The sequence below is a fragment of the Lethenteron reissneri genome, chromosome 71 (genome assembly GCF_015708825.2).
Source record: "Lethenteron reissneri isolate LAM-NWPU_2019-01 chromosome 71, ASM1570882v1, whole genome shotgun sequence".
Taxonomy (NCBI): Eukaryota; Metazoa; Chordata; class Hyperoartia; order Petromyzontiformes; family Petromyzontidae; genus Lethenteron; species Lethenteron reissneri.
The window spans coordinates 4730877-4858376 of NC_083849.1; the positions used below are offsets into that span (position 1 = coordinate 4730877).

The 127500-nt window shown below is 52.9% G+C and overlaps 4 protein-coding genes across 6 annotated transcripts in view; 3 read left to right on the forward strand and 1 right to left on the reverse strand.

Annotated features, from left to right (window-relative positions):
• Positions 1–13, forward strand: part of LOC133361210 (zinc finger protein 696-like) — a 68933-nt gene extending 68920 nt beyond the window's left edge. Inside the window, exon 9 of the mRNA XM_061580094.1 lies at positions 10–13. Within this exon, the coding sequence (XP_061436078.1) occupies positions 10–13 (4 nt within the window). The remainder of the gene's footprint in view (positions 1–9) is intronic.
• A 2530-nt stretch (positions 14–2543) lies between these two features.
• On the forward strand, positions 2544–5632 carry LOC133361100 (large proline-rich protein BAG6-like). Its single transcript, XM_061579926.1, has 4 exons — positions 2544–3127; positions 3655–3762; positions 4154–4297; positions 4882–5632. The coding sequence occupies exons 1-4, from the start codon at positions 2945–2947 to the stop codon at positions 4978–4980; spliced, it is 534 nt and encodes a 177-aa protein (XP_061435910.1). The 5' UTR covers positions 2544–2944; the 3' UTR covers positions 4981–5632.
• A 10949-nt stretch (positions 5633–16581) lies between these two features.
• Positions 16582–81950, reverse strand: LOC133361099 (zinc finger protein ZFP2-like). 3 transcript variants are annotated; one of them, XM_061579924.1, is made up of 8 exons: positions 81709–81950; positions 81256–81349; positions 69872–70039; positions 63269–63448; positions 36094–36225; positions 32316–32929; positions 29599–29971; positions 16582–17108 (listed from the first exon to the last, which is right to left on the reverse strand). In XM_061579924.1, the coding sequence occupies exons 3-8, from the start codon at positions 70014–70016 to the stop codon at positions 16807–16809; spliced, it is 1746 nt and encodes a 581-aa protein (XP_061435908.1). In that variant the 5' UTR covers positions 70017–70039; positions 81256–81349; positions 81709–81950; the 3' UTR covers positions 16582–16806. The 3 variants fall into 3 exon arrangements, with proteins under 3 accessions (XP_061435908.1, XP_061435909.1, XP_061435907.1); XM_061579925.1 differs by having other exon boundaries at positions 29869–29971; positions 81256–81950; XM_061579923.1 differs by having other exon boundaries at positions 81256–81950.
• Positions 81951–115444: 33494 nt separating this feature from the next.
• The window catches only part of LOC133361211 (zinc finger protein 41-like), an 18523-nt gene continuing 6467 nt past the window's right edge, over positions 115445–127500 (forward strand). Inside the window, exons 1-3 of the mRNA XM_061580095.1 lie at positions 115445–116388; positions 123922–124019; positions 126956–127006. Coding sequence (XP_061436079.1) covers positions 116309–116388; positions 123922–124019; positions 126956–127006 — 229 coding nt within the window. The 5' untranslated portion in view covers positions 115445–116308. The remainder of the gene's footprint in view (positions 116389–123921; positions 124020–126955; positions 127007–127500) is intronic.

Genomic DNA, 127500 nt, shown 5'->3' on the forward strand with positions numbered 1-127500 from the left:
TCGGTCAAGGTGAGGAGCCTGGCCCTTCGGTAGACACTCACAGCGGAGACCCATAGACTCACATGGAGACCCATAGACTCACATGGAGACCCATAGACTCACACAGCAGAGACCCATAGACTCGCACAGCAGAGACCCATAGACTCACAGCGGAGACCTATAGACTCTCACAGCGGAGACCCATAGACTCACATGGAGACCCATAGACTCACATGGAGACCCATAGACTCACACAGCAGAGACCCATAGACTCACACAGCAGAGACCCATAGACTCACACAGCAGAGACCCATAGACTCTCACAGCGGAGACCCATAGACTCTCACAGCAGAGACCCATAGACTCGCACAGCAGAGACCCATAGACTCACATGGAGACCCATAGACTCACAGCAGAGACCCATAGACTCACACAGCAGAGAGACCCATCGACTCTCACAGCGGAGACCATAGACCCTCTCACAGCGGAGACCCATAGACTCTCACAGCGGAGACCCATAGACTCTCACAGCGGAGACCCATAGACTCTCACAGCGGAGACCCATAGACTCACATGGAGACCCATAGACTCACAGCAGAGACCCATAGACTCGCACAGCAGAGACCCATAGACTCTCACAGCGGAGACCCATAGACTCTCACAGCAGAGACCCATAGACTCGCACAGCAGAGACCCATAGACTCACATGGAGACCCATAGACTCACATGGAGACCCATAGACTCACAGCAGAGACCCATAGACTCACACAGCAGAGACCCATAGACTCTCACAGCGGAGACCCATAGACTCTCACAGCGGAGACCCATAGACTCTCACAGCGGAGACCCATAGACTCTCACAGCGGAGACCCATAGACTCTCACAGCGGAGACCCATAGACTCTCACAGCGGAGACCCATAGACTCTCACAGCGGAGACCCATAGACTCTCACAGCGGAGACCCATAGACTCACATGGAGACCCATAGACTCACAGCAGAGACCCATAGACTCACACAGCAGAGACCCATAGACTCTCACAGCGGAGACCCATAGACTCTCACAGCAGAGACCCATAGACTCACATGGAGACCCATAGACTCTCACAGCAGAGACCCATAGACTCACACAGCAGAGACCCATAGACTCACACAGCAGAGACCCATAGACTCTCACAGCGGAGACCCATAGACTCTCACAGCAGAGACCCATAGACTCGCACAGCAGAGACCCATAGACTCGCACAGCAGAGACCCATAGACTCGCACAGCAGAGACCCATAGACTCGCACAGCAGAGACCCATAGACTCGCACAGCAGAGACCCATAGACTCGCACAGCAGAGACCCATAGACTCGCACAGCAGAGACCCATAGACTCGCACAGCAGAGACCCATAGACTCGCACAGCAGAGACCCATAGACTCGCACAGCGGAGACCCATAGACTCGCACAGCGGAGACCCATAGACTCTCACAGCGGAGACCCATAGACTCACACAGCAGAGACCCATAGACTCTCACAGCGGAGACCCATAGACTCTCACAGCAGAGACCCATAGACTCTCACAGCAGAGACCCATAGACTCGCACAGCAGAGACCCATAGACTCACACAGCAGAGACCCATAGACTCACAGCAGAGACCCATAGACTCACAGCAGAGACCCATAAACTCACACAGCAGAGACCCATAGACTCTCACAGCAGAGACCCATAGACTCTCACAGCAGAGACCCATAGACTCACACAGCAGAGACCCATAGACTCACACAGCAGAGACCCATAGACTCACACAACAGAGACCCATAGACTCACACAACAGAGACCCATAGACTCACACAGCAGAGACCCATAGACTCGCACAGCAGAGACCCATACACTCACACAGCAGAGACCCATAGACTCACATGGAGACCCATAGACTCTCACAGCAGAGACCCATAGACTCACACAGCAGAGACCCATAGACTCACACAGCAGAGACCCATAGACTCACATGGAGACCCATAGACTCACACAGCAGAGACCCATAGACTCACATGGAGACCCATAGACTCACACAGCAGAGACCCATAGACTCACACAGCAGAGACCCATAGACTCACATGGAGACCCATAGACTCACACAACAGAGACCCATAGACTCACACAGCAGAGACCCATAGACTCACATGGAGACCCATAGACTCTCACAGCGGAGACCCATAGACTCGCATGGAGACCCATAGACTCACACAGCAGAGACCCATAGACTCACATGGAGACCCATAGACTCACACAACAGAGACCCATAGACTCACATGGAGACCCATAGACTCACATGGAGACCCATAGACTCTCACAGCAGAGACCCATAGACTCGCCACCTCGGTGTAACGACTTAATGTCACATTTCAATGAAGCGTCAGTTGTAACAAATTTTTTGTTATTTCTTTTCATTAGATCGGCTGCACTTTGGGCAATGGCTCCTCGATCTCTCTCTCTCTCTCTTCATACACACACAGAGACCCATAGACTCACACGGAGACCAATAGATGGGCGGGTGGGGGGGGAAATGCAGAGAAAATATTATGGGAAAAAATGTCTGTTTATCCGCTTAGTTTGTGAATTTTATTTTTTACCAAAACTGATCCTGCCTCTCGTCCCTGCTACCACCATCACTGCCACTATCATCAATACCACCACCGTCAACACCGCTAACATCATCCTCAATACCACCACCCTCAACACCGCTAACATCATCCTCAATACCACCACCATCAATACCACCGTCCACACCGCTAACATCATCCTCAATACTACCACCGTCAACACCGCTAACATCCTCAATACCACCACCATCAATACCACCACCGTCAACACCGCTAACATCATCCTCAATACCACCACCAACACGACTACCATCATCAATACCGCTAATGCTACAATCAACACCACCGCTAACGCTGCCACCGTCAGTCGGCTCCCATGCAGTCTCCCCCGCCGGCCACCACCGCGGAAGAGGCCGCGGGTCTGGCCGACCGGCCCGTAGCCATGGACGCAGCGCCGCCGGGGGGGGCGACGCTTGTCCAGGAGGAGGAGGAGGCAGCGGCGACGGGCGCGGAGGCAGGAGCCTTGGTGGGCGACGCCTGGGCCTCCGTGGTGCCCCCCGTGAGTCGTTGGCACCCGCCGCTGTACCACCGCCACCAGCATCACCACCACCAGCACCACCAGCACCGCCACCAGCACCGCCACCATCACCACCGCCATCACCAGCACCAGCACCACCACCAGCACCACCGCACCAGCACCGCCACCATCACCACCACCATCACCACCACCAGCACCACCACCACCACCGCCGCGGTGGGGGCGGTTCGGGTGACCGCGATGGGAGACGTCATGGGTCACACGGGGACATCCGTCTGTAGACTGGTGGTTGGGTGGGGTGGGGTTTTGGAGGATCGTGTGGGGATAGCAGACGCTTGGTCACATGGGGATGTCCGTCTGTAGACTGTGGTGGTTGGGTGGGGTGGGGTGGTTTGGAGGATTGCAATGGGATGGGAGCCGTCTTGAGTGGAGTTTGTCGAACACACACAGAGTGAGGTGGAGTGTGGAGAGAGAGGTGAGAACTTCTTTTACACAGTACGTAGCCCACCGTGCTAATGCTCCCCTCCTCCCCCCGGTGAGCCCGGCAGGACTGGGTGCCGGTGATGAGGCAGGACATCCACAGCCAGCGGCGCATCAAGCCGCAGGCTCCGTTCAGCGACGCCTATCTCAGCGGCATGCCCGCCAAGCGCAGGAAGGTGCGGGTGAGGTTTTATATGTGCTTGTTTGGTGTGGTGGTGAGGTGTGATTGTTTAGTGTGGTGGTGGCGGTGTGGTTGTTTGGTGGTGTGGGGTGGTGGTGGATGGTGTGATGATGGTGTGGTTGTTTGGTGGTGTGGTGTGGTGGTTGATTGGTGTGGTGGTTTGGGGTGGTGTCGTTGTTTGGTGTGGTGTGATGGTGGTGGCGGTGTGGTTGTTTGGTAGTGTGGTGGGGTGGTTGTTTGGTGTGGTGGTGGTGTTGCTGTTTGGTGTGGTGGATGGTGTGATGATGGTGTGGTGGTGGCGGTGTGGTTGTTTGGTGGTGTGGTGGTTGATTGGTGTGGTGGTGGCGGTGTGGTTGATTGGTGACACGTTGCGATGCTGTCCGTAGACCATGCAGGAAGGGGAGGGTGGGCGCCTGTCCCTAGCCGACGCTCTTCGCCGAGCGGCGCGCGGAGCCGGGGCTCAGCCGGTGACCAGCGTGGAGTCGCTGGCACGCGACGCCGACGCCACGCAGGCCGCCTACAGGCAGCAGGTGACACGTCGCACCGTCACTCACGTACAGGCGGCAGGTGACACGTCGCACCGTCACTCGTGTACAGGCGGCAGGTGACACGTCGCACGTCACTCGTGTGCAGGCAGCAGGTGACACGTCGCACCGTCACTCGTGTACAGGCAGCAGGTGACACGTCACACCGTCACTCGTGTACAGGCAGCAGGTGACACGTCGCACCGTCACTTGTGTACAGGCAGCAGGTGACACGTCGCACCGTCACTCACGTACAGGCGGCAGGTGACACGTCGCACCGTCACTCGTGTACAGGCGGCAGGTGACACGTCGCACCGTCACTCGCGTACAGGCAGCAGGTGACACGTCGCACCGTCACTCGTGTACAGGCAGCAGGTGACACGTCACACGTCACTCGTGTACAGGCGGCAGGTGACACGTCACACCGTCACTCGCGTACAGGCGGCAGGTGACACGTCGCACCGTCACTCGCGTACAGGCAGCAGGTGACACGTCACACGTCACTCGTGTACAGGCGGCGGGTGACGTGCGGAGAGGTCACTCCCCCCCCCCCCCCCCCCCCCCTCGATCCACCCCCCCGCCCCCTCCAGGTGAAGTCTGACATCAAGAAGCGGCTGAAGGACGACTCTGACTACGACCCCAGCCGCTTCCCCAACTCGCGCCGAGTCTTTGAGGACGACGATTCTTAGGGTGCTCACGGCACCAGAGGCGTTAGTGTAGGAGGTGACGCACCACCACCACCTTCACCACCGCTATCATCGTCACCACCGGCGCTGTCACCACCACCTTCACCACCACTACCACCACTATCATCGTTTAGCCACCACCACCATTGCTATCACCACCACCGCTATTATCGTCACCACCACCACCACCACCATTGCTATCACCACCACCGCTATCGTCACCACGACCAACCACTATCATCATCATCACCCACCGTCATCATTGTCACCATCACCGCTATCGTCACCACCATCCATCAGCGTTATCACCATCACCACCACCATCATCATAGCAGTCGCCACCACCAACACACGCGTGCTTGACTCCGTACTGTATATTGTTGCCAAAGTGATGATGGTTTTTGTTTGTTTAGTTTTGCTGTTTATTTTATTGTCTTGGTTGGGGGGAGGGGCTAGAGTTGGGGGTGGGGTGGTGTGGGGTGGTGTGGGGTAAGGTGATGTAGAGAGTGGGGTTTGGCACGCGCGAGGGGCTTTGTTGTTTCTGTTGCTGTGTTCCGTGTGTCGCCCACCCACGCCCCACCCCTCCCATACTTCACGGCAATGTCTCTTCCCCTCCCTTGGAACCTGTGATGAATAAATGACGAACGTTTTAATGGCTTGGAGTGGGTATCGTCGTGTTGGCGGTGGGGGGCACTCCCCACCCACCTCCCTCATTCTCGTCCACCTGCCCCGTTCTCATCGACTCTCCCACCCACCCACCCACTCGCTTGCCTATCCACCTGCACCCTCGCCTGCCTACTCGCCCACCCACCTGCTCATTCACCCACCCACTCCCCCACCTGCACTCACCCTGCCCATCCGCCTCGCCCACCTCACCCTCACCTGCCTACTCACCCACTCGCTAATTCGCCCACCCACTCGGCCCCACCCGCTCCCTCACCCACCTGCCTATTCACCTGCCCAAAGGCAAAGATCCCCCATATATTCATAATAATTTAGTTTTTTGGGTCTGATCGCGTTATTTATAAATGTGTCGTAACCCTCCACCACCCGACAAGGCCAAACAGTAAAAAATGTGTCACGTTTTCAAAGGACAAATTAATTGACTTCTTTAGCCCACCGGTGTGCTGAAGAGAGAATCAACAGCATTTTAAAACTTGAGTAGCACGACGTTTCGCTGGTAATTACAATCAGCTTCATCGGGCAAGAATGGTGAAGCTCTCTTGTTGCTCCCGGTCTTAAATAGAGCAGCATCAGGGTGACGTCATCATCTCATTCAATCTGGTGCAGTGATTCGAGGCAAAGAGGGGGAGGGTATTGTAATTATATAGATTGGTAATCATTCAATTGTTATTCATTCGTATTTGTTTCCCTTATAAGTAACTAGCGGAAGTACCCGGCTTTGCCCGGGTGAAAAATATATTTCTTAAAAACCTTACATATATATACACAGATACTAAGGTATTGTCAAAGCCCGGTGGGCTGTTTGTACATTTCTCCACCAACAAATATATAAGAGGCTTTCACAAGTCCAAAAAGTTGTAGAAAGTGTGGGGTAAATAGTTGATGTAAAAATGTTTCCGAAAATTGTGGTCTCCCCCCCCCCCCCCCCCCCTCAAATATCTTTACCCCTCGTAGGTATATATACTAACAACACCTTACATACAACCGAGGAAGTGGTATCTATTGACTCTGTAGTAGTATCTACTGACTGTACCGTAGTATCTACTGAGCCAGTAGTAGCTACTGTGTAGTAGTATTTAGTGACTAATAACTACTGACCATAGTAGTATTTACTGGGCCTACAGTAGTATCTACCGACTATATACTCGTAACGACTAACTGTATAGTATCTGCTGACTCTATAGTTGTATCCACTGACTATAGTAGTAACTACAAAATCTATAGCAGTATCTACTCACTCTATAATAGTATCTACTGACTCTAGTAACTACTCACCGTAGCAGTATGTACTGACTGTATAGTAGTATATACTGACTAGCAATATTGACTGACTGTAGTGGTATATACTGACTGTTTTAGTATTTACTATAGCGGTATCTATCAACTCGATAGCAGTATCTACTATCACTACAGCAGTGTATACCGACTGAGGTCGTACCTGCTATCACTACAGCAGTGCATACTGCTGTGTTGGTACCTGCTATGATTACAGCAGTGCATACTGCTGTGGTGGTATCTGCTATGATGAGAGGAGTACATATTGTGGTGGTACCTGGTATGATAACAGCAGTGCATATTGACTGTACTCATCATTCACCCTCACCATTCACCACTCACAACTCACCCTTACCACTCATCCTCACCACTCACCACTCACTATTCACCATTCACCCTCACAACTCACCACTCACCAACCTCCCTCACCAATCTCCCTCACCAATCACCACTCGCCCTCACCACTCACTCTCACCACTAACCCTAACCACTAACCCTCACCACTCGCCGTCACAACCACCACTCACCCTCGCCACTCCAACTTCACCCTCACTACTCACCATTCATCCTCACCAATCACCACTGACCAATCATCACTCACCACTCTCCACTAACCCTCACCACTCAACCTCACCACTCACCCCTCACTAATCACCACTCACAACCGCCACTCACCCTCGCCACTCACCCTCACTACTCCCCACTCATCCTCACCAATCACACCCTCAACAATCACCACTCACCCTCACTGCTCACCCTCACCACTCACCCTTACCACTCACCGCTCACCCTCACCACTCACCCCTTGTGGGGGCCGTTGGCCCCCGGGGTCTCTCCCTCACGCATCCCCTATTCCGGTTGCGTTGCCGCACCGCCCTATTACCCGCTACGGTTTCGCCAGCATTCGAACGCGACGCCCCTACTGTTACAGCCTCGCGCCGCGCTCCCACGCTGCGAGCATACGTGTGCGCACAGCATCATCAATCAAACGCCATACTCCCCCTCTTTACACCGCTACTTACAGCTCTCGCACGCTGCGAGCGTGTGCCCGTCTATAGCCCTGTGCGGCACTCGCTCACCACTGAATACTCGCGTTATGATCGCGCACCTGTATCACACACGCGCACACACGCAGCTCCACACGTGACACCCACTCTCGCGCCGCTCTGCGCAGCGCTCCCCCGAGGCGAGCCGCAGCACTACACGCGTTCACACCGCTCACGAGATCACACGAGGCCACGATTCGCTATTAATGATTTATTATCTGCTACCTGGTCATTAATGTTAAATCAGTGAGTCGACAAGGCTGGCCTATTCCACTAAACCTGTACCTATTCCCTATTTATCGGTTATGACCCTACTTCACCTCCTTACTCACTGTTGGGTGCCCACAGCGGTTTGCTGCTCCCTGTGCTAACAGCGTACCGCGATGCGTCGCACGGACGTCCGGGTCGCTGGCTGGAGCTGCGTCTGGTCCTCTGGCGCTGGAGTGAGAGCGATTTCCCCTTTGCGCCCCCTATTTATCCTCCCTACCTCAAAGGGATGCGGCTCTGAACAATGGGCTCGCGCCCCTCTAGCACGCGCACGGCGGTTCCGGGCACTTTTGATATGTTAATCAGTGTGCGGCGTGCGCGGCGTAAATTCTAATTAATCCCTTTCTCATGCATGGCGCCGTGCTCCTGCGCACCATGCAGCGGCGTCCATCACCACGGCCCGCTGCTGAAGTTAAGCGCGGAGCCTCCGCATGTCCCCACCACCTGCCCTATCAATTGCGCACCCTAAACTATGCCGCCCCGTCCCTCCCCTGCTTGCCCCGTCGACACGTGGGTGGTGTGTGGGGGGGATGCGCTTCGCCGCGGCCATACCATCTTAAGGCCGGTCGCAGCGCCGCGGTGCACGGTAGCGTCGGGGGAGGTCGTTCAATTCCCTGATCGCCGGAAACCGTGAGAGTTAATCCCGATAAGGGTTTCTCGGATAAAAACCGGTCGATCAGGTGACCTCCCCTTCCAGCTCTATGGGTGGGGGAAAATGTGTGGGGGTGTGTTCATGTGAGGTGAGGTGAGGGGGACGCGGGGTCGGCTCCGTCGCTTGGTGATGGCGAGGTCGCAGATGGGGCGCCTGCCGAACGGTTTCGTGGCGACGGCATCACACCCTCACTAATCACCACTCACAACTGCCACTCACCCTCACCACTCACCCTCCCCACTCACCCTCACCATTCACCCTCACCACTCACCCTCACCATTCACCCTCACCACTTTCCCTCACCACACTCCCTCACCACTCTCCCTCACCACTCACCCTCACCAGTCACGCTCACCACTCACCCTCACTACTCACCCTCAACACTCACCCTCACCGCTCACCCTCACCACTCACCCTCACCACTCACCCCTCACAAATCACCACTCACAACCGCCACTCACCCTCACCACTCACTACTCATCCTCACCACTCACCCTGACCACTCACCACTCATCCTCACCAATCACACCCTCACCAATCACCACTCACCCTCATTGCTCACCCTCACCGCTCACCCTCACCACTCACCCTAACCACTCACGCTCACCCTCACCACTCACCCCTCACTAATCACCACTCACAACCGCCACTCACCCTCACCACTCACCACTCACCCTCACCACTCACCCTCACTACTCACCACTCATCCTCACCAATCACACCCTCAACAATCACCACTCACCCTCACCACTCACGCTCAACACTCACCCTCGCCACTCATGCTCACCACTAACCCTCACCACTCACCCTCACCACTCACTAATCACCTCTCACAACCGTCACTCACCCTCACCACTCACCCTCACCACTCACCCCTCACTAATCACCACTAACAACCGCCACTCACCCTCCCCACTCACCCTCACCACTCACCCTCACCACTCACCCTCACCACTCTCCCTCACCACTCTCCCTCATCAGTCACGCTCACCACTCACGCTCACCACTCACCCTCACTACTCACCCTAACCACTCACCCTCAACACTCACCTTCACCACTCATCCTCACCAATCACACCCTCACCAATCACTGCTCACCCTCACCCACCGCCACTCACCCTCACCACTCACCCTCACCACTAACCCTCACCACTCACTAATCACCTCTCACAACCGTCACTCACCCTCACCACTCACTTACCACTCACCCTCACCACTCACCCTCACAACAACCACTCACCCTCACCACTCATCCTCACCAATCACACCCTCACCAATCACCACTCACCCTCACTGCTCACCACTCAACCTCACCCTCACAACAACCACTCACCCTCACCACTCACCCCTCACTAATCACCACTAACCGCCACTCACCCTCCCCACTCACCCTCACCACTCACTCTCACCACTTACCACTCACCCTCACCACTCACTACTCACCCTCACCACTCTCCCTCACCACTCTCCCTCACCAGTCACGCTCACCACTCATGCTCACCACTCACCCTCACTACTCACCCTAACCACTCACCCTCAACACTCACCCTCACCACCACCACTCACACTATTCCCGTTTTAAAAACTTACTTACGTGTCACCAAGTATGCTTGAGGGTGATTGGTGATTGGTGAGGGTAAGTAGTGAGGAATAGTGGTGAGGGTAAGTGGTCAGGGTGAGTTGTGAGTGGTCAGTGATAGTGAGTGGTGAGTGATAGTGAGTGATAGTGAGTGGTGAGGGTGAGTGGTGATGTGAGTGAGGGAGAGTGGTGAGGGAGTGTTGAGGGTGTATACATTTTTTGCCTATGATGACAGCAGTACATGCTGACGTTTTGTATGTTAAATGTAAAAGCTAAATGTGTGTGTCGGAAATGTTAAGGGCGATCCTAAAGGAATCTACAACCTTCGATGATTTCTTTGCGCGATTCAAAGAATCGATTCCTGGCGCATAGGTTTCCATTTTTAATTAGAGTTTTATTTTCATTGGTATGTTATGTTTTAAAGTTTTCAGGAGTTTTTAATTATATTTTAGCCCCGGTCAACGCTGGATATTTCCCATTCGTAGCAGTTTATATCAACTCTATAACCAACTTTATTAAACGGAAATAAGGCGATTCTAAATGAATCTACAACCTTCGAATCCTTTTCGCGATTCAGAGAATCGATTCTTGGCTCGGTCGGGTTTAGAATTTTAATTACACAGTTGTATTTTCATTGGTATGTTATGTTTTAAAGTTTTCAGAAGATTTTAAATGTATTTTTCCCCCGGGCAACGCTGGGTATATCGAGTTTATACCACAAAGTGGTCGCCTCAGACGTGTGGGGTGTCGAGGCCTAGTATCGTGCAGAGCCTCCGGCCTCGCCTAGATTGCCCACCCGGCCGAGGCTGAGGCCTGTCTAATCGCTATTTTATTATCTACCGACCCTATGATAGTAATTGCACACATTGGGGTGGGGGGGAGTGAAGAGGACGTGAAACTTTGATGAATTTACCTCAGCGTCGCGTGTTAATGCGTGCGCATATTTTTAACGGGAATTAAAAATGGCGTCCACCTCGAAGCAGCGTTGCTGCCCGTTGCCAGGGGCCAACCGCCCGTTGCCAGGGGCAACCGCCTTCGCTCTTGCGCAACGGCGTGCTTCGTTACGTGCCGGTCGGCAATAGTAAATAAATAAATAAAGATAAATCGCACTAAATTGATTATCGGTCCGATTTAAAGTTTAGAGACGAAAAATTGTAAATGCCTAAGTTTACTGCGGGGCCGGGGGCGTGCCCACCTGCAAAATTTAATCTCGGCGAACCCCACGGTCCGAGAGCTAAATCCCCCGGAAGGGAGCGTACGCAGGACAGACGGACGGACAGACAGACAAAAAATGAATTATATAGGTTAGATTGTATTTATCTGATAATACGCTTCCAGGCCGCACTCAGCCTGTAGCTGTCAGAGAGATTGAAATTATTTCTGTTTCTCTTAATTTCAATGGATTCTCTAATTAGTCTTTGCCAGTAGTAATTAAGTGTTACACAACACTTCAACGTTATCAAAATCAATTGAGTGTCCTTGTTGACAAGCATGCGCTGCCACTGCCGACAGTTGTGTTTGAGATAATTTAATGTTTCTTTGGTGTTCTTTTAGTCTTACGCTGATGTTGCGTCCCGTCTGTCCAATATAGCATCTGCCACATAAACAATTAATCCGATATACACCTTCTGTTGATACTTTAGGCAATTCGTCTTTAGTGCCAGATACCAGTTTTTGAATTTTGTGCACTGTACCAAATCTTACTTTAATGTTTTGCTTTTGCAAAACCCGGGCTAATTTGTCAGTTACTCCTGAGATGTATGGAATTTTAATTGTTTGAACAATCAGCACACGGGTGGGCTAGAGAAGTCAATTTATTTGTCCTTTGAATACGTGACACATTTTTTACTGTTTGGCTGTGTCGGGTGGTAGAGGGTTACGACACATTTATAAATAACGCGATCTGACCCAATAACCTTGATTATGAATAACATTGGTCGCGAAAGCCAACGTGTTAAAATCTCCCATTTAGCCAAAGCTGTTAGCGAGCGCCTAATGAAGGTGGGCACGGCAGGGGGTGGGGTGGTCAGCACCACGCCTGGCCACCTCTCTGGAAATATTTACTTGACACCGCACCAGTTTCTCAGTTGAGGCTGGGTGGATCTAGAGGAGGCCCAGGGCCAGTGCATTATTAGGTACTAAGTGCCATGATAGGTGCAGAGGCCACGTGAAGTGTCATATGCCTGCAAGTTGGTCAGGGGACAGACCCAGCAGGTGCCATGGGTTGGCTGACTGAGATGACTGGCTGATGCATCACCTGTGCCCCCTACTGTGCCAACTTGCTGTGCTTTAGCCACCCGGTGCTCCTCTCGTTGTGAGCGTCGCTCCTCCGCCCTCCGTTGTTGCTGGCGGGCAACTGCCTCCAATTGTCCAGTAAAGGCCTCGTCACGAGCCTCCTCCAGAGGCCGATCTTGACACCGCTGGTACCAGTCATTGCCAAGTCCACTCTGCTCCAGTTCATCCCTTCAGCCAAGGATGGATTTTCCCTCCCCCCAAACCCCACCCCTCACCTACCTCGCCCACTCAACCTCCCGCTCACCCCCTACCCCACCACCAACCCACAGCACACCCCTCCCCAACGCCACCCCACTCGACAAATGAACGTACAACCTTCATAAAACACTTTATTTTAGTACAACAACATACGGGAGGGGGGGGGGGGCTATTCCGTTTTTTTTGCACATACAGTGTTACATTTGTCACATAGAAAAGCAATGAGGGGGGGGGTCGGGTGGGTAGGTGGGGGTGGCGTTCCAACCACAGCCAAACCTCTCGGAGTCCGGGTTCGGGATGAGTCTGAAGGGGGTGGTGGTGTGCTGGGTGTGGACCCCCCCCCCCTCACTCCTGAAATGCTGTATGTTGGAAGAGGGGAGGGGGGGGTGAAGAGGAATAAGAGGTTTGTATGTGTGCGCACACGTGTTTTTATTTGAATTTTAATATAAAATAACCACCTTCCTGTCACACTAACTATACATTGGAAACACGGGGTTTTTTTCTCTTATAACAGCTACGGTAGGGTTATTATAACAAAGATAATATATAGTGTCCAGTAACACACGAGGAGGAGGAGGAGGGGGGGGGTGGGTGGGTATCTGGTTGTGGGTGCTCTCAGCACCACCACCCCTGCCCCACAAACAAAAGAACATGCACGGCCGAGGGGGACCACACTCCCCTCCGTCTTCCCACTCTGCGCAGAGCGACAGCGCCTGCAATAATTAGTAAATTACAAAGTTATCAAATAAAGTCTTATTTATGTACAATTGTGTGTGCGTGCGTGCGCGCCCGTGTAGAAATGAAGCCGGATAGAGCGGATCGCTGTGACGTGACGTGATTATAGCGATGCGGGTTCTACCTTCTCGCCCACCAGAGCCCTCTCAAGATGCCCGGCTTTACCTCCCCCCCGCTCCCCTGGACGATTTCCCTTCCAGCTGCTTTTATAGTTTTTTTCAGACGACGCTGGTGCCCTAAGCCCCCCCCCCCCCAACCCCTCGCCACGATAGTCAATTTCGAGGGCGGCTCCGAATCTTTTTTATTTCTCCGAACGATGTTGGCGAGCGAGATTTTTGCAACCTCCTCTAGTTTTGCGACGCGGGGAGTCATTTTGCAGTCGGTAACACCCGGCGAGTTTTGTGCGGCAAAGCGCTTGGCACGAACCGCAGCGCTAAGCAAAGCGAGCGAGCGCAGAATCCCAGTTCCATTCCCGCGTGGTGCTGGCCACTCCGCCTCGTGCCGGCCTTGATGGGTGCTGCTCGCTGACAGAACGCGGCCCCACCAGTCGGTCAAGGCGGTGCGGGGTGGGAGCTTCGTCGTAAACGCACAAGCGGCGTACACGCGATAAGGCAGGGATATGCACGATTTCACTTTCATCGTGTGGCGGCGATTACGATGCCACAGCGGTTACACGGGGGGCTGGGAACGGGCACCGTGGGAGGGCTACCGGCAATGTTCCACAAAGAGCTGAAAAAGTTTTCGTTACCTGGGGTGGGAGGTGGGGGGATCGGGGTGAAAGCAAAGAGACTTTACAAGTTGCAGGCAGGCCTCCCGATTCACGTGGAGTGCGCTGTCTGGATGCAAGTGCTGGCGTGATCATCAACGTCTCAGGAAGTCCTTCCCAGGAGACGTCATCTCTGCTGCTGCTGCTGCTGCTGGAGAGCAAACCGCGAATAAATACTCTGAGGCTCTGGAGATTGGGGGAGGGCGACGGATTTCACCGCCCCCCCCTCAATCTCCCGACGGCCACGATGGGGGTCTGTGGCAGCTGAAAGTTACGATACCGGTGGGGGGGGGGGGTGGGGGGGAGACCCCCTGAAGCAAGCGGACCGGCTAAATAAAAAACAATGGGAAATTTTTATGTATTTTATTTTTAATGAGTTTTGACGTTCCGGCTTTAGGCTCGCCTCCCCTGCCGCTGCGGTGACGGAGTCGAGACGTTGACAGACCTCCACAGACCTCCATCACGGAGAAGGTCAAATCCTGGTTGGGGGCTTATCTCGGAGGGAGGGAGCTTGTGGGTGGGGGGGAAACCAATCGTCGTCGATTAAAAAAAACCGATCAGCGCGGTGGGCGACATCCACGGAGCGAAAGAAGTTTCACTTCGTACGTTGCGGGGGGGGGGGGGGGGATCAACAGCGGTTGCCCATGATGGAGAGGAACTCTTGCCCCCCCCCCCCCTGACAGGGGGTGTGGTGGGGGGGTGAACGGAGCTCGTGGACGAGATGGGGTGGGGGGGGTGGTCTGGCAGTGCGAGTCGGAGCGGCCGCGGAAGCTTTTGAAAGTCTTTTCGGGCCAACGACGGCGGCTCCCGTGGGTTTGATGAAAAATAAAAGATGGAGTCCGCGACCCGTTTGCGATACGCCACCGCGCGTCTCTGCCCAAATTCCGTTGAAACGCAGAGGCACGGTTAGCCGGAGGGTGGGAGAGAAGAAAAAAACGTCACGTATGAAAATACACCCACGGCGCTCATTTTTTTTACGTACTTTTTTTTCCCCGCGTTTTAACTCCCAAACTATTATTCGTAACAATTATTAGTATTTTTTTTACAAAGACCAAACCCACCACCCCCCACCCACCCTCCTCCTCCTCTCCGTGTTTTATTTGGACTCATCTTAAAATACAGTTGCCACCTTAACACGGTTACTACATATATACACGGTTAGATCGATCGGTAGAACGTCTTGTGTGTGTTTTAACAGCCTCGGCCGTGCGTGCGCAAGCGTTGTGGTGGAACGCTTCTGCTTGAAATGCACTTGTAAAAATGTCAGAGAGAGAAAGAAAGAAAATCAAATCGCCCGCAGCGCAAAAGCATCGCTTCAGAAATGATCGGAGCGCTGCGAAGCCCCAAACCAAAATGACGGACGAGGGACGGGGGGGACGAGGTTCCGGGGGTGAAGGAGAAAAAATACAAACAAAAGTAATAATTGCGTTTTTACCTCTTAAAGCCGCCCGCCGCCGCCGCCACCATCACCCGCCTTCTAAAGCCAGCGATTAATCGGCGTGAATTTGTGCCCAGGATTCATCATCATCACCACCACCACTCGACAACAAAAAAAAAGATGTTGATAACCCACGAGAATTAGAAGAGCAAAACGAGCCGAGCGTCCGCGTCAAACGAAGGACGCGCCAAGATGTGCATCCACCGCCACGCTCTCCCACCAACCACCATCATCATGATCATCGACATCAGTGGGTGGTGAAATGAGACACCGTACACGCACGAAGCTTGGCGATGTGCAGCAAGGAAGGAGAATCGGGGTTGGTGGTTTCATGCCGACGCTGGAAGGTCGTGGCCACTGCAAGTTTGGCAAGATCCGTGGTGGTGTTGGAGGATGATGATGTGGTGCGTAATCCACAGGGGGACCCGCAGCCTTCAAATAAACCATTGGGGATTAACTTGGGGAGCGCCGCTGCTGCTGCCGCTGCTGCTGGCAGCACCTTCACTCTCACGTCCCAAGACTCCCAAACAAAACCAAACAACAAACAAACGAAGCTAAGGAAGTGTGGCGGAGTCTTCTACTTCTGCCCGCCAACTCAACGCCCGCCGCCGTTCCCTCTCTTGCGCCCCTCCGCCCCCCCCCCCGCCGCCCCCCACCACCACCGCCCCCCACCACCCCCCACCGCCGCCGCCACATCAAGGCGGCCCTCCCCGGGGCGGGTCTCTGATGTTCCGTCCTTGCCGTCGTCGTCGTCGCCGTCGTCGGTGTCAGCTGCAGGGTCGGGGCTGACGAGAGACGGCGCTCGGCCGGGCTAAGCGAGGTCGGCGAGAGCCGGCACGGGTTGGCCCCGCGGAGCTGGGCCCCACCCACAACCCTCCGCCGCCGCCGCCGCCATCACCAGTAGGGGCGAGGCTGCTGCCGGAAGTAGGGCGGCCACAGGTAGCACTTGCCGCACTCCCCACAGCGGAAGGTCACCTCCCCGCGGCTGTTGGTCTGCAGCGGCGGCAGCGCACAGGGGTGCTCCTCCTTCCCGTCCTCGCGCACCGCCTGTGCCGCGCCGCCACCGCCGCCGCCATTGCCGCCGCCGCTGCTGCCAGCGGCGCTACCCGCGGCTCCCTGCTGCTGCTGCTGCTGCTGTTGTTGCTGCTGTTGCTGCTGCTGCTGCACTCCCACCCGCCCTTCCCCGCCCTGGCTTCCTGCTCACCCCCAAGCATTCGGGAGGAGGCGTGTGTGGGGGGAGGGGGGTGGGGGGTGAGGAGCGGGTGAGGGGAGGAGACGGTGGGTAGGGGGGCAAGGGGGGGCAGTGGGTAGCGCACACACACACACACACAGGGGGTTGTTGCCAGGCACTTGTGTGTGTTGTGGGGAGGGGTGAGAGCAGTGGTGGCGGTGGGGGCAGGGAGTGGAGTTAAGGTCGGTTCCGTTCCTCGGTGTGTCGAGAAAGGGGGGCCGACCACCTGTGCCTGGGAATCAAACACGGCAGCGTGGGGCGAGGAGCAGAGGGTGGGGGGACGCTCCGGAGTCCTCCTCCACGTGTCTGCCGGAGGGACCACCCCACGTCACCCCACGTCACCCCACGCCACGTCACGTTGGGGGGGGGGGGGGGGGCGCTTGGTTTATTTCCATTCAAAAACGCCGCGAGTTTCCCGCCCCCCCCCCCCCCCCCCCGTAATAAACAGTCACCGTGACAAAACCGAAGCCTCCACAATCATCGCCGCCGCCAACAGCAACAAGCTGCGTCGCCGCACACATTTTCGCCGCCGCTTTCCCGCCTCCTCCTCCTCGGCGAGATCGCGCGGCGCCCGGCGCGGTGGGGATGGGGGCGGGCGGGCGAGCGAGATCTTAAAGCCCCAGTGGTCTCACATCAGAGCGGCTCAAGACGCACACGCAGCAGGAACGCGACAAACAGGCCGCGCACCGCCGCTGCTTCCAAGCGGCGTTTGATTTTGTGCTCGGACGCGGGTTTTGTTTTATCTCCGTTTTGGTTTCGCGGTTCCGTCTTCGGCGCGGGGTGGACGCGTTCCGCTTCCGGGGGGGGAGGGGGGGGGGGGTTTGGTTTCGTTTCCGAGGTTTTTGTTCCCGGCGCAAGCAACGAGGAATTTCCACCCAACATGCTTTGTAAACTGGGGCTTTAAGGGCATTTCTCTCGTGACGTCCTTGTTATCGCCACACGCTTGTGGCGTTAACCCAACACACTTCTCTCCCCCCTCTCCCTGACTCTGGGTTGCTGAGCGAGAACAGCGGACTCGGGGGGGCGGCGTGAGGCGGGGAGAGGGGGAAGGGTGAGAATGGGGGGGGGAGGGAGAGGAAGACACGGAGTGGTGAGAGCAAAGGGAGAGGAAAGATGGAGGGAGGAGATAGGAGGATGTGGACTGTGGCTCTCTGGACGAGCGCGACCGTCTCTGCGTGACCCTGCGGGTTTCTGAGAGACAATGCGGGTCTCCGGGCGAGGGTCCCTGGGTGACCCTGCGGGTCCCTGCGGCTCCCTGCGGGTCTCTGCGGGTCTCTGAGCGAGCCGTTGTGAGTCTGGAAGAGCCTGCGGGTGTCTACGTGGCCCTGCGGGTCTCTGCGTGCCCCTGCAGGTGTCTGAAATAGCCAAGAGGGTCTCTGGGTGAGCGCGAGTTGTTCTGGGTGAGCCTGTGGCTTTCTACATGACCCTAATGGTCTCTGCGTGACCCTGCGGGTCTCTGCCTGACCCTGCGGGTCTCTGTGTGACCCTAATGGTCTCTGCGTGAGTCTGTGGCTCTCTGCGTGACCCTGCGGGTCTCTGCGTGACCCTGCGGGTCTCTGCGTGACCCTGAGGGTCTCTGCGTGACCCTGAGGGTCTCTGGGCAAGCTCGCGGGGTCTCTGGGCAAGCCTGTTGTGTCTACGTAAGCGTCTCTGTGTGTGACTGGGAGAGCCTGTGTGTGTCAGGGAGAGCCTGTGTGTGACTGGGAGAGCCTGTGTGTGACTGGGAGAGCCTGTGTGTGACTGGGAGAGCCTGTGTGTGTCTGGGAGAGTCTGTGTGTGACTGGGAGAGCCTGTGTGTGTCTGGGAGAGTCTGTGTGTGACTGGAAGAGCCTGTGTGTGACTGGGAGAGCCTGTGTGTGACTGGGAGAGTCTGTGTGTGACTGGGAGAGTCTGTGTGTGACTGGGAGAGCCTACGTGTGACTGGGAGAGCCTGTGTGTGACTGGGAGAGTCTGTGTGTGTCTGGGAGAGTCTGTGTGTGACTGGGAGAGCCTGTGTGTGACTGGGAGAGCCTGTGTGTGACTGGGAGAGTCTGTGTGTGACTGGGAGAGTCTGTGTGTGTCTGGGAGAGCCTGTGTGTGACTGGGAGAGTCTGTGTGTGTCTGGGAGAGTCTGTGTGTGACTGGGAGAGTCTGTGTGTGACTGGGAGAGCCTGTGTGTGACTGGGAGAGCCTGTGTGTGATTGGGAGAGCCTGTGTGTATCTGGGAGAGCCTGTGTGTGACTGGGAGAGCCTGTGTGTGACTGGGAGAGTGTGTGTGTGACTGGGAGAGCCTGTGTGTGACTGGGAGAGCCTGTGTGTATCTGGGAGAGCCTGTGTGTGACTGGGAGAGCCTGTGTGTGACTGGGAGAGCCTGTGTGTGACTGGGAGAGCCTGTGTGTGTCTGGGAGAGTCTGTGTGTGTCTGGGAGAGCCTGTGGGTGACTGGGAGAGCCTGTGTGTGACTGGGAGAGTCTGTGTGTCTGGGAGAGCCTGTGTGTGTCTGGGAGAGCCTGTGTGTGACTGGGAGAGTTGGTGTGTGACTGGGAGAGCCTGTGTGTGACTGGGAGAGCCTGTGTGTATCTGGGAGAGCCTGTGTGTGACTGGGAGAGCCTGTGTGTGACTGGGAGAGCCTGTGTGTGATTGGGTGAGCCTGTGTGTGACTGGGAGAGCCTGTGTGTCTGGGAGAGTCTGTGTGTGACTGGGAGAGCCTGTGTGTGTCTGGGAGAGCCTGTGGGTGACTGGGAGAGCCTGTGTGTGACTGGGAGAGTCTGTGTGTCTGGGAGAGCCTGTGTGTGTCTGGGAGAGCCTGTGTGTGACTGGGAGAGCCTGTGTGTGACTGGGAGAGTCTGTGTGTCTGGGAGAGCCTGTGTGTGTTTGAGAGAGTCTGTGTGTGACTGGGAGAGCCTGTGTGTGACTGGGAGAGCCTGTGTGTGACTGGGAGAGTCTGTGTGTGTCTGAGAGAGCCTGGGTGTGACTGGGAGAGTCTGTGTGTCTGGGAGAGCCTGTGTGTGACTGGGAGAGTCTGTGTGTGTCTGAGAGAGTCTGTGTGTGTCTGAGAGAGCCTGTGTGTGACTGGGAGAGCCTGTGTGTGACTGGGAGAGTCTGTGTGTGACTGGGAGAGTCTGTGTGTGACTGGGAGAGCCTGTGTGTGACTGGGAGAGTCTGTGTGTGACTGGGAGAGCCTGTGTGTGTCTGGGAGAGCCTGTGTGTGACTGGAAGAGCCTGTGTGTGACTGGGAGAGTCTGTGTGTGACTGGGAGAGCCTGTGTGTGTCTGGGAGAGTGTGTGTCTGGGAAAGTCTGTGTGTGACTGGGAGAGCCTATGTGTGTCTGGGAGAGTCTGTGTGTGACTGGGAGAGCCTGTGTGTGACTGGGAGAGTCTGTGTGTGACTGGGAGAGCCTGTGTGTGACTGGGAGAGTGTGTGTCTGGGAGAGTGTGTGTGTGACTGGGAGAGCCTGTGTGTGACTGGGAGAGTCTGTGTGTCTGGGAGAGTCTGTGTGTATGGGAGAGCCTGTGTGTGACTGGGAGAGTCTGTGTGTGACTGGGAGAGCCTGTGTGTGTATGGGAGAGCCTGTGTGTGACTGGGAGAGTCTGTGTGTGACTGGGAGAGCCTGTGTGTGTCTGGGAGAGTCTGTGTGTGACTGGGAGAGCCTGTGTGTGACTGGGAGAGTCTGTGTGTGACTGGGAGAGCCTGTGTGTGACTGGGAGAGCCTGTGTGTGACTGGGAGAGTCTGTGTGTGGGAGAGTCTGTGTGTGACTGGGAGAGCCTGTGTGTGACTGGGAGAGTCTGTGTGTGACTGGGGGAGTCTGTGTGTGTCTGGGAGAGCCTGTGTGTGACTGGGAGAGCCTGTGTGTGCCTGGGAGAGTCTGTGTGTGTATGGGAGAGCCTGTGTGTGTCTGGGAGAGTCTGTATGTGACTGGGAGAGCCTGTGTGTGACTGGGAGAGCCTGTGTGTGACTGGGAGAGCCTGTGTGTGACTGGGAGAGCCTGTGTGTGACTGGGAGAGCCTGGGTGTGACTGGGAGAGCCTGGGTGTGACTGGGAGAGCCTGGGTGTAACTGGGAGAGTCTGTGTGTCTGGGAGAGCCTGTGTGTGTCTGAGAGAGTCTGTGTGTGACTGGGAGAGCCTGTGTGTGACTGGGAGAGCCTGTGTGTATCTGGGAGAGTCTGTGTGTGTCTGGGAGAGCCTGTGTGTGACTGGGAGAGTCTGTGTGTGACTGGGAGAGCCTGTGTGTGACTGGGAGAGTCTGTGTGTGACTGGGAGAGTCTGTGTGACTGGGAGAGTCTGTGTGTGTCTGGGAGAGCCTGTACGTGTCTGGGAGAGCCTGTGTGTGACTGGGAGAGCCTGTGTGTGACTGGGAGAGTCTGTGTGTCTGGGAGAGCCTGTGTGTGTTTGAGAGAGTCTGTGTGTGACTGGGAGAGCCTGTGTGTGACTGGGAGAGCCTGTGTGTGACTGGGAGAGTCTGTGTGTGTCTGAGAGAGCCTGGGTGTGACTGGGAGAGTCTGTGTGTCTGGGAGAGCCTGTGTGTGACTGGGAGAGTCTGTGTGTGTCTGAGAGAGTCTGTGTGTGTCTGAGAGAGCCTGTGTGTGACTGGGAGAGCCTGTGTGTGACTGGGAGAGTCTGTGTGTGACTGGGAGAGTCTGTGTGTGACTGGGAGAGCCTGTGTGTGACTGGGAGAGCCTGTGTGTGACTGGGAGAGTCTGTGTGTGACTGGGAGAGCCTGTGTGTGTCTGGGAGAGCCTGTGTGTGACTGGAAGAGCCTGTGTGTGACTGGGAGAGTCTGTGTGTGACTGGGAGAGCCTGTGTGTGTCTGGGAGAGTGTGTGTCTGGGAAAGTCTGTGTGTGACTGGGAGAGCCTATGTGTGTCTGGGAGAGTCTGTGTGTGACTGGGAGAGCCTGTGTGTGACTGGGAGAGTCTGTGTGTGACTGGGAGAGCCTGTGTGTGACTGGGAGAGTGTGTGTCTGGGAGAGTGTGTGTGTGACTGGGAGAGCCTGTGTGTGACTGGGAGAGTCTGTGTGTCTGGGAGAGTCTGTGTGTCTGGGAGAGTCTGTGTGTATGGGAGAGCCTGTGTGTGACTGGGAGAGTCTGTGTGTGACTGGGAGAGCCTGTGTGTGTATGGGAGAGCCTGTGTGTGACTGGGAGAGTCTGTGTGTGACTGGGAGAGCCTGTGTGTGTCTGGGAGAGTCTGTGTGTGACTGGGAGAGCCTGTGTGTGACTGGGAGAGTCTGTGTGTGACTGGGAGAGCCTGTGTGTGACTGGGAGAGCCTGTGTGTGACTGGGAGAGTCTGTGTGTGGGAGAGTCTGTGTGTGACTGGGAGAGCCTGTGTGTGACTGGGAGAGTCTGTGTGTGACTGGGGGAGTCTATGTGTGTCTGGGAGAGCCTGTGTGTGACTGGGAGAGCCTGTGTGTGCCTGGGAGAGTCTGTGTGTGTATGGGAGAGCCTGTGTGTGTCTGGGAGAGTCTGTGTGTGACTGGGAGAGCCTGTGTGTGACTGGGAGAGCCTGTGTGTGACTGGGAGAGCCTGTGTGTGACTGGGAGAGCCTGTGTGTGACTGGGAGAGCCTGGGTGTGACTGGGAGAGCCTGGGTGTGACTGGGAGAGCCTGGGTGTAACTGGGAGAGTCTGTGTGTCTGGGAGAGCCTGTGTGTGTCTGAGAGAGTCTGTGTGTGACTGGGAGAGCCTGTGTGTGACTGGGAGAGCCTGTGTGTATCTGGGAGAGTCTGTGTGTGTCTGGGAGAGCCTGTGTGTGACTGGGAGAGTCTGTGTGTGACTGGGAGAGCCTGTGTGTGACTGGGAGAGTCTGTGTGTGACTGGGAGAGTCTGTGTGACTGGGAGAGTCTGTGTGTGTCTGGGAGAGCCTGTACGTGTCTGGGAGAGCCTGTGGGTGACTGGGAGAGTCTGTGTGTGTCTGGGAGAGTCTGTGTGTGTCTGGGAGAGCCTGTGTGTGACTGGGAGAGCCTATGTGTGACTGGGAGAGTCTGTGTGTGACTGGGAGAGTCTGTGTGTGACTGGGAGAGCCTGTGTGTGTCTGGGAGAGTCTGTGTGTGACTGGGAGAGCCTGTGTGTGACTGGGAGAGCATGTGTGTGACTGGGAGAGTCTGTGTGTGTCTGGGAGAGCCTGTGTGTGACTGGGAGAGCCTGTGTGTGACTGGGAGAGTCTGTGTGTGTCTGGGAGAGTCTGTGTGTTTCTGGGAGAGTCTGTGTGTGACTGGGAAAGCCTGTGTGTGACTGGGAGAGCCTGTGGGTGACTGGGAGAGCCTGTGTGTGTCTGGGAGAGTATTGTGTGTGTCTGGGATAGTCTGTGTGTGTCTGGGAGAGTCTGTGTGTGACTGGGAGAGTCTGTGTGTGTCTGGGAGAGCCTGTGTGTGACTAGGAGAGCCTGTGTGTGTCTGGGAGAGCCTGTGTGTGACTGGGAGAGCCTGTGTGTGACTGGGAGAGCCTGTGTGTGACTGGGACAGTCTGTGTGTGTCTGGGAGAGCCTGTGTGTATCTGGGAGTCTGTGTGTGTCTGGGAGAGCCTGTGTGTGACTGGGAGAGCCTGTGTGTGACTGGGAGAGTCTGTGTGTCTGGGAGAGCCTGTGTGTGACTGGGAGAGCCTGTGTGTGACTGGGATAGTCTGTGTGTGTCTGGGAGAGCCTGTGTGTGACTGGGAGAGTCTGTGTGTGACTGGGAGAGCCTGTGTGTGTCTGGGAGAGCCTGTGTGTGTCTGGGAGAGCCTGTGTGTGTCTGGGAGAGCCTGTGTGACTGGGAGAGCCTGTGTGTGACTGAGAGAGCCCGTGTGTGACTGGGTGAGCCCGTGTGTGACTGGGTGAGCCCGTGTGTGACTGGGAGAGTCTGTGTGTATCTGGGAGAGCCTGTGTGTGACTGAGAGAGCCCGTGTGTGACTGGGTGAGCCCGTGTGTGACTGGGAGAGTCTGTGTGTGACTGGGAGAGTCTGTGTGTATCTGGGAGAGCCTGTGTGTGACTGGGAGAGCCTGTGTGTGTCTGGGAGAGTCTGTGTGTGACTGGGTGAGTCTGTGTGTGACTGGGAGAGCCTGTGTGTGACTGGGAGAGCCTGTGTGTGTCTGGGTGAGTCTGTGTGTGACTGGGAGAGCCTGTGTGTGACTGGGAGAGCCTGTGTCTGTCTGGGTGAGTCTGTGTGTGTCTGGGAGAGCCTGTGTGTGTCTGGGAGAGTCTATGTGTGACTGGGCGAGTCTGTGTGTGACTGGGAGAGCCTGTGTGTGACTGGGAGAGCCTGTGTGTGACTGGGTGAGTCTGTGTGTGACTGGGAGAGCCTGTGTGTGACTGGGAGAGCCTGTGTGTGTCTGGGTGAGTCTGTGTGTGTCTGGGAGAGCCTGTGTGTGACTGGGAGAGCCTGTGTGTGTCTGGGTGAGTCTGTGTGTGTCTGGGAGAGCCTGTGTGTGACTGGGTGAGTCCGTGTGTGACTGGGAGAGTCTGTGTGTGACTGGGAGAGCCTGTGTGTGTGTCTGTGAGAGCCTGTGTGTATCTGGGTGAGCCTGTGGGTCTCTGGGTGAGCCTGTGGGTCTCTGGGTGAGCCTGTGAGTCTGTGGGTGAGCCTGCGGGTCTCTGGGTGAGCCTGTGGGTCTGTGGGTGAGCCTGCGGGTCTCTGGGTGAGCCTGTGGGTCTCTGGGTGAGCCTGTGGGTCTCTGGGTGAGCCTGTGTGTGACTGGGAGAGCCTGTGTGTGACTGGGAGAGTCTGTGTGTGACTGGGAGAGCCTGTGTGTGTCTGGGAGAGTCTGTGTGTGACTGGGAGAGCCTGTGTGTGACTGGGAGAGCATGTGTGTGACTGGGAGAGTCTGTGTGTGTCTGGGAGAGCCTGTGTGTGACTGGGAGAGCCTGTGTGTGACTGGGAGAGTCTGTGTGTGTCTGGGAGAGTCTGTGTGTTTCTGGGAGAGTCTGTGTGTGACTGGGAAAGCCTGTGTGACTGGGAGAGCCTGTGGGTGACAGAGAGTCTGTGTGTGTCTGGGAGAGCCTGTGTGACTGGGAGAGCCTGTGTGTGTCTGGGAGAGTATTGTGTGTGTCTGGGATAGTCTGTGTGTGTCTGGGAGAGTCTGTGTGTGACTGGGAGAGTCTGTGTGTGTCTGGGAGAGCCTGTGTGTGACTAGGAGAGCCTGTGTGTGTCTGGGAGAGCCTGTGTGTGACTGGGAGAGCCTGTGTGTGACTGGGAGAGCCTGTGTGTGACTGGGACAGTCTGTGTGTGTCTGGGAGAGCCTGTGTGTATCTGGGAGTCTGTGTGTGTCTGGGAGAGCCTGTGTGTGACTGGGAGAGCCTGTGTGTGACTGGGAGAGTCTGTGTGTCTGGGAGAGCCTGTGTGTGACTGGGAGAGCCTGTGTGTGACTGGGATAGTCTGTGTGTGTCTGGGAGAGCCTGTGTGTGACTGGGAGAGCCTGTGTGTGACTGGGAGAGCCTGTGTGTGTCTGGGAGAGCCTGTGTGACTGGGAGAGCCTGTGTGTGACTGAGAGAGCCCGTGTGTGACTGGGTGAGCCCGTGTGTGACTGGGTGAGCCCGTGTGTGACTGGGAGAGTCTGTGTGTATCTGGGAGAGCCTGTGTGTGACTGAGAGAGCCCGTGTGTGACTGGGTGAGCCCGTGTGTGACTGGGAGAGTCTGTGTGTGACTGGGAGAGTCTGTGTGTATCTGGGAGAACCTGTGTGTGACTGGGAGAGCCTGTGTGTGTCTGGGAGAGTCTGTGTGTGACTGGGTGAGTCTGTGTGTGACTGGGAGAGCCTGTGTGTGACTGGGAGAGCCTGTGTGTGTCTGGGTGAGTCTGTGTGTGACTGGGAGAGCCTGTGTGTGACTGGGAGAGCCTGTGTCTGTCTGGGTGAGTCTGTGTGTGTCTGGGAGAGCCTGTGTGTGTCTGGGAGAGTCTATGTGTGACTGGGCGAGTCTGTGTGTGACTGGGAGAGCCTGTGTGTGACTGGGAGAGCCTGTGTGTGACTGGGTGAGTCTGTGTGTGACTGGGAGAGCCTGTGTGTGACTGGGAGAGCCTGTGTGTGTCTGGGTGAGTCTGTGTGTGTCTGGGAGAGCCTGTGTGTGACTGGGAGAGCCTGTGTGTGTCTGGGTGAGTCTGTGTGTGTCTGGGAGAGCCTGTGTGTGACTGGGTGAGTCCGTGTGTGACTGGGAGAGTCTGTGTGTGACTGGGAGAGCCTGTGTGTGTGTCTGTGAGAGCCTGTGTGTATCTGGGTGAGCCTGTGGGTCTCTGGGTGAGCCTGTGGGTCTCTGGGTGAGCCTGTGAGTCTGTGGGTGAGCCTGCGGGTCTCTGGGTGAGCCTGTGGGTCTGTGGGTGAGCCTGCGGGTCTCTGGGTGAGCCTGTGGGTCTCTGGGTGAGCCTGTGGGTCTCTGGGTGAGCCTGTGTGTGACTGGGAGAGCCTGTGTGTGACTGGGAGAGTCTGTGTGTGACTGGGAGAGCCTGTGTGTGTCTGGGAGAGTCTGTGTGTGACTGGGAGAGCCTGTGTGTGACTGGGAGAGCATGTGTGTGACTGGGAGAGTCTGTGTGTGTCTGGGAGAGCCTGTGTGTGACTGGGAGAGCCTGTGTGTGACTGGGAGAGTCTGTGTGTGTCTGGGAGAGTCTGTGTGTTTCTGGGAGAGTCTGTGTGTGACTGGGAAAGCCTGTGTGACTGGGAGAGCCTGTGGGTGACAGAGAGTCTGTGTGTGTCTGGGAGAGCCTGTGTGACTGGGAGAGCCTGTGTGTGTCTGGGAGAGTATTGTGTGTGTCTGGGATAGTCTGTGTGTGTCTGGGAGAGTCTGTGTGTGACTGGGAGAGTCTGTGTGTGTCTGGGAGAGCCTGTGTGTGACTAGGAGAGCCTGTGTGTGTCTGGGAGAGCCTGTGTGTGACTGGGAGAGCCTGTGTGTGACTGGGAGAGCCTGTGTGTGACTGGGACAGTCTGTGTGTGTCTGGGAGAGCCTGTGTGTATCTGGGAGTCTGTGTGTGTCTGGGAGAGCCTGTGTGTGACTGGGAGAGCCTGTGTGTGACTGGGAGAGTCTGTGTGTCTGGGAGAGCCTGTGTGTGACTGGGAGAGCCTGTGTGTGACTGGGATAGTCTGTGTGTGTCTGGGAGAGCCTGTGTGTGACTGGGAGAGCCTGTGTGTGACTGGGAGAGCCTGTGTGTGTCTGGGAGAGCCTGTGTGACTGGGAGAGCCTGTGTGTGACTGAGAGAGCCCGTGTGTGACTGGGTGAGCCCGTGTGTGACTGGGTGAGCCCGTGTGTGACTGGGAGAGTCTGTGTGTATCTGGGAGAGCCTGTGTGTGACTGAGAGAGCCCGTGTGTGACTGGGTGAGCCCGTGTGTGACTGGGAGAGTCTGTGTGTGACTGGGAGAGTCTGTGTGTATCTGGGAGAACCTGTGTGTGACTGGGAGAGCCTGTGTGTGTCTGGGAGAGTCTGTGTGTGACTGGGTGAGTCTGTGTGTGACTGGGAGAGCCTGTGTGTGACTGGGAGAGCCTGTGTGTGTCTGGGTGAGTCTGTGTGTGACTGGGAGAGCCTGTGTGTGACTGGGAGAGCCTGTGTCTGTCTGGGTGAGTCTGTGTGTGTCTGGGAGAGCCTGTGTGTGTCTGGGAGAGTCTATGTGTGACTGGGCGAGTCTGTGTGTGACTGGGAGGGCCTGTGTGTGACTGGGAGAGCCTGTGTGTGACTGGGTGAGTCTGTGTGTGACTGGGAGAGCCTGTGTGTGACTGGGAGAGCCTGTGTGTGTCTGGGTGAGTCTGTGTGTGTCTGGGAGAGCCTGTGTGTGACTGGGAGAGCCTGTGTGTGTCTGGGTGAGTCTGTGTGTGTCTGGGAGAGCCTGTGTGTGACTGGGTGAGTCCGTGTGTGACTGGGAGAGTCTGTGTGTGACTGGGAGAGCCTGTGTGTGTGTCTGTGAGAGCCTGTGTGTATCTGGGTGAGCCTGTGGGTCTCTGGGTGAGCCTGTGGGTCTCTGGGTGAGCCTGTGAGTCTGTGGGTGAGTCTGCGGGTCTCTGGGTGAGCCTGTGGGTCTGTGGGTGAGCCTGCGGGTCTCTGGGTGAGCCTGTGGGTCTCTGGGTGAGCCTGTGGGTCTCTGGGTGAGCCTGTGGGTCTCTGGGTGAGCCTGTGGGTCTCTGGGTGAGTCTGTGAGTCTCTGGGTGAGCCTGTGGGTCTCTGGATTGGCCTGTGGGTCTCTGGGTGAGCCTGTGGGTCTCTGGGTGAGCCTGTGGGTCTCTGGGTGAGTCTGTGAGTCTCTGGGTGAGCCTGTGGGTCTCTGGATTGGCCTGTGGGTCTCTGGGTGAGCCTGTGAGTCTCTGGGTGAGCCTGCGGGTCTCTGGGTGAGCCTGTGGGTCTCTGGGTGAGTCTGTGAGTCTCTGGGTGAGCCTGTGGGTCTCTGGATTGGCCTGTGGGTCTCTGGGTTGGCCTGTGGGTCTCTGGGTGAGCCTGTGGGTCTCTGGGTGAGCCTTTGGGTCTCCGGCGAGTCCGCGGGTTCCCTAGGCGGGCCTGTTGCTGTCTGTGTCAGCATCTCCGGGCTAGCCTGCAGGTTCCCTGGGTCTCTGGGTGAGCCTGCGGGTTTCTACGCGAATCCGTGCGTCTCCATGGCAGTCTGTAGGTCTCTGCGCGAGGAGTCTGCAAGACCGCCGGTGTAATCGCTGTGGGCGTGCGGCTAACGTCCGCATTGGGCGATGGGTGCTCGTCGTCCGCCACCTCCATAGCCGCGTGGGGTGCAACGTAGCCGGGATAGGGTGCAGAGGGGGGCGCTGGATGAGGAGGCAGATGAAGGGATTAGTGGGGGTGGTGTGGGGGGAGGGGCGGGAGATGAACGGCAGGGAGCAAGACGCAGGGCAAAGGTGACCGGGTCAGATGATGGCACGGGGGGCAGAGGGATAGCGATGGAACAGGGGGAAGAGCAGAGAAGCAAGTAGGACACCCAGAATCGTGCAGAGAGAGGAGCAGGGTGGAGGGGACAGGGCAGGAGGAGGAGAGGGACGGAGGCGCTGGGCGGACTCGCTCTGTGCTACGGAGCAATAATCAACAGCACAGTCGGCGCAATGACTTCTCTACAGGAGGAGGAGGGGGGAGAGGCGAGGGGAGGGGGGGGACGCGGCGGTGGCGGTGTTAGCGGCGGTGGTAGCGGACGGCCAGGGCAGTCGGTGGGGGGGGGTGTGGGATGGGCGGCTCGCGAGGGGAGGACGGTGCTCAGGTGGTGGGTAGCAAGCCTGGGCAAGGCCAGAGGATGCGGGGGGGGGGGGGCATCAAATCCTCGGGGTCCATTTGGCGAATGCGCGCGTTGTCAACGACGACGCCGCTGCTCAGAATGGGCCACCGCCACCACAGCCACCACCACCGCCACCACCGCCACCGCCACCGACAACCGCCGCCACCACCGCCGGGCTCCTCCAGCCGGAGTGCCGATCCTCCGTCCCGTCCCCTCTCCTCCCCCACGGCTCGTTCCCACTGGCGCCTTCGCCGCCGGTACCGCCACCGCCGCCGCCGCCGCCGCTAGTGCCGCCGCCAGTGCCGCCGCCGCCCCCATCGGCGTTACCTTGCCCGAAGTCCGAGTGGAAGCTGTTGGGGGAGGCGTCGGGAAACGCGGGCGGCTTGTCCCGCACGTCGGCGCCGGCCACGCCGCCCGGCTGCGCGCCGGACTTGTGCGACTTCTGGTGCAGGGCCAGAGAGGCGCGGTGCTTGTACATCTTTCCGCACGTGCGGCAGTGGAAGCTCTTCTCGGCGCTGTGCGTGCGCTTGTGCCCGATGAGGCTGTGCGACCAGCGGAAGGTCTTTCCGCACTTGTCGCAGCGGTACGGCCGCTCACCTGTGTGAACGCGCTGGTGACTCAGCAGCTCGTGCGAGCGCAGGAACGCCTTGCCGCACGTGTCGCACTGGTACGGCTTCTTGTCCGTGTGGATGCGCTGGTGCTGCGGGGCGGCGGGCGCGCGGGGCACGGCGGTGACGGCGGTTGTGGAAGCGGCGGTGACGATGGTTGCAGTGGTGGAGGCAGTGACAGAGTTCGTGGTGACGGTTGTGGCGGTGGCAGCGATGGTTGTCGTGGTGACAGAGTTGATGGTGGCGGTGGTGGCGGTGACGGCGAGGCGGTGGGTGGTGGGGCGTGTGGGAGACAAGGGAGAGAAGGGAGAGGGCAGACGCACGGTGAGGTGGCAACCTAAAATAAAAGTAGTTTAAATAGTCAAACAGTTTTAACACTCCTCCAAGTCAATGACCAATGAATGACCTCCAAGTCGCGACTCGGCGAGGTCCACAAGCGAGACAACCCCAGTATCCTCGAGTGCCGCTTCTCAACTCAACAATGTTTTCTATTTTACCACGTGAGGCACACGGAGCTGGGCAACTCTTTTGGAAGCGGCCTGGCGATCACAAGCCCAACGAAGTGGCGGTGCGAGTCGACAGTTCTCTGCGCGAGTTTACCCCTGACCCAATCACTACCCCGATCATCACTACCCCTTACCGCTACACCAACCCCTAACCCAATCAATACCCCTACACCAACCCCTAACCCAATCACTACCCCTACACCAAACCCAATCACTACCCCTACACCAACACTAACCCAATCACTACCCCTACACCAACCCCTAACCCAATCACTACCCCTACACCAACACTAACCCAATCACTACCCCTACACAAACACTAACCCAATCACTACCCCTACACCAACCCCTAACCCAATCACTACCCCTACACCAACACTAACCCAATCACTACCGCTACACCAACCCCTAACCCAATCACTACACCAACCCCTAATCCAATCACTAACCCTACACCAACACTAACCCAATCACAACCCCTACACCAACCCCTAACCCAATCACTACGCCCATCACTACCACAACACCAAGCACTAACCCAATCACTATTGCTATCCATAATGCAGGTTTTTTGGGTTAGATTGCGTAAATATAAATGTGCTGTTACACCCGCCACAATGACACAGCCAATTTGCAAGGCTTCGTCACGTAAAGAGAACACGCCAATTCGTCACTAGCACAGCACACCGGCTGTGTTGGAGAGCAAATCCATAACATTCACCATCCGACTACCGTAACGTTTCGCCGGTAATTGCAAATGGCATCATCAGGCGGCAGCCAGATTTGTGGAGAAATCCTCCTGTTTAATTCCTTAAATAGAGGGATAGGTGTCACGTGTAAGCCCTTCTTGTGCTTAATGGGGTGGGGATTAATGATTGCCTATGAATTACAATGTACATTACACGTGCACATTGTTGTTCGTGTACCAGCTGTCGTTTGTGTGCACTAAAATAGCAGTACCTGCTGATTGTCTGCTCACAGGCATTCCGCACTGCCGTATGGTGACCTGTATAGGCGTGCATGTAGACAATGCATTCTTTGATGATTCACTTACAAGCAGCACTAAGTCTGTAGCTATCCGAACGGTGAAAATAATTTTTCTTTCTCTCAATTTCGATAGATTATCTAATTAGTCTTGGCCAGTAGTAACTAGTTTTGCACAGAACTTCAACATTATAAAACTCAATTGAGTGTACTTGCGTCTTCTGCCACTGCCGACAGTTGTGTTTGGGAGTATGTTGGGCCGTCAACACAAATAATAAGCAAGAGACTAAGAGAACACAAGGAATTGTAAATACTCTCTCTCTCTCTCATCTTCACGGTGGCTAGGCGACGTTAACTACCTCGCTTGGTACACACAGGAGCTCCTGGCTTTGATCCTGACGGACGCCTGCAGTACATTTGGAGTTTGCATCTCTCTCTCTCTCTCCCCCCGTGGTCCCGTAGATTTCTCTCCGATTTTTTCTCCACATTTAGCCAACACGTATTTCTGCATTTCCACGTGACGACAAGCCACTTCACAGGGCTTCTGACAAGAGAGCCACGCAGCCTAACCTGGTAACATTAAAGTTGTTTTTACTTTATAAAGATTAATACATGAAACGGTAGCAACGTCACCCACTACTGGGGTGTCTCTGTAACGCATTTCTACGTGCCCATCGCTCAGCAGCGAGAAGAACGGCGATTGTGCCGTGCACCGAATCATTTATTGTCATTATCCAAGTGACCACCACCACCCTAATCTCACAGCCACCACCCTGATTTCTGTTACCACCACGACCACTCTAATCTCACCACCACCACCACCCTGATCTCACCACCACCACCCCTGATCTCAATCACCATCACCACCCTGATTTCAAGTCACCAGCACCGTGATATCCCCGTGACCCCCACCCACCCACCCCCTCCCGCCCCCCGCCCCCCTCACCTTGAGCACATCCTCGGGCAGGCGGAAGTTCTTGCCGCACTGCTCGCACACGTAGGGGCGCTCGTCGGTGTGCGTGCGCTGGTGGCGCGCCAGGTCCCGCGTCAGCGCGAAGCTCTTGCCGCACTGGTCGCACTGGAAGGGCCGCTCGCCCGTGTGCAGCGACTGGTGGCGGAACAGGTCGGTGGACTGGCGGAAGAGCTTGCCGCAGTCGGCGCACTTGTAGCGCTTCTCCTTGACGTGCGACGAGCGCCGGGGAAGCAGCTCGCAGGCCGCGGCACCCCCCCCGTCCTTGCTCACCAGCACGCCGCCCACCACGCCGCCCACCACGCCGCCCACCACTCCGCCCACCGCGCCGCCCCCCCCGCCGCCCCCCCCACCGCCGCCGCCGGGGCCGCCGGGGCCGTCCACGCCGCCGCCGTTGGGGCCGGCTCCGGTGTCGGCGCCGCAGTCGAGCGGCTCCACGGTGGGCCCCGGGGTGCCGGTCTGTGTCGGCTGCTGCTGTTGCTGCTGCTGCTGCTGTTGTTGCTGCTGCTGTTGTTGTTGTTGCTGCTGTTGCTGCTGCTGCTGCTGTTGTTGTGGGTCAGGGGCCGGGCAGCTTGACATGACGTGAGAGCCTGCGGCAAATGTTAAACGACAAACAGCTGTCACGATGTACGTGTGTGTGCGCGTGTGTGTGTGCGCGTGTGTGTGTGTACACGTTGAACTTTTATCGCACCGTACGTAGCCAACCGCCCTAAACGGAAGGACAACAAACTAAACACAAAGCATGATAATTGGTTTTATACCCTTTTATCTGGCAACAAAACTGACACCTTTTTTACAAGGAGTCATACAAAAAGGTGTCAGTTTTGTTGCCAGAAAAAAGGGTAAAAAAGCTATTATCATATTTTTCTACTGGCAAATGAGGTTCCAATGGTGTGAACACAAAGCAGTTCTAAAGAAATTAGTTTGTCAATGTAGATGATTTAAAAGTGCACAGCACCCAATGGTTTTCTAACATCTGAAGGAAGAGCATTCCAGACGGCCGCAAAAGCGCATTGGAAACTAACATTTGTGATGGCAAGGTCGTTCTGATAAAAAAGCTGGCTTACCCGGTGAAGTAAAAATAGTTTAGTATATTTCGATTTAAAGCTTTCGTGACTGCAGGGATTCATCTTCTTGGTTCTTTCGGTAAAGTCACGTAGAATGGAAATAATAAAATAATAAAAATAAAACATAATAAAATAATTTTCACGACGTTTCGGCCACAACGCAAGCAGCCGTCCTCAGGTGAAAACCAGGTCTGTCGAGGCGACAGCGTCTGAATGAAACAGCACCATGCTTGGAGCATATATTTAAGCTGGGTTGGAAGGGGGGGAAAGGGTGCCTTGACAAAATAATTTGCATATCAAGAGGAATTCATAAACCCATAAATATGCTGAATTCCGAAACGTCGTGAGAATTATTTTATTGTGTTTTATTTTTATTATTTTATGACTTCCCTTCTACGTGGCTTTACCGAAAGAACCAAGAAGAATAGTTTTTAGTTCAGGTTTAGAGTGTGGGGAGCGGTAATGCAGTAGGTTAGCCTGCAACGCTACGAGACCATCAAACAGAGTTCGATTCCCGCTCACGGTCAACACCAGCGACGATTATCTGCACTGGTCCTGGACCTCCCCGAGGTCGACTTAGCCTCAAATGAGGATATGTTGCGTATAAACTTCACCGCTAGGGAGACCAAGGCCACACCACCCCCTTGCCCAAACAGTCTCAACTAAAACTAAACTCCGATTTAAAGCTTGCGTGACTGCAGGGATTCATCTTCTTGGTTCTTTCGGTAAAGTCACGTAGAAGGGAAGTAATAAAATAATAAAAATAAAACACAATAAAACAATTATCACGACGTTTCGGCCACAACGCAAGCAGCCGTCCTCAGGTGAAGAACATGTCATATATAAGCTTATATATATGCTCCAAGCACGTGTGCTGTTTCATTCAGAAGCTGTCGCCTCGACAGACCTGGTTTTCACCTGAGGGCGGCTGCTTGCGTTGTGGCCGAAACGTCGTGATAATTATTTTATTATGTTTTATTTTTATTATTTTACTACTTTCCTTCTACGTGACTTACCGAAAGAACCAAGAAGATAAAACTAAACTCCGATGTAAAGCTTTTGTGACTGCAGGGATTCATATTCTTGGTTCTTTCGGTAAAGTCGCGTAGAAGGAAAATAGTAAAATAATAAAAATAAAAGAATACAATTCTCACGACGTTTCGATTGCAACACAAGCAATCATCATCAGGTGTGAAAACCACAGCAAGAAAATTTGAAAAAAACCGCCACTTTTTCTAATTTTTATTATTTCCCTTCTACGTGACTTTACTGAAAGAACCAAGAACATAAACTATTTTTATTTTACCCGGGAAGGGCCACTGAGCTAGACCTGTTTTTCTTAAGTGACCCGGCTATCAAGCATAGCAGCTCAACGAAGTGGCTTGTCAATCATCAGCATCGTGAAAATGTAGAGCAGCCAAACACTCTAAACGTGTGGCGACGTCGATTCCAAACGTGGAGGGGAAACCCACGGGGAGACAGACACACAAACTCCAAATATACAGCAGCAGGCATTGTCAGGGTCGGGATCGAACCCACGACCTCCTGTAGACCAGGCGAGGTAGTTAACATCTCATAGCCACCGTGATGATGATGATGATGGAGAGAGACACGCAAACTCCAAATATACAGCAGCAGGCATCGTCAGGGTCGACCCCAACATCTCCAGCTTCCGGAAGGGGGGGGGGGGAACGTCGAACACGGTGCCCAGAAACCCTCTACCACAATCGCGGAAGCCGCTTCAGGCGCTGGCAGGGAGCTGGTAGGGGCTGGTAGGGGCTGGTAGGGGCTGGTAGGAGCTGGTAGGGGCTGGTAGGAGCTGGTAGGGGCTGGTAGGGGCTGGTAGGTAGGAGCTGGTAGGGGCTGGTAGGGGCTGGTAGGAGCTGGTAGGGGCTGGTAGGGGCTGGTAGGTAGGAGCTGGTAGGGGCTGGTAGGGGCTGGTAGGGGCTGGTAGGGGCTGGTAGGGGCTGGTAGGGGCTGGTAGGGGCTGGTAGGGGCTGGTAGGCAGGAGCTGGTAGGAGCTGGTAGGGGCTGGTAGGGGCTGGTAGGGGCTGGTAGGAGCTGGTAGGGGCTGGTAGGGGCTGGTAGGGGCTGGTAGGAGCTGGTAGGGGCTGGTAGGGGCTGGTAGGGGCTGGTAGGAGCTGGTAGGTAGGAGCTGGTAGGAGCTGGTAGGAGCTGGTAGGGGCTGGTAGGGGCTGGTAGGGGCTGGTAGGAGCTGGTAGGTAGGGGCTGGTAGGAGCTGGTAGGAGCTGGTAGGGGCTGGTAGGTAGGAGCTGGTAGGAGCTGGTAGGTAGGGGCTGGTAGGAGCTGGTAGGGGCTGGTAGGGGCTGGTAGGTAGGAGCTGGTAGGAGCTGGTAGGTAGGGGCTGGTAGGAGCTGGTAGGAGCTGGTAGGGGCTGGTAGGTAGGAGCTGGTAGGAGCTGGTAGGAGCTGGTAGGGGCTGGTAGGTAGGGGCTGGTAGGAGCTGGAAGGTAGGGGCTGGTAGGAGCTGGAAGGAGCTGGTAGGGGCTGGTAGGGGCTGGTAGGTAGGGGCTGGTAGGTAGGGGCTGGTAGGGGCTGGTAGGTAGGGGCTGGTAGGTAGGGGCTGGTAGGTAGGAGCTGGTAGGGGCTGGTAGGAGCTGGTAGGAGCTGGTAGGGGCTGGTAGGTAGGAGCTGGTAGGGGCTGGTAGGGGCGCTGGTACCACTCACCGGCTTCTTCCCCGAGCGGCACCTGCTGCTCCGAGCGCGTCTTGCGGGCGCGGGGGCTCTGCGTCAGGCGCAGGCCACCCATGATGCTCGGGAAACTGGGGGGGCTGGCGGCCGGGAACTCCGGCATGGGGTCTGCAGACGGCAACCCAGGGGGGGGGGTGGGGGGAGGAGAGACCCACACACACCACACACACCACACACACCAGACAAACACCATCACGAGTTAATACCACTCTTCAATACAGCGCGAGTTTAATAAAAAAACATTTTCATTCGATAGGCGACACTTTGGGCAATGACTCCCCTCTCGGTTGGCTACGTAGGGTGCAAAAGAAGTTCAACATACACACAGAGACCCACAGACTCACCACACAGAGACCCACAGACTCGCCACACAGACCCACAGACTCATCACATAGAGACCCACAGACTCACCACACAGCCATATAATCATAACACAGAGACCCACAGACTCACAACACAGAGACCCACAGACTCACCACACAAACACACTCACCACACAGCCATATAATCATAACACAGAGACCCATAGACTCACCACACAGAGACCCACAGACTCACAACACAGAGACCCACAGACTCACCACACAAACACTCACCACACAGCCATATAATCATAACACAGAGACCCATAGACTCACCACACAGACCCACAGACTCACAACACAGAGACCCACAGACTCACCACACAAACACTCACCACACAGCCATATAATCATAACACAGAGACCCATAGACTCACCACACAGACCCACAGACTCACCACACAGAGACCCACAGACTCACCACACAGAGACCCACAGAGACTCACCACACAGACCCACAGACTCATCACATAGAGACCCACAGACTCACCACACAGCCATATAATCATAACACAGAGACCCACAGACTCACAACACAGAGACCCACAGACTCACCACACAAACACACTCACCACACAGCCATATAATCATAACACAGAGACCCATAGACTCACCACACAGAGACCCACAGACTCACAACACAGAGACCCACAGACTCACCACACAAACACACTCACCACACAGCCATATAATCATAACACAGAGACCCATAGACTCACCACACAGAGACCCACAGAGACTCACCACACAGACCCACAGACTCACCACACAGCCATATAATCATAACACAGAGACCCACAGACTCACACAACATATCGCGCAGCGCTTTTAGACGAGCTTCTGCGGCCGTCTGGAACGCTCTTCCTTTCGATATTCGGAAGCCGCTGGGAGCTGTTACACTTTTAAATCATCGTCCAGATTGAAGACGTATTTCTTTAGGGTCGTGTTTAGTTCGTTGTCCTTCCACTCCGATTAACGCGGTTGGCTACGTATGGTACGAAAGAAGTTCAACATTCCTACATTCGGAGATGTTAAAACTCTACCTCCCCTGGTATACAGGAGGTCCGTGAGTTCAGCCCCGACCCCGACACCTGTTTATTTGGATTTGCATGTCTCGCTCCACATGGCCATGTCGATTTTCCTCCGGGTTTAGCTTATTTGGCCGCTGCTGTACATTTCCACGCGACGACGATGATGATGATCGGCCACCACGATGAGCTATCGTTTGTGATGGCCGGGTCGCGTCTGAACAAACACCTACACAGCTCAGTGGGGCCTTAGCTGGTAAAAAAATATATAGTTTAGTTTAGTCTGTATGGGTCTGCGTGTGTATGTGTGTCCCTGTGTGTGTGTCCCTCTGTGTGTGTGTGTCCCTCTGTGTGTGCGCGTCCCTCTGTGTGTGCGCGTCCCTCTGTGTGTGCGCGTCCCTCTGTGTGTGCGCGTCCCTCTGTGTGTGCGCGTCCCTCTGTGTGTGCGCGTCCCTCTGTGTGTGCGCGTCCCTCTGTGTGTGCGCGTCCCTCTGTGTGTGCGCGTCCCTCTGTGTGTGCGCGTCCCTCTGTGTGTGCGCGTCCCTCTGTGTGTGCGCGTCCCTCTGTGTGTGCGCGTCCCTCTGTGTGTGCGCGTCCCTCTGTGTGTGCGCGTCCCTCTGTGTGTGCGCGTCCCTCTGTGTGTGCGCGTCCCTCTGTGTGTGCGCGTCCCTCTGTGTGTGCGCGTCCCTCTGTGTGTGCGCGTCCCTCTGTGTGTGCGCGTCCCTCTGTGTGTGCGCGTCCCTCTGTGTGTGCGCGTCCCTCTGTGTGTGTCCGTCCCTCTGTGTGTGTGTCCGTCCCTCTGTGTGTGTGTCCCTCTGTGTGTGTGTCCCTCTGTGTGTGTGTCCCTCTGTGTGTGTGTCCCTCTGTGTGTGTGTCCCTCTGTGTGTGTGTCCCTCTGTGTGTGTGTCCCTCTGTGTGTGTCCCTCTGTGTGTGTGTCCCTCTGTGTGTGTGTCCCTCTGTGTGTGTGTCCCTCTGTGTGTGTGTCCCTCTGTGTGTGTGTCCCTACGTGCGTCCCTCTGCGTGTCCCTCTGTGTGTCCCTCTGTGCGTCCCTCTGTGTGTCCCTACGTGCGTCCCTCTGTGCGTCCGTACGCGCGTCTGTATGTGGGTCTCGATGCGTTTATAGAGCATTTGGCTGCTGCTATTCATTGCCACACAATGCTGCAAGACGACAAGCCACTTCGTTGAGCTGCTGTCATTTCGATGGTCAGGTCAAGGCTTCTGACAAGAGCTACACAGCTCAGAGGGGCCTTACCTGGTGAAATAGTTTGTCGTTTTATTTTAGCTCAAACCAGACAGGGGCAAAATAAAATTCCTCAAGTTCAACCGAGGAGGCACCCAACGTCGTCGCGGTTGTACAATGACAACACCTGCCCCCTGCCCCCTGGCACGGGGAACTTCCAGCGCGGCACACGGCATGCCCAAAACAACATTCGAGCTGGACCAAGCTCATTTTGGGAGTCTGTACCAAAGACAAAGATCTCCCGTACGGCATTAACAGACTCTATCAAGGCTGGCACGGCACACGAGAGGGTGGGGTGGCCAGCACCACGCCCGGCCGCCTTTGTCTCCCCTAGCACCAGGTACTCATTTAGTTGACCTATGGGGAGGAGGCCCAGGACCGCTTCACACAATCGCCACTGGTGGTAGTGGCGGCGAGCGCAGCGCGCCAACCGTTACCACTCCCGCTCCCCCCCCACATGCACCAACACGCACTTATTCACGTGACAAACCTCACGAACTGGCTGTGGTCGGGTGGTGGTGATGGCTTAACGACAACATTTACATTTTACGCGGCCTAACCCCAAAAACCTTCGCGACCAATACGATTCGTCGCGAAAGCCTCCGTGTGTTGCACGGACACGCACCGACACGCGCACCGACACGCGCACTGACACGCGCACTGACACGCGCACTGACACGCGCACTGACACGCGCACTGACACGCGCACTGACACGCGCACTGACACGCGCACTGACACGCGCACTGACACGCGCACTGACACGCGCACTGACACGCGCACTGACACGCGCACTGACACGCGCACTGACACGCACACTGACACGCACACTGACACGCGCACCGACACGCGCACTCACACACACCGACACACGCACCCACACGCTGTCACGCGCACTGACACACGCACCCATGCGCACTCACACACGCACTGACACGCGCACTGACACGTGTGGGGTGCCTTGAGGATTAACTCCTGCAGCAAGCGTCTGGGCGCTATCGCGGGATTGGGTTGCTCGCGTTGCCGCGGAAGGCGGCCAAGGGCTGCCAGCGCACAGAGGCCCAGCCAGCTAAGATCCGCAGACACACATGGGGGAGTGGTGGGTGGTGAGTGTGAGTACGTGTCTGGGGTGGGTGGTGGGTGTGAGTACGTGTGTGTGTCTGGGGTGGGTGGGTGGTGAGTCTGAGTACGTGGGGGTGGGTGTGAGTGTGAGTACGTGTGTGGGAGGGGTGGGTGTGAGTGTAAGTACGTGTGTGTGTGTCTGGGGTGGGTGAGTGTGAGTACGTGTGTGTATCTGGGGTGTGGGGAGCGGTGGTGTAGCGGTTAGCGCGCTGCGCTATGAACAAGGCGACCCGGGTTCGATTCCCGCTCACGGCTAACACCAGTGACGATTATCTGAACCGGTCCTGGGCCTCCCCTAGGTCAACTCAGCCTTAAATGAGTACCTGGTGCGGTGTGTAAACATCGCCACTGGGGAGACAAAGGCGGTCGGGCGTGGTGCTGGCCACCCACCCCCTCGTGTACCGTTCCGGCCTTCATAGGTGCTCGCTAACAGCACTTGCCCCTACAATCTGTTAAGGCTATACGGGGGATCTTTATCTTTGTCTTTGTATCTGGGGTGAGTGGGTGGTGAGTGTGAGTACGTGTGTGTGTCTGGGAGGGGTGGGTGTGAGTGTGAGTACGTGTGTGGGAGGGGTGGGTGGTGGGTGTGAGTACGTGTGTATCTGGGAGGGGTGGGTGGTGAGTGTGAGTACGTGTGTGTGTCTGGGAGGGGTGGGTGGGTGGTGAGTGTGAGTACGTGTGTGTGTCTGGGGTGGGTGGGTGGTGAGTGAGTAGTGTGTGTGTCTGGGAGTGGTGGGTGGTGAGTGTGAGTACGTGTGTGTGTCTGGGAGTGGTGGGTGGTGAGTGCGAGTACGTGTGTGTCTGGGAGGGGTGGGTGGTGAGTGTGAGTACGTGTGTGTGTCTGGGAGTGGTGGGTGGTGAGTGTGAGTACGTGTGTGTCTGGGAGGGGTGGGTGGTGAGTGCGAGTACGTGTGTGTGTCTGGGAGTGGTGGGTGGTGGGTGTGAGTACGTGTGTGTGTCTGGGAGGGGTGGGTGTGAGTGCGAGTACGTGTGTGTGTCTGGGAGTGGTGGGTGGTGAGTGTGAGTACGTGTGTGTCTGGGAGGGGTGGGTGGTGAGTGCGAGTACGTGTGTGTGTCTGGGAGTGGTGGGTGGTGAGTGTGAGTACGTGTGTGTCTGGGAGGGGTGGGTGGTGAGTGCGAGTACGTGTGTGTGTCTGGGAGTGGTGGATGGTGGGTGTGAGTACGTGTGTGTGTCTGGGAGGGGTGGGTGGTGAGTGCGAGTACGTGTGTGTGTCTGGGAGTGGTGGGTGGTGGGTGTGAGTACGTGTGTGTCTGGGAGGGGTGGTGAGTGTGAGTACGTGTGTGTCTGGGAGGGGTGGGTGGTGAGGGTGAGTACGTGTGTGTGTCTGGGAAAGGTGGGTGGTGAGTGTGAGTACGTGTGTGTGTCTGGGAGTGGTGGGTGGTGAGTGTGAGTACGTGTGTGTCTGGGAGGGGTGGGTGGTGAGTGCGAGTTCGTGTGTGTGTCTGGGAGTGGTGGGTGGTGAGTGTGAGTACGTGTGTGTCTGGGAGGGGTGGGTGGTGAGTGCGAGTACGTGTGTGTGTCTGGGAGTGGTGGATGGTGGGTGTGAGTACGTGTGTGTGTCTGGGAGGGGTGGGTGGTGAGTGCGAGTACGTGTGTGTGTCTGGGAGTGGTGGGTGGTGGGTGTGAGTACGTGTGTGTCTGGGAGGGGTGGTGAGTGTGAGTACGTGTGTGTCTGGGAGGGGTGGGTGGTGAGTGTGAGTACGTGTGTGTGTCTGGGAAAGGTGGGTGGTGAGTGTGAGTACGTGTGTGTGTCTGGGAGGGGTGGGTGTGAGTGTGAGTACGTGTGTGTGTCTGGGAGGGGTGGGTGTGAGTGTGAGTACGTGTGTGTGTCTGGGAGTGGTGGGTGGTGGGTGCGAGTACGTGTGTGTGTCTGGGAGGGGTGGGTGGTGAGTGTGAGTACGTGTGTGTGTCTGGGAGTGGTGGGTGGTGAGTGTGAGTACGTGTGTGTCTGGGAGGGGTGGGTGGTGAGTGCGAGTACGTGTGTGTGTCTGGGAGTGGTGGGTGGTGGGTGTGAGTACGTGTGTGAGTCTGGGAGGGGTGGGTGTGAGTGCGAGTACGTGTGTGTGTCTGGGAGTGGTGGGTGGTGGGTGTGAGTACGTGTGTGTCTGGGAGGGGTGGTGAGTGTGAGTACGTGTGTGTGTCTGGGAGGGGTGGGTGGTGAGTGTGAGTACGTGTGTGTGTCTGGGAGGGGTGGGTGTGAGTGTGAGTACGTGTGTGTGTCTGGGAGGGGTGGGTGTGAGTGTGAGTACGTGTGTGTGTCTGGGAGGGGTGGGTGTGAGTGTGAGTACGTGTGTGTGTCTGGGAGGGGTGGGTGGTGAGTGTGAGTACGTGTGTGTGTCTGGGAGGGGTGGGTGGTGAGTGTGAGTACGTGTGTGTGTCTGGGAGGGGTGGGTGTGAGTGTGAGTACGTGTGTGTGTCTGGGAGTGGTGGGTGGTGGGTGTGAGTACGTGTGTGTGTCTGGGAGGGGTGGGTGGTGAGTGTGAGTACGTGTGTGTGTCTGGGAGGGGTGGGTGGTGAGTGTGAGTACGTGTGTGTGTCTGGGAGTGGTGGGTGGTGAGTGTGAGTACGTGTGTGTGTCTGGGGGGGTGGTGAGTGTGAGTACGTGTGTGTGTCTGGGGGGGGTGAGTGGTGAGTGTGAGTACGTGTGTGTGTGTCTGGGGGGGTGAGTGGTGAGTGTGAGTGTGTGTCTGGGAGGGGTGGGTGTGAGTGTGAGTGCGTGTGTGTGTCTGGGGTGGGTGGGTGGTGGGTGTGAGTGTTTGTGTGTGTCTGGGAGGGGTGGGTGGTGGGAGGAGACTGTGAAAGCGTGTGTTCGTTGTGACGGCGTGTGTGTGTGTATGGCAAATTTATTTCGCGCCGTGCGTAGCCAACCGCGCTAATTGGAGGTGCAGGGTAAGAATAACAAACTCACACAGGAAGCAGTTCTAAATAAATGAGTTTACAATTTAGTACAGTAGTGTAGTGTATAGTGCAGTGTATAGTGTAGTATGTGTAGTGTATAGTGTAGTGTATAGTATAGTGTATAGTGCAGTGTATAGTGTAGTATGTGTAGTGTATAGTGTAGTGTATAGTGTAGTGGATAGTGCAGTGTATAGTGTAGTATGTGTAGTGTATAGTGTAGTATGTGTAGTGTATAGTGTAGTGTATAGTGTAGTATGTGTAGTGTATAGTGTAGTGTATAGTATAGTGTATAGTGCAGTGTATAGTGTAGTATGTGTAGTGTATAGTGTAGTGTATAGTATAGTGTATAGTGCAGTGTATAGTGTAGTATGTTTAGTGTATAGTGTAGTGTATAGTATAGTGTATAGTGCAGTGTATAGTGTAGTATGTGTAGTGTATAGTGTAGTGTATAGTGTAGTGGATAGTGCAGTGTATAGTGTAGTATGTGTAGTGTATAGTGCAGAGTATAGTGTAGTATGTGTAGTGTATAGTGTAGTGTATAGTGTAGTATGTGTAGTGTATAGTGTAGTGTATAGTATAGTGTATAGTGCAGTGTATAGTGTAGTATGTGTAGTGTATAGTGTAGTGTATAGTATAGTGTATAGTGCAGTGTATAGTGTAGTATGTGTAGTGTATAGTGTAGTGTATAGTGCAGTGTATAGTGTAGTATGTGTAGTGTATAGTGTAGTCTATTATGGTGTGGTGTATAGTTTAGTTTGTATGTTGAACTTCTTTCACATCTCACGAAGCCAACCGCGTTAATCGGGGGTACGGGACCAGGGAACTAAACAACAAAATCTGTCCTCAAGAAATTAGTCCGTCAATCTCGACGATTATTTAAAAGTGCACCGTAGCTCCACCGTGGCTTCCTGATATTGGAAGCGGACGAAGAATTCCAGATGGCCGCAGAGAACAGCGCCATGATGATGATGCCATGACCACCGTCTTTGTTCGACGGCTCGCCAAAAGCCGCCGCTGCTGCTGCAAGGATGACGACCGGAGTTGACGTGATGATGGTTCATTGCTCCGTGAAGCGATCAGCAACGTGTGTGTGTGAGAGCGCGTGTGTGTGTGTGCGTCTGTATGTGAGAGCGCGTGTGTGTGTGTGCGTCTGTGTGATAGCATGTGTGTGTGTGTGAGAGCACGTGTGTGTGCGTCTGTGTGAGAGCGCGTGTGCGTCTGTGTGAGAGCGCGTGTGTGTGTGCGTCTGTGTCTGTGTGATAGCGTGTGTGTGCGTCTGTGTGAGAGCGTGTGTGTGCGTCTGTGTGAGAGCACGTGTGTGTGCGTCTGTGTGAGAGCGTGTGTGTGTGTGTGAGAGCGTGTGTGTGCATCTGTGTGAGAGCGTGTGTGTGTGTGCATCTGTGTGAAAGCGTGTGTGTGCGTCTGTGTGAGAGCGTGTGTGTGTGTGCGTCTGTGTGAGAGCATGTGTGTGTGCGTCTGTGTGAGAGCGTGTGTGTGTGTGCGTCTGTGTGATAGCGTCTGTGTGTGTGCGCGTCTGTGTGTGATAGCGTGTGTGTGTGATAGCGTGTGTGAGAGCGTGTGTGTGCGTCTGTGTGTGAGAGCGCGTGTGCGTGTCTGTGTGTCAGAACGTGCGTGTGTGTGTGCATCTGTGCGTCTGTGTGTGTGTGCGTCTGTGTGTGTGCGTCTGTGTGTGTGTGCGTGCGTGTGGGGCAGGGTGGGTGACGGGGCTTGTGAAGTGCGCGTGTGTGAATGTGTGAAGTTTGTGCACAGCGGTGGCTGTGTGCGTGTGTCTAGCGTCTATGTTCGTGAATGGTATCTTTGTACGTCTGTGCGTGTGTGTGAATGGTCCAGTCTGTGTGCGTGTGTGTGTGTGTGTGTGAGAGCGTGTCTGTGCATGTGTGTGTACGTCTGTGTGCGTGTGTGTGTGTGAATGGTGCGTGTGTGAGAGCGTGTCTGTGCGTGTGTGTGTACGTCTGTGTGCGTGTGTGTGTACGTCTGTGCGTGTGTGTGAATGGTCCCGTCTGTGTGCGTGTGTGTGTGAGAGCGGTCTGTGCGTGTGTGTGTACGTCTGTGTGCGTGTGTGTGTGAATGGTGCGTGTGTGTGTACGTCTGTGTGCGTGTATGAATGGTCCGTGTGTGTGTGAGAGCGTGTCTGTGCGTGTGTGTACTGTTGTATACTAACCCTTCTTCCAAAATTGAGATTAATAATATTTGATGATATTTTTATATATTATCTTTTACTTGTTTTTTTTAATGAAGGAAACACACCAAAGCGCAGCAAACTGCAAAACACCAGGTGTTGTTAAGTAATGAACTGGAGGAGGGCTAGGATGGCAGAATTTGCAACCTTGCTTCAAGGGAAGATAAGGCCTGATGAACGGGCACATGTCACCCGTGCAGGCGGCAGAGACAGTGGGAGTGTCAGCCAGACATAGTTAAGGCAAAAAGCCCAACCATCCTGCATGGTTTTAAAGTAACGTCAAAATTCGAAATTCAACAACAGAGTAGGCTAAATTATCGATCCTCGCGCTCGCTCAAATTGGAGACCAGGCTGCGAGCTACATCAATGAACCATTGCCCATTTGCTAATCCAATACTGAATGTTAATATTACTTAAGTCAAAACGAATTCTATGACCTCAGCACATGGGCAAATAATAGGGCAGTGTCGACTCAAAGGCAATGGAAGAAAGCAGAGGCGCCTTTGTCTAAATCACAACCACAGGAAGCCAGGAATCATCACTGATTGTGTGTTTAGGGATTCCGAGCTAGTTGGAACACGTGCACACAGGGGGGAGGTAGAAGTACGCCATGTCCTCCTGCAGCTGAGGGAGCAAAGATAAACCCAAAAAGGCCAAGGAATTAAATTAAGTGGGTCAGCTCAAGGCTGTGTGCACAGGGGAGGGAGCTGATTTAAACAACCCTGCACGTCTGAACGTGAGGGGGCCCTTGACCTGAAATTAAGAATAACACTCCCAGAGCAGAAGGTGATGGCCACAGTGAGACGAGAATAAGAGTGGTGTATATCTCTCAAGGATGCAGACCCAGCTGAACAACAAGGCTGCGGGGGTCACCAGAAGTTCGCGTTCGCCTAGTTAAGACAAAAAGCTCAATTATTCTGTATTGCTATTAAAGTAACGTTAAAGTCGGAATTTAACAACAGGGTAGGCTAAAGTTATTGATATTCACACCCACTCCAATTAAACCAGGCCACAAGTTACGCCTACTGAACCATCACCATCATTAAGTCAATATGAAATGTTATTTCCATACTTTAATACTTTCTATACAACTCGACCCGAAGCATATGACAATCAGAACCTTCCTAAGTCAAAATTGAATCGCACCCAGACAGGAGCGAATAGTCGATATAAGGTTGAAGAGGGAAGGAAATTAAGAGCACGGCGAACTGCAAACGTAAGCAAAAAGCCGGGAACGACACCAGCCCAGCAACAGCGAGTCGGGCTTCGACAGGCCATAAAAGTAGAAATAATAACTCCCGGGGTCAGGGGACACAAGAAGAAGCAGGCAGACAAAAACCAGAACTGACTCCAAGGTTCAACCGCCCTCACCTACAAGGAGTGACGGAAATTAATGAGGCCTTGAGTTAACGGCGTCAGCTGGACAGCAACAACAACGGCGAGCAGAGATAGGGTGGGGCAAAGACTGCGGGGCTATGGAATGCAACTTCGTGTCAGTAAAGCCCTGACAAACAAGTTAAGTTAAAGACATCACAATACATAATATCGTACATAACATCAATGTTAACGCTATTCACCGTAAACTATATTCCGCTTATATAACCATGCAGACACCAAGGAATACGAATTCCTAGGATCAAGAAACTTACCCCTTAACCTAAGATATCGGAAATAAATTAATAATAATAAGCATATGCATGAAAAGACAAAAGTAAAACTTATGGAAAAGCCAGGATAACGGGACGAATCACCACCAGGTCGAATATAAATACATAATAAAAAAAACGATGTTAAACCCAGGGTCGGAGAGAAAGGGAGATCCCGGCCGTCTTTGTATCCCCGCAGCGCGGGATAGGAGTGTGTATACGCTCGGGGAAACACCTCCACTTGAGTCAAGCACCACGATGGGAAACGACAGACCTTAGGTTACATACAGGAGTGCGACCAGCGGGTCGACTCAGGAGCGAGTGCGACCAGCGGGTCGGCTCGACTCATCTTCAGCTCGTCTGGGACTCAGCCGAGTTCGATCGGCTTACCAAAGCCGGCTCTCGGGGCTCGACTCAAGCGGCTCCCCATCTCCTCTGCAGGCGGGCAAGACCCGCTTGACAGCTCAACTCGGCCTGCGTGGGTCAACCTCTGCCGAGTCGGAGGTCTCTGCTGCCGCCGGAGTGGTGAGGGTCGCGGTTTGGCGACGAGGCTCCGTGCACACCCTGGTCGACGACCCAACACTGCACGCTGCGAGCGAGTTGTGGGCGCCACCTACCGACCGGGTTCCGAACTGCGACAGCGTATCAACGGGCATCCGAACCAGTTCACCACGGTGACAGGGGAGCGACTGAGACGTATGACGCGCACCGCCCCCTCACCACACGACCACCAGGCGTCTGTTTGACATAAAGAATCGACTCCGAACACCGACTATTCAAGACAACTCTTACCACTCAAACACACTCGAACCCATAAGCCATCCGTGGCTGGGAAGGCATCACAACGAGACCGAGTGATGGCCATCCGTCGTTTATAAGAGTATTCGTAATTTTTATCTTTAATATTTAGTGGGCTGTACTCTTAATCGCATAAATTCCCAACAGATCCATCAATACGAACTGATTCTTGGCACCTCCTTCCGCCGAGCCACGCTCACGTGGGGAGTGGTGGCCCACCGGATCCTTATCAGGTGATCTGGTCCCCAATTAGTAAACTTGGTATAAGATAACGATCTTCGGAAAAGGAGCACCGTCGCAGGCCCTTACTCCGAGCCGTTCTGTTGTCAGATAACCTGCCGATGTATCTGTTGAGATTGGTGCCTTTAAGAATAATAACTGTTTTTGATTGTGTTTTTTTATCGCCGTATAATCTTTCAAGTATCTTTCAGTCATAATCGCCGCACGTACTCGCATCCTCTACAGAATATTCAACTGTCCCGTGACCCAAGGTGCTAACAACGTGATAAGGGTTGCGTATGATCAATAAGGAGTGCGGTACTGCGTGAACAATGTTGAGTATGATCATTCATTAACGTTAAGGTTTTCTTAGCATAGTATTTGCATATTTTAACGACCCTCTCTCTCACTAACAACCATCGCGTTATGCGGGATCCATGTGCCGTTGTCAAAGTGAAATCAGACAATCGTTGATGATACTGTATTGATGCCGTGTTGACGTTCCGGGATTGAGAGTTCGCATACTATATCATAGTTAAGGTTGAATTAGTAATAAATTGATCAATACAGAAGTGGTTGTGTGATTCTTTCCTGAAATCTATGCATAAGATCTGCTTCTGCGTTGAGATCTGAACTTGGTGACCTTAATAAACACACTAATACATACTCAGTAAATGTTAAAGCGATAACGGGGTGAACCGGGGACCTAAAATATAACCACGAATACACACTCTGGGAATGTTAAAGCGAGAATGAGACGAACCTAGACAACGATGCCGAGTTAATCTAAGTTAATCTTGCATACTTACACCACACCTGCATAACTGCATACGATTAATTGCCTTATTCCGATCGATAACCCACCCTCATCACCGAGGCGGGGTCTGGTTATCATAACGACTTGCATTATCATAATTACACCCACTCGCATAATTAATACGATTACCTCTCGAATTGGCATAATTAAAATGTGCATAATTACATAAATTAACATATTTCCGGATAATTACACATTTGGCCAAATTTCATTTAATTATTATTATTTTCACTGAATATTCATAACCCACATATACAACATAATAATTTCACCCACGCACGCATACAACATAACAAATTTTGATAACCAACATATACAACAGTACGTCTGTGCGTGTGTGTGTGAATGGTGCGTGTGTGTGAATGGTGCGTGTGTGTGTACGTCTGTGCGTGTGTGAATGGTGCGTGTGTGTGAATGGTGTGCGTGTGTGTGAATGGTCCCCGTCTGTGTGCGTGTGTGTGTGAGAGCGTGTCTGTGCGTGTGTACGTCTGTGCGTGTGTGAATGGTGCGTGTGTGTGTACGTCTATGCGTGTGTGTGAATGGTCCCGTCTGTGTGCGTGTGTGCGTGTGTGTGTACGTCTGTGCGTGTGTGTGAGAGCGTGTCTGTGCGTGTGTGTGTACGTCTGTGCGTGTGTGTGAATGGTGCGTGTGTGTGAATGGTGCGTGTGTGTGAATGGTGTGTGTGTGTGTACGTCTGTGCGTGTGTGTGAATGGTCCGTGTGTGTGTGCAGTCGTGGTGATGCCAAGTGAGAGTGAATGCAAGTCTGTGCGTCTGTGCTTAAGTGAGAGCACCCTTGTGTGTGTGTGGAGAATAAGTGTCGCGGTTTAGCACCCTGTGCTACGAACCCGGCGACCCGAGTTCGATTCCCGCTCAGTGACGATTATCTGAACTGGACCTGGGCCTCACCTAGATCGACTCAGCCCTAAAATGAGTACCTGGTGCATTGTAAAAAATAAAAACATTGCCACCGAGGGAGACAAAGACGGGCGGGCGTGGTGTTGGCCACCCACTCGCCGTGCCGAAGGCCCTCATAGGCACAGCACTTGGCCCAAGCAGTCTGTGTGGGCTACACGGGGGACCTCTCTATGGGACGTTAATGTGAAGGAGGGAGCGAGTGAGCCCCCCACCTTCATCCAGCAGTGGAATCGGCCACTTGAGGCGCGTGACCGGGTGGGCCCCAGGCTGCCACAGCTACGGGGCAACGTGAAGTCTCAAGTTGGCTGGGATCCCTCCCTCCCACCCAGTCTCCCTCCATCCCTCCCACCCAGTCTCCCTCCATCCCTCCCACCCAGTCTCCCTACATCCCTCCATCCCTCCCACCCAGTCTCCCTACATCCCTCCCACCCAGTCTCCCTACATCCCTCCATCCCTCCCGACTCTCTGGGTGTAAAACTCAACAGCTGAGAATCTCATTCTACTCCGTTCGTATTTACAGGGGGGCTCAAGACTCACCCCACCTCCTCCTCCTCCTGTGTCAACGCCTCGACACGGTGACTCTCTCTCTCTGTCTGTGTGTGTACCGACGACCACGCAGACTAAACTCGCAATGAGCTTCAGTTTGACAGGGAAACGACTAAAGCCAGGAGGCGTGGATTTAAAATTCACAAACTTGAATCTTCAGTGGCACCCTACTCATCAACCCGCCCGCCCGCCCGCCCGCTCACCCACCCGCCCACCCACTCACTCACCCACCCGCCCACCCACTCACTCACCCACCCACCCACCCACTCACCCACTCACCCACCCACCCACCCACCCACTCACCCACCCACCCACCCACTCACCCACCCACCCACCCACTCACCCACCCACCCACCCACTCACCCACCCACTCACCCACTCACGAACCGCTTTTCCTCCCTGCGTACATGCGTTAGAGTTGCTGTGAATCTGTGTGGGCATTGACCGTAATTGCATCACTCATTTCCGTCGAGTAACCACTAAATAACGAGCGGTTCTCCATCAAGTCCACGTGCTTCAGATTAACGGGCAAATTCATGCACCGTACGTACGCTTAACTTATTTTGCATCGCACGTAGCCGACCACAACAAACACACTCAAAGCAGTTCCAAAGAAATGGGTTTGTCAATCTGGATGATGATTTAAAAGTGCATCGTAGCTCCAGCGGCTTCCTAATATCAGAAGGAAGAGCTTTCCAGACAGCCGCAGAAGCGCATCCGAACGCGCAGAATGCATTGGCCGCCGTCTTTGTTTGGCGGCGAGCCAAACGCCGCCACCGCTGCTGCGAGGATGACGACCGGAGTTTTAGCATTGGTGGGTGGGTGGGTGGGTCAGTTAGTGGGTCAGTGGGTGGGTCAGCGAGTGGGTGAGTGGGTGGGTCAGTGGGTGGGTCAGTGAGTGGGTCAGTGGGTGGGTCAATGGGTGGGTCAGTGAGTGGGTCAGTGGGTGGGTCAATGGGTGGGTCAGTCAGTGGGTGAGTGGGTGGGTCAGTGAGTGGGTCAGAGAGTGGGTCAGCGAGTGGGTCAGCGAGTGGGTCAGCGAGTGGGTCAGCGAGTGGGTCAGCGAGTGGGTCAGCGAGTGGGTCAGCGAGTGGGTCAGCGAGTGGGTCAGCGAGTGGGTCAGCGAGTGGGTCAGTGAGTAGGTCAGCGAGTGGGTCAGAGAGTGGGTCAGCGAGTGGGTCAGAGAGTGGGTCAGCGAGTGGGTCAGCGATTGGGTCAGCGAGTGGGTCAGCGAGTGGGTCAGCGAGTGGGTCAGCGAGTGGGTCAGCGAGTGGGTCAGCGAGTGGGTCAGCGAGTGGGGGTCAGCGAGTGGGTCAGCGAGTGGGTCAGCGAGTGGGTCAGCGAGTGGGTCAGCGAGTGGGTCAGCGAGTGGGTCAGCGAGTGGGTCAGCGAGTGGGTCAGCGAGTGGGTCAGCGAGTGGTCAGCGAGTGGGTCAGCGAGTGGGTCAGCGAGTGGGTCAGCGAGTGGGTCAGCGAGTGGGTCAGCGAGTGGGTCAGCGAGTGGTCAGTGAGTGGTCAGCGAGTGGGTCAGCGAGTGGGTCAGCGGGTGGGTGAGCGGGTGGGTCAGTAGGTGGGTCAGTGAGTGGGTCCGTGAGTGGGTCAGTTAGTGGGTCAGTGGGGTGGGTCAGTGGGTAGGTCAGAGAGTGGGTCAGCGAGTGGGTCAGCGGGTGGTCAGCGAGTGAGTCAGCGAGTGGGTCAGTCAGCGGGAGGGTCAGTGAGTGGGGTCAGTCGGTGGGTCAGTGGATGGGTGAGTGGGTGGGTCAGCAAGTGGGTCAGCGAGTGGGTCAGCGAGTGGGTCAGCGAGTGGGTCAGCGAGTGGGTCAGTGAGTGGGTCAGTGAGTGGGTCAGTGAGTGGGTCAGCGAGTGGGTCAGCGAGTGGGTCAGCGGGTGGGTGAGCGGGTGGGTCAGTGAGTGGGTCAGCGAGTGGGTCAGCGAGTGGGTCAGCGGGTGGGTGAGTGGGTGGGTCAGCAAGTGGGTCAGCGAGTGGGTCAGCGAGTGGGTCAGCGAGTGGGTCAGTGAGTGGGTCAGTGAGTGGGTCAGCGAGTGGGTCAGCGAGTGGGTCAGCGGGTGGGTGAGCGGGTGGGTCAGTAGGTGGGTCAGTGAGTGGGTCAGTGAGTGGGTCAGTCAGTGGGTCAGTGGGTGGGTCAGTGGGTAGGTCAGAGAGTGGGTCAGCGAGTGGGTCAGCGGGGTGGGTCAGCGAGTGAGTCAGCGAGTGGGTCAGTCAGCGGGAGGGTCAGTGAGTGGGTCAGTCGGTGGGTCAGTGGGTGGGTCAGTGGATGGGTGAGTGGGTGGGTCAGCAAGTGGGTCAGTGAGTGGGTCAGAGAGTGGGTCAGCGAGTGGGTCAGTGAGTGGGTGAGTGAGTGGGTCAGCGAGTGGGTCAGTCAGTGGGTCAGTGAGTGAGTGAGTGGGTCAGTCAGTGGGTCAGCGAGTGGGTCAGCGAGTGGGTCAGCGGGTGGGTCAGTCAGTGGGTGGGTCAGTCAGTGGGTCAGTGAGTGGGTCAGCGAGTGGGTCAGCGAGTGGGTCAGCGAGTGGGTCAGCGAGTGGGTCAGCGAGTGGGTCAGAGAGTGGGTCAGAGAGTGGGTCAGAGAGTGGGCCAGCGAGTGGGTCAGCGGGTGGGTCAGCGGGTGGGTCAGCGGGTGGGTCAGCGGGTGGGTCAGCGGGTGGGTCAGCGGGTGGGTCAGCGGGTGGGTCAGCGGGTGGGTCAGCGGGTGGGTCAGCGGGTGGGTCAGCGAGTGGGTCAGCGAGTGGGCCAGCGAGTGGGTCAGCGGGTGGGTCAGCGGGTGGGTCAGCGGGTGGGTCAGCGGGTGGGTCAGCGGGTGGGTCAGCGGGTGGGTCAGCGGGTGGGTCAGCGGGTGGGTCAGCGGGTGGGTCAGCGGGTGGGTCAGCGAGTGGGTCAGCGGGTGGGTCAGTGAGTGGGTGGGTCAGTCAGTGGGTCAGTGAGTGGGTCAGTGAGTGGGTCAGCGAGTGGGTCAGCGAGTGGGTCAGCGAGTGGGTCAGCGAGTGGGTCAGCGAGTGGGTCAGCGAGTGGGTCAGCGAGTGGGTCAGCGAGTGGGTCAGCGAGTGGGTCAGCGAGTGGGTCAGCGAGTGGGTCAGCGAGTGGGTCAGCGAGTGGGTCAGCGGGTGGGTCAGCGGGTGGGTCAGCGGGTGGGTCAGCGGGTGGGTCAGCGGGTGGGTCAGCGGGTGGGTCAGCGGGTGGGTCAGCGGGTGGGTCAGCGGGTGGGTCAGCGGGTGGGTCAGCGGGTGGGTCAGCGGGTGGGTCAGCGGGTGGGTCAGTGGGTGGGTCAGTGGGTGGGTCAGTGGGTGGGTCAGTGGGTGGGTCAGTGGGTGGGTCAGTGAGTGGGTCAGTGAGTGGGTCAGTGAGTGGGTCAGTGAGTGGGTCAGCGAGTGGGTCAGCGAGTGGGTCAGCGAGTGGGTGAGTGAGTGGGTGAGTGGGTGGGTCAGTGGGTGGGTCAGTCAGTGGGTCAGTGGGTGGGTGAGTCAGAGAGTGGGTCAGCGGGTGGGTCAGTGAGTGGGTCAGTGAGTGGGTCAGTGAGTGGGTCAGCGAGTGGGTCAGCGAGTGGGTGAGTGAGTGGGTCAGTGGGTGGGTCAGTGGGTGGGTCAGTCAGTGGGTCAGTGGGTGGGTGAGTCAGAGAGTGGGTCAGTGAGTGGGTCAGTGAGTGGGTCAGCGAGTGGGTCAGTCAGTGGGTCAGCGAGTGGGTCAGTCAGTGGGTCAGTCAGTGGGTCAGTGAGTGGGTCAGTGAGTGGGTCAGTGAGTGGGTCAGCGAGTGGGTCAGTCAGTGGGTCAGCGAGTGGGTCAGTCAGTGGGTCAGTCAGTGGGTCAGTGAGTGGGTCAGTGAGTGGGTCAGTGAGTGGGTCAGCGAGTGGGTCAGTCAGTGGGTCAGTCAGTGGGTCAGTGAGTGGGTCAGCGAGTGGGTCAGTCAGTGGGTCAGTGAGTGGGTCAGTGAGTGGGTCAGTGAGTGGGTCAGCGAGTGGGTCAGTCAGTGGGTCAGTCAGTGGGTCAGTCAGTGGGTCAGAGAGTGGGTCAGCGAGTGGGTCAGTGAGTGGGTCAGCGAGTGGGTCAGCGAGTGGGTCAGTCAGTGGGTCAGCGAGTGGGTCAGGGAGTGGGTCAGCGGGTGGGTCAGCGGGTGGGTCAGTGGGTGGGTCAGCGAGTGGGTCAGCGAGTGGGTCAGCGGGTGGGTCAGTGGGTGGGTCAGCGAGTGGGTCAGTGGGTGGGTCAGTGAGTGGGTGAGTGAATGGGTCAGTGAGTGAATAGGTTTATAACTAGGTGAGTGGATGAGTGAATGAGTGAGTTGAAAAGTGAGTGGGTTGGTGGAGTGAGTGAATGGGTGGGCGAGTGAATGTGTGAGTGAATGGGTGAATGTGTGAGTGAATGGGTGAGTGCATGGGCGAATGGCTGAGCGAGCGAGTGAGCGGGCGAGTAAGCGAGCGAGTGAATGAGAGTGCGAACGGGAGGCATGACCTTGAAAACCACAAACTTGAGTAGCGAGTGGCACCGTGCCGCGCCACTCGCGATCCGTGTGCGACTCTGTCAATGCGCTCTATTTATAATTTATACGAGGCGGCTACCGACGAGTATTTTTAGTGTGTTTGTTGTCAGCTTCTTCAAAGAGGAGCTGGCTCGCCCGGACAAGCGCCCCGTCCACCGACCAGGGCTCCCCCCCCACCGCAACAGTCAACCTCGCTCCGCTGCCTACTAAGCTAAACTATTTCTGCTCCTTGACCAGGTACAAGAGCCATCATGGAGCTGCTGTTTAGCTCACAAGTGACAATGGTTAACACAAATGTGGCAGTGGGCTTATCGTCGTCATCATCCTCACATGGGAATGTATAGCAGCAGCCAAACACTCTGAACGGAGAGATACAGAGAGACCCAGAGAGATACATACTGCTCCAGAAACACAGAAACCCACAGAGACACATAGACTCAGACTAAACTAAACTATTTATGGCTATCACCAACGATAGTAGCTCAACGAAGTGGCTTTTTATCATCATCATCATCACGTGGCAGTTTACAGCAGCAGCCATATAACTCTTAACAAGTGATGTTGATTACATTATAAATGTGGAGGGGAAAAATCCCACGCGACCACGGGCAGAGAGAGAGACGCAAACTCCAAATATACAGCAGGGTCGGCATAAAACCCACAACCTCCTGCATACCAGGCGAGGTTAACATCTCCGAGTCACCGTGGTGAGATAAAGACGACCACATTAACTAGAACACCCAGAACTAATAACCCCAGAGCTGGGATTTTGCCAAAATAGAAAAAAAAATACTTTAATTTTGCATCTATGCATTCATTGATGATCTGGTCGTATTATAAGCTATCGTTAACTAAACACAAAATGCTGTTTCTAAAGAAATGTAGTATCGTCGCGTAGTGTATAGCGTAGTGTTTAGCGTAGTGTATAGCGTAGTGTATAGCGTAGTGTATAGCGTAGTGTATAGCGTAGTGTATAGCGTAGTGTTTAGCGTAGTGTATAGCGTAGTGTATAGCGTAGTGTATAGCGTAGTGTATAGCGTAGTGTATAGCGTAGTGTTTAGCGTAGTGTGTAGCGTAGTGTATAGCGTAGTGTATAGCGTAGTATACAGCGTAGTGCATAGCGTAGTGTATAGTAGCGTAGTGTATAGCGTAGTGTACAGTGTAGTGTACAGCGTAGTGTATAGTAGTATATAGTGTAGTGTATAGTGTAGTGTATAGTGTAGTGTATAGTGTGTAGTGTATAGTGTGTAGTGTATAGTGTAGTGTGTAGTGTATAGTGTAGTGTATGTATACTTTTTTTCGCACCACCGTACATAGCCATGCGCACTAATCGGAGGTGCAGGGGGAAGATACAGATGGTAAGAGAGATTGTGAGATGGTGAGAGATACAGAGGGATAGCGAGTGGGTGGGCGATAAGTCACAGACACATTTGCACGGAGTAGATTATCTCCACCGTCTGTGCGTATCTCCTGTGTGTGTTGTGTGTGTGCCTGTATAATCAGCAGTAGCGTAGCGGTTGTGGGGAGCGGTAGTGTAGCGGTTAGCGCGCTGCACGATGAAACCGTCGAATTAACCAGGGTTTACTGCATATTTAAAAATAATGGTGAGAGCAATATAATGTAGTCAAGACGTATTCACAGGTACTATTTATACTGGTAGGAACCACCTGGTTACACCAGCCCACAGGGGATTATTGTGTCCGTCCGTCGTGCATCCAAAAATGGGAGGGGTGGGGCTGGGTGGAAAGGGTGGGGAGGGGCTGGGTGGGGAGGGTGGGGCTGGGTGGGGGGTGGGAGGGGTGGGGCTGGGTAGGAGGGTTGGGGCTGGGTGGGGAGGGGCTGGTCACCCCGTGGTGCCCTTATAAAACTCAACGTTTAACCTACTCACGCCGGCTTGTGCCCGCCCTCACAGTCGGGCATATTTGCGGAATACACCACGCCGCTGTTGACCCTGCAGGCCATTGACCGAGCAACCCGACAACGTTCCTACCAGCTCCCTCCGCAGGACAATGTGTTACTTGTGTGGGGCGAAAGAGATACAAGAATAAAGAGAATTAAGTGACTTGATTGAGCAGTGGGGTATATCGTGATAAATAGTAGCAGCAGCAGTAGTCGTGGTGGTTGTGTAGGTGTGTGAGTGTGCGAGTGTGTGTGAGTGAGTGTGCGTGTGTGTGGAGCAGTAGTGTAGCGGTTAGCGCGCTGCGCTACTAACCCGGTCACCCCGAGTTCGATTCCCGTTCACGGCCAACACCAGTGACGATTATTTTAACTGGTCCTGGGCCTTCCCCTAGGTCGACTCAGCCTCAAATGAGTAGCTGGTGCGGTGTGCAAACATCGCCACTGGGGAGACAAAGGCGGCCGGCCGTAGTGCTGGCCACCCACCCCCTCGTGTGCCGTTCCGGCCTTCATAGGTGCTCGCTAACAGCACTTGCCCCTACAGTCTGTTAAGGCTACACGGGGGAGCTTCGTTTTTGTATAATCAGTTTGCCTCGGCCTCAAACGAGTGCTTGGTGTGTTGTGTCGTAAACATTGGGAGGCATTGGCGCCATCTGTCGGTAGCAGTAATTCAATAAAACAAATTGCAAGTGTACACATTTCTAAGATCGAAGGGAATTTTTTCACTTCCCATCGGCCGCAAGCGGAAGTGCGCGTTTCTTACGGTGCGAGAGCCACGAGAAAATCTGTCGGTCCTCGATTTCTGCCGGTCAGGACAGAACGACGATTTAACTATTTTTATGACACTTTTATTTAACTCACTCCGTGTGTTGTCGTATCCTCAAAAATTCTTGTCACTCAATTGTTTACCAACTTCCCAATGTGCTATCGACTGCAAGCTTGGTATAGGTTTGTCATACTGATGACAAGACGATATTCTATCATTAAAAATGTAAAATATATATTTTTAAACATTTTACACGCTTTCATTTAACTCACTCTGTCTGTGTTGTCGTATCCTCAAATCTTGTAACTCAATTTCAACCGTCTTCCCAATGTCCTATCGACTGCCAACTTGGTATAGGTGTGTCATACTGATGACAATACGATATTCTATCATTAAAATTAAAAAAATATATCTTTTGAAACAATATTTTTTACAGCTCTAATTGTCCACGCTCATCTCACGTTGTCTGTAAATCACCACATGGTCCCTTACGTCACGGCAAGCCTCTGGGAGCCACGCCCAGGGGCGGGGCATGTGAAAGGAGGGGAGGGGCGATGGGGGAAGGGGGCAGAGGGAGGGGCAGCTCGGACAGTACATTCATTAAAGCGTGTTTTTTTTAAAAGCATTTTTAAATATTTATATTTTATAGTCAAGGTCAGGGCCCAATGAGCTGCTATACAACTCTTTTTCAGAAGCAACCCGGCCTCAAATGATAGCTCAACCACAAAGTGGCTTATAGCAGCAAACAAAGACTCTAAACGCGTGGTGATGTTGATTCTAAACGTGGAGGGGAAAGACCGGAGGACCCACACGACCACGGGGAGAGACACGTAGACTCCAAATATACAGCAGCAGGCGTCGTCAGGGCCGGGATAGAACCCACAACCTCCAGTAGACCAGGCGAGGTAGTTAACATCTTAGGACAAACTACTACTAATTAACTAAGGCCCACCGAGCGGCAATATATTGCTTATTCAGAAGCGAACTGGCCACAAACAACAGATCAACAACGCAGTGGCTTGTGTGGAAATTTATAGAAGCAGCCAAATAATCTAAACGCGTAGAGATGCCGATTTCAAATGTGGAGTGGAAATCCACGCGACCACGGGGAGAGACTCACAGACTCCAAATATATAGTCATTAGGGTCATGATTGAACCCAAGATTTCCTGCATACCAGGCGAGGTAGTTAACATCTCCTAGCCACCGTGATGATGATGAGAGAGACACGCAAACTCCAAATATACAGCAGCAGGCATTCGTCAGGGTCGGGATCAAACCCAAAACCTCCTGCATACCAGGCGAGGGTAATCAAAATCTCCTCGCTACCGTGGTGATGATGAGAGAGACGCAAACTCCAAATATACGGCAGACGTCAGGGTCTGGATCGAACCCATGACCTCCTGTACATGAGGCGAGGTAGTTAACATCTCCTAGCCACCGTGATGATGATGATGAGAGACGCAAACTCCAAATATACAGCAGCAGGCGTCAGGGTCGGCATAAACCCCACGACCTCCTGCATACCAAGCGAGGTAGTTAACTTCTCCGAGTCACCGTGGTGAGGTAAAGACGACCAACATTAACTCGCACACCCAGAACTAATAACCCCAGAGCTGGAATTTTGCCAAAATGGAAGAAAAAAAAACACTTTCAGTTGGTGTCTGTGCAGTGATTGGTGACCAGGTTGAGTGAGGGTCGCATTCTCAGCTATGGCTTGGCTCCCGCGGTATCATTACGGTTATGTACGTATGCATGTTCGTTTGTACCGTACGTAGCCAACCACGCTGATCGGAGGTGCGGGGGAAGGATAACAAACTAACACACAAAAAGCAGTTCTTAAAGAATGGCGTTCGACAATCTAGATGATGATTTAAAAGTGCATCACAGCTCCAAGGGAGAGGGGCGTTCCACTGGCCAAAGCAGGTCACAAGACTCATCATCATCGTGCTACAACTGGACGTTTGGCCAACTCCATTAGTTGGAGCACACCAGATAAATAAAAGAACCTGCCATGGGTACGACGCCCCAAACTCCGCGCGGATGGGACACGAGAATCCCCCCAAATCGCTTTAACTGGCTCCCATCCACGTGGCCGAGCCTACGGAGAGCTGCTGGAACTCCACGGACGGCTTTCCGCTGCCAGTAAGTCGGCGCCAGATGCAGCAAATTTGAGATCATTGGCCGAGATGAGCCGGCCACAGCCAATGGGGTTGTCGGCCCAAGCGAGCACTCGGGCGATTGCCGTGCGACTTGACGAACTGACGCACAGGCGGACGGACCACACAGACGGACAGGCGGTGGTGGTGGCGGTAACGTGGGACAGGCAATGGTGGTGACGTGGGGCAGGTGGTGGTGGTGGTAACGTGGGGCAGGTGGTGGTGGTGGTGGTGTGGGGCAGGTGGTGGTGGTGATGGTGACGTGGGGCAGGTGGTGGTGGTGGTGACGTGGGGCAGGTGGTGGTGGTGGTGGTGGTGACGTGGGACAGGTGGTGGTGGTGGTGGTGGTGGTGACGTGGGACAGGTGGTGGTGGTGGTGGTGGTGGTGACGTGGGGCAGGTGGTGGTGGTGGTGACGTGGGGCAGGTGGTGGTGGTGGTGACGTGGGGCAGGTGGTGGTGGTGGTGACGTGGGGCAGGTGGTGGTGGTGGTGGTGACGTGGGGCAGGTGGTGGTGGTGGTGACGTGGGGCAGGTGGTGGTGGTGGTGGTGGTGACGTGGGGCAGGTGGTGGTGGTGGTGGTGACGTGGGGCAGGTGGTGGTGGTGGTGACGTGGGGCAGGTGGTGGTGGTGGTGGTGACGTGGGACAGGTGGTGGTGGTGGTGGTGACGTGGGACAGGTGGTGGTGGTGGTGGTGGTGACGTGGGACAGGTGGTGGTGGTGGTGACGTGGGGCAGGTGGTGGTGGTGGTGGTGGTGACGTGGGACAGGTGGTGGTGGTGGTGGTGACGTGGGGCAGGTGTGGTGGTGGTGGTGGTGACGTGGGACAGGTGGTGGTGGTGACGTGACAGGTGGTGGTGGTGGTGACGTGGGGCAGGTGGTGGTGGTGACTTGGGGCAGGTGGTGGTGGTGGTGGTGGTGGTGACGTGGGGCAGGTGGTGGGGTGGTGGTGACGTGGGCAGGTGGTGGTGGTGACGTGGGGCAGGTGGTGGTGGTGGTGACGTGGGGCAGGTGGTGGTGGTGACGTGGGGCAGGTGGTGGGTGGTGGTGACGTGGGGCAGGTGGTGGTGGTGGTGACGTGGGGCAGGTGGTGGTGGTGACATGGGGCAGGTGGTGGTGGTGGTGGTGGTGACGTGGGGCAGTGGTGGTGGTGGTGACGTGGGGCAGGTGGTGGTGGTGGTGACGTGGGGCAGGTGGTGGTGTGACGTGGGGCAGGTGGTGGTGGTGGTGACGTGGGGCAGGTGGTGGTGGTGACGTGGGGCAGGTGGTGGTGGTGACGTGGGGCAGTGGTGGTGGTGGTGACGTGGGGCAGGTGGTGGTGGTGGGGCAGTGGGGCAGGTGGGGGGGCAGGTGGTGGTGGTGGTGGTGACGTGGGGCAGGTGGTGGTGGTGACGTGGGGCAGGTGGTGTGGTGGTGACGTTGGGGCAGGTGTGGTGGTGGTGACGTGGGGCAGGTGGTGGTGGTGGTGGTGACGTGGGGCAGGTGGTGGTGGGTGGTGACGTGGGCAGGTGGTGGTGTGGTGTTGACGTGGGGCAGGTGGTGTGGTGGTGACGTGGGGCAGGTGGTGTGGTGTGACGTGGGGCAGGTGGTGGTTGGTGACGTGGGGCAGTGGTGGTGGTGACGTGGGGCAGGTGGTGGTGGTGACGTGGGGCAGGTGGTGGTGGTGGTAACGTGGGCAGGGTGGTGGTGGTAACGTGGGGCAGGTGTGGTGGTGACGTGGGGCAGGTGGTGGTGGTGGTGACGTGGGGCAGTGTGTGGTGACGTGGGGCAGGTGGTGGTGGTGACGTGGGCAGGTGGTTGGTGGTGTGACGTGGGGCAGGTGGTGGTTGGTGACGTGGGGCAGGTGGTGGTGGTGACGTGGGGCAGGTGGTGGTGGTGGTGGTGACGTGGGGCAGGTGGTGGTGGTGACGTGGGGCAGGTGGTGGTGGTGGTGGTGACGTGGGGCAGGTGGTGGTGGTGGTGACGTGGGGCAGGTGGTGGTGGTGTGGGTGACGTGGGGCAGGTGGGGTGGTGGTGGTGACGTGGGGCAGGTGGTGGTGGTGGTGGGACGTGGGACAGGTGGTGGTGGTGGTGGTGACGTGGGACAGGTGGTGGTGGTGGTGACGTGGGGCAGGTGGTGGTGGTGGTGGTGACGTGGGACAGGTGGTGGTGGTGGTGGTGACGTGGGGCAGGTGGTGGTGGTGGTGGTGACGTGGGACAGGTGGTGGTGGTGGTGGTGACGTGGGACAGGTGGTGGTGGTGGTGACGTGGGGCAGGTGGTGGTGGTGACTTGGGGCAGGTGGTGGTGGTGGTGGTGGTGGTGGTGACGTGGGGCAGGTGGTGGTGACGTGGGGCAGGTGGTGGTGGTGACGTGGGGCAGGTGGTGGTGGTGGTGACGTGGGGCAGGTGGTGGTGGTGACGTGGGGCAGGTGGTGGTGGTGGTGGTGACGTGGGGCAGGTGGTGGTGGTGGTGACGTGGGGCAGGTGGTGGTGGTGACATGGGGCAGGTGGTGGTGGTGGTGGTGACGTGGGGCAGGTGGTGGTGGTGGTGACGTGGGGCAGGTGGTGGTGGTGACGTGGGGCAGGTGGTGGTGGTGACGTGGGGCAGGTGGTGGTGGTGGTGACGTGGGGCAGGTGGTGGTGGTGACGTGGGGCAGGTGGTGGTGGTGGTGGTGACGTGGGGCAGGTGGTGGTGGTGGTGACGTGGGGCAGGTGGTGGTGGTGGTGGTGACGTGGGGCAGGTGGGGCAGGTGGTGGTGGTGGTGGTGACGTGGGGCAGGTGGTGGTGGTGACGTGGGGCAGGTGGTGGTGGTGGTGGTGTGGTGGTGACGTGGGGCAGGTGGTGGTGGTGGTGGTGACGTGGGGCAGGTGGTGGTGGTGGTGACGTGGGGCAGGTGGTGGTGGTGGTGACGTGGGGCAGGTGGTGGTGGTGACGTGGGGCAGGTGGTGGTGGTGGTGACGTGGGGCAGGTGGTGGTGGTGACGTGGGGCAGGTGGTGGTGGTGACGTGGGGCAGGTGGTGGTGGTGGTAACGTGGGGCAGGTGGTGGTGGTGGTAACGTGGGGCAGGTGGTGGTGGTGACGTGGGGCAGGTGGTGGTGGTGACGTGGGGCAGGTGGTGGTGGTGGTGACGTGGGGCAGGTGGTGGTGGTGACGTGGGGCAGGTGGTGGTAGTGACGTGGGGCAGGTGGTGGTGGTGACGTGGGGCAGGTGGTGGTGGTGACGTGGGGCAGGTGGTGGTGGTGGTGGTGACGTGGGGCAGGTGGTGGTGGTGGTGACGTGGGGCAGGTGGTGGTGGTGGTGGTGACGTGGGGCAGGTGGTGGGTGACGTGGGGCAGGTGGTGGTGGTGACGTGGGGCAGGTGGTGGTGTGACGTGGGGCAGGTGGTGGTGGTGGTGACGTGGGGCAGGTGGTGGTTGGTGACGTGGGGCAGGTGGTGGTGGTGGTGAAGTGGGGCAGGTGGTGGTGGTGGTGGTGGTGACGTGGGGCAGGTGGTGGTGGTGACGTGGGGCAGGTGGTGGTGGTGGTGACGTGGGACAGGTGGTGGTGGTGACGTGTTGCAGATGTTCACGGTTCAAGCCCCACAGCTGCCCTGGTTAACACTGCTGCGAGTATTTACTAAGCTCAACATACACACATCCTACACTATACACTACTACACACTGCACTACACCATACCACACTACACACTACATTACAATCCACTACACTATACACTACACCACTTACTAAATTGAAAACTCATTCTTTATAACTGTCTGTTGTGTTTCGTTTGTTGTCCCCCGCACCACCAATGAGCACGGTTGGCTACGCAAGGTGCAATAGAAGCTCAACGCACAAACATACTACACGACACTCTACTAGACAATACACTACAATATACACTACACAATACATGACATTATACACTAAACTACACTCCACCAAATTGAAAACTAATTTGTTTAGAACTGCAGACGCAGACTGAAGGCGGTGGCCGTGTGGGCGGCCGTGTGGGCGGTCGTGTGGGCGGCTCCCAGCGGCAGCGCACATCACTGTGACGCCGACGACGACGTACCGGGGTCCTTGGCCTTGTCCATGCCGACGCTGAGCGGCGGAGGCGGCGGCTGCATGCCGTGGACGCCCGCCGACATGGGGCTCTCCTTGCCCATCTGGGCCACGCAGGGGGCGCCCGGCCCGGGCCCGGGGCCCTTGGGCATGCTGGGCATGGGGTCGGCCTGGGGGCTCTCCAGCCCATCTGCGGTGGGGGTCAGCGGAGGGGGAGGGGTGGTGGTGGTGGTGCAGCGAGGTGGGAGGCACACGAAGATGGGTTGAAGGAGTGGCCCGGGGGGAATGTGGAGGTGGCACAGATGCGAGCGGAGTGGGTACGGAGATGGGGCGGTTGTACGAAGAGGGCGTGGCACGGGGAAACGTGGAGGTGGGAGCATGGAAAAGCGGTGGTGGTGGCGCAGGCGGGTGGTTGGCACAGGCAGGAGGAGGTCGCGATGGGGGCACAGGGCAAGCGGCGTGGACATCAAACGGTGGGCGGTGGCATCACGAGAAGGGGTGTGCGGGGAAGGGCAGGCGGTGGCCACAAAGGAGGATGGGCGACACACACGTGGGTCGGGTGGCACAGAGGTGGGCGGGTGGTGGTCGTGGTGGTGGCACGAGTAGGAATGGGGTGGCACGGGGAGATGAGATGTTGGCGTGGGGAGGTATTGAGACACGGGAGGTTGGGGACGGCACAAACACAGGGTGGCACACGGGCGGATGGGTGATGGTGGTATGGTACGAGTAGGAATGGGGTGGCATAGGGGAGGGGATGGGGGTGGGGGAGAGATACGAGAGGTTAAGAAAACATTTCAATTACACGGGGGGGGGGAGGGGGGGGGGGACCTAACTGGTTGTCCAGCGTGGTGGTAAAGTACGATTCAATAACTCCCCACCCCCCTAGACTCGCATGACAGGACAAGGCCCTCATCCAGCAGTGGACTAACCAAGGACGCCAAACACAAAAGGAGGCACAGGGGAGGTTTGTTATGAGAATATTTATTTAGAATCCGAATATTTATATCCTGCAGGAATCTGAAGAGCTATTAACCTCTTCCCCCCCCCCCCCCCGCCCCCACAGATCCCCAGTGCAACGTATAATCTCCTGAAGCCTCGCAGAGTCTCAAAGGCTGCCCCCCTATCGGGGGTTCTTGCCGCGGCAGAAGAACTCCGGCTGGCGAGGTCTGTTTCTCACCAAAGGCGGGAAAAAATAACGGCCACCAAGTGGCGTCTGTTTTCTGACATCGGTCGGATTTCGCTGGAAACATTTGGCTGGCAAAGATCAAATCTGTACGTTTTGAGTTGGCTAAAGACTCGCCCCTCTGTGAAGCACAAGAATATGGGTAAAGCGTAAGGATTGACACGTGCGCTTATACATCCCTCAAGCCCCTCTCGCGAAGGTTCCTTGAGCTTCCGCATTGCCTCCAGCCAATCACCTTCCCACTTCTAACGAATGCCAACAGTCCACCCTGTCAATCATCCTCCATTTCCCCGCTTTTTCCATTTTGTATTTCTCCTCCAATCCCTTCAATTCCCTGCAAACCACTAAATCCCCTTTCAGGCCTGTTAAGTAACCAATCGGAGGGCTTGTTTTCACTTCCCGATTATCCGTGTCATGCGGTAACCACCAGGTGAGTTGAGCATCGTTGGTAGCGGGACAATTTCTACGATCTCTCAATCAGCTCACGCCTTCAGTAAACCACCCGACTCCTGTGGGTCGGGATCGACCCCACGACCTCGCCAAAACCCCGACCCCCACCCCCCTCCCGCCACCCCCACTATCCAACCAGCCGTGTAAATGAGTTCACCACACGGTTGGTCCACGTTTTTGTCCAAAACTTCGTGGGAAGAAATACCCGCTCGGTAGTGTGGCTAGGAGATGTTGACTACCTCGCCTGGTATACAGGAGGTTGCGAGTTCAATCCCGACCCCGACGCCTGCTGCTGTATATTTGGAGTTTGCGTGTCTCTCTCTCTCATCATTATCATCACGGTGGCTAGGAGATGTTGACTACCTCGCCTGGTATACAGGAGGTTGCGAGTTCGATCCCGACCCTGACGCCTGCTGCTGTATATTTGGAGTTTGCGTCTCTCTCTCTCACCGTGGTCGCGTGGATTTTTCTCCCGGTCCTCCGTTTTTTCTCTCTCCATAATTACAATCAACATCACACGTTTAGAGCAGTGGTTCTTAACCTGGACTGCGAGATGCCTTTCCTGAGAACCAAAGCGGTGCAAGGCTGGAGAAACGGTTAAGAACCACCGGTTTAGAACTTTTTGCCGCAATAAATGTCCACGTGAGAAGCCAACTTCGTTGACCTATCATTTGTGCTGGCCTGGGCAGGGCTTCTGCACAAGAGCTGTACATCTCAGTGGGCCTTGCCTCGTTAAATAGAAAATAGTTTAAACAGTTTGAGTTTCGAGCGGAGAGCCTTCGGCCGCCAGTGGAGCGGTCGAGCACTCTGCGCCCGTGCCCCCTTCGAGCCGCCGCTGCTTTATTGTTCGCATTCATCGCGCCGTTTGCAAAGTGGAGGGGGGGGGGGGGGTAGTGGAGGTGTCATGACTTTCTCAAAAGTGGAGAACAAACATCTGGAACTGGGGGAAGGAAAGAATGAAGCGAGGGGCGCCGATGGGCCGCAACCGACGACGGCGTTGACGGTCGGGCGCGTAACGCTGTCGCGGCGCTTTGCCGAAAATTCATCTCTCTCTCTCGCAGTGGTGGCCGTGCGATGCGCAAAGCACGGAGCCGCACGCACATCGAGGTGTTCACGGCCAAACTGGCGAGCGTGTTCACACATTCGCGGCAGGAGAACCGGAGCACTCGAAGGCAGACTGTGTACTGACTCTCTGCACCTACCATACACACACTCCAAAGAAGACAAAGATCCCCCGTATAGCCTTAACAGACTGTAGGAGCAAGTGCTGTTAGCGAGCACCTATGAAGGCCGGCACGACAAACGAGGGGGTGGGTGGCCAGCACCACGCCCGGCCGCCTTTGTCTCCCCAGTGGCGATGTTTACACACCGCACCAGGTACTCAATTTGAGGCTGAGTCTACCTCACGGAGGCCCGGGACCGCTTCAGATAATCGTCACTGGTGTTGGCCGTGAGTGGGAATCGAACTCGGGTGATCGGTTTCGTAGCGCAACGTGCTAACCGCTACACCACCGCTCCCCACACACTCACACACCTACACACACACTCACACACACACACACCTACACAACCACCACGACTACTGCTGCTGCTGCTACTATTAATCACGATATACCCCGCTGCTCAATCAAGTCACTTCATTCCCTTCACACTTGTATCTCTTTCGCCCCACACAAGCACGAATAGTACCGACTGTGAATACGTCTTGACTACATTATATTGGTCTCACCATTATTTTTAAATATACAGTAAACCCTGGTTAATGCGACACACATGGGGCTCTGGCCTGGCCGAATTATCCAATATTCCGAATTATCTACAACGGTGACTCCCCAGCGCCTCCTGCCCCACTAAAAAAAACAAATCCAAACTTGTTTTCCAAACTCTTCACACACCGTAGGCATTGACAAACACCGTGCAAAAATTCTATCCAAAATTTTGGATTTGTCTCGCACACACCGATTACTTCTTGATGTCGGTGTAGACGGAATTTCTGAGACTGTTGGCTTGCACAGAGTGCACAAACAAGGTAGTAAAGTCCAAATCGACGGATATAGGCCGAAAGCGCGGCCATGCCAAAGAATCCCCAATTACGAATCATCAAATCCCAAAATAACGTGGTTTTACTGGATAAAGTGTTCTTCTTTGTGACTTTCTTACGGATGGTTATTGACGGAAGTAGTAATCTATTACTTTGGTCAAGATTGTTTTGTGAAGCTGCTGCGCTGTTCAAGAGGAGGAGTGGAAGCTGGCCGGCATCGCCCCCACTCGGTTCAGTGAGAATTCGCAACGAATGGCGTCAACAACCAACATCACCACAACCATCACCACCACAACCATCACCACCACCACCATCACCACAACCATCACCACCACCACCATCACCACAACCATCACCACCACCACCATCACCACAACCATCATCACCACAACCAACATCGACCATTGATCTCTACCGGTCGCCAGAGCAACAACAACAACGCACACACACACACACCACCACCATCACCACTACCCATCACCACCAACATCAATCATCAATCTCTACCGATCTCCAGTGCAACAACGATGCACACACACACGCACTACCAAATCCACCACCACCATCCATCATTGATCTCTACCGGTCTCCAGAGCAGCAGCAACAACAACGCACACACACACACACTACCACCATCACCACAACCAACATCCATCATCGATCTCTACCGTCCTCCAGAGCAACAACAACGCTAATCCACGCCAACGTCCCTCTTCAGAGTCAAACAACGTGCCAGACTGGTCCTGGGACAAGGATCCTCCAAATGAACATTGACGGAATCTTGCGGCCGGAGTAGACACGCGCTTGACTACCCGACTGTGACAATTGTAGTCGTTGCTCCGCATCTACTGCATCAGCAGCCGTACAGAAGAGACTCATAGGTAGCCATAGAGATCCAGACTGAGACGCACAGAGACTCAGAGACCCATAGAGACTCACAGAGACCCATAGAGACTCACAGAGACCCATAGAGACTCAGAGAATCCGAGACTCAGACCCAGAGACTCACAGAGACTCAGAGACCCATAGAGACTCACAGAGACCCATAGAGATGCGCAGACACCCACAGAGATACAGAGACCCATAGAGACTCACAGAGAATCAGAGACTCAAAGACCCATAGAGACTCACAGAGAATCAGAGACTCAGAGACCCATAGAGACTCAGAGACTCAGAGACCCATAGAGACTCACAGAGAATCAGAGACTCAGAGACCCATAGAGACTCACAGAGAATCAGAGACTCAGAGACCCATAGAGACTCACAGAGAATCAGAGACTCAGAGACCCATAGAGACTCACAGAGAATCAAAGACTCAGAGACCCATAGAGACTCACAGAGAATCAGAGACTCAGAGACCCATAGAGACTCACAGAGAATCAGAGACTCAAAGACCCATAGAGACTCACAGAGAATCAGAGACCCAGAGACTCACAGAGAATCAGAGACTCAGAGACCCAGAGACTCACAGAGAATCAGAGACTCAGAGACCCAGAGACTCACAGAGAATCAGAGACTCAGAGACCCAGAGACTCACAAAGAATCAGAGACTCAGAGACCCAGAGACTCACAGAGAAGTTGTTTGAGAGGAGAGCCTTGCGAGTGAGCGTCATCGCTGTACCGTGTTACACTTCGCTGTATCCTGTGCATCTAAATAAATAAAGACTTCAATCTGTGTCTCAAACCCCTCTAGGGTACTTCCAGACAAGGTTGAAAGCTGAAATTTGGTACCCAGGGAGCTTTTAGGACACAAACAACAGGGCGAGAAATCTGAGATTTTTCATTTTAAAGGCCCCCAAATATCGATGTTTGAGTGCCCCATAAACACGATTGTGCCTGGTGTCATTCAGAAACCGTTCAAAATATAAGAGTGCGTTTTTTTTCGTTTGCTAGAGCATTAGACGGCACATAAACTAAAGGGGGAACTGGTTGGGTTCTATCTTTTATTGTTGGAGATATTTCAGATTCAAACGGTTTTGAACGGAAAAAATCTGCATTTTATGACCCCTAAATATGAAATCGAAAACGCGAAAAAAAGTTAGCAGAGCTTCCCCTTCTAGAGACTATGAAGTTAAATTAATTTTTAGTATTTCTAATCAAAAAAAAGAACGAAATCTTTAAATCGAGCGCCTTCCAATGGATGTACGTCTTTAAATGGAGGAAGTTGAATCAAAGTCGTCGACAATCTTTGCAGGGATTTTTGGAATAGTCGTCACTTGTCTGATCGCTGGGTTGGGAGGGTGGGGAGGGGCTGGGTGGGGAGGGTGGGGTTGGGCTGGGTGGAGAGGGGAGGGTGGGGAGGGGCTGGGTGGGGAGGGGCTGGGTTGGGGAGGGTGGGGTTGGGCTGGGTGGAGAGGGGCTGGGTGGGGAGGGGCTGGGTGGGGAGGGCTGGGTGGGGAGGGGCTGGGTGGGGAGGGGCTGGGTTGGGGAGGGGCTGGGTGGGGAGGGCTGGGCTGGGTGGGGAGGGCTGGGCTGGGTGGAGAGGGGAGGGTGGGGAGGGGCTGGGTGGGGAGGGGAGGGGCTGGGTGGGGAGGGGCTGGGTGGGGAGGGGCTGGGTTGGGGAGGGGCTGGGTGGGGAGGGCTGGGCTGGGTGGGGAGGGCTGGGCTGGGTGGAGAGGGAGGGTGGGGAGGGGCTGGGTGGGGAGGGGCTGGGTGGGGAGGGAGGGGCTGGGTGGGGAGGGGCTGGGTGGGGAGGGTGGGGCTGGGTGGGGAGGGGCTGGTCACCCCGTGGTGCCCTTACACAACTCAACGTTTAACCTACTCACGCCGGCTTGTGCCGCCCTCACAGTCGGGCATATTTGCGGAATACACCACGCCGCCGTTGACCCTGCAGGCCATTGACCGAGCAACCCGACGTTCCTACCAGCTCCCTCCACAGAAATGTGTTTATCATCAGGTATCACGACACACCACCCCGACGCCGCCGCCGCCGTACTCACAGGGGTTCCACTCCTTGGTGACGCGCCCGCTGCGCGCCCAGATCTCCCGCCACATGTGGTAGAGGTTGTGGTTGCGCGCCGCCTCGCGGAGAGCCGTCGGGTCGTCCGGCAGGAACTGCGCCGCCGCCGCCTGGAATTCGTCCATTGTCGCCCTCGCGAGGACGGGCACTGGCGGAGAGGTTGGGAGGAAGGAGGGATGTCGTACGTTACGTATGTATGTGCGTTACGTATGTATGTACGTTACGTATGTATGTACGTTACGTATTTACGTTACGTATGTATTACGTTACGTATGTATGTGCGTTACGTATGTACGTGCGTTACGTATGTACGTGCGTTACGTATGTACGTGCGTTACGTATGTACGTGCGTTACGTATGTACGTACGTTACGTATGTACGTACGTTACGTATGTACGTACGTTACGTATGTATGTACGTTACGTATGTATGTACGTTACGTATGTATGTGCGTTACGTATGTATGTACGTTACGTATGTATGTGCACATACCGTATATATGTACGTTACGTATGTATGTACGTTACGTATGTATGTACGTTACGTATGTATGTACGTTACGTATGTATGTGCACATACCGTATATATGTACGTTACGTATGTATGTACGTTACGTATGTATGTGCGTTACGTATGTATGTACGTTACGTATGTATGTACGTTACGTATGTATGTGCACATACAGTATGTATGTACGTTACGTATGTATGTACATAACGCACGTATGTACACATACCGTATGTATGTACGTTACGTATGTATGTACGTTACGTATGTATGTACGTTACGTATGTACGTTACGTATGTATGTACATTACGTATGTATGTACGTTACGTATGTATGTACGTTACGTATGTATGTACATTACGTATGTATGTACGTTACGTATGTATGTACGTTACGTATGTATGTACGTTACGTATGTATGTACATTACGTATGTATGTACGTAACACACGTATGTACATTACGTATGTATGTACACATGCCGTATGTATGTACGTTACGTATGTATGTACACATGCCGTATGTATGTACGTAACGCACGTATGTACACATGCCGGGCGAGGGTAGTTAACATCTTCTTTTCTCCACCATCACAACCGCCAGCTTGAGCCGCACTAATCGCGTACGGGAGTTGACGATTGTGGGCCCGGTAGCAACACTCTCTCGATCAAACCGAGCCATTTCTGCCGCCGCAATGTGCGCGTGTGCGTATTGAACTTATTTGCACCGTACGGAGACAACCGTGGATACATTGGAGGTGCGGGGAGGGGGGGGGGGTCAAATTAAACATGAAAAGCAGTTCTAAAGAAATTCGTTTTCGATGTAGTAGAATGTATTGTAGAGTACAATGTAGTGTGTGTGGTGTGTGTAGTTATAGTTTAGTATGTACTCGCTTTACTACCCGGCTTCGCCCGAGACTTGGATTTTTGTCTTGGATTAATTCACGGCCGACGCGGAGAGGGTTGGGGGGGGGGATGCGTGACGTCAGCAGGCACACCGCGTGACGCTGCCGCATGCGGGTGACGTCACAGATGTGCCGTGCAAAATATATCCATTATTGCGCCCCCCCCCCCCCAAAATACAAAAGTCTATTTTTATACGTTTTGCATCGTGTACTGTCTGGAAGCTACCCGCATGCCAAATTTCAAGTGTGATGCATGTTGGGAAGTATGCTAAACATTTCCAACAGACACACACATTCACAAATTTCCCTTGTATATATATGTAGAAGATGTAGAACTTCTTTCGCACCGCAAGTAGCCAACCGTGCTCAATCGGAGGTGCGGGCGGAAGGACAACAAACTATAATCATCATCATCATCAATCATATCGGCAACTATCAATCCCATCGCTGGGATGAAACGCTCGCCCCCCAACCCCCACACCGAGGCGTCGGCATTACTGCAAAGCCTCTCGTCCACTTGGGATGGGCGGCGGGGGGAGGGATGTTAAATAAAAATATTCCCGGAGAGGTTTCGCTCGACACAAAAAACCCACGTGCTCCTGGCCCTGCCCCCCCTCTTTGCCTCAAAGAGGGGGGGCAAAAAACCCCCGTGAGATTGCAAGCCCTAACCCAGTGGTTCTAAACCTTTACTGCAGCCTTGCAAACTCCCTTTGGTGCCCAATCGTTAACAACAATGTAAAACACTCTTTGGTTCTTTCGGTAAAGTCACATAGGTGAAAACAAATAAATAATCTAATGAAAACTATCACATTTTTTCACCTGCGTGACTTTACCGAAAGAACCAAAGAGTATGGATTCTTGCAGTTACGAAAACTACAAATCTAGAACAATGTAAAATGTTAACACAGAGGGTTTGACGGAACAAAGTAAGTTGTAACCTACGTGGCCGTGGCTTCCCTTGTGTTTCGATGATTCACCTTCTAAAAAAAAAAATCTGGCCGTGTCTCGCCACCCCCCAGAAAGGGCATCTCGCACCCGCCGCCATGGGCTGCGTGCACCCCATGTGAAGAACCACTGCCGAAGTTTTCTCAAGCTTTGCCGTGTCTCTCTCTCCCTCTCGGTTCCTCCTCGTGCTCAATCCACGCTGTCGCTCTCCACCCTCCTTCACTGGAACAAACTTGCCCCTCCGCATTAAGCAGTCACCTTCGCTCACTAATTTTCCGCTGCTCACTCAAAACTCACTTCTTGTTACCCCCAGAACACCCCACGACCCTCCGCCCTTAATCTCCCCCTCGTAACGACCACCACCATTCCTGGGTTCACCCCTTCATAATCTCATTACACGGCTATCACTCATCAACCCCATTCATTCAATCCATTCATCATCATTTACCGTCATCAATTTCAATTTTCACCAAATTCACGCATCATCACAGATTTGCACCCCCCCCCCCCCCTCCCATTGTTTCATCTATTTCGTTCACCTCACCTCCACCGTTACATTCACACACACACTGTTGTTGTACCGTTGTTAATTCTCTGTAAAGCGCCTTAAGGCGCTCGATAAAATGCGTTAAGAGTCACTCGTGCCAAGGAAAACCTCCACCCATATAGTGCATTGTACGTACAACTGGGGCGGAGGAGTGGTGGGGCAGCGGTTAGTCGCGCTGCGCTACGGAATCTGGAACCTGCCGAGTGGGGACATCCCGCTCCCCATCTCCAAGGTGGACATCCTCCGGGAAGCGCTCCCACCCTTGGCTGCCACTCCGGGGTTAGTCTCGAGTGCCGGCGCACTGTCCCTCCAGACCGTGGACGAATTGTCCTGCACAAGGCCGCTAACTTTTGCTCGTAAATATATCGCGTCTTTGACCCTCTTCCGTGTCTGAGACGTTTGACGTCTGCTGCAAGTTTCAGGGTGGATGTGTGCGTCCCCGGTTCACCCGCTGAATCTCGGAACATGCGAGCGGCTTGGGCGTTAATTTTATTTAGAGGCGTAGTAGTAGTGGTATTAGTTGTGGTGGTAGTAGTGGTATTAGTTGTGGTGGTAGTAGTAGTGGTATTAGTTGTGGTGGTAGTAGTAGTGGTATTAGTTGTGGTGGTAGTAGTAGTGGTATTAGTTGTGGTGGTAGTAGTAGTGGTATTAGTTGTGGTGGTAGTAGTAGTGGTATTAGTTATGGTGGTAGTAGTAGTGGTATTAGTTATGGTGGTAGTAGTAGTGGTATTAGTTATGGTGGTAGTAGTAGTGGTATTAGTTATGGTGGTAGTAGTAGTGGTATTAGTTATGGTGGTAGTAGTAGTGGTATTAGTTGGTAGTAGTAGTGGTATTAGTTATGGTGGTAGTAGTAGTGGTATTAGTTATGGTGGTAGTAGTAGTGGTATTAGTTATGGTGGTAGTAGTATGTGGTAGTAGTAGTGGTATAGTGTGGTGGTAGTAGTAGTGGTATTAGTTGTGGTGGTAGTAGTAGTAGCGCCCTCCCGCATGGCCTTGTGGGAGCTTCCGTACCGGCGAAGTGAGCTAAATTCAGTTTTTATTCCTATTCTATTCCGATGAAGTACTATTCCCATTCACGTCATCGGAAAGGATTAATCTGTTCCCTAATCTATGGTGATATGTTAACTGCCTCGCCTGGAATTCAGGAGGTTGTGGGTTTATTCCCAACCTCGATGCCTGTATATTTTGGAGTTTGCGGTGTCTCTCCTCGTGGTCACATGGATTTTTCTCCCTTCACGTTTAGAAACATGAATTCAGAGTGTTGGACTGATAGAAACTTCCACACCAGAGGCCATATCGTTAAGCTATCATTTGTGATAGCCAGGACACTTATGAAAAAGAGCTATTAGGCTCAGTGGGCCTTAACTGGTCAAATAAAAATATTAAAAACAGTAATAGGACGTGATCCAGTCTGTCAATATCCTTCCAAGCACGCACCTCTGCACTCTTCTTTGCATTTTGTTGAGAGGGATAATTTTCTGATTTTATCGCTGCAAACGGCTTTCACGACAAGCGAGGTTCTGGAAACGTCATGTGGTGCAGACTCACTCCGTAGACGGAACACCGCAGTCAAGAGGCAACGGCGTTCTTTTTGCTCAAACTCGAGTGAAGCAGCACTCATCCCCTCTCGCAGATCTCGAGTCGACAGTGGAAATTTCATATTCCTACGGTGCGCTCTCTCTACCATAACACCAATGATGAACTCATCAACTCCTATAAAACGGTGTGTGCATATGCTGCCAAGGATAGGGCTGACCATACTCCGTAATATCTGTGTGATGTTATGACCTTAATAGGTGCTCGCTAACAGCACTTGTCCCTACAGTGTAAGGCTAATATGGGGGGGGAGGGATTTATGTTTTGTGTATGTGTGTGTGTACACGAACACGTGTGTGTGTGTGTATATAACTGTGGGAGTTCGACAACGATCCCCAGTGTAGCCTGTAACAGACTGTCGGGGCTAAGTGCTGTTAGCGAGTAGCAGCAGCAGCACCTATGAAGGCCGCCACGGCACACGAGGGGGTGGGTGGCCAGCACCACGCCCGGCTGCCTTTGTCTCCCCCGTGGCGATGTTTACTACACACCGCACTTGGCACCGTAACTCCTGTCAGAATACGAATATTGGTTCATACTGGCGCAATCCGACGCGCTACAAAGCTCAGGACCAGTTCAGATAATCTGTCACCGGCGTTGGCCGTGAGCGGGAATCGAACTCGGGTCGGGGTTCGTGGCGCAGCGCGGCGTTAACCGCTGCGCCACCGCTCCCCATGCACTGGTATGCATTTGTTAGCAGCGCCGCATACACAACATTTGTCGTGAGAACATTTGATGTTGCGCGCTCTTACTGCGAGTCCAGTCCATCACGAGTGCGCAGAGGGCCGGGCATATATTGCAAAGGCTGAGCAAACATTTTTTCGTGGGGGAAACTGGTAACATTCGCCTGGCACTGTGTAAACTAATACCGCATGCAGCATTTTAAAAGGAACCTCGCAATGTAGCGGCGTATGCTCGGCGTGTTGACATTGCGCGTGGCGTATTTACAATTGCAGTTTCAGAATCCCAGGGGACAAGACACGCAACCCCCCCCCCCCCTCCGCATGGAGCCGGTACGAAAAACGCATTGTCAGCAGGCAAGCGGTACAAGAGTAACGTTAAATTCTCGAAGAGCAACAGCAACACATTTAATCTAAATTCACTCACACGCAGAGTCAATTGTTGACTTCTTGGCACGGTCTGCCAATACACAACGAGGCACACACAGACACACACACAGACACACACACAGACACACACACAGACACACACACACAGTACACACACACAGTACACACACACAGACACACACACAGACACACACACAGACACACACACAGACACACACACACAGTACACACACAGACACACACAGACACACACAGACACACACACACAGTACACACACACAGACACACACACAGACACACACAGACACACACACACAGTACACACACACAGACACACACACACAGACACACACACACAGTACACACACACACAGACACACACACACAGACACACACACACAGACACACACACACAGACACACACAGACACACACACAGTACACACACACATACACACACCAGCAGCAGCAGAGCAATATACAGACAGTCCCCGAGTTACGATGATCCGACTTTCGATATTTCGATCTTACGATGGCGATACGACAAAATTGTCAAATATTTTACATTTCGCGTGGCAGGCAAACGCAGCAGCGTACGAATCTTGGTGAGTACAGTACAAGATGATGCGTTACGATACGTTCAATGCATGTGTGATACGTAGCTTTAGCGATTACATTTTAGGGTTACCACGATACGATACGTTCAATGCATGTTAAAAGTTTTTATAGCAGATAGGAGTGTTTCTTAAAAAAAAAACTTTCTATTAAATTGCAGTTCATATAGGTAGGCTAAGAATTGACCTTGGTTTTTTTAACTTACATTTTACTGTGCAATACAGTATTGTAATTAATAAATAAATACAGTATATCGTTTATACAGTACGCTACTGAAAATTGCTCTGCTTTGCTAAATTGTCACCATTCTTTAAGACTCCTGGGTAGGCGAGGCCATCTTCGACTTACGATGGGGTCGTCATCGTAAGTAGAGGACTGCCTGTACGCACACATTTAGTAAACACCAAAGATAAAGCTCCCCCGTGTAGCCTCTAACAGACTTGGGGCAAGTGCTGTCATCGAGTAGCGGCTCCTATAAAGAGCGGCACACTGTGGCACACGAGGGGGTGGGTGGCCAGCACCACGCCCGGTCGTCTTTGTCTCTCCCCAGCGGGGATGTTTACTACACTACACCACCACCGCTACTTATTTGAGGCCGAGTGGACCCAGCGGAGTAGGCGCCAGGACGGGTTCAGATCAATCGTTGCCTGGTGGTGTTGGTGGCCGTGAGCGGGAATCGAACCCAGGTGGCCAGGTTTGTAGCGCAGCGATAACTTCTACACCAACTATCGTGTACAAAAGGCCTACGCGGAGTTGTATATGAATCATAATATTGTTTTTTTTTGGGTTAGATCACGTAAATATAAATGTGTCGTGAAACCCGCCACCAACACCCGACAGACAATCTGTAAAGTTTCGTCAAGTAAACAGAACACGCCGATTCGTTATTAGTACAAAACAACGTCAGCGTGTTGGAGAGTGCAAATCCACAACATTTACAGAGCACGACATTTCACCAGTAATCACAACTAGCATCAGCTTTGCTCTCCAACACACCGATGTGCTGTACTATGTTGTGGATTTGATCTCTAACACAGCAATGTGCTGTACTGTGTCTGTGGATTTGATCTCTAACACAGCAATGTGTTGTACTATGTTGTGGATTTGATCTCTAACACATCAATGCGCTGTACTGTGTCTGTGGATTTGATCTCTAACACAGCAATGTGCTGTACTGTGTTGTGGATTTAATCTCTAACACATCAATGTGTTGTACTGTGTCTGTGGATTTGCTCTCTAACACATCAATGTGCTGTACTGTGTCTGTGGATTTAATCTCTAACACAGCAATGTGCTGTACTGTGTCTGTGGATTTGATCTCTAACAGCAATGTGCTGTACTGTGTCTGTGGATTTGATCTCTAACACATCAATGTGCTGTACTGTGTTTGTGGATTTGATCTCTAACACATCAATGTGCTGTACTGTGTCTGTGGATTTGATCTCTAACACAGCAATGTGCTGTACTGTGTCTGTGGATTTAATCTCTAACACAGCAATGTGCTGTACTGTGTCTGTGGATTTGATCTCTAACACAGCAATGTGCTGTACTGTGTCTGTGGATTTGATCTCTAACACATCAATGTGCTGTACTGTGTTTGTGGATTTGATCTCTAACACATCAATGTGCTGTACTGTGTCTGTGGATTTGATCTCTAACACAGCAATGTGCTGTACTGTGTTTGTGGATTTGATCTCTAACACATCAATGTACTGTACTATGTTGTGGATTTGATCTCTAACACAACAATGTGCTGTACTGTGTCTGTGGATTTGATCTCTAACACATCAATGTGCTGTACTGTGTTTGTGGATTTGATCTCTAACACAGCAAAGTGCTGTACTATGTTGTGGATTTGATCTCTAACACATCAATGTGCTGTACTGTGTCTGTGGATTTGATCTCTAGCACAGCAAAGTGCTGTACTGTGTTGTGGATTTGATCTCTAACACATCAATGTGCTGTACTGTGTTGTGGATTTGATCTCTAACACAACAATGTGCTGTACTGTGTCTGTGGATTTGATCTCTAACACAACAATGTGCTGTACTGTGTTTGTGGATTTGATCTCTAACACAACAATGTGCTGTACTGTGTTTGTGGATTTGATCTCTAACACATCAATGTGCTGTACTGTGTTGTGGATTTGATCTCTAACACAACAATGTGCTGTACTGTGTTTGTGGATTTGATCTCTAACACAACAATGTGCTGTACTGTGTTTGAGGATTTGATCTCTAACACAACAATGTGCTGTACTGTGTTTGTGGATTTGATCTCTAACACAACAATGTGCTGTACTGTGTCTGTGGATTTGATCTCTAACACATCAATGTGCTGTACTGTGTCTGTGGATTTGATCTCTAACACAGCAATGTGCTGTACTGTGTTGTGGATTTGATCTCTAACACAACAATGTGCTGTACTGTGTTTGTGGATTTGATCTCTAACACAGCAATGTGCTGTACTGTGTCTGTGGATTTGATCTCTAACACATCAATGTGCTGTACTGTGTCTGTGGATTTGATCTCTAACACAGCAATGTGCTGTACTGTGTTTGTGGATTTGATCTCTAACACAACAATGTGCTGTACTGTGTTTGTGGATTTGATCTCTAACACAACAATGTGCTGTACTGTGTTTGTGGATTTGATCTCTAACACAGCAATGTGCTGTACTGTGTCTGTGGATTTGATCTCTAGCACATCAATGTGCTGTACTGTGTCTGTGGATTTGATCTCTAACACAGCAATGTGCTGTACTGTGTTGTGGATTTGATCTCTAACACAGCAATGTGCTGTACTGTGTTGTGGATTTGATCTCTAACACAGCAATGTGCTGTACTGTGTTGTGGATTTGATCTCTAACACAGCAATGTGCTGTACTATGTTGTGGATTTGATCTCTAACACATCAATGTGCTGTACTGTGTTTGTGGATTTGATCTCTAACACATCAATGTGCTGTACTGTGTTGTGGATTTGATCTCTAACACAGCAATGTGCTGTACTGTGTTGTGGATTTTATCTCTAACACAGCAATGTGCTGTACTATGTCTGTGGATTTGATCTCTAACACATCAATGTGCTGTACTGTGTTGTGGATTTGATCTCTAACACAGCAATGTGCTGTACTGTGTTGTGGATTTGATCTCTAACACATCAATGTGCTGTACTGTGTTGTGGATTTGATCTCTAACACAGCAATGTGCTGTACTGTGTTTGTGGATTTGATCTCTAACACAGCAATGTGCTGTACTGTGTTGTGGATTTGATCTCTAACACATCAATGTGCTGTACTGTGTTGTGGATTTGATCTCTAACACAGCAATGTGCTGTACTGTGTTGTGGATTTGATCTCTAACACAGCAATGTGCTGTACTATGTTGTGGATTTGATCTCTAACACATCAATGTGCTGTACTGTGTCTGTGGATTTGATCTCTAACACAGCAATGTGCTGTACTATGTTGTGGATTTGATCTCTAACACATCAATGTGCTGTACTATGTCTGTGGATTTGATCTCTAACACAGCAATGTGCTGTACTGTGTTGTGGATTTGATCTCTAACACATCAATGTGCTGTACTGTGTCTGTGGATTTGATCTCTAACACATCAATGTGCTGTACTATGTGTGTGGATTTGATCTCTAACACAGCAATGTGCTGTACTGTGTTGTGGATTTGATCTCTAACACAGCAATGTGCTGTACTGTGTCTGTGGATTTGATCTCTAACACATCAATGTGCTGTACTGTGTTTGTGGATTTGATCTCTAACACATCAATGTGCTGTACTGTGTCTGTGGATTTGATCTCTAACACATCAATGTGCTGTACTGTGTCTGTGGATTTGATCTCTAACACATCAATGTGCTGTACTGTGTCTGTGGATTTAATCTCTAACACATCAATGTGCTGTACTATGTCTGTGGATTTGATCTCTAACACAGCAATGTGCTGTACTGTGTCTGTGGATTTGATCTCTAACACATCAAAGTGCTGCTGCTCTACTCGTAACGAATTGTAATGTTTTGTTGACGTGACAAACCCCTCACGGATTGGCTGTTGGGTGGTGGCGGGTTCAACGACACATTTATATTTACGCGATTCCAACCTAAAAAATAACATAAGTTACGTATATTACGAGTATGTATTCACATGTCGGGCCCATGAGTGAGGTAATGTAAGGTGAGGAGGTTGCATTTAAACCTACAGTATATACATTATTTATGCGATATAACCTAAAGAACAAGCTGTATTATACATTTGTGTAAGTATATTACAAGTATTTATGAGCATATATTAGCCCGTGGCGCGCTGCTTTTGCAAAAAAATAAAACACCGAAAAGAGTGAACGACGCCCCGAAGTGGTCGATTGATACAAATTAAGGTGCAGGGAGTTTAGTCTTGTAAAGAAAGAGAGAAAAAAACCTCGAATAAAAACACAATTTCGTGGAGGAATTAAATTAAAATTTTCCACTCGGCGCCGTCAGCGCCAGCGAAGCCTCCTGGGCCCAATCCAGGCGAGCGGTCCCGCCAGTTTAACGCGATCGGAAAAATTCGACACAGAACGCAACGGCGCAGCGAACCCCCGGCGACGTGGGAGACGAACAAAACACACAACTCTACACGTTTTAAAATGACGAGGGGAGGGGGAAGGTCGCGTTCTATCGACAGATGTGGCCTTTGTATATTCGGCGTTTTGTGTCAACCACAAGGCCTAGGCCCGTCGACTCCGCGCGCCCCCCCTTCTTGCCTAGAACGCCACCCGCCGGGCGAGCGCGAGCCCGGGCGCGGGGAGCTAGGCGAGGTCGAGGCCTCGACCTCGAGGTTTAATTTCTCTCTGTGCGTGTTGTTGTAATCGTTTTATATTTTAATTCCCCTACTCGTTCCTCGCTGATTCTGTGCGTATATATTGAGTGGGGGGGGGGGGGGTATCAACGTTTAAATGGAACTACGAGCGCCTCTTTACATCGGCGGCCGTGGTGGTGATGCTGGAAATTAGAAACTGACAGCGAAGAACGGGATGGGGGGGGGGCGCTGCGTCTCATTAAGACGCCGCTTTCAATCAATCTTCACTTTACAAAGCCGCCGCCGCTTTAACTGCGGCGCTTTAAAGCACAAAAATGTATCAAACTAGACCCCTCAGAGCCCCACTGGGGGGCCCCTTTCCGCCGACTTACCGAGTCGGGGCGAGTCGGCCCCAAGGCGGACTGCGAACGGCCTCTCCCCTCCTCCTCCTCCTCTTCGTGTCACGGAGATGTTGTATTCCTCAGCCTTTCCAAACGCAGCAAAGCAGAGAAATAAAACAAAGCCCCCCACCACCACCACCACGATCTCAACGAGCCAAGATCCGCCTCAGTCGCGCGTTCAACTCCCGCGTTTTACAAATTTGCCCAACACTCGGCCACTCGGCCAGCCCCGAATCGCCTCCCTGCTGCACCCAGACTCCGTCTAACGCCTCGACGCCGGCTGCTGCAGCGAGCTGCGTGTGGGGACGAGTTTAGTGGAGGCTGTTGTCGATTGACGCGAGAGGAGAGGTCTCCACAGCGAAACAACAGCGGTATAAAGCGCCCTCCATGAGGGCGAGCGGCGCTAGTGGCGGTGGTGAGTAACAATGGCGAAAGAGCGGCCACCAGCGATGGGTAGAGGAGGTGGTGAGGGGGGTGGGAGGGAGCCGTCCCCTTCTCTCTCTCTCTCGCCTCTCGCTCTCTCTTCGCGATGGCTTCTTCGGTCTCTGATTGCCTCCCCCCGCCCCCGTGAAGGAAGGAAGGAAGGGAGGAGGAGGAGGGACGAGGAGGAGGAGGCGGCGGTGGTGGCGGCAGTGGCCGCCGTTCGGGCGACAGCGCGGGCGGGCGGGCGGAACAAAAGGCTGCGGGAAACGGTGACGTCGCCACTCACGTGACCGCTCACGGTGGTGGTGGTTGTGGTGGTGGTGGTTAGTGGTGGTGGTGGTGGTGATGGTTGTGGTGGTGGTTAGTGGTGGTGGTGATGGTGGTGGTGGTTGTGGTGGTGGTGGTTAGTGGTGGTGGTTGTGGTGGTTGTGGTGGTGGTGGTTAGTGGCGGTGGTGGTGGTGATGGTTGTGGTGGTTGTGGTGGTGGTGGTTAGTGGTGGTGGTGGTGATGGTTGTGGTGGTGGTTAGTGGTGGTGGTGATGGTGGTGGTGGTTGTGGTGGTGGTGGTTAGTGGTGGTGGTGGTTAGTGGTGGTGGTGGTGGTGGTGCTGGTGGTGGTTGGTGGTGGTGGTTGGTGGTGGTGGTGGTTGTTAGTGGTGGGTGTGGTGGCTGTTAGTGGTGGTGATGGTTGGTTGTGGTTAGTGGTGGTTGTTAGTGGTGGGTGTGGTGGTGGTTGTTAGTGGTGGGTGTGGTGGTGGTTAGTGGTGGTTGTTAGTGGTGGTTAGTGGTGGTTGGTGGTGATGGTTGGTGGTAGTTAGTGGTTGTTAGTGGTGGTTAGTGGTGGTTAGTGGTGGTTGGTGGTGATGATTGGTGGTAGTTAGTGGTGGTTGTTAGTGGTGGGTGTGGTGGTGGTTAGTGGTGGTGGTTAGTGGTGGTGGTGGGTGGTGGTTGTTAGTGGTGGTGGCTGTTAGTGGTGGTGGCTGTTAGTGGTGGTGGTGGTTGGTGGTGGTTGGTGCTGATGGTTGTATGGTGGTTAGTGGTGGTTAGTGATGGTGGTGGTTGTTGGTGGTGGTTGGTGGTGGTGGTTGGTGCTTATGGTTGTATGGTGGTTAGTGGTGGTTAGTGGTGGTGGTGGTTGTTGGTGGTGGTTGGTGGTGGTTGGTGGTGGTTAGTGGTGGTGGCGGTGGTTAGTGGTGGTGGCGGTTAGTGGTGGTGGTTGGTTGTGGTGGTGGTTAGTGGTGGCGGTGGTTAGTGGTGGTGGTTAGTGGTGGTGGTGGTGGTGGTGTGATGCATGCAAGAGGTTAGACGGAGGCACCAACCAGCATCATCGTCAACAACAATTTTCAACCACAACAATCAACACCAACAACAAAACTTAACAATCATCAACAACGATCACCAGGCATGCAACTGGTGGTAGTGACGTGATTGTGGTTGGTGGTAAGTTAGTGACGGTGGTGGTGGCTGGTGGTGGTGGTGACGGTGGTGGTGGCTGGTGGTGGTTGTTTTTGGTGGTGGTGACAGTAGTGGTGGTTATAGTGACGGTGGTGGTGGTTCGTGATGGTTGGTGGTGACGGTAGGGGTGGTTGGTGGTGGTGGTGGTGACGGTGGTGGTGACGGTGGTGGTGGTTGGTGGTAATTAGCGGTAGTGGTTAGTGGTATTGTGGTTGGTGGTGGTGACGGTGGTGGTGACGTGGTTAGTGGTGGTGGTGGTAGTTAGTGGTGGGCGGTGGTGGTTAGTGGTGGTTAGTGGTGGTTAGTGGTGGTGGTGGGTGGTGGTGGTGGTTAGTGGTGGTGGCGGTAGTTAGTGGTGGTGGTAGTTAGTGGTGGGCGGTGGTGGTTAGTGGTGGTTAGTGGTGGTGGTGGGTGGTGGTGGTGGTTAGTGGTGGTGGCGGTAGTTAGTGGTGGTGGTAGTTAGTGGTGGGCGGTGGTGGTTAGTGGTGGTTAGTGGTGGTGGTGGGTGGTGGTGGTGGTTAGTGGTGGTGGCGGTAGTTAGTGGTGGTGGTAGTTAGTGGTGGGCGGTGGTGGTTAGTGGTGGTTAGTGGTGGTGGTGGGTGGTGGTGGTGGTTAGTGGTGGTGGCGGTAGTTAGTGGTGGTGGTAGTTAGTGGTGGGCGGTGGTGGTTAGTGGTGGTTAGTGGTGGTGGTGGGTGGTGGTGGTGGTTAGTGGTGGTGGCGGTAGTTAGTGGTGGTGGTAGTTAGTGGTGGGTGGTGGTGGTTAGTGGTGGTTAGTGGTGGTGGTGGTGGTTAGTGGTGGTGGTGGTTGGTGGTGGTGGTTAGTGGTGGTTGTTCGTGGTGGTTAGTGGTGTTGGTTAGTGGTGGTTAGTGGTGGTGGTTAGTGGTGGTTAGTGGTGGTGGTGGGTGGTGATGGTTGGTTGTGGTTAGTGGTGGTGGTGGTGGTGGTGTGAGTGGGAGACTTGCAAGAGGTGAGACGGAGGCACCACCAGCATCATTGTCAACAACAATAATCAACCACAACAATCATCAACCACAACAATCATCAACCACAACAATCAACAACAATCACCAGTCCTGCAACTGCCACACGTGATGGTGGTGGTGGTGTGAGTGGGAGACGACGCGCAGAGGCAAGCCAGAGACACCCAGCATCGTTGTCAACAACAACAATCATCATCCACAACAATCAACAACATCAACAACAATCAACAAACACATTCCTGCTGCGGAGGGAGCTGGTAGGAACGTTGGGTTGCTCGGTCAATGGCCAGGGTCAACGGCGGCGTGGTGTATTCCGCAAATATGGCCGACTGTGAGGGCGGCACAAGCCGGCGTGAGTAGGTTAAACGTTGAGTTTTATAAGGGCACCACAGGGTGACCAGCCCCTCCCCTCCCCACCCTCCCCACCCAGCCCCTCCCTGCACGACGGATGGACACAATAATCCCATGTGGGCTGGTGTAAGCAGGAGGTTCCTACCAGTATAATTCACAACAACAATCATCAACAACAACTTCACCAACTCTCACACGTTGAAGGTGCTGCTGGTGTGAGCGGGAGACGCGCAGGGACGGCAAGACGGAGGCAGATAAACATCAGCATCGTCAACATCTAAATAAGTAATATTTAAAAATGTATGTGCTTAAAACACGCTTTAATGAAATGTACCGTACTAGTGTATAGTAGGTTCAATGAGACGTGGACGACGTAGTCGGAGGCACACTTATTTATTAAATGTTTCACTCAATACAGGCCAAGGTATACAACACTTGAAGTGGTATCGGCCCCTTCACCCGTCTAACAGGGAAATCCCACTATCTCTATCCCGGCTAGCCTACTCCCAGGTCCTTCACTCGAGAGCTAGGGGAGGCTAGCTGACCCAGCTCTGGCCAAGCTAGGATCACGGCACCCTTAGTCACCAGACCGGCTCCTACAAGAGCATCGGCTCTGGGCTCTCGGAGCCACGCCACTGGCTTGTCCTGGTCGGTCCTTAGAAGGACAGCGATTCAGGGGAGTCCCAGGGCCTATCTAGCCGGTCTTCTTTCTTCACTGGTTTAAGCTAAACACTGAACCCCGAGCCCACCGGCTCACCGCCTTATATAGCAACTCCCTCCCTGAGGGGTGGGGCCGTGCGGGATCACAGCGCCGTTTCAGCCCCCCAGGGCTAACCGATGTGGACGTGGATATAAGCATCCTTCCGCGTGCAGGCATAACCACCCCTGGTGTGTTTGTTCGCTTTCCCGTAACACCCCTAAATCACCCCCCCCCCCCCCCCCCCCGTACAGCCCGCAGCCGTCCCGGCTGCAAAAAAATTCACAATAAAGATGCATCCCCCCCAAACCCGTGTGTGCCCCGCGTAAATAACAACAATAACAACAACAACAGTAACAACAACAACACTACGGAGAGAGAGAAAAATAACCCGACGTACTCCCCCCAATAAATACCCCATCCCGTAAGAAACCAACATATGTACAATTTCCAGGTCCCCCACCCCGCGACCCCAGCAAGGGCTGCATGAGAGGCCGACCTCACAAAAGTCTGCGTGTTTTGGCACGCGTTCTTGCAGCGGGACAGTCACAAGGGGCAGCCCCGGCCGGCCCGGCGGTGGGTGTCAATAGTTCGGGTGCGAGAGTGTCTGGCTTCGCCGACGAGCGACCCCCGACCCCCCCGGGAGGGGTTGGCAGTCGCGAGCACGTCAATCCCGGTGCACCTGGAAGCGGAAAAGTCGGTGGCAAATCAGGCGAATGCAGCGAAGTCGGACTCCGGAAGTCGGTGGACCCCTTACATGTTTGGCCATGTGTGTGTGGAGTAGAAACATGGGGCGCAACGAACGGTTTCAACCTGGAGGGGTGCACGAACCACCGACGCTTCCCCCACCGGATACGTACACATTGTGGCCGCAAGACCTGCATCACTTCCACGGGCCCCCGCCACGGCCGCAACAGCTTGGACGAGGTCGCCAGCGGAACTTGGGGACAGTGCAACCACGCTTTTTCACCCGGTTTCGACTGGAGCACATGCACCCGGCCCAGCTTGAGCCTTTCATTCGCCTTCTGGCGACGGTCTGAATTTTGGATGGCCGCCTCCCGCGCCCCTGTCAATTTAGAGATGTTGAATTTGACATGGTCGGCCAATTTGGATTTAGCATGCGGCGCGGAGATCCGCAGCTGAGTCGCGACAGGCGGGTTAGCCTCACGACCGTACATTAGGAAGAAGGGCAAAAATCCGGTCGCCGCATGAGCAGCCATTCTGTAGGCCGCCAAAACCCCCGGAATATGAAGGTCCCAGTCGGTCTGGGATTCAGACACCTGATGAGACAGCATGGACGTGATAGTCCGATGCAGATGCTCCACTATCCCGTCAGTTTGCGGATGATATGGGGAGGTACGGATTTTTTTCGTACCCAGGAGCTCGCACACCTCGTGCAGAAGTTTACCCGAGAAATTGTGTAGCCGACAAAAATCGACACAAAACCGCAAGGAGCCGTCGTGTTTTTTAACTAACACGATGGGTGCACCCCAAGGGCTGGTTGAAGGGGATATAATGTCCGCAGCTAGCATGTCGTCTACCGCCGATTTAACATGATCCTTTTCGGCGGGACTCAACCGAAAAGGATTTTGACGGATTGGCGCGCTGTCACCCGTGTCAATATGGTGTCGCAGCAGTTTAGTACAGCCAATATCATATTTGTGTCGACTAAAAACATCGGAAACATCGCGCAGAAGAGTTCGTAGTTTATCACGCTGTGAGTCGGACAGGTCCGATGATCCCGCACAAAGCGCATCCAGCCACCCCTCATCACGGTCCGCATGTGGTTGCGATGGAGGAGCGGTGCTCACATGTCCAATGACGGATTCCTCACAAGGTACCGGCGTTGCGTGCGCAAGCACTGTCCCATGAGGAACCACAGCCATTTGCAACCCAACATTGAGGACCGCGATGAAGGGATCCCCGTTCCCTGGTCTGGGCCGCTATCAAATCAGGTCCATTGACCCCGGCCCTAGACGGTCCGAACACAACACCCCTATCCCCAATCCCCTTAGCGAATGGTCGACGCAGCCTAAGAGGCATGAGCATCTGAGCCCCCAGCGGTATGCGTACCGTTCTTGTAACAAGCGCTTGTACTGTCGCAAATGCCGTACGGACAGTAGCGGGAGAGGACAAGAACATCATACGTCGGCCCGACGGGAGTTCGATGCAACCTTGGTCGATCAATATTCGAATTGGCATTTTGGCCAAAAAGTCCATCCCCAACAAGCACGGAACTGCCAGTGAGGAGGAGACCAACACCGGCCCGGATAATTTTATGTCACCAATACAAATTTGCGCGCGGATCTGTCCGATAATGCCCAGTGAGTCCCCGTTGGTAGCATAACATGGAACATCAACGGGGAGCAAAGGACGGCTTTGAACGGGGAGAATGTTGTAAATCATATTGGACACAATTGTCGCCGATGCTCCCGTATCAACTAAGACCCGCACCTCAACCCCATCAATATGCCCCACAACGACCGACGACCCCGCCGACGCGGCAACAACACGGTGAGCCAAATCAGACCACTGGCCCGGTTGGAACGCCCTCCCCATCGCGGCACATTTCGACGCAACGACATCCGATTTCCGAACCCCGTTCGTTGCAGTGCATGAGTGTGTCACAGGTGTGTGCGTAGGCCAAACATGTGGGGTGCCACGACTTGCCGGAGTTCGCTGCGGAGCCTTGGGTAGAGGCGCGTCGTCCGGCCGAGGTGTCGCACCGCGCTGTCGAGGAGCCCGGCTTCCCGAAGCCACATGGCCCCGGAGGCCACAGTTGTAGCACCGCGTGAGCGCCCCAGTCGGCTTGGGTTGATCCTGGTGGCTCGGCCCGTCCCAAGCTGGCCGGCCCCCGCATCTCCACTCTGTCGGGCGACCCACAGCGCAGACCTCTTCCGATGGGAGGGTGGTTGCAGCCACGGTATGCCTGGCTGCCGCCTTGCTGGCCTTGCGACGTTGGGACAGCAAGTTTGTGTGGATGTGCCGTGCGGCCCACAGGGAACACATCTCCTTGTCGTCTTGCGCCAAGACGACGATGTCCAAATCGTCCGCCAACAGCAATATCTTCTCAGCCACCATAGCGTTCACCCCTTCCTCGTCCATCCGCGGGAAAGCCATCTTCGCCAAGGCCAGGAGAGTCGTGCGGTATGCCAGGGGCGATTCCTTGGCGCCCCGCTGACGGTCGTAAAACAGCTGTCTGCAGTCGGAAGGTGGTCCGTAGACTGCAGACAGGAGTTGAAGCGCCGCCTGCAGCGTGGCACGCGCCGATCTCGGCGCCGTAGTGAGAGTGGCGAGAGCGTCGCTGTCCAGCGTCGCCGGCAGCGCGGTAAGCGCCTCGTCGTCCGTCCATCGCGACATTTCTTGGTGGACGAGGAACTGTCTTTGGAACGCTCCCCAGTCGCCGTCTTCCGCCACAAACTCTTTGAGGACCGGCAATCGCTGCTGAAACGAGGACTCCGCAACCGTAGATTGCCAACCGCCGTTCCCGCCATTCAGTACAGTTTTGGCGGGAACGGCGGACGCCATCAGCGGTCGCACTGCTGGTGACGCGCTGTCCGCTGATTGGCGTTCGCCGCTGTCGGCCGCTGTTGATGACGTGGCGGTTTCTGGTCGGCGACTGTCGGTCACATGATGTGCCCAGGCCCCGCCCTCGGCACCCACTGTACTGATGGCAGCAAATTCAACCTCCAGCCCTGTTTAAATGGCGGGAACTGGCGTTGCGTGTCGTCCGACGTCGCCCCGCGCTGCTCCTCCAACCCCCAGGCGAGTGATTTCCTCCAGCATGGCGGTTGCCGCGTAGAGTAGCTCCGCCAGGCGGGAGTGAGCCACCCGCAGTCCGTCAGCCGACGGTCCCCACCCATCCGGCTGCTGCAGTATCGGCAAACTCGGCTCATCCATCCGGCCGAGGTGTCCTCCTCCCCAGGTTCCTTGGTACGAGCCGTCCATCTTGTATCCATCTTTAGAAGACCACTTCTGACTCCAGTTGTAGTAGGTTCAATGAGACGTGGACGACATAGTCGGAGGCACACTTATTTATTAAACGTTTCACTCAATACAGGCCAAGGTATACAACACTCTAAGGGGTATCGGCCCCTTCACCCGTCTAACAGGGAGATCCCACTATCTCTATCCCGGCTAGCCTACTCCCAGGTCCTCCACTCGAGAGCTAGGGTAGGCTAGCTGACTCAGCTCTGGCCAAGCTGGGATCACGGCACCCTTAGTCACCAGACCGGCTCTTACAAGAGCATCGGCTCTGGGCTCTCGGGGCCACGCCACTGGCTTGCCCTGGTCGGTCCTTAGAAAGACAGCGATCCAGGGGAGTCCCAGGGCCTATCTAGCCGGTCTTTTTTCTTCACTGGTTTAAGCTGAACACTGAACCCCGAGCCCACCGGCTCACCGCCTTATATAGCAACTCCCTCCCCGAGGGGTGGGGCCGTGGGGGATCACAGCGCCGTTTCAGCCCCCCAGGGCTAACCGATGCGGACGTGGATGTAAGCATCCTTCCGCGTGCAGGCATAACCACCCCTGGTGTGTTTGTTCACCTTCCCGTAACACCTCTACACTAGTAATGGAAGAACTCCACGACTCCAGGAAGTGGTCCCGAGGCTTGTCATAACGTAAGGGGCCCTGGTGATTTACAGCCAACGTCAGTTGAGCGTGGACAATTAGACCCAAGCCGAAACATCTAACCTATATAATTCATTTTTTGTCTGTCTGTCTGTCTGTCTGTCTATCTGTCTGTCTGTCTGTCTGTTTGTCCGTCTGCGTACGCTCCCTTCCGGGGGATTTAGCTCTCGGACCGTGGGGTTCGCCGAGATTAAATTTTGCAGGTGGGCACGCCCCCGGCCCGCGGTAAACTTAGGCATTTCCGATTTTTCGTCTCTAAACTTTAAATCGGACCGATTATCGATTTAGTGCGATTGCTCTTTATATAGTTATATAATTATATATTTATTTATTTAATATTGCCGGCCGGCACGGACCACGGCGGTTGCCCCTGGCAACGGGTAGCAACAACTTCGCTGCGGGGTGGACGCCATTTTAAATTCCCGTTACAAATATGCGCACGCATTAACACGCGACTCTGAGGTAAATTCATCAAAGTTTCACGTCCTCTTCACTCCCCTTCCACCCCAATGTGTGCAATTACTATTATAGGGTCGGTAGATAATACAATTATAGCGATTAGACAGTATTATTGTAGCGCGGGGGGGGGGGGGGCGTAAGGGCCCCAGTACCCACCCTCAGCCGGGTGGGCAATCTAGGCGAGGCCGGAGGCTCTGCACGGTACTAGGCCTCGACACGCAACTCTGTCAGGCGACGACTTTGTGGTATAAACTCGATATACCCAGCGTTGCCCGGGGGAAAAATACATTTAAAATCTTCTGAAAACTTTAAAACATAACATACCAATGAAAATACAACTGTGTAATTAAAATTATAAACCCGACCGCGCCAAGAATAGATTCTCTGAATCGCTAAAAGGAATCGAAGGTTGTAGATTCATTTAGAATCGCCTTATTTCCGTTTAATAAAGTTGGTTATAGAGTTGATATAAACTGCTACGAATGGGAAATATCCGGCGTTGACTGGGGCTAAATATAATTAAAAACTCCTGAAAACTTTCAAACATAACATAACAATGAAAATAAAACTCTGTAATTAAAAATGGAAACCTCCTATGCGCCAGGAATCGATTCTTTGAATCGCGCAAAGGAATAATCGAAGGTTGTAGATTCCTTTAGGATCGCGCTTAACATGTGGTGAGGGGTGAGTGGTGAGGGGTGAGTGGTGAGTGGTGAGGGGTGAGTGGTGAGTGGTGAGGGGTGAGTGGTGAGGGGTGAGTGGTGAGGGGTGAGTGGTGAGGGGTGAGGGGTGAGTGGTGAGTGGTGAGGGGGTGAGTGGTGAGGGGTGAGTGGTGAGGGGTGAGGGGTGAGGGGTGAGGGGTGAGTGGTGAGTGGTGAGGGGTGAGGGGTGAGGGGTGAGTGGTGAGGGGTGAGTGGTGAGGGGTGAGTGGTGAGGGGTGAGTGGTGAGGGGTGAGGGGTGATGGGTGAGTGGTGAGGGGTGAGTGGTGAGGGGTGAGTGGTGAGGGGTGAGTGGTGAGGGGTGAGTGGTGAGGGGTGAGTGGTGATGGGTGAGGGGTGAGGGGTGAGTGGTGAGGGGTGAGGGGTGAGTGGTGAGGGGTGAGTGGTGAGGGTGAGGGTGAGGGTGAGTGGTGAGTGGTGAGGGTGAGTGGTGAGGGGTGAGTGGTGAGGGGTGAGGGGTGAGTGGTGAGTGGTGAGGGGTGAGGGGTGAGGGGTGAGTGGTGAGGGGTGAGTGGTGAGGGGTGAGTGGTGAGGGGTGAGTGGTGATGGGTGAGGGGTGAGGGGTGAGTGGTGAGGGGTAAGGGGTGAGGGGTGAGGGGTGAGTGGTGAGGGGTGAGGGGTGAGTGGTGAGGGGTGAGTGGTGAGGGGTGAGGGGTGAGGGGTGAGTGGTGAGGGGTGAGGGGTGAGGGGTGAGTGGTGAGGGGTGAGTGGTGATGGGTGAGTGGTGAGGGGTGAGTGGTGAGGGTGAGTGGGGAGGGTGAGTGGCGGTTGTGAGAGGTGATTAGTGAGTGGTGAGGGTGAGTGGTGAGGGTTAGTGGTGAGCATGAGTGGTGAGGGTGAGTGTTGAGCGTGAGTGGTGAGGGTGAGTGGTGATTGTTGAGGGTGTGATTGGTGAGGATGAGTGGTGAGTAGTGAGGGTGAGTGGTGAGGGTGAGTGGTGAGTGGTGAGGGTGAGTGGCGGTTGTGAGTGGTGATTAGTGAGGGGTGAGTGGTGAGGGTGAGCGTGAGTGGTTAGGGTGAGTGGTGAGGGTGAGCGGTGAGGGTGAGCAATGAGGGTGAGTGGTGATTGGTGAGGGTGTGATTGATGAGGATGAGTGGTGAGTGGTCAGGGTGAGTGGTGAGGGTGAGTGGTGAGCGGTGAGGGTGAGTGTTGAGGGTGAGTGGTGAGTGGTTAGGGTGAGTAGTGAGGGTGAGTGGTGAGCGTGAGTGGTGAGTGGTGAGCGTGACTGGTGAGGGAGAGTGGTGAGGGAGAGTGGTGAGGGAGAGTGGTGAGTGGTGAGGGAGAGTGGTGAGGGAGAGTGGTGAGGGTGAGTAGTGAGTGGTGAGGGTGAGTGGTAAGTGGTGAGGGTGAGTGGTGATTGGTGAGGGTGAGTGGGGAGGGTAAGTGGCGGTTGTTAGTGGTGATTAGTGAGGGTGAGCGTGAGTGGTGAGGTTGAGTGGCGAGCAGTGAGGGTGAGTGGTGATTGGTGAGGGTGTGATTGGTGAGGATGAGTAGTGAGGGTGAGTAGTGAGGGTGAGTGGTTGTTGTGAGGGTGAGTGGTGAGGGTGAGTGGTAAGAGTGAGTGGTGAGGGTGAGTGACGGTTGTGAGAGGTGATTAGTGAGTGGTGAGGGTGAGTGGTGAGGGTTAGTGGTGATTAGTGAGAGGTGAGTCGTGAGGGTGAGTGGTGAGTGGTGAGGGTGAGTGGCGGTTGTGAGTGGTGATTAGTGAGGGGTGAGTGGTGAGGGTGAGCGTGAGTGGTGAGGGTGAGTGGTGAGGGTGAGCGGTGAGGGTGAGCAGTGAGGGTGAGTGGTGATTGGTGAGGGTGTGATTGGTGAGGATGAGTGGTGAGTGGTCAGGGTGAGTGGTGAGGGTGAGTGGTGAGGGTGAGTGGTGAGTAATGAGGGTGTGTGGTGAGCGTGACTGGTGAGTGGTGAGGGTGAGTGGTGAGGGAGAGTGGTGAGGGAAAGTGGTGAGGGTGAATGGTGAGGGTGAGTGGTGAGGGTAAGTGGTGAGGGTGAGTGGTGATTGGTGAGGGTGAGTGGTGAGGGTGAGTGGGGAGGGTGAGTGGCAGTTGTGAGTGGTGATTAGTGAGGGGTGAATGGTGAGGGTGAGCGTGAGTGGTGAGGGTGAGGTTGAGTGGTGAGCGGTGAGGGTGAGCAGTGAGGGTGAGTGGTGATTGGTGAGGGTGCGATTGGTGAGGATGAGTAGTGAGGGTGAGTGGTTGTTGTGAGGGTGAGTGGTGAGGGTGAGTGATGAGGGTGAGTGGTAAGAGTGAGTGGTGAGGGTGAGTGACGGTTGTGAGAGGTGATTAGTGAGTGGTGAGGGTGAGTGGTGAGGGTTAGTGGTGAGCATGAGTGGTGAGGGAGAGTGTAGAGCGTGAGTGGTGAGGGTGACTGGTGATTGTTGAGGGTGTGATTGGTGAGGATGAGGGGTGAGTGGTGAGGGTGAGTGGCGGTTGTGAGTGGTGATTAGTGAGAGGTGTGTGGTGAGGGTGAGCGTGAGTGGTGAATGGTGAGGGTGAGTGGTGAGGGTGAGCAGTGAGGGTGAGCAGTGAGGGTGAGTGGTGATTGGTGAGGGTGTGATTGGTGAGGATGAGTGGTGAGTGGTCAGGGTGAGTGGTGAGGGTGAGTGGTGAGGGTGAGTGGTGAGAGGTGAGGGTGAGTGTTGAGGGTGAGTGGTGAGTAGTGAGGGTGAGTGGTGAGCGTGACTGGTGAGTGGTGAGGGAGAGTGGTGAGGGTGAATGGTGAGGGTGAGTGGTGAGGGTGAGTGGCAAGTGGTGAGGGTGAGTGGTGATTGGTGAGGGTGTGATTGGTGAGGATGAGTGGTGAGGGTGAGTAGTGAGGGTGAGTGCTGAGCGGTGAGGGTTAGTGGTTGTTGTGAGGGTGAGTGGTGAGTGGTGAGAGTGAGTGGTGAGGGTGAGTGGTGAGGGTGAGTGGTGATTGTTGAGGGTGTGATTGGTGAGGATGAGTGGTGAGTAGTGAGGGTGAGTGGTGACGGTGAGTGGTGAGGGTGAGTGTTGAGGGTGAGTGGTGAGTGGTGAGGGTGAGTGGCGGTTATGAGTGGTGATTAGTGAGGGGTGAGTGGTGAGGGTGAGCGTGAGTGGTGAGGGTGAGCAGTGCGGGTGATTGGTGATTGGTGAGGGTGTGATTGGTGAGGATGAGTGGTGAGGGTGAGTGGTGAGGGTGAGTGGTGAGGGTGAGTGGTGAGAGTGAGTGGTGAGGTTGAGTGGTGATTGGTGAGTGGTGAGGGCGAGTGGTGAGGGTGAGTGGTGAGGGTGAGTGGTGATAGAGGTTGGTGAGGGAGGTTGGTGAGGGGTGAGTTGTGAGGGTGAATGGTGAATAGTGAGTGGGAGTGGTGAGTGGTGAGGGTGAATGATGAGTACAGTCAATATGCACTGCTGTTATCATACCAGGTACCACCACCACAATATGTACTCCTCTCATAGCAGATACCACCACAGCAGTATGCACTGCTGTAATCATAGCAGGTACCAACACAGCAGTATGCACTGCTGTAATCATAGCAGGTACCAACACAGCAGTATGCACTGCTGTAGTGATAGCAGGTACGACCTCAGTCGGTATACACTGCTGTAGTGATAGTAGATACTGCTATCGAGTTGGTAGATACCGCTATAGTAAATACTAAAACAGTCAGTATATACCACTACAGTCAGTCAATACTGCTACAGTCAGTATATACTACTATACAGTCAGTACATACTGCTACGGTGAGTAGCTACTAGAGTCAGTAGATACTATTATAGAGTGAGTAGATACTGCTATAGATTTTGTAGTTACTACTATAGTCAGTGAATACACTATAGAGTCAGCAGATACTATACAGTTAGTCGTTACGAGTATATAGTCGGTAGATACTACTGTAGGCCCAGTAAATACTACTATGGTCAGTAGTTATTACAGTCACTAAATACTACTACACAGTCAGTAGCTACACATGGCTCAGTAGATACTACGGTACAGTCAGTAGATACTACTACAGAGTCAATAGATACCACTTCCTCTGTTGTATGTTAGGTGTTGTTAGTATATATACCTACGAGGGGTAAAGATATTTTTTGAGGGGGGGGGGGGAGACCACAATTTTCGGAAACATTTTTACATCAACTATTTACCCCACACTTTCTACAACTTTTTGGACTTGTGAAAGCCTCTTATATATTCGTTGGTGGAGAAATGTACAAACAGCCCATCGGGCTTTGACAATACATTAGTATCTGTGTATATATATGTAAGGTTTTTAAGAAATATATTTTTCACCCGGGCAAAGCCGGGTACTTCCGCTAGTATCATATAAAAATGAATGTTTAAAAATACTTTTTTTTATTTTTTATAGAATACAGTATTGTCATCAGTATGACATAAGTATACCAAGTTTGCAGTCGATACCACATTGGGAAGTGGGTTAAAATTGAGTTACAAGATTTGAGGATACGACAACAACAACAACGACAGACAAGAGTTAAATAAAAGCGTGTAAAATAAAAACAACAATCGTCAAAAGACGGCGTTCTAATTGAGAGAAAAACGTCGTCGTGTTATTGACCTTCCCGTGAAAGTGATATCATTGTGAGAAGAGGTTCTCCCCTTTTTTCTGGCAACAAAATAGGGTTGTTAAGATGTTAAAACACCAAACTAAAACCTTTTACAAACAAAAAACATTCTGTCATTTTGTTCGCATTCTGACCACAAGTATTGTGGTTAATGCAGACGTGATTCCTTCTGTAGTGGGTTCACACGCGACAGAGACGGTGTAGTCGAGACACACTATTATAACCTTACACTCGGCACAGGTCGACGTATACAACACTTGAAGGGGTAACGGCCCCTTCACCCGTACTGGACTGGGATACACCCCCAGAGCTATTGCCCAACTGTTCTGCTCCCAGGTCCTCCGCTAAGGGTGCTAGGGGAGGCTATCTGACCCGGCCCTGGTCAAGGCGCAGGTCACGACACCCAGCCAGACAGACCCGGCTCTTAGAAGAACATCGGCTCTGAGGCTCTGGGGCCGCGCCACTGGCTTGCTCTGCCCGGCCCTGAGAAGGACAGCGAGTCAGAGGAGTTCCAGGGCCTCTCTGCCGGTCTTCAGTCTTCACTGGTTCTTCACTCGTTAGCTTCCCAACACTGAACCACGAGCCCTCTCGCTCCCCGCCTTTTATAACAATTTGCCACCGAGGGGTGGGGCTGTGTGGGATCCCAGCATCCCCCCACAGCCCCCCCAGGGGGGTAACCGTTGCGGACGTGGATGTGGACACCCCTGTGTGCTTGTCCATTTCCCTCCCGTAACACCCCTACACTGACTTTCAGACTGCTTTCCACTCACTGGCATTGTATTCTTTGCAGGGAATGGATTCTTTGCTCTGCTGCAAGTTTCCTCCTCTACTCTCCCATTGACATATTTCCTTGCTTCCTCTTAGTATCTTTCACACGACGGTCAATGGTACAGTGTATAATAACAAATAGTATACAATTTATATGCTTAATACAATGTACAAAGTAATATATAGTATCGTAATTGTATAGTGAATATACAGCAGTGTGATATACATTAGGTGGGTAGAATAATACATAGTGTAATATTACAATGTATAAGGTTTAGGGTGGTTTATAGCAATACAGTATATAATTTAATTGTGGGTTTGTCTATGGCAGTATATAGTACGGTGTAGACTCGTGTGATGTAAGAGAATAAAGTTTAGATGGAAGCATATTATATTTTTTACGACGTAGAATTGTAATGTATTACTTACTGTTAGTAACTCAGCTTATTGTAGAATATATTTAGTATACTGATGATACTATGTAGTTTATACTTTAGTTGTTTACGTGGTGGTTTTAGTTACTGCAGCTACATACTATTAACACTCCTTCCCTTTATTAATGCTACCCCTATCCCCTCCCTTTGATGCTGCTAATCCTGCATAATGCACGGGCATAAGTAGTACTAATCACATACCTGCATTTCCCATAAATATGCTAAATTCCTCTTGATATGCAAATTCCTTTGTCAAGGCGCTCTTCCCCCTCCAACCCAGCTTAAATATACGCTGCCAAGCCTGGTGGTGTTCATTCAGACGCTGTCTTTCTGACAGACCTGTTCTTCACCTGAGGACGGCTGCTTGCGTTGTGGCCGAAACGTCGTGAGAATGATTTTATTATGTTTTATTTATTTTATTTTATTATTTCCATTCTACGTGACTTTACCGAAAGAACCAAGAAGATGAATCCCTGGCTATAAACCAGGACCAGCAGAGCCAATCATCATGACGAGTTGTGATACATCAGTGAGCCGGATATATCCTCACATTACATCACCCCCCCCCCCCCCCCGGTGTAAAAGTCAGCCGTCTCGGCTGCGAAAAGGGTGACAAGCCGAATCCTATTTGGATAACTATTAGGGCGTCTAAGACGCATTAACAAGGTAAGGGAGGAGTAGGCGTCTACGCGCCGAGGAATCCAAAACATTTAACATCAGACATACATTAGGGCGCCCCTGTAGCGCAGTAACAACAGGGTGACAGACCGCAAGGCAATCAATACTAGCGAAACGGAAGAGATTTCGACCGCGTACGCAACGCCGGACCCTCTCCGTTGTTCGCGCATGGTTGCCTCGCCGACTGATCAGGAGGAGGTGGTTGCCGTGGAGAAGAAAAAGAAGAATGTTTGGTTTCCGTTGTATCTGGGACAGGTCCCGTTGGAGGAGGGACATCCGGGGTCTCGTCGTCCCTCAAAACCCGTTCATCTACGGGGGTTATAACACAGCCCTGCTGGGGATCAATGGGCGAGGCATGTGGCACATTCGGCACGCCAGACCCCGGCAGGTCAACAAGTGGAGATGAGGGGCCAGCACGCGGGTCAACATAAGATTTGAGTCGCGACGAATGGACATACCAACGACGTTGACCATACTGGATGCGAACACTCTGGGGATTCCGAATGTCACCAGCCTCACAGGCCCCCGCCAAGGCCTGTGCAGTTTAGGGGACGTACCCACTGGCACCTGAGGGCAATGGAGCCATGCCAGATCGCCCACCGACCAGGGCATGTCAGTTCGTGATCGACGCGCATACCTCTCATTCCTTGCCTGCGTACGGGCCGTCGCACATCTGGCGGCCTCTCGCGCCTCCATAACCCGTGTAAGCGAGTCCCGTACGTGATCAGGCAAGGAAGGGGACGGTTGTTTACCCGCCGCACCCAGTTGCACATCAATCGGGGGTACATTCTCACGGCCATACATCAGGAAAAATGGCGAATATCCTGTGGACGCGTGCGGAACCATGCGGTATGCCGCCAAGACGCCCGGTATGTGCAAGTCCCAATCGGTTTGTTTTTCACTCACCGTGTGACAAAGCATGGCCGAAAGGGTGCGGTTAAACCGTTCCACCATGCCATCCGTTTGCGGATGGTAAGGGGAAGTGCGGATTTTCTTTGTGCCCAGCGCAGTGCATACATCCTTGAGCAATTTGGAGGAGAAGTTACGTCCCTGATCCGTGAGCAGCCCTTCGGGTGCTCCTTTATCCATGACGTAACCATTCAAGAAAGCCTCGGTGATGGACGAGGCCGTTTGGTCAGGCAGAGGGAAGGCCATAGGCCAGCGAGAAAAATATTCGACCCCGACCCAAAGGTATTTGTTTCCCCTAGCCGATGGAGGGAACGGGCCCAGGATGTCCAGAGCAACTAGCTCATTAATACAGGACACCTAAATCGAACGTAGTGGCGGAACATAATTTTGACGAGGCGGTTCCTCTTTGCACAATCATGGCATGACCGGACAAAGTCAGTGACATCTGCCGTCATGCCGGGCCAAAAGAAATCCTGCTGCATCGCGGCCAACGTTTTCTGCACGCCGAGGTGCATCAGTTTGTCGGCGTGTAAAGCGCGGAGCAGGTCGTGGCGAAATGATGTCGGCACAACCAGGCGTGAACGGTCAGACAATCCATCCGTATACATCAATAGTCCCGCCTGGCCCCGGAACATCTGCCATTTCCATCCCGCCAAATGAGATCTCGGTTTCCCAATCAGTTTCCGCAGCGGAGCCAGAGAGGCATCGGCCTCCTGCTCGCGTAGCCACACCGAGTGCGGCAAATGCAGCGTATCGTCGGCGCCAACGGATACATCCTGGCCTTCATCGTTCGACATCGCCCCCATAACCGGACAGGGCGAGGTAGGCAGCGCTGCACAGCGGTGCGTACCCGTCAGACAGGCGCAGGGAGGAGTCGGGGGCAACCTGGAGAGAGCGTCCGCGTTGGCATGGCGAGTACCCTTGCGGTACGTGATATCGAAAAAAATTCCTGTAACGATTCCAACCACCGAGCCAATTGACCCGATGGTTGTTCCAATTTCAACGAATATTGCAAGGCCGCGTGGTCAGTGCGCACGAGGAATTTCCTTCCATACAGGTACGGCCGGTACTGGCGAACAAAATGTACGATCGCTAACAGTTCCCATCGTGTCACGCAATATCGCGTTTCGGCAGGGGAGAGAACCCTTCTGCCGTATGCCACCATCCGCTCGACTCCGTCTTTCCGTTGTGACAAAACGGCTCCTATGCCGATATCGCTAGCATTCGTGTCAAGGATGAACGGCTGGGAAAAGTCCGGATAGTCGAGCGTCGGCACGGTGGCAAGGTGATCCCGAAGAGATTGAAAAGAGCGCTCCTCTTCCAGGCCCCATTTAAATCTCTGATTTTTCCCCGTCAGAACATGCAGTGGCTTAGCCAGTGTCGCGAAGTTCTTAACAAAATGGCGATAGTAGGATGCGAACCCAATAAACCGCCGTACGTCGCCCACCGAAGTGGGCGTGAGCCACTCTCGGACACACGCCGTTTTCTGAGGGTCCGTGGACACGCCGTCCGAACTGACGATGTGACCCAAGTATCGGACGGACCGTTGCAAAAGGTGGCACTTTTTCGGTTTAAATTTTAGGTCAGCCGAGCGCATCCTCTGAAAGACAGTCTCCAGGCGTTGGAGGTGTTCTTCGAACGTGCGGCTGAATACGATGATATCGTCCAAATATATGAGGCATGTTTCCCACTGCAACCCCGCTAGCACCAGTTCCATCAGGCGTTGGAACGTCGTCGGTGCCGCATTCAAGCCCATAGGTAAATGGTTAAACTCAAAGAGGCATTGTGGCGTGCGGAACGCCGTTTTTGCTCATGGCCACCAACACCACCAGTGACGATTATCTGAACCGGTCCTGGGCCTCCGCCCCTAGGTCAACTCAGCCTCAAATGAATTACCTGGTGCGGTGTGGTGTAAACATCACCACTGGGGAGACAAAGGCGGCCGGGCGTGGCACTGCCCACCCCTCTCCCCTCGTGTGCCGTGCCGGCCTTCATAGGCGCTGCTACTTGCTAACAGCACTTGTCCCAACGGCCTGTTAAGTCTATAGGGGGATCTTTGTCTTTTTTTTGCGTGAGATGTCTAATGCAGTGCCGGATTAAGCTAGTGCGGGGCCTGTAGCATGTAAAAGAAACATAATTCCTGCAGTCTCGAAAGCTTTCAGTCAAGATTTAGCCGCCTCTACGGTTAAATCTACGGTTAAAAGGCGTACAGCTCAAAGACAATCCACTATCCAAGTAATGAGGGGTGAGCATCTACATCATTAGACCTCCTTTGCCAGTACCAAAATATAATAATAGGGTTTCCCCCTTTTTTGGCAACAAAACTGAAACCTTTTTATTAAATCCTTTATATTAAGTTCACTTGCTTGCTTGCGCGCTTACGACCGTGCAAATCTTTCGGTCGTTTTTTAACCCACTTCCCGTGATCCAATCGAGCTGACATTTTGCACACAGACTCGTTGTGCGTGACAATTTATTTTCGTGAAAAAAAATTTTTTCCAAAATTTTCCACTTTTTAGGAAAAAAAAAATTCATATTTAATTTTTAGGAAAAAAAAATTTCATATTTAATTTAAAATACCAATGTGATAAAAATGAAACTCTTACTCAAGAAAAACAGAAATGAATAATAAAATAAAATCGATGCCACGCATATAAAGGATTTATAGTGAAAAACTTTGTTTTTACGGGTAAATTTTTTACTGTACGCCTTTTGGCGTCCTCTGGTCGAGCACCAATTGGGTCGAGGCTCAAAAGAAAGCCGTCCCTTGGTGTGGAGCAATCAGTATCAAGGACAATGTCAATATATTATCATAGTGTGTTTTTGTTTGCATTTTGACTGCAAGTATTGTGGTTAGTGCAGACATGAATCCTTGTATAAAGGTTTCAGTTTTGTTGCCAGATAAAAAGGGGAATACCCCTATTATTACAACTATTAGATCTTATAACAAACTTCGAGACAAGAAGGCTCATCTGATTGAGTCACATTTCTGAAGAGATGCCACGACACCAAGGTCATACCGATCGCCTTTACACTGACATCTGCTGCTGTCACTTCTCCCAATGCTAAATGGATATTATTCAGGGCTGGCCTAGCCCTGAGCTCAGAGAGAATAAGACTCCTCCAACTTGAACTAGACAATTTAGACAAGACTCTCCTGAAATCACACTTAACACTGACGGAAAAAATGTCTACATCTGATTGGGAACATGTGTAGGAGTAATTGTCACTCACCATCCAACATCCCTGCAGTTCCACTTACTGTCAACAGGGTGCAGATGCGTTACCTCGGCAGGGGAATTGCCATGGGCCAGAGAGAGGCCAATGGTGGATCCCGGTAAACGGATCCTAGGCAGAGGTCGCAATCAGGTACCCGATACCCGTACCCTACCCGATACCCGGCTACCCGTACTCGGCCGGGTACGGGTACGGGTACCCGTTTGCGACCCTGGTGCGGCCGGGTACGGGTAGGCTGTGAGTCACTGGTGAGTAACCGTTTGTCACTCATTTCCCAACGTCTTGTCTCTTCTCACAATTCAAGTTCCTAGAATCAACCCACCCGCGTCTGCAACATGGCTTCATCCCAGAGGTCGCAATCGGGTACCCTACCCGATACCCGGCCGGGTACGGGTAGCCGGGTATCGGGTAGGGTACGGGTACCCGTTTGCGACCCTGGTGCGGCCGGGTACGGGTAAGGAATCAAAACCCGTTTGCGACCTCTGATCATAGGACACATTCCCTGGGCCCCCGGATGGGGGAAACCGGGGGAATGATGTCACCTTCCAGGATGGCCCAGAGTGTTCCAGAAGGAAGGTGTGGCTAGGGCGGTGCCGGCCACGAACCGGTATATAAGCCAGAGCACTCAGAGCTCAGACTCAGTGATCTACACGCCGAAGACTGAAGCCCGGGCTGGAGAATAGGACCCAGGACTCCAAACTCTGCAGCCCTTATAATGGCCGGAGCTCAGAGGGGCCAGTGGTCAGGACCCACGGACCAGGAGGTCAGGGTCAGTTAGCCTCCCGTAGGTCCCAGCCGGAGGATGATAGGGAACGGGTCACCAGAGTAGGTCCCGTATAGTTTGGAGGACATAGCTCCCTAGGAAGCGGGTGAAGGGACCGATCTACCCTTCATGCTAGGGACCCTGTAGTAAAATACAATAAACAACGTGTGCCTCATAAAGAAGTGTATTCGTCAATCTTTACAACACTACACATGAAGATAACGTGACAGCCTCTTCAGCCGCCTCAATGTCAGCTAAATGCAAATGTAAAGTAGTAACTCGGCGGGAGACGACTTCACGGGTAGCACACTCTTTATTTCACCAACTTATAGTTACACGGGTGACTAACACCCACTCAGCTACACAGGTGACTAACACCCACTTAGCTACTCGGGTGACTAACACCCACTCAGCTACACTGACACGGGCTCTTACGCCCCGTAGCCTTCCGGAACACACCCGGCCGGGGTGCCCGTCTCGGCTCTGGGTACCACCGTCCCGACCCACACGGGCGTCGGACTACGGGTCCCCCAGTCTCGGCTCCGAGCCACACAGGGCCCCGGTCCTGACAAGGACGGCGGGACTAGGGGTCTCGGGCCACTACCTCCTCCACTCCGTCTTCGGTCTTCAACTGGTTAACAACAACCTCGAGTGCTCTCGCGCGTCCCCCTTTATGCACCTCCTGCGGACGTCGCTGAGAGCACCCATCCTATTTGACCAATCACTGCGCGCTGGCTACGATCCTCTTTTCCCACCTTGTGTCAGCGCGCCTCACCACCGGCGCGCGCGTCCATACCACGCCCACATCGCGTGCCCAACCCCGCGCCCCGTGATCCATCACTGTCGGCGCACGTCAACACCACCACTACACAAAGATAACCTGATTTCCAAGTTCAACCTCCTTTCCAAGTTCAACCTCCTTTCCAAGAAGAAGCCAGATCCACACATCCAAAAAGTTAGACGTTGACAAGATTGTTATCAATCAGAGTAACAGTCCAATTCCTGACAGCCTAAAATCGGTTCTAGCCAAAAGGTTGAATTTCGCAGTCACCCCTAAACACATTCCAGTTGATGATATCATTGCCCATGTCTAAATAGCCCTTAAGGGTCTGGGACACATTACTGCAGACGTGGTAAGATCAGAAATCGTTGCAATCCTCAAAAACGCTAAGACATCTATTAGCAACATCAGTAAGGATGAGCGCTTTGAGCTTTCTCAATTAAAAAACAGAGATGACATAGTCATCCTCTCAGCCGACAAGGGCAATGCCACAGTCATCATGGACAAAACCACATACAATAACAAAATTCAGGACCGACTTAGTAACAACAATTAAAAGAGATCCCACCAACTGCCTCATTACGAAAAGCAACAATATCATCACTGATAATAGGTTTTCCCCCTTTTTTCTGGCAACAAAACAGGTGTTAAGATTTTAAAACAACAAACTGAAACCTTTAACAAGGAATCATGTCTGCATTAATCACAATGTTTGTGGTCAGAATGCAAACAAAAAAACATACTTTGATAAAAAATCATCACTGATTCGACACCTTTAATCAAACCAAGCAAGTGGTTTTCCTTAAAACCCTCTGCTGCTAGACCACCCAGCTTGTATGGATTACCAAAAATTCATAAAGAAGGGACACCTCTTCGTTCTCTCGTCTCCACCATTGACTCACCCACCTACAAACTGGCCCAATTTATCTCTGAGACCTTACAACCATTCACTGGTAAGGCCACCTCAGCTGTACTTAACTCAGTATCGTTAATTAAGGACATCTCACTATCTCCAGGTGATTTGTTTGTTAATTTCGATGTAGTCTCTTTGTTTACCAAATTCCTGTGCCTGACACCTTTGCAATCATTGAAGATTTGTATTCTTAGGTTTTTTCGGTAAAGTCACGTAGGTAAAAATTTATAAAATTAAAAATAATTAAAGTAAAATAAAAAGAAAAGAAAAATCACGACGTTTCGGAGGCAACACAAGCTTCCGTCTTCAGGTGGAACCGTGAAATTCCTCCCCGTAGACTCGTAGAGGGTATTAATTCTAGATTTGAAGCTTTCGTGACTGCAAGGATTCAGCCGCACCGAACCTCACAATGGCTTCTCCCACCCTCAACCAGCATATATACAAGGACTGTTTTCTTGGAATTTCTCTTCCTTGATGCAGCAGTCGTGCTGTGACGGTTCCACCTGAAGACGGAAGCTTGTGTGGCCTCCGAAACGTCGTGATTTTTATTTTTATTTAACTTTTATTGATTTTAATTTTAAAAATGTTTACCTACGTGACTTTACCGAAAAAACCTAAGAATATGAATCCTTGCAGTCATAAAAGCTTCAAATCTAGAATTGAAGAATTGGTCCAACAAGGACTGAATGCTGATGTACAGGCCCTGGTGAGACACTGCCTCACCAACACCTACTTCACCTGGAATGGAACATTCTACAAACAAGTTGAAGGTACCCCAATGGGTTCTGCCTTATCTACAGTTGTAGCCAATGTTTTCATGGAAAATTTTGAGACAGATGCCATCCAGGCATCTACTCTATGTCCGTCCTTGTGGAAGAGGTACATAGATGACACGTTCATCATCTGGCCACATGGCCGACCAGCTCCGAACCAATTCCTCAACCACATCAATTCCATACACCCAGCTATCAAATTCACCATGGAGGTGGAAAATTATGCCAAGCTATCATTCTTGAATGTTTTAATCGAAAGGAGATCAGATGGCTCAATGGGACACAGTCTACAGGAAAGCCACCCATATGGATGCATATCTAAAACCTGACTCCCACCACGATTCTGCCCAGAAGAATTCCCTCATCAAAACTCTACACCATGGAGCTCGATGTATTTCCGACATCATCACCTAGCCAGTGAACTGAAACACGTGCACCAAGCTCTCAAGATGAATGGATATTCAGACTACACAATCCGCAAAGCTATCACCCCAACCGTTGTGAAGGAACCATCTGAGGACCAAATCAAAACCATCACCTTGCCATACATAGCAGGGGTCACCTAAAAGATCTCCTAAATCACGAGCAAACACAAGATCCAGGTTCGATTTAACACAGTACATACAATTCGTGATCTGATCCCATCTGTGAATGATGTGAATCACTGACAGGCAATACCCCGGCATCAACAAACTAAGCTGTCTGTGGCAGTAGTTACATTGGGGAAACTAAGCGACATGTCTCGGACCGTGTTCGTGAACATAAGGCAGATCTGAAACACGGTAGGACCAATACCTCGGCCGTGGCTGATCATTGTTTTAATGCGGTGGGCTCACGCAAAATAGATATCTCTAAGACGATTGTACTTTGCAAACCCACTGGCTATCAACAAAGATTCGTTCATGAAGCCATCCACATATACAGACACAACTTCAATCAAGAAGATGGGTATAAACTGAGCGATCATTGGAAGGACGTTCTCAACCAGTTTAGACCATAACTGGCTGTGATGTTCCCATCCTACCACCTTCCAATGTTGTTATTTTCAGGTCTCTGATTTCACATTAACAGGTTAAATTTCCCACACTAAAACAGCCACCTCGCTCGCCAAGATCGACGTTGCTGCTCTGTGATCTGCCATTAACATGCTAATCTCTCACAGTAACATAGCCACCTCCGCACCCTCGTGAAGACCGCTCTCCGATCTTACATCAACATGCTAATCTTCACAGTCACATGCCACCTCCACACTGTCATGGGAGGACCGCTCGCCGATCTTACATCACATGCTAATCTCTCCCAGTCCATAGCCACCTCCGCACCTCATTGAGCCCCTCTCTACGATCGACATCAACGATAATCTCTCCCGTCACAAGACCTCCGCACTCTCTTGAGCCCGCTCTCCGATCTTCCATCAACGTGCTAATCTCTCACAGTCACTAGCCACCTCCGCACCCTCATTGAGCCCGCTCTCCGATCTCACATCAACATGCTAATCTCTCACAGTCAACATAGCCACCTCCGCACCCTCATTGAGCCCGCTCTCCATCTACATCAACATGCTAATCTCTCACAGTCCATAGCCACCTCCGCACCCTCATTGAGCCCGCTCTCCGATCTTCACATCAACTGCTAATCTCTCACAGTCACATAGCCACCTCCGCACCCTCATTGAGCCCGCTCTCCGATCTTACATCAACATGCTAATCTCTCACAGTCACATAGCCACCTCCGCACCCTCATTGAGCCCGCTCTCCGATCTTACATCAACGTGCTAATCTCTCACAGTCACATAGCCACCTCCGCACCCTCATTGAGCCCGCTCTCCGATCTTACATCAACATGCTAATCTCTCACAGTAACATAGCCACCTCCGCACCCTCATTGAGCCCGCTCTCCAATCTCACATCAACATGCTAATCTCTCACAGTAACATAGCCACCTCCACACCCTCGTGAAGGCTGTTCTCTGATCTTACATCAACATGCTAATCTCTCACAGTAACATAGCCACCTCCGCACCCTCGTGGAGGTCGCTCTCAATCTTACATCAACATGCTAATCTCTTACAGTAACATAGCCACCTCCGCACCCTCGTGGAGGCCGCTCTCAATCTTACATCAACTTGCTAATCTCTCACAGTAACATAGCCACCTCCGCACCCTCGTGAAGACCGCTCTCGATCTTACATAAACTTGCTAATCTCTCACAGTAACATAGCCACCTCCGCACCCTCATGCAGGTCACCCTCCGATCTTACATCAACTTGCTAATCTCTCACAGTAACATAGCCACCTCCACACCCTCATCGTGAAGGCCGATCTCACATCAACTTGCTAATCTCTCACAGTAACATAGCCACCTCCACACCCTCATGAAGACCGCTCCGATCTTACATCAACTGCTAATCTCTCACAGTAACATGGCCACCTCCGCACCCTCATTGAGCCCCTCCATCTCATTAACATGCTAATCTCTCACAGTAACATAGCCACCTCCACACCCTCATGAGGTCCCCTCCGATCTTACATCAACTGCTAATCTCTCACAGTAACATAGCCACCTCCGCACCCTCGTGAAGACCGCTCTCGATCTTACATCAACGTGCTAATCTCTCACAGTAACATAGCCACCTCCGCACCCTCGTGAAGACCGCTCTCGATCTTACATCAACATGCTAATCTCTCACAGTAACATAGCCACCTCTACACCCTCATAGAGACCGCTCTCGATCTTACATCAACATGCTAATCTCTCACAGTAACATGGCCACTTCTGTGCCCTCATCGTTGAGGTCACCCTCCGATCTTACATTAACATGCTAATTTCTCACATTAACATCACTAGCCCCGCCGACTTTGTTTATGACTCTTGGGCTACACCCATTTTAAACTTTTAAAACAGTCTGCCTTAGCAGCTGTCTCCCTCTTTTTTCTTCCTGATGATGAACGCTTGTGTTGCCATCGAAACGTCGTAGTTTTTTGTTATTTTTTAAAATAATTTTCTTTGAACCTATCTACGTGACTTTACCGAATATCCCAAAAATATAAATATTACAACACAAATGTTGAACTTGCATCGTAAAGTAATTGTACTTTTTTCATTTGCTATACAGCCAGATAATACGACAAATCGCTAACCTTAAACACCCAGTCGTTCATCAAAGTCGAAGGCGGTACAGTACTATAGTAATAGAGCAAGTGCAGAATCACCGAACCTGAATTGATAGCTTGAAGGCATTTAGCGCAGGGCCCTTGAAAGTGCGGGGCCCGTAGCTACTACACGTGTAGCTACTACACGTGTAGCTACTACACGTGTAGTAGCTACTACACGTGTTGTAGCTACTACACGTGTAGCTACTACACGTGTAGCTACTACACGTGTTGTAGCTACTACACGTGTTGTAGCTACTACACGTGTTGTAGCTACTACACGTGTTGTAGCTACTACACGTGTTGCAGCTACTACACGTGTTGCAGCTACTACACGTGTAGCTACTACACGTGTAGTAGCTACTACACGTGTCGTAGCTACTACACGTGTAGCTACTACACGTGTAGCTACTACACGTGTTGTAGCTACTACACGTGTTGTAGCTACTACACGTGTTGTAGCTACTACACGTGTTGTAGCTACTACACGTGTTGCAGCTACTACACGTGTTGCAGCTACTACACGTGTTGCAGCTACTACACGTGTTGCAGCTACTACACGTGTTGCAGCTACTACACGTGTTGCAGCTACTACACGTGTTGTAGCTACTACACGTGTAGCTGCTTGTGCTACTAGGATCATCCGGCACTGCCACTGTAATGGGTGGGTTGGAGAGGTGGTGCAGTGATGGCCGACACTGGGGATGTTTGTGTAGTGACATAAGAAGGGAGGGGCTGCTGGGGGCTCTGGGACCCTGAGTGGGCCAGGCGCTTAAGCCTCTTGGCGCCAGGCGTGGGTTCCCAGGCGCTTAATCCCCTTGGCGCCGCCAAGGGGGGGGGGGGGGGGTGGGGGCTGTGTGTGCTCTGTGGGATATCTGGGGGCGCACACGGCCCCACCCCTCGTTGGGGACGAGGCATAAAAGCGGAGCTCCCTGGACGATCAGGGCCAGTCGTAGCTCAAGACCCAAGACCCAAGACCAGCCATCGGAGGACCCTGGGATGCTGTGAGAGCCGGTGGTGGGACTCTGGAACTCCCGACTCTATGACCTTGTGAGGGCGAGTTCCAGAGCGTAGCCAGAGTAGAGTATCTAGGCTGTGTACCTAGGCTGTGTACCTAGGCTGTGTACCTAGGCTGTGTACCTAGGCTGTGTACCTAGGCTGTGTACCTAGGCTGTGTACCTAGGCTGTGTACCTAGGCTGTAACAGAGTATCAGGACTGTTGGAGTGTTGCATTGTAATAAAGAAGTTACCTCTACAAGTGTCTCCGGAACCCGTTACATTTGCGACGTGGATGGAGCGAGCTCACGTGGATGCTACGGTGGTTGTGGCGGTGGTTGTGGTTGCTGTGTTGTTGTGGTTGTTGTGGTGGTTGTGGTTGTGGTTGCTGTGGTGGTTGTTGTGGCCGCTATGGTGATTGCTGAGTTATTGTGGTTGTAGTGGTTGTTGTGGTTCATGTGCTGTGGTGATTGCTGTGGTGGTTGATGTGTTGTGGTGATTGCTGAGTTATTGTGGTTGTTGTGGTTGATGTTGTTGTAATGGTTGTTGTGGTTCATGTGGTGATTGCTGTTGTGGTGGTTGCTGTGTTGTGCTTGTTGTTGGTGTGTTGTGGCTGCTGTGGTGGTTGTTGTTGGTGCTGTGTGGTGATTGTTGTGTTGCTGTATGGTGGTGGTTGTTGGTGATTGTGGTTGTTGTTGGTTGTGCTAGTGGTTGTCAACAACGCGTTGCGCTCCCATGCATTCACTTGGTCATACATGTCATGTTTATCGTTTATTGTTACATTTGAATCACAGTTCCTATGATGACTGTTACATCGTTTTTATAGCTTTAATTTGGTGATATCGAAAACGTTAAGCCATGTTTGTTTTGTTGAAGTACGGAGTTCGCCTGATAATTGTATCTAAATTGTCTTATGGTTGTTACTGTTCGACTTGCATCCCACGGGGATGTTTGCACACAGCGTTCATGTACGGTGCTTGTTCCTGGAAGGTTTTCCTGGGTTTTCTGGATGTTTCTGTTGCGAAACGTCACTTGTAGATGTCCTTTGGTCACGATTTGTTTGTTGCGGTTGCGCTCGAGTTTAGGGGCCGCCATAAATGACGTCACGCGATTTTGGACGATTTTTTGACCCCCCCCCTCAAATATGACGTCACAAAGCTCAGGCCCCCCCCTCAAATATGACGTCACAAAGCTCTGCCCCCCCCTCAAATATGACGTCACAAAGCTCTGCCCCCCCCCCCTCAAATATGACGTCACAAAGCTCTGCCCCCCCTCAAATATGACGTCACAAAGCTCTGCCCCCCCCCTCAAATATGACGCCACAAAGCTCTGCCCCCCCCCCTCAAATATGACGTCACAAAGCTCTGCCCCCCCTCAAATATGACGTCACAAAGCTCTGCCCCCCCCAAAAAACATGCTTCAAATCGCTGTAAACTATAGTTGTCATTGTAGTGTGTGTTTACTGTGGCGCTGCACTCTGATGTTGCAGGAGAAAACATTTATTTAAAGGTCTATTTAATTAAGTTTAATGTGTTGTCTGTATTTATTTAAAGTTGCGCATTTTGATGTGACGTCACATTTCTCATCCCCCCCCTCGTCACACATCGTCACAATGTCTGCCCCCCCCCCCCCCCCAGGTGCGTGACGTCATTTATGGGCGGCCCCCTAGAGCCTCGTGGCTCACGGGGCTGCGCCCAATAGATTTGCTTGATGCAGCAGATCTGGTTGTGACGATCCCACCTGATGACGGAGACTTGTGTTGCCTCCGAAACGTCGTGATCTTTATTATTTTATTTCTACCTACATGGTGACTTTACCGAAAAAACCCTAAGAGTATTAATCATTGCAGTCACGAAAGCTTCAAATCTAGAATTATGCCCAATAGACGAAACTGAACATTCTGTTGACACCGCGAGATGGCGCACGGCGCCACGCGGCTTAAAATGTCGGCCGCGCGCATGCGCAGTGCGCCCTGTAACCCCCCCCCACTCGCCCCGCCCCTCCCCCCACTGCCCCGCCCCTCCCCCACTGGCCCGCCCCTCTCCACCCTCCCCCCACCCTCCCCCACTGCCCCGCCCCTCCCCCACTGCCCCGCCCCTCTCCACCCTCCCCCCACCCTCCCCCACTGCCCCGCCCCTCCCCCACTGCCCCGCCCCTCTCCACCCTCCCCCCACCCTCCCCCACTGCCCCGCCCCTCTCCACCCTCCCCCCACCCTCCCCCACTGCCCCGCCCCTCTCCACCCTCCCCCCACCCTCCCCCACTGCCCCGCCCCTCCCCCACTGCCCCGCCCCTCTCCACCCTCCCCCCACCCTCCCCCACTGCCCCGCCCCTCCCCCACTGCCCCGCCCCTCTCCACCCTCCCCCCACCCTCCCCCACTGCCCCGCCCCTCTCCACCCTCCCCCCACCCTCCCCCACTGCCCCGCCCCTCTCCACCCTCCCCCCACCCTCCCCCCACACTCCCCCACTGCCCCGCCCCTCCCCCACCTGCCCCGCCCCTCCCCCACTGCCCCGCCCCTCTCCACCCTCCCCCCCACCCTCCCCCCACACTCCCCACGACTAAACACGAATCAGCCGGCGCTGCTGCTGCTGATTCGTTGTTGTTGGTGGTAGCGCAGCAACAACAACAACAATCAACAACAACAGTCAACAACAACACCACCACCACCAGAGTGTGTGTGTGTTGTGGCCTTGGAAGGGAAAATAGATAACAGACGACGTTTCGGACCAATGGCCCTTCTCAGTACAGCATCTGAATATTGTGTGTTTACCCTTTAGATGGAGAAATAATAAAAAATAACGACGCGGGGTCATTGAATGTCTGCTGAAGGCGAGCCACACGGCAATCGATTCCTCTCCACGAGCTCTACACGATGCGCCAATCAAAGTTGTAATTACGATTTGACTCCCGATTATTCGGGACCCCGGGGTCCCTCCATCAGGTTTATTTATTGCAGCCAAATCGCCCACTGAGACCCGCCCACTGGAGTCTCGACCAACAGCGAGGCTCCCCTCTCCCTCATCTTATTCAAACCCCCCCACCCTCTACCAACAACAGCCGCCGCCTCTCTTGTTGGCAATGTTCCGTGGAACTGCCTCTCTAAGAGCTTCGCAGCTCATCGGATTCCTCCAGAACAGTACTATGTACAGTACATGGTACAGTACATGCTACAGTACATAGTACAGTACACAGTACAGTACATAGTACAGTACATGGTACAGTACATAGCGCTGTACATGGTACAGTACATAGTACAGTATATGGTACAGTACACGGTGCAGTACATGGTACAGTATACGGTACAGTACATAGCACAGTACATGGTACAGTACACAGTGCTGTACATGGTACAGTACATAGTGCAGTACATAGTACAGTACATGGTACAGTACATGGTACAGTACGTAAATATTATTCTGATAATTCAAGCCCCGCCTCTCCAGACCCTCGCGTCAGCACCCTAAGCCCCGCCCCGCACATTCCACGTAGCTCCTCCCCCCTCCTCACAAGCCCCGCTCACTCGGTCACTGTCCAATCACCACGCCCTCTTCCCCACCCTAGCCCCGCCCACCCCACTCTAAAGCCCCGCCCACTCAGTCACTGTCCAATCACGACGCCCCCCCCACCCTAGCCCCGCCTACCCCACTCTAAAGCCCCGCCCACTCAGTCACTGTCCAATGCGACGCCCTCCTCCCCACCCTAGCCCCGCCTACCCCACTCTAAAGCCCCGCCCACTCAGTCACTGTCCAATCACGACGCCCTCTTCCCCACCCTAGCCCCGCCTACCCCACTCTAAAGCCCCGCCCACTCAGTCACTGTCCAATCACGACGCCCTCTTCCCCACCCTAGCCCCGCCTACCCCACTCACAAGCCCCGCCCACTCAGTCACTGTCCAATCACGACGCCATCTTCCCCACCCTAGCCCCGCCTACCTCACTCTAAAGCCCCGCCCACTCAGTCACTGTCCAATCACGACGCCCTCTTTCCCACCCTAGCCCCGCCTACCTCACTCTAAAGCCCCGACCACTCAGTCACTGTCCAATCACAACGCCCTCCTCCCACCCTAGCCCCGCCTACCTCACTCTAAAGCCCCGCCCACTCAGTCACTGTCCAATCGCGACGCCCTCTTCCCCACCCTATAGTCCCGCCTACCCCACTCTAAAGCCCGCCCACTCAGTCACTGTCCAATCGCGACGCCCTCCCACCCTATAGCCCCGCCCACCCTATCTAGCCCCGCCCACTCAGTCACTGTCCAATCGCGACGCCCCCCCACCCTAAAGCCCCGCCCACTCTATCTAGCCCCGCCCACTCAGTCACTGTCCAATCACGACGCCCCCCCACCCTATAGCCCCGCCCACCCTATCTAGCCCCGCCCACTCAGTCACTGTCCAATTACGACGCCCCCCCACCCTATAGCCCCGCCCACTCTATCTAGCCCCGCCCACTCAGTCACTGTCCAATTACGACGCCCCCCCACCCTATAGCCCCGCCCACCCTATCTAGCCCCGCCCCCCGTCGGACATATTGCGCGGAGCGGACGCTCAAGGAGCCACTTCCGGGAGTCGCGCGCGCAGCGGGAGGGGGGCGGGGCTGCGAGTTATTTATTTATTTACCCCCCCCCCCTACTACTGTACGAGTACAGTGCGTGCACACACACACAGACACTCACAACACTCGCACGACACCCAGACACTCACAACTCACGACACCCGCACTCGTGTCGCGTGTCCGCTGGCTCCGATCCACCTGCCCGCACCCCCCTGCCTCGCGGCCGGGCCCCGCCGCGTCTCGGTGCGTACGGAGCCGCGTCCGCAACGCGGCGGCGGCGTCGTAGTTGCCGAGGCCGAGGCTGTGGCTGTGTGCGCGGTGGCGAGGGGCGTTGCGCCCTGAGCTCTACATGTGTTGTGAGAAGGGCATTGCAGCTCTCCATCATGTAGCGGGGGGGGGGGGGGGGTGCGGGGTCGCGTAAATATGAATGTCGTTAAACCCGCCACCACCAGATAACTACCTCGCCTCGTGTGCAGGAGGTCGTGAGTTCCATCCAGACCCTGACGCCTTCTGCTGCTGCTGTAGATTTGGAGTTTGCGTGTCTCTCTCATCATCGTCACGGTGGCTATGAGATGTTGACTACCTCGCCTGGTCTACAGGAGGTCTGTCTCTCTCTCATCATCATCATCATCACGGTGGCTGTGAGATGTTGACTACCTCGCCTGGTCTACAGGAGGTCTGTGTCTCTCATCATCATCACGGTGGCTGTGAGATGTTGACTACCTCGCCTGGTCTACAGGACGTCTGTGTCTCTCTCTCATCATCATCATCATCACGGTGGCTAGGAGATGTTGACTACCTCGCCTGGTACACAGGAGGTCTGTGTCTCTCATCAACATCACCACGGTGGCTAGGAGATGTTGACTACCTCGCCTGGTCTACAGGAGGTCTGTGTCTCTCATCATCATCACGGTGGCTAGGAGATGTTGACTACCTCGCCTGGTCTACAGGAGGTCGTGAGTTCGATCTCAACCCTGACGATGCCTACTGCTGTATATTTGGAGTTTGCGTGTCTCTCTCTCATCATCATCACGGTGGCTATGAGATGTTAACTACCTCGCCTGGTATGCAGGAGGTCGTGGGTTCGATCTCAACCCTGACGATGCCTACTGCTGTATATTTGTGGAGTTTGTGTGTCTCATCATCATCACGGTGGCTATGAGATGTTAACCACCTCGCCTGGTCTACAGGAGGTCGTGGGTTCGATCCCGACCCTGACAATGCCTGCTGCTGCTGCTGTATATTTGTAGTTTGTGTGTCTCTCGATCTCTCTCCCCGTGGGTCGTGTGGATTCTTCTCCGCTTTCTCCCCTCCACATTTGGCTGCTGCTGTGAATATGGACGTGATGATGACGATGATGACGATGAGCCAACACGATCATTTGTGATGGCCGGTCGCTTCTGAAGAAATGAGCGACACAGAAACGTAGTGGGCTCTTACTTGGTAATAATAGAAGTAGTTTATAATTTAGTTTACAGGGAGCGGGCCGTGCTAGTTGCTCTACCCATGGTATCGATAATGTAGTTGAACACGCAGGCTTTCGCGACCAATATCATGCATAATATAGTGTAGTGTATAGTAGTCTATAGTGTAGTGTATAGTCGTGTATAGTGTAGTGTATAGTAGTGTGTTGTAGTGCATTGTATAGTGTGTAGTAGTGTATAGTGTGTATATTGTATAGTAGTGCGTATTGTAGTGTATAGTGTAGTTTATGTGTAGTGTATAGTGTAGTTTATGTGTGTAGTGTAGTTTATGTGTGTAGTGTAGTTTATGTGTGTAGTGTAGTGTATAGTGTAGTTTGTGTGTAGTGTTTAGTTGTAGTTTGTGTAGTGTAGTGTTTAGTTGTAGTTTATGTGTAGTGTTTAGTTGTAGTTTATGTGTAGTGTAGTGTTTAGTTGTAGTTTATGTGTAGTGTAGTGTTTAGTTGTAGTTTATGTGTAGTGTATAGTGTAGTTTATGTGTGTAGTGTAGTGTTTAGTTGTAGTTTATGTGTAGTGTATAGTGTAGTTTATGTGTGTAGTGTAGTGTTTAGTTGTAGTTTATGTGTAGTGTATAGTGTAGTTTATGTGTGTAGTGTAGTGTTTAGTTGTAGTTTATGTGTAGTGTAGTGTATAGTGTAGTTTATGCGTGTAGTGTGTAGTGGTGTGTAGTGTATAGTGTAGTTTATGTGTGTAGTGTAGTGTATAGTTGTAGTTTATGTGTAGTGTAGTGTATAGTGTAGTTTATGTGTGTAGTGTAGTGTGTAGTGGTGTGTAGTGTATAGTGTAGTTTATGTGTGTAGTGTAGTGTGTAGTGGTGTGTAGTGTATAGTGTAGTTTATGTGTGTAGTGTATTGTAGTGTGTAGTGGTGTGTAGTATATAGTGTATAGTATAGTGTATAGTGTAGTGTACAAGTACAGCACCACACCGGCGTGTTGGAGAGCCAAGCCGCAACATTTACAATCTGAGTTCGACGTTTCGCCAGTAATTACCACCAGCTTCATCAGGCGACAGCCGCATGATGGATCGATGTTGTAAACGGTGCGCGAGGCCGTACATCAAACACGCCGAGCCGCAACATTAGTGAGTGGTGGACATTCCACATTCCCATGACCGGACCAAGGACATCCATTCTGTTAAACCGCCCAATGTTGGCTTCTAGACAAAGCCTCTCTCGTGCGCTTGCACGGCCTCAACGTTAGTGAGTGGTGGACATTCCACATTCCCATGACCGGACCAAGGACATCCATTCCGTTCGACCGCTAAATGTTGGCTTCTCGACAAAGCCTCTCTCGTGCCCTTGCACGGCCTCAACTTGAGTCGGTGGTGGACATTCCACATTCCCATGACCGGACCAAGGACATCCATTCCGTTCGACCGCCCAAATGTCGACATCTCGGCACGGCGCAGCCGCGAACTGAACTCGTAGGCGGCTTATTAAGATTGTTGCTTCTCGATATTATTATTATTGTTGTTTATGTTTTAGTTTGTTTACGTTTGAGTTTATAATCTTAAATAATAATTAATATTTAACGCGGCGCCTCCCTACGGATGGATATCGGCGGCGGGAGTCGCGAGGAATCCGAGTCGAGAGGTTTGAGGCGATTTAAGTATTTTTTTTAAAGTTAAAGTTGTTTAAAAAGTTGTCTTCGTGCTGTTGCTGTTCGTCTGTTGCCGCTGTACGTTTTGTAAACGATTCTAGCAACAACAAAGACGTTAAATAAGTAAATTAGCCGCTGCGATTCGGTTACAAAGAGAGAGGAAAAATTAGCGCGAAACCTCTAACACTCGCCTCACGCTCTTAACGTTATTGTAACCCACACGAACTTGCTTGCGAATTACAAACTTTTAAAGTGTTTGCGGCGACAAGAGACGTTTTTTTAAACGATAACAAAAGTGTTTTAGTCTTTAATTCCGATCGCCGAGGAGGCGTTGCGCCCTAGGCCTTTAGCCTGAGGCCTTTCCTGGCCGCGGTGAAACTCGCGAATTATAAAAAAAAACTTAAACAAATTAAACTTTAAACGTTTTAAGTGAACGACGACTCAAAGTTATCGCTTGTGGCGGTGTTAGTCAGGCTGTGTGTGTAATGTTATTGTTTAATAAGCGGGGGGGGGGGAGGCGGTTAAAGTGATCGTGAGCGCTCTGCTCAGCACAACAATTTAACACAATTTAACACAATTAAACACAATTAAACATAAATTTAATGATGATACACGACGACGACTTTATTGTACTTGTGTGTGTATTCATAAACGACGATGAAAGTTGTTTGCGTCGCGCAGTGAACTTTGTTCGCTGCACGTTAACGTCGATTACTCGTAAGATGATGAAATGTGGAGGCCGCGGCTGACGATGTTTGTGTTTTATCAGCCGCTATTGTTTATTGTGTTTAACAAGCGGCATGGATATCACGAATGATAGCAGCTCAACCAAAGTGGCTTGTGTCATCGTAATCATCAATAAGCATCATCATAAGCATCATCATAAGCATCATAATCATCATAATCATCAATAAGCATCATAATCATCATAATCATCAATAAGCATCATAAGCATCATAATCATCATAATAATCATCGTGTGGCAATAATGTGTAGCAGCACAGAGACACACAGACACCCACAGAGACACACACTGAGACACACACAGATAGACACAGACACCCACAGAGACACATACACCCACAGAGACGCACCGACACCCACAGAGACACAGACACACACACAGACGCACAGACACCCACAGAGACACACAGACAACCACAGAGACACACAGACACCCACAGAGACGCACCGACACCCACAGAGACACCCACAGAGACACCCACAGAGACACACACAGACACACACACAGACACACACAGACACACACACAGACACACAGAGACACACAGACAACCACAGAGACGCACAGACACCCACAGAGACGCACAGACACCCACAGAGACGCACAGACACCCACAGAGACGCACAGACACCCACAGAGACGCACAGACACCCACAGAGACGCACAGACACCCACAGATGCGCACAGACACCCACAGAGACGCACAGACACCCACAGAGACGCACAGACACCCACAGATACGCACAGACACCCACAGATACGCACAGACACCCACAGATACGCACAGACACCCACAGAGACGCACAAACACCCACAGAGACGCACAGACACCCACAGAGACGCACAGACACCCACAGAGACGCACAGACACCCACAGAGACGCACAGACACCCACAGAGACGCACAGACACCCACAGAGACGCACAGACACCCACAGAGACGCACAGACACCTACAGAGACGCACAGACAACCACAGAGACGCACAGACACCCACAGAGACGCACAGACACCCACAGAGACGCACAGACACCCACAGAGACGCACAGACACCCACAGAGACGCACAGACACCCACAGAGACGCACAGACACCCACAGAGACGCACAGACACCCACAGAGACGCACAGACACCCACAGAGACGCACAGACACCCACAGAGACACACACCCACAGAGACACAGACACCCACAGCAATCCACAGAGACACACAGAGGCCAACAGACACCCACAGAGACACACAGACACCCACAGCGATCCACAGAGACACACAGACACCCACAGCGATCCACAGACACCCACAGAGACACACAGACACCCACAGCGATCCACAGAGACACACAAACTAAACTATTCTGTATTTTATTATTTTACACGCTTTTATTTAACTCACTCTGTTGTTGTATCCTCAAATCTTGTAACTCAATTTTAACCCACTTCCCAATGTGGTATCGACTGCAAACTTGGTATACTTATGTCATACTGATGACAATACTATATTCTATCATAAAAAATTAAAACAAATTAATTTTAAACATTCATTTTGTATATGTTATGTTTCGGCTTGGGTCTAATTGTCCACGCTCAACTGATATTGGCTGTAAATCACCACGGCCCCTTACGTTGTGGCAAGCTTCAGGGCCACTTCCTGGAGTCGTGGAGTTCTGCCATTACTCGTACGGTACATTTCATTAAAGCGTGTTTTTAAATAAGTTTTTTTAAAATATTACTTATTTTACCAGTTAAGGCCCCAACGAGCTGCTGGTTGTAGCTCTTTTACAGAAGCGCAGACCTGCCCATCACAAATGATAGTTCAACCACGTGGCTTGTCATCATTACGTGGAAATTTACAGTAGCAGGCAAATACTCTAAATGCATAGAGACCCATAGAGACCCATAGAGATATATAGAGACACAGAGACACATAGAGACCTATCAGAGATACATAGAGATACATAGATACAGATACCCACATAGTCATAAATACACAGAGGTGCAAAGAGACCCATAGAGACCCATAGAGACCCATAGAGACACATAGAGATACATAGAGACTCATAGAGATACATAGAGACTCATAGAGACACAGAGACATAGATACCTATTAGAGATACATAGAGATATATAGAGATCAACAAAGTGGCTTATCAGGATCACGTATACATTTATAGCAGCTTCCAAATGCTCTGAATGCATGCTGTTGATTCTAAACATGGAGGGGAATAACCCAAAGATCCAGAGAAAAATCTACGCGATCACGGAGAAAGAGAGACGCAGACTCCAAATATACAGCAGGCGTCAGGGTTGGGATGGAACCCACGACCTCCTGTAACCCAGGCGAGGTAGTTAACATCTAGCATCTGTGATGAGGATGAGAGAGACACGCAAACTCCACAAAAATACAGCAGGCATCAGGGTTGGGATGGAACCCATGACCTCATGTATACCAGGCGAGGTAGTTAACATCTCCTAGCGACCGGGACACCTGCAATATTAAGCGGACCTTGTACGGTCCGTGTCAGGTGGTGGAGGAGATGAACGACACGGGTTTAGTCGGGGCGTGAACATGGCCCCAACTCAAACATCAATTATGAATCCATACTCTTTGGTTCTTTCGGTAAAGTCACGTAGGTACAAAATAAATTGAATCACGACGTTTCGGGCGCAACACAAGTGACCGTCAACCACAGAGACACATAGACACCCACAGCAATAGACAATTGCTGAAATGGGCAACTTCAACAGTCACGAAAACTTCAAATCTAGATTCAATTATGAATCGTAATGGAGTTGAACGCAGCTTTTGTTGTTGGTTTACCGCCACCGCAGGGTAGGCGATGGATGTCTACCGTATTAGAACGACGACCCGTGGGCTGCCGATGTTATAGCCGGTGTGTTTGTGTGTGTGTTGCATGTCTCTCCCACTGCCCGTACGTAGCTGACCATGTCTAATAGGAGGTGCGGGGGTGAAGGACAACAAACTAAACGCAACAAGCAGTTCTAAAGAAACTAGTTTTCATTTAGCATAGTAGTGTTGTACCTCGCCTTGTAGTGTATAGTGTCGTGTATAGTAGTGTGTAGTGTAGTATACTGTAGTGTGTAGTGTAGAGTATCGTAGTGTATCATAGTGTATCATAGTGTATCGTAGTGTATAGTGTAGTATATAGTGTAGTGTATAGTAGTGTATTGTAGTGTATCGTAGTGTATAGTGTAGTATATAGTGTAGTGTATAGTAGTGTATTGTAGTGTATCGTAGTGTATCGTAGTGTATCATAGTGTATCGTAGTGTATAGTGTAGTATATAGTGTAGTGTATAGTAGTGTATTGTAGTGTATCGTAGTGTATAGTGTAGTATATAGTGTAGTGTATAGTAGTGTATTGTAGTGTATCATAGTGTATCGTAGTGTATAGTGTAGTATATAGTGTATAGTGTAGTGTATAGTGTCGTGTATAGTAGTGTATAGTGTAGTGTCGTGTATCGTAGTGTATAGTGTAGTATATAGTGCCGTGTATAGTAGTGTATAGTGTAGTATAGTATATAGTAGTGTGTAGTGTAGTATACTGTAGTGTATAGTGTAGTGTATCGTAGTGTATCGTGTAGTATATAGTGTATAGTGTAGTGTATAGTGTAGTGTATAGTAGTGTGTAGTGTAGTATACCGTAGTGTATTGTAGTGTATTGTAGTGTATCGTAGTGTATCGTAGTGTATAGTGTAGTGTATAGTAGTGTGTAGTGTAGTGTAGAGTATCGTAGTGTATCGTAGTGTATAGTGTAGTATATAGTGCCGTGTATAGTAGTGTATAGTGTAGTATACTGTAGTGTATAGTGTAGTATATAGTGTAGTGTATCGTAGTGTATAGTGTAGTGTATAGTGTATAGTAGTGTATAGAGTAGTGTATAGTGTAGTGTATAGTGTAGTATATAGTGCAGTATAGTGTGTATCGTAGTGTATAGTGTAGTATATAGTGTAGTATATAGTGTATAGTAGTATATAGTGTAGTATATAGTGTATAGTGTAGTGTATAGTGTAGTATATAGTGTATAGTAGTATATAGTGTAGTATATAGTGTATAGTAGTATATAGTGTAGTATATAGTGTATAGTGTAGTATAGTGTATAGTAGTATATAGTGTAGTGTATAGTGTAGTATATAGTGTAGTATATAGTGTAGTATAGTGTATGGTGTAGTATACTGTAGTGTATGTAGTGCAGTGTGTATAAAGTAAATGTACCCCAGGCTACCAAATAATACAAAATGGGTGAAGCAATTAAATATTCTATTTCTGGGAAACTTTTTTTTCCCAGGGGTGTTGCTCAACTCCGCGACTGGGGTAGCAATCAATCCGAAATCAGTGCCACACCCCGCGATGTGGAAACGCCAAACAGCATAACAAAAATCTGTTATCGAAAAATGCAACTTTGAAGAGTGCATCGTGAGTACAGCTCGTCGAGACGAGTCGATTGCCGCTTCTCCGACCATCAACAGACTAAGAATGACTTTGTCACGGACATTATGCGAGAGCCGGGGTACCGCCATGAGGTGCAGATGTTAACTTCTTTTCCACCGTACGTTGTCGACCGTGGCTAATCGGAGGTGCGGGGGAAGGACACGAAACTAAACACTAAAAGCAGCAGTGAGTGTTTTATTGCAAGTGAGATCGTATTTGATTCATGAGTCGGGAGACAATGTTTCGGCAATATTTCTGTCGTGGTAAGACCCCCCGCCCCCCCTTCACCACCACCAAACATCTATTTTGCTTGCTTACCCCGGGGAAAGCCTCGCTGAGTCTCAAGGCTCTCTCTCAGGAGGGTCTTGTTCGTTTTTAAATCCTTTATATTAAGTTCGCTTGCTTGCTTGCTTACGACCGTGCAAATCTTTCGGTCGTTTTTTAACCCACTTCCCGTGATCCAATCGAGCTGACATTTTGCACACAGACTCGTTGAAATTTTTTTTCCCAAAAATTTACACTGTTTAGGGAAAACAAATTAAATATTTAATTACCAATTGCTTAATACTGGCAGACAATCATCTGACCCATAGGTGGCAGCCATCTCAAGCCAGAGGACGAGAGGACTCTCGCCGCCCCGATGCCACGCATATAAAGGATTTATAGTGAAAAACTTTGTTTTTACGGGTTAATTTTTTCTTTGTGCAGTAGCGGTGGCGATGTTCAGCGTTTGGGATTTGTCTTGGCCAATACCAGTCACATTTTGTGCGCGTGTTTAGCCTTCATAGGTGCTCCGCTAACAGCACTTTCCCCAAAAGTCTGTTATGGCTATATGGGGGGGGGTCTCTGGTTAGCTTTGGTGGTAAGATGTTAACTACCTCGCCTTGTATACAGGAGGTCGTGGGTTCGATCATGGCACTGACAACTGCATATTTTGGGGTCTGCGTGTCTCTCTCATCACTACGGTGGCTAGGAGATGTTAACTACCTCGCCTTGTATACAGGAGGTCGTGGGTTCGATCATGGTCCTGATAACTGCATATTTTGGGGTCTGCGTGTCTCTCTGTGGTTGTGTGAATTGTTCTCCGGGTCCTCCGGTTTTTCCCCTCCGCATTTAGAATCGACATCACGCGCTGAGAGTGTTGCCGCTATACATCTCCACGTGATGATGATGAGTCCCTTCGTTGAGCTGATATCACTTGTGATGGCCATGTCTCAGGGCTTCTGAAAGAAGAGCTCTGCAGGAGATCCAAGATGATCGGGAGACTTATGGGGGGGAAGGGGGAGCTGTGTTTTCAAAAAACGGCGGATATTCACTCATCGTCATTATTAAAAAAAAAAGTTATTTGTGCACATTCTTGCATAACATGTTTTTAGGTGTGGTGTGTATGTGTTTGAAAGCGCTTTAAATGTTTTTATTATGTGAAATTGACATTAATAAACATACAAATAGACACAAAATAGATATCCTACTGTAAAAAAAGTTATCGTATTTACTGTAGCGTACTTACTACTCCAATCATCTCAATAAGACTTGCATCACGGGGTGATGTTAGCAGTCGTACTACGACTACAATGCTCTTGTTTCAACACAACCGCGCAGTTTGACGATCGCCGGACTGATGTCAACGCCAAATTTACATGAAGCAACTTTTCGCCAGATCGCACCGTCTCTATATTAATTGTTTTTACATTATCGAAGTTTATTACGGCCAGATGTTTCCATTTTAAGTTGTATGTACGTAGTGTTTAATGTACCGTATATGAAATTTGCGTGTGGCTACTTGTGTGCGTGCATGGCTACACGTGTATGTGCATGTGGCTAGGCGTGTGTTTACAGGTGTGTGTGTGGGGGTGTGTGTGTGGCTGTGCGCGTGTGTGTGTGTGCGTGTGTGGCTGTGTGCGTGTGTGTGTGTGCGTGTGTGCGTGTGTGGTTGTGTGCGTGTGTGGCTGTGTGCGTGTGTGGTTGTGCGCGTGTGTGGTTGTGCGCGTGTGTGGTTGTGTGCGTGTGTGCGTGCGCGTGTGTGGTTGTGTGCGTGTGTGGCTGTGTGCGTGTGTGTGTGTGGTTGTGTGCGTGTGTGGCTGTGTGCGTGTGTGTGTGCGTGTGTGGTTGTGTGCGTGTGTGTGTGTGCGTGTGGCTGTGTGCGTGTGTGGCTACGCGCGTGCAGGGAGACCATGGCCAGAGTCGCAGCCAACGGCCGGAGAGACGCACGGCAGCAGCCGGCCAGCGCACGCCGGGACCACCGCAAGGGCGGCCACACCCACGGTAGGGCCGCCTCCCGTGGTGCCGTGCGCGTGGTGGAGGGGCGGTCGCCACCGCCTGCTCTCTTCTGGTTGTGCCCCGTGTGGTGGGTGCTGGGGGCCCACGTGGCATGCCGTCAAAAAACTATTATTTTAAAAAAATGTTTTAACTACAGGGACTCCTCTACTTATAAACATTCGACTTCAGAACTTTCAGAGATACCAACAAACCTGTCCCCTATGTGTCCAGTTGCCTGTTCGGAGCGAGAGGTGTAAGTTGAACCGCCACGCAATAGATGGCGGTGGTGGCATCTACATCTACAGAACGTGAAGAACCAGTGGCATCTACATCTACAGAACGTGAAGAACCAGTGACATCTACATCTGTAGAATGTGAAGAACCAGTGACATCTACATCTGCAGAACATGAGGAACCAGTGGCATCTACATCTGCAGATCGTGAAGAACCAGTGACATCTACGTCTGTAGAATGTGAAGAACCAGTGGCATCTACAGAATGTGAAGAACCAGTGGCATCTACATCTGCAGAATGTGAAGAACCAGTGGCATCTACATCTGCAGAACGTGAAGAACCAGTGGCATCTACATCTGCAGAATGTGAAGAACCAGTGGCATCTACATCTGCAGAACGTGAAGAACCAGTGGCATCTACATCTGCAGAACGTGAAGAACCAGTGGCATCTACATCTGCAGAATGTGAAGAACCAGTGGCATCTGCAGAATGTGAAGAACCAGTGGCATCTACATCTACAGAACGTGAAGAACCAGTGGCATCTACATCTACAGAACGTGAAGAACCAGTGGCATCTACATCTACAGAACGTGAAGAACCAGTGGCATCTACATCTTCAGAACGTGAAGAACCAGTGGCATCTACATCGGCAGAACGTGAAGAACCAGTGGCATCTACATCTTCAGAACGTGAAGAACCAGCGGCATCTACATCTGCAGAATGTGATGAACCAGTGACATCTACATCTGCAGAACGTGAAGAACCAGTGGCATTTACATCTGCAGAATGTGAAGAACCAGTGGCATCTGCAGAATGTGAAGAACCAGTGGCATCTACATCTGCAGAACGTGAAGAACCAGTGGCATCTACATCTACAGAACGTGAAGAACCAGTGGCATCTACATCTGCAGAACGTGAAGAACCAGTGGCATGAACATCTACAGAACATGAAGAACCAGTGACATCTACATCTGCAGAATGTGAAGAACCAGTGGCATCTACATCTGCAGAACGTGAAGAACCAGTGGCATCTACATCTGTAGAATGTGAAGAACCAGTGACATCTACATCTGTAGAATGTGAAGAACCAGTGGCATCTACATCTGCAGAACATGAGGAACCAGTGGCATCTACATCTGCAGATCGTGAAGAACCAGTGACATCTACGTCTGTAGAATGTGAAGAACCAGTGGCATCTACAGAATGTGAAGAACCAGTGGCATCTACATCTACAGAACGTGAAGAACCAGTGGCATCTACATCTGCAGAATGTGAAGAACCAGTGGCATCTACATCTGCAGAACGTGAAGAACCAGTGGCATCTACATCTGCAGAACGTGAAGAACCAGTGGCATCTACATCTGCAGAATGTGAAGAACCAGTGGCATCTGCAGAATGTGAAGAACCAGTGGCATCTACATCTACAGAACGTGAAGAACCAGTGGCATGAACATCTACAGAACGTGAAGAACCAGTGGCATCTACATCTTCAGAACGTGAAGAACCAGTGGCATCTACATCGGCAGAACGTGAAGAACCAGTGGCATCTACATCTTCAGAACGTGAAGAACCAGCGGCATCTACATCTGCAGAATGTGATGAACCAGTGACATCTACATCTGCAGAACGTGAAGAACCAGTGGCATTTACATCTGCAGAATGTGAAGAACCAGTGGCATCTGCAGAATGTGAAGAACCAGTGGCATCTACATCTGCAGAACGTGAAGAACCAGTGGCATCTACATCTACAGAACGTGAAGAACCAGTGGCATCTACATCTGCAGAACGTGAAGAACCAGTGGCATGAACATCTACAGAACATGAAGAACCAGTGACATCTACATCTGCAGAATGTGAAGAACCAGTGGCATCTACATCTGCAGAACGTGAAGAACCAGTGGCATCTGCAGGAGATTGTGCAACTTTTAAAGCCATTTCCCATGTTTAGTGTACATGCCGTACAGCATGTTTGGGTTCGACAGTAAAGTTGGATTTGCGTACAGACCTGGACCCTAATTCGTTCGTAAGTAAAGGAGTCTCTGTATTTTTTCTAGATTTGAAGCTTTCGTGACTGCAAGGATTCATACTCTTAGGTTTTTTTCGGTAAAGTCACGTAGGTAAAAATAAATAATAAAAATAATAGAAATAATACAGTAAATCTCGCTGTGACGGTCCCACCTGATGACGGAGACTTGTGTTGCCTCCGAAACGTCGTGATTTAGAATTTTATTTCTATAATTATTTCTATTATTTTTCTTATTTATTTGTACCTACGTGACTTTACCGAAAAAAACCTAAGAGTATGAATCCTTGTATTTAGATTTTTCCAGGTAAGGCCCACTGAGCTATGTAGCTGGTTTTCAGGAGCGACCCCCTGGCCATCGCAAATGATAGCAGCAACTCAACAAAGTGGAATAATCAACAAAGTGGCTTGCATGGAGGGAAAAACCGGAGGACCCAGAGAAAAATCCACGCGACCATCATGGGGAGAGAGACACGCAAACTCCAAATATACAGCAGCAGGCAGGCATCGTCAGGGTCGGGATCAAACCCACGACTTCCTGTGAACCAGGCGCGGTAGTTAACATCTCCATGCCGCTGTGATGATGAGAGAGACGCTTGAGGATAATAACGCGCGTCGGAAGGCGTCCGCGGAAGCCGTGCGCACGCTCATTTTTGTCCCCCCCCCCCCTCGTTGAACTCGTCAGATCGCAAGCAAAGGAACGCCGCGGTCCACTCCTCCAAGGCGAGCAGAAAAGGTGCGGGCGGCCGTCGCTCGTCACACGCGCACACACGACAACAACAACAACAACAACAAACAACCGCCATTCACCGCCGAGCGGCGTTGACGTCACCACGTGCGCCTGTGCCAGGCCACGTGCGCAGCGGCTTTGCCGCAGACGAACCGCGGAATGGCGATGCCCCGTCGCCGATCGCGTCAAAGGGCTCCGAGCCACCGCTGGGCACGCCCCGGTTGTTATATTCTTAGGTTTTTTCGGTAAAGTCACGGTTGTGTTCTTCGCAGCGGCGGCAGCGGCCTTTGTCTGGCCAGCGCACGACAAAGACGGCGGTCACGGCGGTCGTCGGCGCGCGGCGCTCGCAGACGCTGCCGCTTCTGCGGCCGTCTGGAACGCTCTTCCGATGTTGGAAAGCCTCTGGAGCTGTCATCTAGATGGAAATCGTCGAGATTGACAAACTGTATTCTTGGTTCTTTCGGTAAAGTCACGTAGAAAGGAAATAATTAAATAATAAA

What these genes read in the sequence shown, in the direction of transcription:
- LOC133361100 (XM_061579926.1), top strand. Translation starts at nt 2,945, where the DNA reads ATGCAGTCTCCCCCGCCGGCCACCACCGCGGAAGAGGCCGCGGGTCTG. An exon ending in GGGCCTCCGTGGTGCCCCCC is followed by an intron (nt 3,128 to 3,654) that starts GTGAGTCGTTGG and finishes TGAGCCCGGCAG; the next exon opens with GACTGGGTGCCGGTGATGAG. An exon ending in AGGCCGCCTACAGGCAGCAG is followed by an intron (nt 4,298 to 4,881) that starts GTGACACGTCGC and finishes CGCCCCCTCCAG; the next exon opens with GTGAAGTCTGACATCAAGAA.
- LOC133361099 (XM_061579924.1), bottom strand. Translation starts at nt 70,016, where the DNA reads ATGGACGAATTCCAGGCGGCGGCGGCGCAGTTCCTGCCGGACGACCCG. An exon ending in CACCAAGGAGTGGAACCCCT is followed by an intron (nt 63,449 to 69,871) that starts GTGAGTACGGCG and finishes CCCCCACCGCAG; the next exon opens with ATGGGCTGGAGAGCCCCCAG. An exon ending in CCACTCGGACTTCGGGCAAG is followed by an intron (nt 17,109 to 29,598) that starts GTAACGCCGATG and finishes GGGGGTGAGCAG; the next exon opens with GAAGCCAGGGCGGGGAAGGG.